This window comes from Dasypus novemcinctus, chromosome 11 (assembly GCF_030445035.2).
Source record: "Dasypus novemcinctus isolate mDasNov1 chromosome 11, mDasNov1.1.hap2, whole genome shotgun sequence".
In the NCBI taxonomy this organism is placed as follows: Eukaryota; Metazoa; Chordata; class Mammalia; order Cingulata; family Dasypodidae; genus Dasypus; species Dasypus novemcinctus.
In genome coordinates this window covers 110189055-110333233 of record NC_080683.1, presented here as the reverse complement: position 1 = coordinate 110333233, position 144179 = coordinate 110189055, and the positions used below count along the sequence as shown (strand labels likewise).

Genomic DNA, 144179 nt, shown 5'->3' with positions numbered 1-144179 from the left:
AAGTGAAAATATGTGTGTTCATGCCCATGAGGCAGTTGTGGGCAAAGTCAGATGCTTTGCCACGCAGAAGGAAAGAATAAGTCTGAACATCTCCAGTACCTACTGAAGCCTATCACACTGGGTCAGGCCTGGGTCAACTTTCTCATGACTCATCCCATTTGTTCCACACAATAACCCAGTGTTGTGTGTCCTCTCAACCTCTTCTTCTGAGGACTCTCATGAACCTCAGAGAAATGAAGAGGCACCCCAAGACCCATGGTGAGTGCTGGCAAATTCAATGCCATGAAGGTAGCAGGTTACTCACCTGGTGTCTGGCTGGACCAGGATTTGGTGGCTGTGGACAAATTTTTGTTCATTTTAGGAAAAGGGAGGTGGCAAAACACTGAATGCCCAGGTGGGTGGTCAACAGATAATGACCCTGCTCCTCTCACCTGCAGGCTGAAGGATTTTTTGCTCTGGGTTGGTCTCTGCCACATCCACAGCAGACTCTAAATTCACAACCTGACCTAGGATTGTCATCATATCAATGGTTGCCCCTACAAGTGGCCCCAAAGTTAGCTTTAGATCCTGAGGTGTTCTGAAAGCCAGAGTCAGAATGCTTTCAAGCTCTGTGGGTGTTTTTCCCTCTCACTCAGGGACTGGAACAGAAGCCAGAGCTGCCAATGCAGCTGGCACAGACCCTGACACTGGAGTTGGAAGAGGAGAAGTGTTCACCATCATGGCAACTTTTCCAGGTGCCTTTCCAAAGGCAGAGTATCCCTAAGCATTTCAGATGCAAAAGCCCAAAATCACAACCTCTAAACCAGAATGCCTTCTCAGACAGAGCTCCACCAGATGACTCTTCTGAGTTTCCTCATCCCCCTGGTCCATCATGAGCCCTGGAGACTCCTGCATGGGTGTTCTTTCAATGTTCTCCCCTTTGGCTCAAAGACATTCCTCACTAGTCTTATTTACTGCTTGCTTAAGTATTCTTGAATCTAGAGGCTCAAGCTGATCACAGTAAAGATGGACTCATCACACCAATTGTAAGACCGGAATTTATTCTCCATGTAATCCAGCAGGGACTTGCTTCCTGGATAGCCCAGGGGATGAAAGAAGCTAACCTGAGATAGACCAGCCAGGTTCCCAGAAAGAGGGAGGGTACAGCACAGCAACTAACCAGAGGCCTGACCATTCCTCTCAACATCCTCTCCAACAATATCTTTCAGTGTATGGAAGTCTCCTGTGCCTGCCATTGCCCATCCCCAGTTCCCCACCCCACACCCACACCTACCTGTTAGTCCTGTCATTGAATGATTGGTAACTGAGCAGGAGACTAGTGAAGTGGGCAAGCATAAATGGAATCATGATCAATCATCTGAACAACTCTCTCCTATTTCAGGAAACCCTGACAAATATCTACATATCTATCTGTCTACCTGTGGAACACCATAAGAATCTGGTCTGCAGGATGGCAGGGAAAGTTCTGACTGCTCTACTCATTGCTTGCAAGAGTAGGTGATCCTTAAATACATGGTGGATGAGGGACATCCTACCTCAGCCTTCTCAGGACCTTCTTTGCATCTCAACCTTAGGCTTGTATAACAAGGGTTGTTTTATTCTCTGTATTCTTTGAGAGTCTCATCCCCCTAACACTGTCCTCCTGGCTGAATGGCTACAGCCTGGCCCCACTTTTCCTGCAGCTGAGCTTCCCTGAGTGAGCAACCAGGCAGACTGGGGAACAAGTTGATCTCTAAATATCCTGTTATAGTACCATGGATCCTGCATTGGAATCAGTAATGGGGGAAGTCAGACTAGGGTGAGATGATGGTGTGATGGTAGGAATCCTCAGATATGGAGTGCCTAGTGATCTGACCTGCACATCCCATCTTATACCCCAATGCCACATTTCCCATTTCACTGAGGAGAAAAAAACCACATCATGATTGACTCAGAGTTCACTCACATTTTCAGTTTGTTCAGAGGTCTTTCACTCACTTCAGTGATTAGGAAGACTCGGCCACACCTAGAGGCAGACAATACAGCATCCCAACTCCCATGCAGTGTACCCTGCCAGCTTGTGAGGTCTAGGGTTATTGTCTGGCTCCCCAACTGGAATGGAAGCCCAAGAGGCAGAGATTTTTCTCTGTTATTCCTCTAACTATGATAAATTAAAGACATACCTGTACAAATAAGCACTCAGTCTATATTTGTTGATTGAGTACTATTATCACCTTCTCAGATATTAGAATGGCCCTTGGGCACTTCTCCCACAACTCATGGATCTCTCCTGTGAATGGACCTAGGATGGGGACTTGAAGGATGGAATCTCCAAACTTCTTTACAAAAGGGAAAAATTTAACTTGGCCTGGTCACAGAGTAGGTGATGATTCTCTGGAGTATTGAAAATGGATAAGTCTGAATACTGCTAGTGCCTCCAACATTCCATCTTGCAGGGCCAAGCCAGCATCAGTCCCCCCTTGACTCACTCATCTCCTTGGTCCTCACTATAACCCTTACATGTGTTTTACCACCCCTACTCCTCCTAGGAGTCACCTGAGGTTTTGAAGCGAAACGATCTCCCAATTCCCATGATGAGAGCTTGCAGTGTCAGGGTCATGGATGGGGCAGGTGCTTTCATGCTGACCAGCCTCACCAGGGCATGTTGAGTGTGGATGAAGTTTCCATCCTGTCCTAGGAATGGGGTGGTGACATAGTACTCCCTGCCTAGATTTGCAAGCATAAGACACTACCTGGGCTCCTCCTGTTTGTTGAGCCTGAGGTCTGTCTCCACCTGGTTATTCTCCTCCATGTCCTTAGCAGGCTCATTTTCACATGGATGTGGGGTTTGGGACAAATGAGGAACATGCAGTCAGATACTTCAGGGGTATGTGATGTTCCCTGCTGCCCTGTTGAAATGGCAAGAGGAAGGGATCCTATTAAATCCAAGGGACTTAGATACTAAAGGCTTTAGGTGCTTGGCCTCTGCTCAGGAACATGATGCCCACCTGTTGCTTGACCTGGAGGGGTCGTGGTGGGGAGCTTTGTGAGCAGGTATGTTGCAGAGAAACATGTCTTATGGTGGAATCCCTCCATCTTTTTTAGGTAAAGCAACCCAGGAAATGTGAGAATGAGTAAGGATGGAGAAGATGTGGAGCGACACTCTAGCTGACAGCACGTAGGACACCAGGGCAGGGAGCGCCTGATAACAGGTAGAGCAAACAACCTAGAGCTAACCAAAAAAAAGGACTGTTGTGATTAACATGAAGGTGAATAAAGTCTCTTTTTTAATATTGCATCTAACATTGTGTATGGTGAAGGGTGGACTCATAAAGGTCAGGTGTGGAATTGAAGCCCAGATCCCTCTGGGAGTGGGACTGAGCTCCAAGAGAGAGGAGTCCCTGAGAGGGAGCCTGGGGTGCCACCCTGGTAGAGTCTGGGTACTGGAGAGCCCCCTGGCTGTCTTGGGATCTAGGTATGGAAACTCTCCTCCTTCTAACCTCCAGCCTGCTCTGGGCCCTGTTGGTGGCATGGTGCACTAACACTCTGGTCATAGAAGAAGTGTCCATGACCTCAAAGTCATACTTTGCTTTGAAGCTCTGGAAGACAGGGCCATCAGACAGGCTGGTATATAGCAAGGCCCAGCCTGGCAGTAGCCAAGAGGAACAAGCCCACATGAAGTTTTCCTCCCAGATAGACACAGACCGTGTCTGCAGTCCCCCTCCCACAGGTGAAATGACAGCTCTATGGCTCAGGATCAGTATCTGGGCAGAGGATTCCAGCCCCAGTCTCCAGATAGGAGACACCCCAAATCCTCACTACCAGCCATGACCTTGATGTTAACATGATGAGCCTCCCATATATCCACTCCCAACTCCCTTCTCCTGCCCAAGGCCTGTCCATACTCCTGCCCCTCTCCTACATATACCCATGCTGGGAGTGGGAGCAGCTGAGGCTGCAAAGGCAGGACCACAGGGTTGGCCTAATTTGCATTCCCTGCTTGGGGCCCCTGGGTTACCTTTGGTTATGAGCCATCTATGTGCTGTCTTATAGAGACTCACCTTAGACCCAAAGATTCCAGTAGATTAAAGAAATTCCACTCATGCAGTAACCAAAAAAAAAATCTAAGTAGCTATATTTATTTCAGATGAAATAGACTTTAAAAGCTAAACTGTTATGAGACAATAAAGGATATTATATATTAATAAAAGGGAAAATTCACGAGGAAGACGTAACTATCATAAATATATATGTACCTAACCAGGATGCCCCAATTTACATTAGGTAAACACTGGAAAAATGAAGGAAGAAATAGATGGCTCAACAATAATAGTTGTAGACTCCATTATAGCAGTCTCAGCATTGAATGAAACATCTGGACAGATGATAAATAAAGAAGCAGACAGCTTGAATAATATAAAAAATGGACTAAACCTAATAGACATATATAGAAAAATACATCCCGAAACAATAGGATATCCATTCCTCTTAACTGCTTATGGAACTTTCTCCAGGATAGACCATATGCTGGGTCACAAAACAAATATCAATAAATTCAATAAGATTGTAATTATACAGAGCACTTTCTCTGGTCTTACTGGAAATCAACAAGTGGTGAAAAAAAGGGAAAATTCACAAATATATGGAGATTAAACAACATATTCCCAAATAATCAGTGGGTCAATGAAATTGTGAGAGAAATCAATATATATCTTGAGGGAAGCAGATTTGACTCAACAGACAGAGCATCTGCCTATCACATGGGAGGTCCAGGGTTCAAACCCAGGGCCTCCTGACCCATGTGATGAGCTGGTCCAGTGCAGCACTGATGTGCACAAGGAGTGCCGTGCCACGCAGGAGTGTCCCCCATGTAGGGGAGCCCCACATGCAAGGAGTGCATCCCATAAGGAGAACCACCCAGCATGAAAAAAATGCAGCCTGCCCAGGGTGGCACCACACACACAAGAGCTGTTGCAGCAAGATGACATAACAAAAAGAGACACAGATTCCTGGTGCTGCTGACAAGAATACAAGCGGACACAGAAGAACACACAGCGAATGGACACAGAGAGCAGACAACTGGGGGGGGAGGGGGGAAAAATCAATAAAAAATAATATATCTTTAAAATACATATATATCTTGAGACAGATGAAAATGAAAACACTGTGCATTAGAACCTATGGGATCCATTGAAGGCAGTACTAAGAGGGAAGAAAAAGAGCTAAATTCAATGACCTAACTTCACAACTGGAGGAGGTAGATAAAGAACAGCAAATGATTCCCAAAGCAAGCAGAAGAAATGAAATAACAAAGATCAGTGTAGAAATAATGAAATTGAGAATGAAATAACAATAGAAAATTGACAAAACCAAAAGTTGGTTCTTAAAGAAGAATCAACAAACCCTTAGTTTGACTGCTAAAGAAAAAAGAGAGAGGACCCAATTAAATAAAATTTTAAAATGAAAATGGGGACATTACTGCTTATCCTACAGGAATAAAATAGATCATAAATGGATACAATGAACAACTGTACACCAACAAACTAAACAATGTAGATGAAATGGAAAAATTCCTAGGAATGTGCAAATAACTTATACTGACCAAGAAGAAACAGAAGACCTCAACAAACCAACACAAGTAGAGAAATTAAAACATCATCAACAACTCCCAAAAAGGAAAACCCAGTACCAGATGATTTCACAAGTGGGTTCCACCAAGTATTCAAAGAAGATTTAATACCAAACTTAATAAAATTTTTCCAGAAATTTGAACAAGATGGAACTTTACCGAACTCATTCTATGAAGCCAATATCACATTAATACCAAATCCAAATAAAGATATTATGAAAAAAGAAATTTTTAGACCATTTCCCTAATGATTTTGGATGTAAAAATCATCTATAAAACATTTGCAAATCAAATCCAAAGTACATTAAAAGAATTATTCATCATGATCAATTGGGTTTTATACCAGGCATGCAAGGATGGGTCAACACAAGAAAATCAATCAGCATAACCCACCACATTAATAAAATAATAAAAATCACATGATCCTATCACTTGATGCAGGAAATGCATTTGACAAAATACAGCATCCTTTCTTGATAAAAATACTACAAAAGATAGGCATTGAAGAGTATTTCTCAACATTGTAAAGGCCATATATTATACACCCACAGCTAACATTGTACTCAATGGAAAAAGACTTAAAGCTTACTCATAGAGATCAGGAACAAGACAAAGAGGCCCACCACCACCACTGTTGTTCAATATGAGGCTAGAGGGTCTAGTTAGAACAATTAGGAAAGAAAAAGAAATAAAAGGCATCCAAATTGGAAAGGAAAAAGCAAAACTTTTGCTATTTGCAGATGATACTATCTTACACCTAGAATGTCCTGAAAAATCTACAACAAAGATGTTAGACCTAATAAGCAATTTCAACAGAGTGACAGAATACAAGACTAATACACAAAATCAGTAGTGTTTCTATACACTAGTAATGCACAATCTGAGGAGGAAGTCAGGAAAATATTCCATTCACAATAGCAATTCAAGAAATCAAATAGTTTGAAATATACTTAAGCAAGGACATGAATCACTTGTATTTAGAAAACTAAAATGCATTGTTAAAAGAAATTTTAAAAGAACTTAATAAGGGAAAGAACATTCTGTGCTCATGGATTGAAAGACAAAATACCTTAAGATGTCAATTCTACACAAACTGTTTTGCAGATTAAACAAAACCCTAATAAAATTGCACCAACACTTTTTAAAGAATGGAAAACACAAAAAAAGCATGTAGACACTGAGGAAGGAATGAAAGAAATTGCCTTGACACTGTACATACAGGGCAACACCTATTACAGTGATGAAAGGCAAAATGTAAAAAAAAAGTTTTGTGATATTTTTCATTTTTTAATACCCCAATTCATTTTTTACTTTATTTTAGTTTTTCTAAATTAGTATGCATTCTATTTCTAATCTTTAAACCTATCATTACTATTTCATTTTGCTACTAATTCAATTTGGCAATATATTAGACTTCAATTTTAAGAAGTTTTGGACCACAGAGGGGTTCAACTATGGCAGGGAAGAAACACTGGTGTGGGGTGTTATTGATGGGGGACACATGGTTGGGAGGGAGTTCTCCAGGGCATGTATATCGGGTATATAAAATGTTCGGATATTCGCTGGGTGTTGTCAAAGTAGTTACAGGTACAATGACAACTGAGGTAATGCTGAGTTCCTAGCCAGGGGAGCTTTGTCACATTCCCCAATGGAATATCAACAATTTCCCAAGTACAAGGGCAAAGACCAAGAAGGATGGTCCAACGATGAGCCCTTGATACTGATGACTATGTTTAAGAGCCTGTGTGCCTGAACCTTGATCTAGACCTAGAGCTCAAAAGTGCCTAAGAGTTACCTCCAGAGAGCCTCCACGTTGCTCAAATGTGGCTACTCTCTAAGTCAAACTCAGCATGTAAATACATTATCTTCCCCCCAGCATAGGACATGACTCCCAGGGATGAACCTCCCTGGTGCCAAGGGATTACTACCAATCACTAACTGGTGATGCAACTAGAAAAAGACCTTGAATAAAAGGGAGAAATGGTTAATACAAATGAGTTTTTATGGCTAAGAGTCTTCAAAAAAGAGTCAGGAGGTCATCAGAGGGGTCACACTTATGCACACCTTAGCAGGATCCCAGAGACAGTCAAAGTAGATACTACCCCAGATACTGGTGCTTCTGAGGGCTTATGGAGACACACAGGTTCTACAGTCATGGCAGATGGCTCTGGAGTTCAGTGCCTTGTCAGTGGGCTCTACTTTGGAATTTGTGTTCCGGAGTGTAATGGAGTTGGACTCAGATGTGACCTTGCTACACATGCCTCCTCTGTCACTTTTACTGAGCCTGTGGTTGGTGCTGAGGTTAGTGTATCCTCAGGAGACTTGAATCTCTGAACTGGTCATGTGCCAGCTGGGCCCTGAGCCTCAGCAGAGTTGCAACTCCACTCTCTGGTTTGCTGGACTTGCATAGGTCAGCTAACAGGGAGGTGAAGGTGGTCAGCCACCACACCTGGGAACCAACAGTACCTACAACTCCAAGCATGAGAATCACATCCCTCAATAACTTGGGATCTAAGCCTCTTCTCAATTTACAGATGGAGTGAACATCACCATCCCAGGGTCCACAAGATGGAGAAATAAAATATGGATTAGAGTGGACTTATTGGTATTCTACTACAGAACTATTGTGACTAGTAATGGAAGTAATTATAACATTGATGTGGAGAAAGTGTCCATGGTAATTGCTGAGGGAAGGGAAAGGGAAGTAGTGATGTGATGTGGGGGCATTTTCAGGACTTGGAGTTGTCTTAAGTGATATTGCAGGGTAGGTGGTGGACATTATATATCCTGCCATTGATGTGGGCTATGAGTGGAAGGCTCTTTGTCTCTTCAGAGATAACCTAAGCTGAAGGCTGTGGGTGTGGAACGGTAAGAGGCTGCAGTCCTGCCCTTAGGGACAATGACAACAGGCTCCAGTCCCAGGAAACAGTTTAACAATGCAAGGGCTATAAACTTTAAGTATTTAGGGGAAATGCAAAAAGTAAATATGCTAAAAGCTTATCTAGACTATCTGGAGTCCATGCTAAAAGCTTACCTAAGATGTGGAAGATATATATGCTAATTGAAGCCTATTGAGAACTGAAACAAAGGGACCATTTGGCCTTTCCTCTCTGTATAAAAGACGTTTGAAAATCTTGTTCGGGGCTCGGGATTCAAACAGAAGTTCCCGAGTCCAGCCGGCCGTCAATAAACCATTTTTCCTTCTCAAAATCATTCCTGAGTCCTGGCCTCTCTATACTCAAATAATTGAACTTCTCTCAAATTCTACAACACCATAATGCACTGAATGGACTGGGGGAGAGTGTAAACTAGAATGTAAACTATTATCCATGTCGTGCAGCAGTGCTCCAAAATGTATTCACCGAATGCAATGAATATGCCACAATGGAAAAAAAAGGCAGAAATTTGAAAACCTAATTATTTATAGATACAGATACTACCAATCACTTTAAGTAGACAATATCTCTTAAATATTATGCAAATTTTATTAGACTAAATTGATATTATTTATTATAAAATTGATACGTGAAATTTATTGTCAACTCTTTATCTTGATTGCCATGCTTAATATGAACTATTTACTCTACAAATAATAAAATATAATTCTAGACATTAAAAAAGGCATAGAGGAAATAATTCAGATGGGGAATAAGAATTTCTGAAGGAGGGGGAGTGCAGTTTTGCAGAAAGTGGTCATGAAAGTCCACCTTAAGAAGGTAGCATTTGTCCTAAAGTGGAGAATGATGAAGCCAAGCACCTATGTGAAGGGAAAACATTCCAGGCAGCAGGAGACAAGTCAATTAGCAGGAGAGTGTCTGTTGTTTGCAAGGAAGGAAAGGGAGGCCAGTGTGCAGGAGAAGCAGGGGGGGGGGGAGTGGCAGAGGTGACAAGGAGGAATTCATGATCAGTCTAATGACTGAGGCCTATACTGTGAACATGATGGGGTGTGATCACACAAGGCATGGTACATCATAACCATTACTAGAGGAAGGCTGAAAAATAACTCAGCTAGATTGGAAATATCAACATTAACTCAGGACCTTCATTCAAAGCGCATCATATGGCAAAGTTTAAGCTGCCTTCTCTTGATTTCATCAGCTGTTGTAGGTTGAATTGAGTCCCCACAAGGATATGATGAAGTCCTAGTAAGCAGTGTCCCAGAATGTGAATGTATAAGGAAATAGGGTCATTACAGATGCAATTAATTAAGGAGAGGTCCTACTGAATGGGGTGGCCCTTAAATAAAATGGTATCATCTCAGTTTTAAAACAAGCTCCTTCTACTTCCACAATTCCATGATTTTTCTTGGGAATCACATGGTGGGCATTAATTCAGATGGCCTAAAGATCTGACTTCACAAATCACTCAGAAACCATCAAAGCCTTCTCCCCTCTGGGCATCTGGTCACCAACTGACAGCATACCACACATTTCAGATGGTCTTACTGACATTTCCAGGAATCTATCTGCCATAAACCACAGGCAGGACATTCTCAGAGGGAATATTTGCCTGTGGAAATGCTGACAATCACATCCCAAATGAACTTAAGAGCTGACCTTCACTTTCTGAAAGTTGCCTTCCTTAATGTCCTAGTTGCACCTCTACGCTGACTCATTAAGTGTATTTGTTTCATGAGGATCCTGCTGTGACCCGAACTACATTTGCCTAGTTGACAAAGGTGACAGGTACATGAGTATCCAGGGTAGTGTGGGTGGGGGACATGTCCACTTGGCCCTGGGTGCATCTTTTCTGGGTACTCTGGGTACTTTTCTGGGTACTCATCTCCTGTGAAAGACTACTATGACCAGTGGCCTGCTCTGGGCCTCCAGGCAGCAATTATACCTCTGGGAGGAGGCAGATGGCCACCATAGCCCCATGTGCCCAGAAGTGCACTGAGGCAGATGCTCAGATGGGGAAAAGGTGCCCACTGAGTACCTCCCAGCTCTGGGATGCTGTGATTCTGGCAACAGTATGTAGGATCAATCCCCCCTGCTCACCCCTGCCTGCCAGGCCCCTGATGAATTTACCTGGCCTCAAAGCCCTGTATGATCCATTCAGATGCCCCCCAGAATGTTCCCCACACTGTGCACCCCCACTACAGCCTCATTCACCCTGGAACCCTTCAATCCCTTGCCCAGCTCATTGCCCCAGTGACTCAGTGCCCATTCCATCTCCCACATCCACAGTGTTCTCACACTTATGATTGTGCTCAGAGGCCATCTCCTGGAGATTCTGGTTCAAAGCACAGGCTTTGGGGTTGGGACCCACCAATGGGCCATTTAAGAGGCCATAAAAGGCAAGTTAATATGGTGGCTTCTCAAATCCTCAGTTTACACAAAGGCAAAGTAGGTGAGTGACCCGATCCCATGAGGGTATGTAGGGTAAAGCTGGGCCGGTAAGGGACTGAAGGGCCTAGATTCAGGAGGTGGCCTGGCCCAGGGATTCCACCCCAGGACCAGACCACAAGTGTCAATGCATGAACAGGGATGGCTCAGAGCAGTGATTTTGAGTCCCACATTTGGGGTGGATTCTATTGTCCAAAGCTTGGAGAACTTGAGTGCTGAGATTGTTGTTCATATACAAAATGGGGAACAGCACTGGACCAGGAAGGGCTCTCTGGAAACAAGAATTGCCTCTGTACTCCATACAGCCCATGAGGATTGCCTCCTCCCAGGGCCATCCCTACCCCTGTTATACCAGCTGGAATGGGGGAGGCTAGTGAGGAAGAGGGGGAGGGGGAGGGGAAGGGGGTCCCAAGGTGCCCTGCTCCTTGCCTCTTACCCACAAGCTACCTGTGGGTCCCCAGAGTCAGTGGGTGGTAGCAGGGAAGGAAAGGCTGCAGCAACTCCAGGAAATCACCTCATCAGGGACCACCTGCTGCAAACTTCTCTAGGTAGGAATGAATCCCAGACCCTGGTCCTCTCAGATACATCTGAATGCACTAGGCCTGCATGGTCTTTTTCAATGGACTCTAACCACCAATCTGCTAATGAGAAGGGCGTTTGGTTCTCCTTGTTGGGAAAAAGCATGCAAAGTTTGGGGTGTGTAGCAGTTTGATATTGTTTATGAATTCCAAAAATAGATATTGCATTATGTTTGTGAACTGGTCTTTTTCTCTGGGCATATTAGATTATATTGGATTCAGAGGTTTCATTTTTACTTGATTAAACAGTGATTAGGCTTTGATGGGGCCACCTAGGTAGGATGTTGTGTCCTTGCCCCCTTGGCGGGCACGGACTCATAGGAAAAAACACTGCAGAGAAAGGAGTTTGTAGTTTTTGAGCTGGAGCCTGGGGAAGTGAATACATAGGAGAACACAGAGGAATACAGATGGCTCTGTAGATACAGCAGAGACCCTGGGAAGAGAGATGAGCCTAATAGCCTATGGCTACACTGATATGAATAGAAATGAGCCCCTGGGAAAGAGACGAGCTTTATACCAGCAGATAGCTGAGATTGGAAGGAGCTGGGATCACACAGCCTCAAGAAGGAAGACTGAATCCTTGCAGGCATTGCCCACCATCTTTCTTTAACACTTAACCAATGACTCTGGGTAGGCATTACCTCATATGGTACATTGAGTTGGACCACAAGCTGGGACTGTAAGTTTATACTCCAAATAAATACCCTTTATAGAAACCAAAGGATTTCTGGTATTTTGCATCGGCACCCCTTTGACTGACAAATGCAGGATGCTTCTTTTATTCCGGACAAAACTGTATATTCCACAATAACGTGTTCTGATGCCAAAAACATGTACATTTTCTGTATTCTTTTTATGGGTAATTAAAATTACCAGGAGTCAGGAAAATAAACAAAAACAAAAACTTTGAGCATTTGGAAGATATCTAAAGACAATATAAATGTGGTGTTTTCAGCTAAAAACTTGTTATCAAAATATTTTGGTAGCTTTTTTATAAGTTGATTTGTGAGGAACTCAGGTACACTGAAAAAACAAACCTGCAAAAAATATTCCTTTTGATCGTTTGTAGTCAGGTTATCAAAATCTCAAATGAATTTTGATAAATTATTTTATTTTATTTTTTGAAAATCTGAATTGCTATTTTTTTAAGCAAAGTTTTGTTTTATTTTTTTATAAGATTCATCTTTTATTTCCTTCTCTGCCCTTCCCCCCTCCCAGTTGTTTGCTATCTGTGTCCATTTGCTATGTGTTCTTGTGTCTGCTTGCATTCTTGTCAGTGGCACCGAGAATCTCTGTCTCTTTTTGTTGCGTCATCTTACTGCATCAGCTCTCCATGTGTGTAGTGCCACTCCTGGGCAGGCTGTGCTTTTTTCATGCTGGGCAGCTCTCCTTGCAGGGTGCATTCCCTGCCCATGGGGCTCCCCTGTGCAGGAGACACCCTGCATGGCACTGCACTGCTTGCGCCCATCAGCACTGTGCATGGGCCAGCTCACCACACAGGCCAGGAAGCCCTGGGTTTGAACCCTTGACGTCCTATATAGTAGGCGGACTCTCTATTATTTGATCCAAATCTGCTCCCCTGAATGGCTATTTTAAAAGTTGGATTTGTATAAAATTGAGGCAATAAACACCCCTATCCAGTCAAAAACTTTAAGAAGCTCGGATTCATTATTACCACTGTCTGTGATATATGGCAGAATGTCCAACACTAATACCAATGTAAGGATGAGGGTTAAAAGGAGTTTTAAGCAAAACCTCAAAGTTTCTGCTTCTTATGAATCCCTCTCTCGTTGTTAGGTTTAATGATCTCTAATATGAGATATTACTATTTTTGTTTGTTTTTCAAACTTTTTTTTACGTTTTTATTTAATATATTTTAAGAGGAATGAAATCCATTTTACATCAAAATCATGTAAAAATAAAAAAGTTTCATGAAACTATACTTACCCTTAGTATGTGAACACATTGATAATTTCTATTCTATTTTTTAAAACATCGTGTACCATCACTAAATTGATATCACAACCCAATAATAGGATGGGAACTATAGTTTGGAAAACATTCATCTGGTCCAAATTTACCATTAGCTGATAAAGAAACTGTAGGTCAGTGGTGAGGTGAGATTCCCAGCCACAAAAATTTTGCCTGTGCTGCTAAACCAGGTCTGTCAAGTCCCAGACCAGTGTTTTTCCACTAAAGCCCTTCTCTGCCCAGTCACAGCCACTCAGTCATACCCTATGCCCAACCACAACCTCATAGTACCATTCCCAGTCCCTTCCTCTCACTCTTCTCCAAGTCAGCCCCTCACAGTCACTGCTCCTTGGTAAGAGTCCCCTCCTTGCCACTGCTTCATTTTCCCTTAGGTTGGAGTCCCCTTACAGTCAGTATCCATTGAGCAGTTGGCTTAATGTCATTGTCCCTTGTCCATGAACTCCCGTCACAGTCACTGCCTCTTACTTCCTCAGGCACTCCCCTCGCAGCCTCTGTCCCAGGTTTTCTGAGGTCTGAGTCTCCTCGCATTCACTACTGCTCGGCCAGAGACCCCTCGCAGACAACAACATTTTGAACTCAATTTGGACACATTTTTTTAGTTGAGCCAAGAGCCAAAGAGAATAAAGGAAAATTTGGGCACTACACTGTAACTGAATCACATGGTAAGGAAATAAATCAAACCTTCACCCAACAAGTATTTATTAAACACCTACGATGATTCAGACCTTTTTTGAGGGCTAAGGATATAGCAGTGTATATTCCTGTCAATGGAGATGATATTCTACTCTTGGCAGAAAGTCAGTAGGGAAAGGAAATGTAGATTCTATGTCAGATCACGTTAAGAGCCATGGAGAAATTAAAGCAGAAAGGGTAGTAATCAGTTCCAAAAGAGGTGGGAATGTGGTTTAGTGGAGGGCAGTGAGGAAAGCCCTCTTTCAGAACATAGCATTTGTTCAAAAGTGGAGAAGGAGGGAGCCAGTACTATTTGAAGGGAGAGCATCCCAGTCAGCATGAGTCACAACTATCAATAGGAGAACGCCTGCTGTTTGCAAGGAAGGTAGGAAGGCCCATGTGCAGGAACAGCAGGAGGGAGGGGGGGATAATAGAAGTGACAGGGAGGAGTTCATTGCCACTCTCATGCCTTAGGTCTTTACTCTGAACATGATGAGATGTTCAGGGACAACAGAACTCCAATCTTAGAGCAAGGCTAAAACATAACTCAGCTAAATTGGAAATATCAGCATTAATTCACAACCCATTTTCAAAGGGCAGCACCTGGCAAAATGTAACCTTCCCTCCTCATGGATATCATCAGCTGTTGTGGGTTGAAATCTGTCCTGACAAAGAAGTCCTATCCAGGGTTTACCAGAATGAGAAAGTGTTTGGAAATAGTCATTGCAGATGAAAGTAGATGAATTAAGATGTGTATACTAGAGTGAGTTGTGTCCTTAATCCAACGTAACTTGTGTCAGCTCAGCAGTAAAACTAGCTCCTTCTACTTCATAATTCCATAACTATTTTAGGAGTCACATGGTGGGTATTAATTCAAATGACCCTAAAGACCCAACTTCCACAATTCACTGAGAGACCATCAATTGCTTCTACCCACTGGGCTGCTCGTCATCCACTGACAGGACCACACCACTGAGATGGTTCATGCTGACATTTCCAGAAGCCCATCTTCCACAAGTCAGAATAGGTCATTCTAAGAGGGAATGTTTTCCTGTGGAATTTCCTGGCATTCAGGGCCCAGAGTGACCTTAAAAGCTGACCTTCACCTTCTAAATGTTGCTTTCTCTACTCTCCTAGGGGTATGTCCATGCTGATTCATTAAGTACGATCATTTCATGAGGGTGCTTCTGTAACCTGACTACATTGAGGACAGGTACAAGGGCATCTGGAGAGTGGGCTGTGTCCCTTGTCCTTTCTGTGTATCCATCTCTCCTAAATGATGACTCTGACCGGTGACCTGCTCTGGGCCTCCAGGCAGCATGCCCACCCTGCAGAGGAACAGATGGCTGCCATGACCCAAGGAGCCCAGAGGGCATTGAGGCAGCCACTCATCTGTCATTATATTCAGTTGGTGGAGAAAGGTGCCTGCTTAGCTCTCCCAGCTTTTTGATGCTGTGGCTATGGCAGGACAGCCTGCTGGACCAGGTCCTCCTGCCACTGCCTCCCTGCAAACCCCCAACTCCTTTCATGGGGTATCAGAGCCCTGTGTGATCTGTTCATACACACCCCACCCCCTCACTAGAGCCTCCTTCATTCTGGGACCCATCAAGCCTTGCATACCTCAGAAACCCCGTGGCCCAGTGCTCCTCCCATGGCCCCCATTCCACACTGTTCTCATCCTCAAGGCTGTGCTCAGAGGCCACCTCATCAGAGCTCTTGTATAAATCACAGGTTTGGGGGTCTGGACCTACCACTGGGCCATGTAACAACACTTGACAGTCAAAGAAACCTTGTGACTTATCAGAACCTCAATTTTCTCAATAGAAAGTTGGTGAATCTCCATAATTCTAATGGTGTGGAGAGAAAAGCTGGGCAGGTGAGGGCCAGAAGGGCCGAGACTCAGGTGGCCACCTGACCAAGGGGCTCCAGCCCAGGACAAACATCCCAAGTGTCAGCTCGTGACAAGGGATGGCTCAGAGCAGTGATTCTGAGTCCCCACTTCTGGCTCGGATCCTTTCCAGAGACCTTGGGAAAACTGAATGCTGGAGACTGTGGCTCCTTTATAAAATGGGAAGCAGCACTGAGCCAGGAGGGGTGCCCTGACAGCACGAACACACTTCAGAGAACCCTGCATGTCTGCCTCCTCCCAGGGCCACTCTCACTGCAGTTGCACCAGCTGAAAGGGGGAGGGTGATGGGAGAGAGTGGGAGGGGGATGACCTACATTCCCACTGCCCTGCTGACCTCAAACTGCCTACAGGTCCACACAGCCACCCCACCTTGGCAGCAGAGGAATCACAGTGAGCAACTGCAGGGTCTGCACTCGCACCAGGCCCACTGCCCTTCTGCTCTTCCCAGTTGGACTTAGGGTATCCCAGGGCCATCAAGGGGAGTGGAGGAAATAGGGAAATAGAGCAGGTGCCTACAGTGGAGGTTAGCCAGGGAAGTGTAGGGGCAGAGCCATTGGGCACTGCCTGTGCCTGGAGAAGGGGGCCCATTCCATGAACTATCCTCTGTCCCTTGTGGCCTCATGTGGGTGCCCAGCTGTCAGCACAAGCCAGATGTCCCATGCAGTGCCTTCCTCATCTGCCTGTTAGACTAGCCCCATGTCTGCATGACCCTGAGAGCTGTCTCCCCTACCCATACACAGGCAGAGGAGCCCGACTGTCTGTCCTTGAGCACCCCTAACCCCAGTCCAGGCCCAAACCCCTCTGTGCAGTTAGAAAACTGAGGCCCAGAGGGAAGCATGCAGAAGGAGGAGGCAGAATACAGAGGACATGGAATCAACTGGCCACCTAGGCCAGGCTCATCCTCTTCCATGGGTTTGGTTTGGAAGTGAGAGACCCTAATCCTGTGTGACCTATACCTGCTCCTGCCCACATGAAGCAATTTTCTTCTGAGAATCATAAATTTCATTCACAAACACAAATGCATATGGACACATACAGTAAGTAACCAGTGGTGACAATGGAGGTGGAGGCAGGGCAGGAACTGGCACCAGAGAAGTGACAAGGGGACAGAGGTAAGAAGTTAGAGACAGCTCTACCATGGGGCAGTACCATCATCCTCCTGACAACATGCCTACGGCCCACAGCACAGGGAGCCTGAGATGCCAGGCTGATGGGTAGGGGAATGCCTGATATTGCCAGGGGTCTGCCAGGTCTGGGCAGGTCCAGGGCAACCAAGACAGGACAGAGCTGGTGTCCTGCCTACACATCTTTGGGCAACTGGATTTAGGTTGAGCCCCTGTGTGTGTGGCAGCTGTGATGGTTAGGCTAATGAGTCAACTCGGCCAGGTAATTGCGCCCAGTTATTTGGTCAAACAAGCACTCAGATCATTGTAATACAAGTATAATTTAGTCACCAGTGACTTTACTTCATAGAATGCTGATTACGTCTACATCAGTCAGGGGGATTGCTGTCAGCACTAAGTGAAGCTTTAACTAATGTTAAATGCCTTAAAAGGGGAAGTGATTTCAGCATTCAGAGAGAATTTCCCAGCTTGTCTTTGGACAGCTGTGTCCTGCAGAAACTCATCAAGGAACTTCGTTGGACTTTATTGGAGCCCCTGGTTTGCAGTTGCCTGTGGAACCAGGACTTGTGCATCCACACAGTCAGGTGAGAGAACTTTATAAAATCTCTGACTATTGACAGATATCTCTATTGATTCTGTTTCCCTGGAGAACCCTGACTAATACAGAGGCTATTGGAAAGAAGGCCTCAATTTCCTCCTCCATAAATTTGGGGTACTTAGAATAGGTGACCCCAAGTGTTCCACACCTAGAAGACATGTTTGGCTGTGGTTCTCCATCAATGAACTGAAGTGCTCTGAGACCCAGGAAAATATGTTCCACACGCTGTGGGTCCTTCTATGGAGATTCAGCCTGGGAGGTTTGGGGTTGTGAGGACCTGGAGTAGCGAAGAGCAGGGAACAACAACAGACCACCAGTCTGGACTGTAGGGAAAAACATACTTTGTGGGAGTAATGGATATGATACAATATAGAATAAGAAACTTTGGTGGGTTTTACACCCAAGTTGTGACTAGTTCTGATATTCACTCAATTTCAAAACCCTCCTGGTGTGGATTTAGATGAGGACAAAATGATAACTGACTTTCCATGATCACAAACCCTGAACTCAGCCCTGATTTGAGTTCTGTCCCATGCTGCTTCCCTCCGTTCTTGTCCATCTCCCTTCTCTCCCTTCTTGCAGTAGCTACACATGACACCAGCCCTCGAGTTTCTAGGAATCAACTCCCATTCACCTGATGCCATCCCTGGGAATGAGGAGCTAGATTTGTCCCAATCAGCAGGAGGGGAGACTTAGGAGACCCTGAGGGGCACAATGACACGTCCAGGGTCACAGAACTGGCAAGAGGAGGACTGGGTCTGAACCCAGCTCATTCCCCTCAGATGGTTCCTGATGCCCCCAGGCCTTAGCAGTGCAGCCTGGAGTGCTGTGCTGGTGAAATTGAGCACAGTTGGGAAAGGACATGGGAGAGGATGGTGAGCAGTCAGCAGCCCACAGCAGTCCTTGGAAGTTGTTATCCAGGAAAGGAACACAGGGAGGGGGACCCAGGAAGTGACCTCACTTCCTTGGAGATGGAGCCCAGCAGAACTTGGAGCCTGGTAACTAGGCACCCACATTCTAGAGACAGCCCCTAACTGCTCACTCGGGCAGAGAAACTCCAGACAGCAAGATGTTCACTTGCTGCCTCCGAGCTCCCCAAGGCTCCCGTGCCAAAAGTCCCTGTGGTGAGAGGCTTATACAATGCTGCTGGCGTTGGCTCACCCCACGGCCTCGATGGCTGTGGCCGTTTACTAGGAGGAGCCATGAGGTAACCCATGGGGCTGGGCAGGAGATGTAGGCCAGGCCTACCCTGTGGCCTGCCTGGGCAGCCTCAGATCGTCCACTCCAGCCTGGGTGTGTAGGAGAGGGTCATGAGTGAGGACATCCCTGGGCAGGAGCAGAGGGTTGGGGGAGGATGCCAGGTGGCTTGTCATGTTCACTTCCAGACCATGAAAACCAAAGTGGCATCCCTTTCCCCAAATATTGATCCTGAGCCATGGAATGGTCCCTTCCCATTGACTGTAAGGCCGGGCCCTCAGGCTTCCTGGCCTGGCTGATGGAACTGTCTTTGCAGGGCTCCACCCAAAAGACCAGCATGGAGCCAAACATGGAGGTCATCGACACCTCCTCCCAGACCTGGGAGTCTGGGCATCATGCCACCAACAAGGACCAGAGCAGGCTGGAGGTGAGATGGGAGCAGAACACGCTCCACACCCAAGTCTTGAGACAGTCACAGGGGCTCCAGGACACAGAATGTGCCTGAACCTCACACCAGTTTCCCTCCCGGGAACTCCTTCTGTTGGTGCTTAGTCCCACCAGAGACATCAGGCACCAACCCCAACCACCACACCCACCACACAGCCCCAGCCTTGAGCAGGTGCAGTGTTTGATGGAATATTAGAAAAGAGACTTTTCATGATACACCTTCATGTTAAATCATGACAGTCTTTTTTTTTGTTGTTATGTGTTTGTTTGTTTACTCTACCTGCCTGCAGGTGCTCCCAGATGCCAGGAGTCCCACTTGAGGTCAGCTACATTGTCCCTCCACACCTTCTCTATCCTAACTCATCATCAGGCTTCCTGGGATGTTTTTACATAGGGTGAGGGGATGATACTGTGATGCATGTTTCTCGCTGCCCTGCCATCTCACAGAGCTCACAGAGGTCACAGAGCTGTGACGCTCCAGCTCAGGTGACAGAGCTGCATCATTTTCATAGGGTAGGACAGGGACATCAGGGGTTCAGTCTCTCACTCCCTGGGATCTTGATGAGAATCCTTCCTCTTGCCATTTCAACAGGGTTGAAGGGAACATCATGTGTCCCTGAATACCCTCATGTTTCCAGCTCACCCAGAATATACTCCTGGGAATGGGAGGGCCTGGGTGAAGCTTATGCATGTATAAAGTTCAAGTGTCTGGGGCCAGAATACTTGAGACAGTTAAAGACCAAAAAGCAGGCTGCTTCCCTGCCATCTGACAACCTTGTGTGTAAAAAGGGTTGAAACTCTTGTCCAGGAAATAAAGTAGTATGTACAATTTCCCCAGTGAAAAGGGGATCTACCATGAATATTTTCAAGACCATTTAGAATTTCTCTTCACTGCATCAACAGCTCATATCCTTGGGCAAGCCAGGGTCTTTCTCCCACCCTGAAATTTCCAGTCATTTTCCCATATGCAGAATCAGGGATCACCATAGAATTAGATGATCAAAACTCTCTTTAATGCAAAAGGGAGAAGAGAAGGTATCCTGCTTTGTAATCAAATGCATGCACCCAGGTTGGGACTCCCTGTCAAGGTCAAAAACGAAGAAATCCATGTCCCACCTGCTGCCCTAGACAGACCCTGAGATCTTGAGATTTCTTGGTCTGAGCTCCATCCCCAGGCCTCCTGGTGGAGAGAGGAACTCTGATTGTGTGTTCCTACTTTGTCCCTGGTGCACACCAGTTGGAAAATGAGCCTTCCAAGGAAATAGAGAAGAACAGCCTGCACCTGATGTTACCCAGGGACAGAAGTCAGAAGGAGCATGGCCACCTTCTAGGGGAATTTGGAAACTTTCCCTGCAGGCAACAGGCCTTTCACCAGCCTGTCACCAGGTGAGCACCCTGCCCCTACCAGGCCCTACTCCAACAGCCTTCAGCATGTTCCTTCAGATATCACTTCAATTCCTTGAACCTCAAGTGACTCCTTCGATGACTAGGGCATGAGAGGACACATGTAACAGGGTTATTGTGTGGAATAAACAAGATATGCCATGAGAAGTGCTGACACAGTGCTAACCAGTGTAATGTGCTGGTGAAGGACTGGAGATTTTGAGACATATTCGCATTTTCCACCCCACAGAGAAGTATATGAATCGGCCCTCACATACTCTTTGGTCATGAACCATCGTGTGCCCTTTCTTTCTGTCAAGATGTTGGAGATGTTATCCAATGTCAAGATATGAAGTCTAGTCAGAAAAGATTTTACAGTAGGCTGGGAGGATTGCCCCATGCCCATTCCGACTTCTAGAAAGGTGCTGGTGGGACTCAAACAAGAAATATATTCAGAGTGTCTTTGTGTGCAGGTACATTTCTCTATTTAGCCTAGTTGCAGGAGTAAAGAGGAAAAATCTCTGCCTATTGGGCTTCCATTTCAGTCAAAAATTAGACACTGACCCTCGATCTCATGAGTGGGAAGGGTCCAGAGCATGAGGGAAATTACATTCTCATGCCACCCTGTAGGTATGGAGGAAACTTCCATGTCATGGACGGAGATGGAAGATGCATGACAGAGCTGAAAATGTGAGTGGACACTCAGTTAAGAATAAAAGTTTCCTAAATCTTCATTGGAATGAAAGCTGTAGTTGTGAGTAGTGGCTGTGAGAGGCACTTCAGGTCATGAGGCCCCCATAACTAGTGTTTCCCACAATCCCAACTTCACCCCATCATAATTCAACTTGCCCGCATTTCCAACTCTAACCTAGGATACCTGGTTCCAGAACAGGAAGTCTTGTGAGTGGCCTGTTCCCCACTGGTCTGCATCAAGGATGCTCAGCTGCAGGCATGGAGTGGCTAGGGTGTACCCATTCCTCCAGGAGAACAGTGTCAGGGGGATGAGAGCCTCAAATGCACACAAGAAATTCTTGCACGAGCCTCAGGTTGAGGTACAATGAGGGCCCTGGGAAGTCTCAGGTAAGAGGTCCACAAGCCAGCAGCTGTTTAGGGAGTACCTACTTTTGAATGTTCAGGATACTGAACAGAGGAGATGTAGCCCATTTCTACCCAGCTGGTGTCCAGATTCCTGTGGTGCAGGCAGGGACAGAAACAGATAAATGTCAAGAATACCCGAAGTAGGAGAGGCTTGTGAAGATGATTGGCCACAATCCCCCAATGGTTTAATCTCTTCACAAATCCCCTCTCTGTTGACATTCACCCACTGAAAAGACAAGGAGGAAGGGGATGGGTTTGGGGTGGGGACAAGAAGACGGGCAGGGGCAATCACAGGAGCCATCCACCCACACAGACAGGAATGCTTTTAAAGGGGACAGTATTAAGAAAGGCCTGACTTCTGATCCACTGCCCACCATTATCTCTGCAGTACCTTATCCTGCTTCCGGGGAGCCTGGCTGGAACACCCCACAGCAGATATCTCTCACATCCCAGGCTCTACCATCCTCAAGACCATGGTGTGCATGGTGGAAATGAGCATCATGGGGACATACTTGCAGTGCCAGGCCCAGATTTCGCATGTGCAGCTTGAGACAGAGTATTCAAGAGTGACTGAGTCAGAGGGTGAGGAGGACTGGGGGTGGATGACTGTGACGTATGGGAGGGCCAGAGTACTTGGTACACACCCAGGCAGGAAGCTCTAGGGCTGGTGTTAGTCCAGAGGCAAGAGGAACCTCACATGAGTCATCTGGTGGACCTCTTGTCATGGAAGACTTCCTGGGTTGTGGGTATGTCTTTAAGTGTTTGCATCCAAAAGGCATGGAGATTATTTCTACCTTTATAAAGCTACCTGGAGAGGTTGACATTTTGGTGAACACTCCTCCTTTTCCAACTCCAGCATCACCTGCACCAGCTACACTGGCAGCTCTAACTCCTTGCTCAGCACAATGACCAGTGGGAGAAAACACATAAAGACCTGGAATCCCCTCGGAAAGAACTGAAAATGTGAGTGGCCCCTTAGGCAGGAGTAAGCGATTCCTCTCTTCTCAGTGGAATTGGAAATGTCGGTGTGGGTAGCATGTGGTAGGGGCAGTTCAGATCACTGTGTCCCCCACATCTGATCTTTACTCCCATCTTAACATCACCCCCTGTGGTTTGGCTGCCTACAATCCCGACTCCACCCCTGGATACCGTGTCCCAGACCTGGAGATGTGGTATACAACCTGTCCCCCAATCTTCCCAGATGATCAGTAAAGTAAGCTCAGCTGCAGGCAAGGGTTCTCCAGACTGCACCCTGCCTCCAGGAGCAGAGTGACATAAGGATGAGGAGCTTGAGGCACTCCAAGTAGATGATGTCCTTTTGCTCGAGCTTCAGGTTGCACTTCTAGCCTTAGAAAACTTGACAGGCGGTTTCCTGATTACCTGGTGCTTAGGGAGCATCTACTGTTGATGTGAGCAGAGCAGACACTGCCTCTCCCTGTCCTTCTGGATCACAGATTCCTATGGTCTACAGCCCAAGAGACAGACAGATTTGTCTGACGTTTCTGAAGTAGGAGAAATTGTTCAGACAATTGATCACAATCCCCTAATGTGAATTTTCTCCTACCAGTCAACCATGCCAGGAATAACATGGAGGATTGTAGCTTGGGCTGGGGACTTGGAGATGGGCATGGGCAGGTAGAGGAATATCCTGCATGCACACACAATGCTAACATTGGAGGAGGTAGAAGAAGAAAGGACCAGGCCTCTGATCTGCCCACCCTCCCCCACCAGGGCCACAAACTTCATCCTGGGAAGCTGGCTGGACCACCTCAGCAGAGAATTCTCCTGTCCTCTGGATTCTCCCAGCTGCACGGTTCTAATGAGGTCGATGGAATTTAAGACCCAGAGTGTTGAATTATCATGCTGGACAAATGTTTTCTGTGGTCAGTGTGACACCCTGAATTCAACAGAGGCTTGACTAGAGGTAAGGTGGGCAGGGTGTCAGTGCTTGTGAGGGTGATTGGAGGACCTGGGGTGAGCACCCAGGCAGGAGGCTTCAGGGCTTCTGTGGGGATAGAGGAACCTCAGAGGAGTCATCTAGGGGTCCTCTGTAAGGGAAGTTTCCCGGTTTGGGGTTGGTGGTTTGGGGCCTTTGCCTCTGAAAGGCTTAGGGATAGTTTCTGCCATTAAAAAAGCAGCAGGTGCTCAGAGATGGATGTCTCATGATGATGGAGGAGGTTGTTGCTATGGGCGGAGGAGTGGGGTGAGGGGGTGGGGGGTAATAGGGGCCTCATATTTTTTTAATGTAACATTAAAAAAATAAAGAAAGGAAAAAAATAAAAAGGCACCGGGCATGGCTGTCATGATGCTGAACACTGCTTCTCTTCCAGCTCCAATGTCAGGTCCAGCCGCCACAGCCTGGCCAGCTCTACCTCCTGCTCATTCAGGTTCTGAGATATTTGAAGCCAAAACAGTAGGGCCACATGTGAGGCTGGGCTCAATGCCAGCACCGGTTCCAACACCTCTATGCACAGAAAGGTCACCTGAGGAGGTCACGCCTGCCCAGGCGCCACAGGAGGCTGAAGCTCCACTTCTCCAGTGTGGGCCAGAGGAAGGGCAGGAGACTTCTCTTCCTTCTCTTGAGAGTGCCCCTTGGGTTTTTTTCTTAACTTTTTCGGTGGCTTTTTATTTTTGGTATGTATGTATTTATCTTCTAGTGTTAAGTTATATATATTAAAGTTTTGTTATTATTACTCCCTTGCAGTGTGTTTATCAGTGTCTTAGGCACATTTACTGCTGTGCAACCATTAGTCACTGTCTTTGAGAAAGTTTGTTTATGCCAAACAAGGACCCCTCCCTGCTTAGCCGCCACACTCCTGTCTCACTTCCTTTGGACCGTGGAAACCAATGATATGCTGCTGTCTGTGTCATTCTTTCCTGGGCCCTGGCCTGAGCAGGTGGACAGACTTAGTTCCTGGCCCAGAGTCAGTCTTGACCAGGGAGGCTTTATCCTCTTTAGACATACGGGGGCAGCACGGCTCAGGCATATTAAGGGACTTGCCCCAGTTGCCCCAGCTGAAATGCCAGGCAACAAGGACAAAACCCAGACCAGGGCTCACAGCAGAGCAGGTGTCTAAAGTCCGAGTCACCCATTTTGTGAGTATGACCCTCCCTTCTTCTGCCCCTGTGAGTGTCTCAGGCCCACAGACCTTTTCAAGATGCAGCTGAGTCTGACCAGGAGGTGCTCTTGGCATGTGATACAGGATATGGTCAGAATTGAACGCAAGGAGAAGAGTGGCCCTGTCGCCTTCTAGAAATTGTCCACATGATCTACCTCACTATGTGGGCACTTCTCATCCATGAAAATGGAGGGACAGGTAGGGAGAGGTTTTGGAAATCCTGAGAATAACATAGGAGAATGCCCTATATTTCAAGGCATTCCCTGGGCATGAGCATTACAAACAATGTTTCTACAATTTTAATTGAGTTTATTCTCACCTCATCTTGACATTTTAAGCCATCTTCCTCCTCTTATTCAGTTTCGTCAAAATATATTTTTCTCTACAAATGATTTGTATTCTTCATTTCATTGGCTAAGGTACGTATCCTGCAACTTTCACTTTGGCCTTGACTGAAAGGAAGTTCAGAGATACATTTTCTCTGTTCTTGCTAAAAAGTTTCTCCTTACATTTCTAGATATATTTTCTCTCCTTATCTTTTTAGAATTCCCAACCTATTTTTTATTTTACTTGACCATTAGTTTCTAGAGGGGTTTAAAGTTTTAGAGGCTTAAGCGCTATTGTAAGGGATGAAGATGGAGCACTTGAGAGTCATTAAACAGACATCATCACACCATGTTTTCTCGTTCCATGCAGTTACGAGGGCTCTTATAGAGATCTAAGGATTTACCATGGGTGAACAGGTTTGGGTGGAGCAAGGAATCCTAGAAGGATTATGTAAACACCTTGAGACTGAGATGTTAGAATGGGACCTCTTAGTTCTCATCAGGCCTGATCAAATCAGATCAGATAGGAACATGCGGGAACCTGTGCAAGTTTTCCAAGGGTCCCTGAGTTATTGAGCTGCCTGGTAAAGAGAACATTACAGAATGGTGAAGAGTCCCAGATGGGTCTCCCCTGGCAACCACCCTCCACCCACTTCTACTTTTGATGTTGGCTCTTGTGCCTAGACCGTGGTGGGTGGTATTTTGGGGGAGAAGCATTCCAGGGGAAGGTGGAAGGAACACTGCTGGAATCTGGGATGGAGGGGAATGCACTGGACTCAAATGCAAGTTCAGTTTGGATGCAAAAGGCAATCACTCGATTAGAGAATTTAAAAATCACAATTTCCTGTAAAAATTGGTTTATATTCAAGTCTTTCCTTGCTCAGGCATCATCTTTAGACAGAAAGGAGCCTAAGGGATATGAGGGGACCCTGCAGAGCTGGGCAGGTACATGTCCATGAACAGCAATGAGGATGGTCCAGATCTAGGTGAGGTTCAAAATCCCCACATATGATTCAGGGTAGGCTCCCCGCAGAAGGTTCAGACAGGATGGGGTGGGAAGCACCTACAAGCAAAACATTTCCTTCCCTTTGCCCCATAATATCTAAGCCTCTTGTCAACCTACAGCAGTCAGTACAGACATCATCCCAGTGGGCAGGTAATGTGGTACCTAGAGGATCTCCAGGATCTCAGAGATGGCTCAGGGTAGGTCAAACATGAGAAACTACTTGCTTTCTGATATAAGCCCCAGGATGGAATGGCCTGCTGCAGTTTTCCCAACCTTGGCCTCTCATCAGGGAACACAACTGAGGGCACCAGGTTGAGCAATATTGGTCTCTGTGGAATATATAATCATACAGATCATTATGCAATCCAGCTATTTTATGGGACCTTGAAGCTTGTGGGTCAAAGAGCCACTAAAGCTCATACAGAGAACGTGCTCAATCCCTAGAATGAGCCAGGAAATGAGTGCCTGCACCTGGGCAAGGAACAGAAATTACTACCTTTGTTTTCATAGATATGTACAACAGACCAGAGCACTTGATGAATTTTTTTAAAGATTTATTTTTTATTTATTTCTCCACGCCCCCCCCCAGTTGTCTGCTCTCTGTGTCCATTCGCTGTGTGTTCTTCTGTGACTGCTTCTATCCTTATCAGCAACACCAGGAATCTGCATTTCTTTTTGTTGCGTCATCTTGTTGTGTCAGCTCTCTGTGTGTGCAGCGCCATTCTTGGGCAGGCTGCATTTTCACGCTGGGCAGCTCTCCTTACAGGGCTCACTCCTTGTGCATGGGCTCCCCTACACAAGGGACACCCCTGTGTGGCACAGCACTCCTTACACGCATCAGCACTGTGCATGGGCCAGCTCCACACAGGTCAAGGAGGCCCAGGGTTTGAACCATGGACCTCCCATGTGGTAGGCGGTCACCCTATCCATTGGGCCAAGTCCGCTTCCCTTTGATAAATTTTTAACTAACAACAAGAATATTTCTGAGAGATATTCATGTCAAAATTTTTGAGAAATATGTTAATAAATCAACTTCTTTCTCTATATGTAGCATTCAAACTCTTCTTATTGCCTTTCTATTATACCTCACTGGTCTGTCAAATGGAAAGAAATTTAAAGACCTTGAGTCCCATCTGCCCATTGGCCACAAATGGTTTGTGCCCCAGCATTAGAGCCTGCCTGTGGACTGAGCTCTGAACATCAGTACAGGATGTGACCCCAGGGCCTCCTTGGCAGCTTCCAACATGTTGCAAAGACCAGCCCTCCCCAGGGCACAGCCAGTTCAGATGGGTGGCCTCTTCAGAGTTTTGGGGTCTCTGATGGAGACTGGCAGTGTCCGTGAGTTCAGGAGATGAAGCAGGAGTTCAAGGTCACATTATGGTCAGAATTTCCAGTACAGAGTGCTTGAGGGAAGGAGTTTCAAGCAGAGCAGAGAGCTGGCCAGGGAGAGAGAAAGAGATACAGGGAGAGAGACAAAGACAGAACAAGAGGGAGTGAGAGGAGAAAGAGAGCTCTACAGAGCTGTACACAGGTACATACACAGGCTTCAGCTGAGCACAGTGCACATACAAAGATCTACCCAAGACATGGGAGGAAAAAAAACAGAAAGGAATAGGCCAAACAGTCCTTGGAGCTCATCAAATATGGAGAATACTTCATGTTTTCACCAATCAGCTTGGGAAAGCTCATACTTGTGGTACATAAGGCAGAACACACGGAGGCTTTTCTCAGTTCAGGATTAATGCATAAAGCATACGAATAAATGTTGTACAACTAAAGAACAAATAGAACAAAGCAGATTTTTTTTAAATTTTCAGGCTGCGAAAGTAACATGCAAAAATAAGTTGTCTTTCTATATAACCAAAAATTAACTACCTAAAATTGAAACTAAGAAAGTAATTTCAATTATTGTAGCATCTAAATGAAAAAAAATATCTAGGAATAAATTTAGAACAAGACTGTAACAGACATGTACACTAAAATAATACAAAACACTGTTAAAAGAAATTTGCAAAGTCTTTAATGAATAGAAGAAAATTCTGTGTTCATTGATAGGAAAACCTACTATAATAGTTAAGTTGTCAATACCACCTCAAAAATTTATAGATTCAATGCTGAACCTACCAAAATTCATGAGCGTTAGTTCAGGAATCAGGAAACCTATTCTCTAAAATAATATGGGTAAAAGACTGATGTTCTCAAACAGAGGGAATTATGTTTCTCAAGAGAATTGGTGGCTCCCAATGGGTAAGGGCAGTCTACTATGTCAAACCTTCAGCATTGTTGCAAGTATCTGTGAATTGGTCCTTCAAGTAATGAAGGTTCATTGTCACTATGGGCCCTGTGGAGAGGGGAAAAGAGGTATAGAATAGATGAAATTAGTGTAACTGGGGGGCAATGAAAGTGTTCCACAAGATCATGCATGATGGGTAAAGGACACGTTAAATTACACCAAAATATATAAAAATCTATAGGGTAAAATGTAAACCATAATGTAAAACATAAGATAATTAAAAATTTAGAAAATTGTACAGTCTAAAATACAAACCATAATGTAAACCAAAATGGAACCATTTTTGAAAGATATGTTTCAATATCTGCAGCGATATAACATGAACATGAAAAAAATCATTGCTGGGGAAGGAGGAAAAGGGTTTGATGTTGGATATATGGGAGTCCCCTATATTGTATATGTGAACTACTGTGATCTAAAACTTTAGTGAAGACAAAATTTAAAATTAAAAAAAAAGAAAGGATGTAGACACTGAGGAAGAAATGAAAGAAATTGCCTTACCATTGTACGTACAGCGCAACACCTATTGCAGTGATGAAAGGCAAAATGTCAAAAACAAAAATTTATAATGTTTTTCATTTTTAATACCCCAATTTATTTTTGCTTTATTTTAGTTTTTCTAAATTAGTATATACTCTATTTCTAATCTTTAAACCCATCACTATGTTTCATTTTCCTATTAATTGAATTTGGCAATATATTAGGCTTTATTTTTTAAGAAGTTTTGGACCACAAAGAGGTTCAACTATGGCAGGGGAGCAAAACTGGTGTGGGGTGTAACTGATGGGGGGGCACATGGTTGGGAGGGAGTTCTCCAGGGCATGTATATAGCACGCATAAAAATGTTTGGATATATGTTGGGTATTTTCATAGTAATTACAGTTATGAATGACAACTGAGGAAGTGCTGAATTCCTAGCCAGGGGAGCTCTATCACATTCCCCAGTGGAAAAGCAACAATCCCCCAAGTGCAATGGCAAAGACCAATGAAGAAGGATGATCCAACAATGAGCCCTTGATATGGATGACTATGCTTATGAACCTGTGTGCCTGAAATATAAACTAGGCCTAGAGCTGCAGGGTGCCTAAGCGTTACCTCCTGAGAGCCTCCATGTTGTTCAAATGTGGCTACTCTCTAAGCGAAACTCAGCATGTAAATGCATTACCTTCCTGCCAGCATGGGAAATGCCTCCTGGGGATGAACCTCCCAGGTGCTGAAGGATTACTGTTAAACACCAGCTGGTGATGGAACTAGAAAGGGACCTTGAATAAAAGGGTCAACTCAGACCAGGAGAATATCTCAGCCTACATGTAGGGTCATGTGTTAAAAACTGCTCTTTGACCTTGAATGAAGGGGGAAATGGCAAAGACAAATGAGTTTATATAGCTAAGAATCTTCAAAAAAGAGTCAGGAGGTCATCAGAGGGGATACTCTTACACACCCCTCAGCAGGACCTGAGAAAGAACCAAAGTAGATACAACCCCAGGTACTGGTTCTGAGGGCTCCAGAAGCCCACAGGGATATGATCATGGCAGCAAGCTCTAGAGCTCAGTACCATGTCAGTGGGCCCTACTTTGGAATTCGTATTCCTGAATGTATGAAGTTGGACTCAGATGGGAACTTTCTACACATGCCTCTTCTGTCACTTTTACTGAACCTGTGGTTAGTGCTAGGGTTGGTGTATACTCAGAAGACTTGAATCTCTGGACTGTCCATGTGCCAGCTGGACCCTGAGCCACAAAAAACTTGCAACTCCTACCCTCTGGTTCATTGGACTTACCCAGGCCAGCTAACAGGGAGGTGAAGATGGTCAACCACCACACCACAGATCTGTGAGGGCCTACAACTGTAAACAGGAGAATTGCACCCATCATCCATGTGGAATCTAAGCCCCCTTTTGATTTAAAGATGGAGTGGACATCACCATTCCAGGGTCCACAGGATGGAGGAATAAAATATGGATTAGAGTGGACTTATTAGTATTCTACTACAGAACTATTGTGACTAGTAATGGAATAAATTGTAGCATTGATGTGGACAAAGTGCCCATGGCAGTTGCTGAGGGCAGGGAGAGGGAAGTAGAGATGTGATATGGGGGCATTTTCAGGGCTTGGAGTTGTCCTAAATGATATTGCAAGGACAGGTGCTGGCCATTATATGTCCTGTCATTACCCACTGAATGAACTGGGGCAGAGTGTAAACTATAATATAAACTATTATCCATGCCATGCAGCAGTGCTCCAAAATGTGTTCACCAAATGCAATGAATGTGCCACAATGATGAAAGAGGTTGTTGATGCGGGAGGAGTGGGGTGAAAGGGATGGGGGTTATATGGGAAACTTACATTTTTTTAATGTAACATTTAAAAAAAAAAAGTAAAGAGATCATAGGAAAAAAATAATAATAATATGGGTAGATTTTTTTAAAAGCCCTGACTATTCAAAACAATTTTGAAGTAGAAGAATAAAATGGAGCTCTGACACTTCCTAATTTCAAAACATACTACAAGTCACAACCATAAAATGAATGTGTGTTGTCAGCATAGAGAAAGCTATTAGGTACACCACTGGAACAGAATTGGGTGTCAAGAAATGAACTCACACATCCGAGCTTGCCTGATTTTGGACAAGGTATTCAAGTATATAAAATGGGAAAAGAATTGTCCGTTCAGCAAATAGTGCAGGGATACCCAGATACTCACATGCAAAAGGATAAATTTGGACCCCTACCTACACCACAAACAAAAATGAACCAAAAGTTTTCAAAAACCTAAACTTTAGAGCAAAAACTGAACACTCTAGAAGGAAACATAGGGAAAATATTTCTTGGCCTTGAATTTGGCAGTGATTTCCTAGATTAACACCAAAAGCATGAATACCAAAACAATAATAGATAAAATGGGCATCAACAGATTTAGGAAAAAAAAAACTTTTCTACCTCCAAGAACATAATCAGGAAAGTGAAATCACAACCTACAGAAGGGGAGGAAATATATCTGATAAGAGTTTAATATACAGAATACCTAAAAACTCTTACATCTATACAACAACAAAAACCCAATTAAAACTTGGGCAAGGGACTTTAAAGATATTTCCCCAATGAAAATTTTTAAACAAATACATAAGGAGATGTTCAACATCAGGCATTAGAGAAATGCCACTGAAAACCACGGTAAGACACCATGTCAATCCAACTGCAACTACTATTAGTTCTTTTTTTTAATCACAGAAAATAATGAGTCAGAGAAACTGGAACCCTTACACTTTGTTGATAGGGATGTTCAGTCACTTGGAAAATAGTCTGACTGGTTCCCAGAATGTCAAGTATAGATTTACCATATGAATGAGCATTCGCACATTTAAATATATACCCCCAATATTGAAAGGTAAGACTCAAGCTGATATTTATATACCACTGTTCAGAGAGCATCGTTCTCAATAGCCTAAGGTGGAAGTAACCTAAGGGATCATCAAGCAGTGAAAGGATAAACAAATGTGGTTTGTACATGAAATGGAATATTATTCAGCAAGACAAAAGATAAAGTTTTGATATATTCTACAACATGAATGAAACTTGAAGACTTCATTTGAGAGAAATAAGACAGAAATGAAGGGTAAATATATTATGATTTCACATAAAGGAAATAACTAGATTAAGTATATTTACAGAGGCAGCAAATAGACTGCTGGTTACCAGCATTGGGAGTGGGGCCTCAATGGAGAATTACTGCTTCATGGTACAGAATCTCATTTTCAATATGCTGAAAGAGATTCAGTATGGATGCCGGTGAAGGCAAGACCTCATTGTGAATGAAATCAATGCCACGGAAATATACACTTGAAAGTTGTTAAAATGGGAAGTTTGAGTTGGCTATGATACTGCAATAAAAGCAAAGAAACTTGTATTTATAACAATGTCAAATGATACTGTTTTGTATGATTTAGATAAAATAATATATATTCTTACATTACGTTCACTTGCCTATTTGTTTTTTTGAATAGTGCCTACAAACCAATATAAAATTACTTATGGGACTTTTATAATGGCAGGAATGGAATAGAGTGCTACAATACTCACACACACAAAAATATTTGGATTATGCATAAAAATATTTCTGGAACGATAGAAAAGAAACACCTAATGTTAGTTATATCTAGAGTGATATACTGTAGATTTGAGTGGAAAAAAACTTACTTTACACTAAATGTATATGTCTAATGTTCAACAAAAAAATTGATTCTATAGGAAAGTTGGACTTATGCGATAGAAATATGGGTACAGTGCTACTGCTTTACAGTTTGTGAGGTGCTTCCTCATCCATCATTTCCTCTGTCCCCATCTAGTAAGGGCACAGCACTGAATGAAAGCAAAATACTAGACAAAATTTCCATGAGCTTATTTGAGCAGTTACGTATTCATAAAGAGTGGTAGCTTCCAAACTGCACGTACAAAAGTGATTCTGGAAGACAAAAAGAGGAGGTTATAGTGGGTTAATGTGGAAACTTAAAGTCAATATTAATTGGATGTTGTAAAAAAAAAAGTCACTTTTTTTAGGTATTAGTGACCTTGGGTTAGGTGAGACTCCTGGGGACGTAAGACTTCTGTACATTCCATGTATTCTTACAGGGTCTGTTGGTGTCATTTCCTGTATTTATCAATACAATACTTTGACCAACTCTTGCTAGAGAGCTTGGACAGGAGTTGGCATGTCCCACTCATCATCAGTCCAGATTCTTTGTGTGGTCAGTAGTGAGGACAAAACCATCATGTCTGTCTTCCCATTCCACACTATACTTTCCTTTCTGAGGTTTCAGTCACGGAGAAATCATCCATGGGGTAAATAACTGCAACACTGCATTTAAGACTGTGACACAACAAAAAGTATCGGGGATGCCATATCATTTATTATCAGGAGAATAGAAAAAAAAAAATTGGAGGTGTTTTGAATCCAGAGCCCAGACCCACAAATTAAACCCCAGTAAACAAGTACCAAGGTCTAGGCATGCCCAGTTCATCCAGTACATTTATTTTTTTTTTGCTTAATGATTTCTGTTAACTGTATACTCTTACAGATTGGTGTACACAGAACAACCCTTTCTTTTAAAAGGCACTAGTGCTCTCCTGATGGTACAACTATATAGGGCCCTTTGGACCTGGAATCTCCTTCTGACATGATATTACCTTCTACTTGCTTGGTTTCAATGACTGTGAGGCTATCATTCATGTTCACTTTATAAATATAAGTATTTTAGATGACTTGCTCAGTTTGAACAATTCCATGGAAGCAAACATGTATCTGAGGCAATTCCATCCTTCATCAGGCCTAGCAAAGAGTGGATATTCTTAACTTGATCATGGTTTCCAAAACTATGGTATTACTCCTTGATAATTCACTCTTAAATTTGCCTGTTACTTAGATACTGTAACATGAAACTGATACAATTCATGTCATATGAAAAAGCCACATGATAGGGAAGAAAACAAAGATGTTTGCTTTATGAACATATACGGTCATGACAAAACATGGAAGAAATATTCATAACTGGTAGAGTCCTCGTTTTTGTACTGGTTATGGGGTTATGGTTCGTATTTATCATCATCTTCCTCCTCTCCCTAGTCCATGTTCCCTTTACCCTCAGCAAACTCCTCAGCTAGCCATAGTTCCTTGCCTGGTGGGTTGATCCAAACCTTCATTCATAAAGATTCTGAGCCATTGCACCTGGATTGCATTGTTGTCATATTTACTTGAAAAGTCACAGGGCTTGGTAGTACTAAGAGACACCCTAGGGGATCTCCTGGTTTCCAGAAAATTCTCCTTTACCTCCATTGTGGAAGTGAAATATTATTTCCCCTTGACAATCAGATCAATCACCCCAGCCCGTAGAGCAAGCACATCTTTACTTGCTGCTTCAGTATCATGAGGGGACCAAAGTGGTCAGTAGCAGTCTTAACTTCCAGTTCAGTGGAACTAAGACATTTAGATTGGCAGAGATTAAGGATGTAGAGACAGGAAGCAGAAATCTTTAACTGGATCACCAGGAAAAATAGTGAGTTGTAACACTCACATTACCACTTCTTACTTTGTGAATCTGTCAGTCCTGGCCACTGAGAAACTGCACTATAGATTGGATGCTGATTTAGAGTCCCTAGTCATGGTGGCAAACACACATGGTAATATGATGGCCCATAGCTAAGGGTATGGACAGTAATGAGTCCCAGAAGCAGGCCAAAGCTGTTCAAAAGAAGAATAGTGATCTACGGAAGATTGCAGGGCTTTGCTCCAAAATGAAGGATCTGTGCTGTCAGTCTCTAACAGGAGTCCACCAAATGGTCCAAACATCATATCTATTTGCCATCAAAACTTAAAGCACTACAGAATTTGCTAGATGATATGGTTGAAGAGGCAGAGCAGCTTGCACAGCAGACTGGACCTATTGGAGAGCTTTCTCTTATTCCTCTCCTCACACAAAACCAGAATATTTTGAGTGGTCCTGTAAATGGGCTGGAGTAGAACACCAAAGGAGGAATAATTTTCCTCCAAATTCCAAAGACGCCAATAAGATTTTGTGCTCACTTTTCAATTATAGGAGAGATATAGGCAACATTTTATCCTTACCATTGAAGAAATATCTTGACATGATGCACACTACAGGATGCCTTGAAATTTAACTGAGATGGAAGGACTCTGAATTTTGTTGGACTTATGTCCCACCTTCTGGCACCCAATAAGTCTAGAGTATTTGCAACTTCATGTTCACTACATGCACCCATCATAATGCCATCAATAGAATGGACCAGTTTAATGTCTTGTGGAAAGGAAAGGCAATCAAGTGCTCACCCTGCAGGCTATATTATAACATAAGCCTGAAGAGCTGGTATACCCAGAGGTAGGACAATGAAGGTGTATTGATGACCCTGTCAGGTAAAAACAAACTATTTCTTAAAAGATATCAAGAAACATGCTCAAGCCAGATCAACAGCTGCATATCAGCTGTGAGGGGAATGTGTTGATTTGCTAAAACAAAGATACCACATCTGGAACAGAGGCTGCACTTGGAGTCACCCCCTACTTAAGTTTATGAGAATCCACTGTCATCCTTCAAGATCCATCTGTTTTCTATGCATGTTAAGGAGGAGAGTTCAAAGGAGTTGTGGCAGGAATCATTATCCTTGCATTATCCATGCCCTATTGGTAGGATTAATCCCTGCAAGCCTTTCAGGCTATGGTATTGCATTTGGTTTACTACTCTTTTGCTAGGTAGGCCAGTTCTTATGGCTTCCTCTTGGCCTTTCATACCATAATAGCCCTCACATCTCAGGTCAGGGGACCCACAAGGAGTAACTGCAAGGTGCTGTATATATCTATTACAATTATGCATTGTGGAACGTGGGAGAAATCCACAGAATATGTTTGGTGGCTCACTTCATCCATTGTGAGAATGACCTGAGGTAAAATTCCATTGATCACTTGACTTCCATAAGTCCCTACTCTGATTTGTGGACCGCTGTGAAATTTTGGGTCTCCTGAAAATATGGTCAATTCTGATTCAAAATGCCTGATCATTTGTTTTCCCTAATGCACAATCATTTTGGTAACAGGCTATGTGTAGATCTTGATGGGGAATGCTGGGAGAAATATTACCAGTATAAAATTTGGCAGTGTAGCACAGTCCTTCCAAAAGGGGTTCTGGCCTTCCTTTCCTTCAAGGAGTACTGAGTCTGTAAACTGTCTCAAGTGTGGGAATGGACTGAGGGGCCATGAGTCTATTTCTGTGATTCAAGTTACTCTTTTGTTTACTTGTTGTAGAACACTTCTGTTTGAATAGTAAGAACACTTCTGCTTGAACAGTAAGAATCTAGTAAACCGATTATGTATTTGGCTGCTAGGTATACCATCAATGCCAGAGGTTTCTGCAAGCCAGACTATCCTGATTATTGCTTTGACACTCCTGTCCATTAATGTAGCCATTCCCACCTTTGTTTCATGATTAAGTGCCACCACTTGTTTCCTTCCAACCTAGAATCTGATCATGCCTATTGTATTTAAAGATCCAAGTTCAGTGGCAGTGATCTCCACAGTAATATTTGTCCAACAGAGAAAAGCAATCAAAAAGCCCTTTAGAGATGGTGTATTTGCATTCACAAATTTAGCCCTCACGGTTCTGGTGAAAGACAGATCCTTTGGACATTCCTGGGTAGGAGAGAAGTTTTTTTTATGATAAATCCACTCTAACATTCCGCACTCCCTAAGCCTTTGAATCCCCTCATTTACTTTATACTGCAGCACTTCTAGCATTAAATTTCAGGTAAGGCACACCATCTCTTGGTCCAAGTTTCAGCCAAATCTTAGAGCCCTACCTAACCCTTGAGCTACAATATTGAGTCCAGAATCTTTGCTTATCGAGTCCATATCAATAACTTTTGCCTGACCCACCTTTATATTCCTTCCTTATGCAGTCCTTTTGGAGTGTAGCACACCTCCTCATGGGTCACACTCTACATCTCATCCTTTGGGGCTTTGTGGACTGCAGTCCAGTTATCAGTCTAGAAGAAAAAATGGGAAGAAAAAATGGGATGAGAAGAATTAGCAGTGTTTGGAAGGACAATCAAATCAGGGCTTTCCATACAGTTCCATGTGGTGAATGAAACAAAGTTAAACTCTTCAGTTGGAAGTGTGAGGGCTCTTCCTCAGAGGAGGCACTTACTGGTTTATCAGGCACAGCAGGATTAATCTCTGCCAAGGAAAGCAGGAGAACTCTTCCCTCAAGGCAAATTGGAGATTGGGTGGCTGATTCCTCAGGGTACAAAATTACAGAAGTCTCAAGTCTGCAGCTATAGCAATAAGAGTTTCCTTTAAGGCACATATAAATCTTTCGTGCCCTTCATGTGGTACTTTAGCTGGGAATTTGAGGCCTTGTGTCCTTCTTTTAACAACTGGATCCAGCATTTTTAGGAACAGTCAGACAATAGCATTTATTTATTAACTCCACAAACTCTAAAGTTATCAGTATGTTACCCAGATTCTTGCCTCTTATAATCACTTGAGTAGCACTATCCACTCTTGGTATTTTTCATATTTCTGTTGTTAACTCAGGCTTGGATTATTGGTGCCCACTTGATCATTGTAAATAGATTCTATACTGCCTTATAATCTAATCATATTAGAGACCAATTCCAAAGCTCCAGTACAAACTCAGAAAAGTTTTACATAAGATTCTGCTTCTCAAGAACCAGTGACAGATCCTTTTGTGGTTCATGGGTATGATGAATGGGTGTTCACGAGATTGTGTGAGATGTGACTCCTTCAAACCTTGTGATGACATTGGCATTTTACCCATCTGACATGAAAAAAAAAAAAAAGAACCAGGGACAGTACCAAATTCTGTATTATTAAAGTTCTTCTTAGATCTACATATTTATATGTGTGTGTATGTTTATGCGTGTGTGTAACTATTAAAAGTGTTTTTTAGGAATTGTTTCATGACTGTGGGCATTGGCAAGTCCAAATTCTATAGAGCAAGCCAGAAGTTAGAAACTCCAATGAAGGTGAGGATGAATTCCCCAGGAGAATCTGGCTTTCTGGAGTAGAGATAAAAATTCTTTGACTGCTGATCTCATCAGTTCTTCCTTAAGGCCTTCAAGTGATTGGAGTAGCTATATTAATATCAGACAAAACAGACTTTAGTGCAAAACTATTGTAAGAGACAAAGAAGGACACTATATACCAATGAAATGGGCTCTATCAAGAAGAAAGAGAGGGTAGGGAGAGGAAGGAAGAGGTGTGATATGGGGCATTTTCAGGACTTGGAGTTGTCCTGAATGATACTGCAGGGACAGATGCAGGACATTGTTTATCCTGTCACAATCCACTGGATGGAGTGGAAGAGAGTGTGAACTATAATGTAAACTATGGTCCATGTGGTGTGGCAGTGCTCCAGGGTGTAGTCACCAAATGCAATGAATGTGCCTTACCAATGAAAAGGGATGTTGATGTGAGAGGAGTGGCGTATGTGGGAACCTCTTATATTTTTTTTAATATAATGTTTTGTGTGATCTATTTATCTTTTTTAAAAAAACACAATAAAAATTTAAAAATAATGATTTTTAAAAAAAGAAAGAACAATCATAAATATTTATGTACCTAGCCAGGGTGCCTCAAAATACACAAGGCAAACACTGGAAAAACTAAGTGGAGAAATAGATGCCTCTACAATTGTAATGGAGGACTTCTATACACCATTATCATCATTAGACAGAATTTCTCAAGAGAGGATCAATGAAGAAACAGAGACTTTGATTAATACATTAGAGGGTCTAGACGTAATAGAACATTATACCCAAATACAGTGGTATATACATTCTTCTAAATACATATGGATCATTCCCCAGGATAGACCTCATGCTAGGCCACAGAACAACTCTCAACAACTTAAATCTTTGGTCCATCTATGTGCCAATTGGGCTGTGTATCTCAGCAGAGTTGCAACATCTACTCTCCAATTCACTGGGCTCACCCAGGACAACTAGGTGATGATGATGGACAACGCACATCCCAAGGAACAGAGAGAGCCTGCAACTGCAAAGAACATAGTTCCATCCATCTAACCCGTGGGATCTAAGCCCCCTCTCAATTAGAGTCACGATGATCATCACCATACTAAAATCCTCAAGACTGGGGAATGAACACTGGGCTGAAGTAGACTTACTATTATTCTACTATAAACTTATTGTTATTCTAGCAATGGAAGAACTTTTATCATTGATCTATAGGCAATGGCCACTGGAGATTCTGAGGAAAAGGAGACAGAAAAATAGGTGTAACATGGAGCATGTTTTGTGACATTGGAATTGTCTAGGATGAAGTTACAGTGATTGATACAGGCCATTATATATTTTGTCATAACTTACAAGGTTGCTCGGGATAGAGTGAAAACTATAATGTCATCTATAATCCACGATTAGTGGCAATGCTTCAATATGTGTTCATGACCTGTAACAAATGTATCACACTAATGAAGGATGTTGTTGATGCAGGAAAATGTGGATGGGGGAGAGAGTGGAACATATAGGAATCCCCTATATTTTTTACGTAAAGTTTATGTGATCTGAAGTTTCTTTTTAAAAATTAAAAAATAAAATGCTAAAAGCCAAAAAAAAAAGCACAAAGGAAAAAAATAGCAAAGAAATGATATCTGCAGAAGAAGAAATACACCCTTAAGTCTGCAATGCCCCCTTCTCTCTGAGTTCCAGCCCATTGGCTTCTATGGACTTCAGAATCAATACATCAATATCAACTTTACTGGCTTCCATACAGATTTCAGACTTGTCAGCCAGAACAAACACATGAGCAAATTCATTCAAATAAGTCCGATAGGGGAAGCGGCTGTGTCTCAACTGGTTGGACTCCTGCCTACCATATGGGAGACCCTGGGTTCATGTCCTAGGGCCTCCTTATGAAGGCAGGCTTGCCTGCATGCTGCAGAGTGCTGCTGGCCTGCCAGCACCATGGAGAGCTGACTCAGCAAGGTGACGCAACAACAAAAAAAGGGAGACAAGCAAAAACACAGGAGAGCATGCAGCGAACGGACACAGAGAGCAGACAACAACAAGCAAGACAGAGGGGGGTCTGAATAAATAAATACAAACACAGAAGAACACACAGCAAATGGCCACAGAGGGAAGACAGCAAGCAAAAAACCATGGGGGTGGGGGGAATAAAAATAAATAAATAAATCTGAAAGGAGAGTAGATGTGGCTCAGGCCATTGGGCATTCTCCTTCACGTGGGAGGTCCTGGGTTCAGTTCCTGGTGCCTCCTGTAAAAGCAAGCAAAAAATGAGTAGACAGACAAAAGCATCATGGGGGGGGGTGGATTTTTAAAAATTAATAAAGTAATATAAAAAAATCTTTAAAAAGATAAATCTTATAGATGAGAGAGATCCTGTTGAAGCCTTTCACTGCAGAGCCCTGACTGATGCAGAGCCCTTAGAGATGCCCTCTGTCTGTATCTCAGTGTTAGAGGTTTGCAATAATTAACAAGCTGTAGCTCAGTTTCCCCTGATATGCACTGGGAAAAGGCTAACCCCATTCCCCATAAGCCTACGTGTCCAAGGGCATGGCACTTCCCCACAGGTTAAATAAAGAAACCACATAGAGACAGGGGTAAAGGGAAATGGAAACCTTCCCTACCTACATATCAGAGGGAGATAAAAGTCCTACAGAACAAAGAAACATCTGCTGCTGCAGCATGCCAAGAAACCATAACTCCCTAACCCACTATCTTCTAGTCACTATCAGGGAAAATTTTCACCTCTAGGGCTTCCTATTGGTCCCTGCCCCTCACTCGGACCCTCAACCCCTCCCACCAACGATCATTTCCCCACCTAGGAAAATTCTGTATAAATTCAAGTCCCCCCCTTCCAGGAGTGGGCTGAAGTCTCTCTTTAGACCCCCACCATGGTGGGGGGGGGGTGGCTGAGTCTGTTCTTCAGACCTCCTCCATTGGGAGAGCTTCTCAATAAATCTTTCTTTGTCTATAGTCGATCAGTCTCCATGTCCCAGTAAGCGCTGTATTTTCTCCAACACTCAGTTTCTTTCCTGACTGGTGAGAACCATGGGACTGTGACAGTGGGCCTCAGCTAGGCGTGGAGCCTGGCCCTTAATGGGGTTGCACCTGTGAACCTCCTCTGCACTTCCTGCAGTTCTTCACAAACACCCAAGTATCCTAAGTCTCCCATCACTTGTATCTTTGGGCAGGCAGACAAATAGGCAGGTTCTCCAGGCGGTCAGGTGGAGTAGAATCCAGGAGGGTAAAATCAAAAGCAAAACAACTTTGTAAAGTGGGCTTAAGGGGTCCTTTCTTCATTCCCTCCAAGTAGACTCACCTGCAATTCATTGTGCTGTCCTGTGGTATCTCCGTGAGCCTGGGAAGTTACATCTGTTTCAGCACATGCTGCCTCCCTGTAAGTTTTTTCAAGCCCATTGCCATGATGACACAGCTCTTAACCACCATGGAGTATGACAATCACACTGGGGTGGGATGTTACAGTGATGCCTATCCCCACATGGTTAATCTGACATTGAGAAGACAGCAATGGTGCAGGGAAGAGGGTAATGGCAGCATGTGGATGAGGACCAGGCAGTGCTGGCAGCCGCTTGCACACGTGGTGGGGTGAGGGGGAAGAGGAGCATGGCCTGAGCGTGTCCACTGCCTCCTCCTTCCCAGGGATTTAGCATACTGATGGGAAAAGGGTCACACCCTGAAAAGGTCACACTTCCTCTTCCCTGGCTGCCTCTAGTAACTCCAAAAGGGCAGAGACCTTCTGGGCTTCCTCATATCACTGGGCTGCAGCCCCCAGGAGTCCAGTTGTTGGGGTCCCTGAATCTGGGGACTCAAGTCTTTCGGAACAGCCATGCAGAGGCCATGATCAGCAGCTTCCAAGCAGAAATCTGGGTGATTTCTGAAGTGTTCAATGCTGGAGGAAATGGGAGTAGAGCTTAAAGGAGCTCTGCTCAAGGTAGGGGGGTCAGAAGTAGGAAAATACCACAAAGGAAAGGACCTGGAAATCAGCAGTTTCACACACTGAGAGGCAGAATGCTTCTGGAAACAACAACTCATGGTTCCTCCCTAAAGAAGTGGTAAAGACTGCTTTCAAGATTTTGACCGTGAATAACTTTAAATTGTGTGGACAAAACCGTTCCCCTTAGAAGTGGCACAATTGAGCTTTCTCAGATGAGTGCAAACTAATTAACTCTTGTTTAAAAATGTTCCAAGAAGAGTGGCTGAGAACTTTTCTATATTGATCAAGTATAAATCCAAAAGCAGTTGGTTGTTAAGTTTAGAGTTTAGTTAAAAGAAATAGCCATGTTGGTCTCTTCGTTTGTACAAACATACTGTGATAATTTAAAATGACAATAAGAGGGAAAGCTGGAGTGATTGGGTATGAGAACTCTGTCTACCTAGTATTTGAAATTTTTCTGTAATCTTGGATTATTCCAAAATAGAAAGTTTTTTTTTTAAGTAATCAATTATGATAGAAAACATCCAATAATATTTAGGGGCTTTTAAAACTTCTCTTTGAAAAATAAATATGTGCGCACACTTTGCCAGATAGCATTAAATGTTTGAATGTTGTAAGAAAAAAACGGAACAGCTTCCTCATTTCCATTGTGATCCATAGTAGTTAGGTATGCTTAATTGAAATGATGTTAGGATAACAAAAATAACATGCTAAATAGATGTCTCTTGTTTTCAGGCATAATTTGCTCTTGTGGAAGTCGGTGTTTTAGGGCTAAGATGTGTCACAGAGAGGAAAGCTGGCAACAGGTCGAGGGTTTTGTCCATGTTTCATGGCTGGAAAAATATCAAATGTATCAAACACACATGTGGTTTAGATCTATGAGGGATTGATCATGGCTTTGGGCCACAACTTCTGGCTGGCAAATAAAGGGAAATGGATAGCCTCCCCTGTTTCCCTTTCCTTTAGGAAAAGATGGGATTGTAAATATGTGGCATATAAGACAGATGATTTTGGAGGCAGAAACTAGGTTGGTTCAAACTATTGCACTGGGGAGGTGCAAGGGATGAAATCAGTTGGCGCGATACTAGGAGCTCAAGCACAGCATAGTGTGCTATGTCCCTGCCCCCTGCTGGCATAGCCTGGATCTGATCAAGGTGGGGAAACACGATCTTGCAGATGGGGAGTTCCTCTTCCTCTGTGCAGGTGATGGTGGGCAGGCACCTGCCGGGTGAGTCTTAACGGACTCTAACCACCAACCTACTGAAAAGTAGGGAATTTGGTTTTTCTCTGGGGGTCACTGAAGGAATGCAAAGTTTGGGGTGCCTCTTTTACTCCAGACAAAAATTTGCATATTCCACATTAAAGCATCTGACACTAAAAACATGTACATTATCTGTGTTCATTTCATGTTAATTAAATATATTGGGATACAGACAAATAATTTTAAAAATATTTAAGCATTTAGGTGATATCCAATGTAATGCAAATATATGGTGTTATCAACTTAAACAATTATCAAAAATTTTTGCTATCTTTTTATAAGTTGATTTTTGAGAAAGTCAAGCACATTGAAAAATATGAACTTGAAGAAATTGTTCCAGTTGACCACTTAATGTAAGGTTTTCAAAATCTCAAATGAGTTTTGATAAATAATTTACTTGTATTTATTTAAATTCTTAACTGGTATTTCAAATGTAGGATTTGTATAAAATTGAAGCAATAATTACCTATATTTACCTATTTTGGTTAAATACCTATAAAGACCTCAGTAGCTTCTGTTTGTCTATCTCTTTCTCATTATTAGATTTAATGTTCACTGATAACTCACTGGTTCAGAAGAGCTACAGGAAATTGAAGGATTCATCTCTATGGAAGGATTTGAGAGGTGCACCATCTGCTGGCCGGCCAGCAGTTTTGATTACTTACACAGAGAATTTTGAAGTTTAGAAAAATTAATCCAAAATTCAAAGAAGAGCTGTAAAATAAAATCACTAGGCAAGAGAGAGAAATTGATCAACAAAGCAAAATCAACATAATCAGATGATTAGATATCAATAAAAGATAAAATGAACAAAAAGAAGTCCTGGCCCAGCCACAGGAATAAACCAAGAATCCAGACAAAACACAGATTTTAGACAGACTTGGAGTTATTCTGAGTGGTACTGCAGGGACAGATGCTGGACATTGCATATCCTGCCATGGCCCACTGCATGGACTGGGGGAGAGTGTAAACTGCATTGTAAGCCATTATCTATATGGTACAGCAGTGCTCCAAAATGTATTCACCAAATGCAATGAATGTTCCACAATGATGAAAGAGATTGTTGATGTGAGAGGAGTGGGGTGAGGGTTGTGGGGGTATATGGGGAGCCAAGGAGTGCCTAATGCCTGCCAATCTAGGCAGAGAGTGCTGTGTCACCACCCCATTCCTAGGGAAGGATGGAACTTCCATCCACACTCAACATGCCCTGGTCCAGCTGGTCAGCAGGTGAGTACATGCTCCATTCACATCCCTGACACTGCAAGCTCTCACCATGGGAACTGGGAGGTCAATTCTCTTCAAAAAGCCTCAAGGGCTCCTAGGAGGAGTAGGGAGTGGGAAGACACATGCCACAGGGTTATAGTAAGTACCAACGATATGAGTCAAGGGAAGGACTGACACTGACTGGCCCTGCAAGATGGACTGCTAGAGGCACTAGTGATATTCAGACTTATTCATTTCCAGTCCTCCATGGAGGAGCATTCTGTGGCCAGGACAAGTTAGATTTTTTCTTTTTGTAAAGAAGTTTGGAGATTCCATCCTTGAGGTCCCCATCCTAGGTCTAGTCAGAGCAGAGATGCATGGGATCTGGGAGAAGTGCCTAAAGGCCACTCTGATATCTGAGAAGGTGCTGGTAGTGCTCAGTCAACAAAAAAGACTGAGTGCTAATTTGTACAGGTACGTTCTTAAATTACCATGGTTGGAGGACTGAAACGGAGAAAAATCCTTGCCTCTTGGCCTTACGCATGTGAGATGGAATACCCTATTATCTCTCTCTAGGTATGGCTGAGTCTTCCAGTCACTGAAGTGGATGAAAGACCTCTGGACAAACTGAAAATGTGAGTGGACTCTGGATCATCACAAGGTGATTTTTTTTCCTTCTCAGTGAAATGGGAAATGTGGGTGGGGGTATTAGCTGGGACGAGCAGGTCAGATCACTGGGTACCCCACATCTGATGATTCCTACCATCACACCATCATCCCACCATAGTTCAACTTGTCCTCTTTACTGACTCCAATGCAGGATCATTGGTCCCATAATGGGAGATCTGGAGAGCAACTTGTTCCCCAGTCTGCCTGGATGCTCATTCAGGGGATCCTCAGCTGCAGGTAAGGTGCAGGTAAGGCCATGTTGTAGCCATTCAGCCAGGAGGACAGTGTCAGTAGGATGAGACCCTCAAAGAACACACAGAGAATAAAACAACCTTGTTATACAAGCCTCAGATTGAGATACAAAGAAGGTCCTGAGAAGGCTGAGGTAGGAGGTCCCATGTTCACCAGGTATTTAGGAAGCACCTATTCTTACAAGCACAGTGCAATGAGCAAAGCAGTCAGAGCCTTTCCCTGCCATCCTGCAGCCCAGATTCCTGTGGTATGCCATAGGTAGATAGATAGATAGATGTGTGTCATGGGTTCCTGAAATAGGACAGACTTGTTCAGATGATTTATCATGATCCCCTATGGTGACCCTCTTCACTAGTCCCTGCTCAGTTACCCATCGTTCAATGCCAAAACTAAAAGGTAGGTGTGGCGGTTGGGGTGGGGGACTGGGGATGAGCAGCAGCAGGCACAGGAACCTTATACACACGCACAAGGATATAGTTGGAAATGTTGAGAGGAAAGGCCAGGCCTCTGGTAAATTGCCCACCATCCTCCCACCAGTGCTGTATCCTACTTCCTGGGAACCTGGCTGGTCCACCTCAGGGATAGCTTCTTTCATCACCTGGGCTTCCCAGGAAGCAAGACTCTGCTGGGCTACATAGAGATTAAAATTCTGGGTTCACAACTTCAGTGCTGGGCACATCTTTACCATGCTCAGCTTCAGCCTCTAGATTCGAGAGCACTTAAGCAAGGGGGTAAATAAGACTGGGAATGGGTGCTTGTGAGCCAAAGGGGAGGACTTGAGGAAACAACCATGCTGGAGTTGCCAAGGCTCGTGTTGGACCAGGAGCAAGAGGAACCTCATAGGAGTCATCTGGTAGAGCTGTCAGGGAAGGCATCCTGGTTTGGTGGTTTGGGTCTTTTGCATCTGGAAAGGCTTGGGATATTTTCTGCCTTTGGAACAGCACCTGAAAAGGTCATGGTGGTGAACACTTCTCCTCCACCAGCCCCAAAGTCAGGACCTGCACCAGGTGCATTGGCAGCTCTAGCTTCTGCTCCAGCACCTGCACTATAGGGAGAAACAACTATAGAGCTGGAACCCCCTCCAACTCTGGCTTTGGAAGTGTCTCAGGATCTAGAGCTAAATTCTTAGCTCTTTGTAGAGGCAACCACCAATGTGGTGACAATCCTAGCATAGGCTGTGGATTTGGAGCCAGATATGGATGTGGCAGAGACCAGCTCAGAGCAGAAAATCCCCAAGCCTGGCAAGCATGAGGAGCCGGGCCATTATCTGTTGCCCACCCACCTGGGCATTCAGTGTTCTGTCACCTCCCTTTTCCAGGAGAACAAAAGAAATTTTATCTGCACCCACCATATCCTGGTCCAGCCAGTCACCAGGTGAGCACCCTGCAGTCTCCATGGCATTGAATTGGCCAGTCCTCACCATGGGTCTTGGGATGCCTCTTCCTCTCTCTGAGGGTCACATGGGTCCTCAGAAGAAGGGGTTGAGAGGACACACAGCACTGGGTTATTGTGTGGAACAAATGGGAGGAGCCATGAGAAAGGCTGACCCAGTCCTGCCCCAGTGTAACACACAGGCTTCAATAGGCACTGGAGGTGTTCAGACTTATTCTTTTCTTCTCCTGTCTGGCAAAGCAGCTGACTCAGCCCACATCTTCCCCACAGACATGAACACAGATATTGTCACTTTTTAAACAAGGTTGGAGATTCCATGCTTGAGGTCCTTATCCAAGGCCTGATCAGAGAAGATATGTCTGGAGGCTGGGAGACGTGCCCCAGTCCCACTCTCACAACTGGGAAGGTGCTGGTGGGACTCAATCAACAAATATAGACTGGGTGCTAATTTGTGCAGGTACATTTTTAAATTTTGCATAGTTGGAGGAATAAACTTGCCTCTTGGCCTTCTATTCCAATTGGGAAGTCAGAAAGTGACTGTAGAAATTAGGAGCTGGGAGGGAACTCAGCATGTGAGATGGGAGATGGGACACCCGATTCTCTCCCTTTAGGTATGGACAGGTCTTCAACGTAGCAGAAAGGGATGGAAGATCTCTGCACAGACTGAAAATGTGAGTGGACTCTGAGTAAAAAACAAGGCAATTCTTTATCCTCAGTGGAATGGGAAATGTGGGGCATGTGTAGCGACTGGGACTTGCAGCCAGGTCACTGAGTACTCAGCATATGATGATTCTACCCATCCTACCATCACCCCAATGTGTCTGACTTGCCCCTGTTCCTGACTCTAACCCAGGATACATAGTCCCAGAACAGGAGATGTGGTGAGCAACCAGTTCCCCAACCTGCCTGGATCCTCAGGTGAGGATGCTCAGCTGCAGGCAAGGCACAGCCAGGCTGTATGTACCCATGTCTCCAGGAGCACAGTCTCACAGGGATGAGACTCTGACAGTCACAGAGATAAGGCAACATTTTACTGCACAAGTATCAGTTTGAGGTCCAATGTCAGCTGTGGATTGGCTGGATCAGAAGTTTCCCCATACCTCTTATTTACAGTGTCTACTGTTGCAAGTCAGCAGAGAAGACAAAGCTCCTCCCTGCCCTCCTGGAGCCCAGATTCCTGTGGTGTTCAGTCAGGGAGAAAGACAGATATGCATCAGGGGGTCCTGGGGTTGGGGAAACTTGTTCAGCTGATGGATCACAATCTCCCTAATGTTGACCCTTTCCTACCAATTCCTTGTTCGTACACCCATCAGTCACAATAGGATGACCACAGATGGATTGTGTGAGGGCTGGGGACATGGGGATGGAATGGCCAGAAGAGGAGCCCCCACCAACATACACAAGCATATCATTGGAAGAGATGGTTGGTGGAAAGGCCAGACCTCTATCTGCTCCCCACCCTTCTCCCCCTAGTGCCTTATCCTACTTCCTAGGGATCTAGCTAAATCACCTCAGTGCAGACTTCTTTCATACCCTGGACTATTCCAGCCTCAAGACCCTGCTGGGCTCTATGGAAATGATCCTTCTGGGCTTGGAATTGCAATGCCAGACACATGATTTCTGTGCTCAGCCTGAGACTCTGGATTCAAGAGAGGCTGAATCAGAGGGTGAAGAGAACTGGCAGATGGATGGTGCCTATGAGGGTGAGTGGAAGGACCTGGGGGGAGCACCAAGGCAGGGGGTTTCAGAGCTGCTGTGGAGCCAGGACCTAGAAGACCCTCAGAAGAGTCATCTGGTGGACCTCGGTCAAGGAAAATTTCCTGATTTGGGGCCTTTGCCACTGAAAGGCATGGGAATAGTTTCTGCCATTAAAAAGGCACCTGGCAAGGCTGTCATGATGCTGAAAGCTGCTCTTCTTCCAACTCCAGTGCCATGTCTAGTGCCAGCTAGATGTGACCAATGGTGCTATCTCCTGCTCCTGACCCAGTACGAGAGGAAGAAACACGTGTAGTGCTGGAGCACCACCCAATGCTGACTTTTGACCAACTCAGGATGTAGAGCCAAAATCATGTCCACTTCTAGTACCAACCCTAGATGTGATGCCAGAAATGGTGGACACTGTGGATTTAGAGTCAACATCTCTTAGCTGGACAAAGCAAAAATAACAGGTTCAGATATGGAGTTGGGTATAATGCCAGGCCTGGATCCAAATCAGCATCCCAAGGAGAGTCAGCTGCTGAGCTTGCATCTTCCCAGGCACCACAGGAGGCTGAAGCTCCCCTTCTCCAGCTTGGGCCAGAGAAGGGAAAGGAGACTTCCTTCCCTGAGAGTGTTCTGTGTTTCTTTTCCTAACTTTTTTTTTTTTTGAATGGATATATTTATTTTCTAATGTTAAGATACATATATTAAATTTTTGTTATTATTACTCCTTTGTAGTGTGATTATCAGTGTCTTAGGTACATTTAGAGTTGTGCAAACATCTCTCATTTTCAATGAGAACATACCTTTATGCTAAGCAGGAAGCCACACTCCGTTCTTGCCTTCTTTGGACCCTGGGAACCAGTGATCTGGTGCTGTCTTTGTCTTTCTGTCCTGGGCCCTGGCCTGAGCAGGTAGACAGTCTTAGTTCCTGCCCAGAGTCAGGTTTGACCAGGGAGTCTTTACCCTGTTTTGACAAATGGCAGCAGTGTGGCTCAGGAATGTTAAGGGACTTGCCCAAAGTGCCCCACCTGGAATCTCAGGAAATAAGGACAGAACACAGACCAGTGCTCACAGCAGGGCAGATGTCTGAAGTCTGAGCCATCCATTTTGTAGCTGGGACCCTCACTTCTTCTGCACCCACCAGTGGCTGAGCCTCATGCCCCTTTTCAAGTTCTGACCAAGTCTGTCCAGGAGGTGCTCTTGGCTTGTGTTACCGGATATGGCCAGAATCAAATGCATGGAGAAGGGTGGCCCTTCGGCCTCCTGGAAATTACCCACATCATTTTCCCCACAACGCAAGGCAAGTGGGCATCCAGGAAGACAGGGGAACAGGTAGGTGGAGGTTTGGAACTCCTGAGGCTAACAGAGGAGAACATCCAATTTGGCAAGTCACTCACTTGGCATGATCATCACAAACAAGGATCCTGGAGAAAGGCCATAAGCAGAGTGTGGAAATCTCCTGGAAAGTGTTCAGAACTCACAAAGAAGCTGGGATTCTCATGCCTGGGTGAGGGGAAGCTACAATTTTAATTGAGTTTATATTCACCTCTACTCAATATTTTGAGGCATCTTCCTCCTCTAATTCAGTACCAAGGAAGACATTTTTCTCTCCAGGTGAATATGTATTCTTCATTTAATTGGATTCGTATGTGTCCTGCACTCTTTCACTTTTGGCCTTGACTGACAGGAAGCTCAGAGCTACATTTTCTCCTTTTTTTTTTTTTTTAAAGATTTATTTATTTATTTATTTCTCTCCCTTCCCCCACTCCCCACCCTGGTTGTCTGTTCTCTGTATCTATTTGCTGTGTCTTCTTTGTCCACTTCTGTTATCAGTGGCACGGGAATCTGTGTTTCTTTTTTTTGTTGTTGCGTCATCTTGTTCTGTCAGCTCTCCATGTGTGTGGCGCCATTCCTGGGCAAGCTGCACTTTATTTTGCGCTGGGCGGCTCTCCTTACGGCGTGCACTCCTTGTGCATGGGGCTCCCCTATGTGGGGGACACCCCTGCATGGCACAGCACTCCTTGCACGCATCAGCGCGGCACATGGGCCAGCTCTACACAGGTCAAGGAGGCCCGGGGTTTGAACCGTGGACCTCCCATGTGGTAGATGGATGCCCTCACCACTGGGCCAAGTCCACTGCCCATTTTCTCCTTTCTTGATGCAATGTTTCTTTCTACATTTCTAGGTGTATTTTTTCTTCTTATCTTTTAAGAATTCCCAACTTATTTTTTTATTTGAATGGACTGTTAGTTCATGGAGGTGATTAATGTTTCACAGGCTTAAGCTCTTTTGTCAGGGATCAAAAACAAAGCCCTTAAGAGTCATTAAAGACCATTGTGCCATGCTCACTCCATCCACGCGAGCCTGGGTTGGGCAGGTAATCAAGGAATGGTTTTCTAAACACCTTGAGATTGGGAATGTTAGAACGGGCCTCTCAGTTCTCATCAGGTGTGGTCAAGTCAGGTGAAGCAGGACCCTGCAGGAAGCTGTACAAAACTTCCCCTACAGTCTCTGACTTATTTGAGCTGCCTGAAGTTGAGGACATGACAGGACAGTGAAGAGTCCCAGGTGGGTCTCCCCAGGGAACCACCCCACACCCACTTCCATTTTGATGATGCCCTTGTGCATAGGCTATGGTGGGTGGTAATTTAGGAGAGGAGATTTCCTTGACGAGGTGGAAGAAAAGCAGCTGAAATCTGTGATGGAGGGGCATGCACTGGTTCCAACAGCAGGGTCAGCCCAGATGCCCGAGACAGTCACTGTGCATGAGAAGAAAAAAATCACAACTTTCTGTAAAACTTTTCTCATATCCAAGTGTTTTCCTTGGTCAGGCATAATATTGTCACTCCTGGGATTAGAAGGAGGCCTGAGGGACTAGGTAGTGTTCCACAGAGCTAAGTATCTGCATGTTTGGGAATAGTGATGAGGACAGTCCAGATCTGGGTGAGGTTCATTAGCCCAACACCACTGATGGGTGGGCTTCCCAGCAGAAGGTGGAGCACAGGATGGGGTGGAGGTGGAAGACACTATGGAACCCTGAGTGGGCAGGAGGGGGTCTTATGGGGAGCTCATGGTGAGCAACAGAGCACAGCAAGCAAAACGGCCTTTCCAGCCCATCAGGCCAGTGGCTTAGGATGAGCTTTGGAGACTCAGACTAATTGGGAATGGAAGGCTCAGCTCCAGGAACAAGGGAAAGGACCAGTTAGCTGGAGAAGGACACAATCTGGGAGGGTCCCATGGCCAGGCTGTGTGGGAGCTGATTCTTCTGAACTCCCAGGGACAAGGGCTCCCAGCACAGGGAGGTCTTAGGATATTTATTTCCTCTTGTTTGACCTCAGGGTGTGGTCAAAATGAGCATGTACTTACTGACTGATGGCAACCCCAGAATGGAATGGCCTGCTGCCGCTTCTCCAGCTTTGCCCTTTATCAGGAAGTGAAAACACTGAGAAGCACAGGACTGGGAGATAGTGGTCCCCATGAATACATAATCATGGAGATTATACTCCAATCCTGTCATTTTTTTAGGCCCTTGAAGCTCAGCAGGGTGAGGAGCCACTGGGGCTCACACAGAGAAGGCATTTGGTTTCTAGAGTGAACAAACCAGTGAGCAACTGGACATGGCCAAGAAACAGAAAAGACTACCTTTGCTTCCCCAGCAATGGCTTTGATTATAGAGGTCATCATTTGAACATAGCAGTCAATAAATTCATAACTAACAACAATAGTAATTCTGAGCAGGGTTATTTCTCAAAATTTTCAAAGCAATGTATTAATAAATTGACTTAAGTCTGTACACATGGCATTCGACCACCTCTTATTGCCTCTCCATTATGACTCGCAGATCTGTTAATGGGCAGAAATTGAATGGCCTTGAACTCCCAGCTAACCATTTGCCTCACAAGGTTTTGCACCCCAACATTAAAGCCTCCATCTGGGATGAACGCTGAGCATCACTGAAGGAAGTGACCCTAAGGCTTCCTGGGCAGCTTCTAACACAGTTGGCAAGACCAGCCTTCTGAGGGCAGGGCCAGTCTGGGCTGGTGACCTCCCCACAGGTGATCATAACAGTGTCCCTGAATTCAGGAGAGGAAGTCTGAGGAGGACAATGTGGTTAGAAATTTCAGGGCAGAGTGCCTGAAGGAGGGAGCTGTAGGCAGAGGAGAGAGCTGCCCAGGGAGGGAGAAAGTCAGGGAGAGAGAGAGTAGGAGAGAGGGAGAGAGCAAGCTACGGAGCTGTGCAGAGGTCTCCCCTCAGGCTTTGGCTGAGCTTGGACAAAACCACCAGGGGGAAAAATCTTCAGAGCTCATAAAGGACAGGGAACAGTTCGTGTTTTCTCCAGTCAGGGTGGAAGATCTCATTTCAAGTGGCATCAGGTAGAGCATTCAGAGGCTTATCTCAGTTGAGTTAGTAGCATGAAATGAATATTGTAAAACATACCAATAATTGTTATACCACAAAAAAACAAGTAGAGCTAAAAAATGAATTCAGCTAATTCACAGATTACAAGTTTAACATGTAAAAATCAGTTGTCTTTCTACGTTTCAAAAATGAACTATCTGAAATTGAAATTAAGAAAACAATCCCATTATATTAGCAACTCAAACACTGAAATATCTAAGGATACATTTAAACTAGCTGAAAGACATGGACTCTAATAAATACCATCATTGGTAAAAGAAACTGAAAAAACACAAATAAATGGAAGCCTTGTGTTCATGGACAGGAAGGCCTAATACTGTTAAGATGTCAATACTACCTAAAAGTTCTACAGATTCAATGAAGAAACAGTGAGACAGGCTGCTGGGAGGTGCTAGTGGTAGTCAGACTTATTTTCCAATCTTGAGTGGAGAATCATCTGCGTCAGCCCTCACTTACTTCATGGCCAGGAATAGATCTATTTTCCTTTTGTAAAGTAGGTTGGATATTCCCTCCTGGATGTCCCCATATATGGTATATTCAGAGCAGGGATCCCTGGGGCTGGGAGGAGTGCCCCAGGCCCTCTCTGACATCTAGGAAGGTATTGGTGTGGCTTAATCAACAAATATATACGCTGAGTGTTTATGTGTGCAGGTACATTTCTAAATTTAGCATAATTGGAGAAATAAAGCAGAAAAAAATTCTTGCCTCTAGGGCTTTCAATCAGACAGTGACCCTAGATCTCATGAGCAGGGAAGGTACACAGCACATTAGATATGATGTCCTTATGGACTCTTCCTGGTATGCATGAGTCTTCCTCACCTTTGAATGAAATGGAAGACTTCTGGAACAACTGAAAATGTGTGTGGACTCTGGTTAAATTACAAGGGCCTCCTATTGCCACAGTAGAATGGGAAATGAGGGGTGGGAGTAGTGGCTGGGTGGTACAGGTAAGACCATTGGTGCCCCACATCTGATGATTCCTAACATCACACCATCATCCCACCATAGTTCAACTTGCCCTCATTACTGGCTCCAATGCAAGATCCATGGTCCCAGAAGAGGAGACGTGGTGAGCAGCCTTTTCCCCAGTCTGCCTGGATGCTCAGCTGAGGATGCTTAGCCACAGGCAAGGTAGGGCTAGGCTGTACCCACACCTCCAGGAGGACAGTGTCAGGGGGATGAGAGCTTCACATGCACACAGAGAATAAGGCAACCTTTGTTGCATGAACCTCAGGTTGAGGTGAAATGAGGGCCCTGGAAAGGCTCAGACAGGAGGCCCCCTACCCACCAGGCATTTATGGAACACTTAACTCTTGCCAGATCAGTGCAATGAGCAGAGAAGACAGTCCCTCCCTGCCATCCTGGAGGACAGATTCGTGTGGCATGTGGGCAGCAGGACAGACAGATTTGTTTCTGGGGTTCCTGAAGTAGGATAGACTAGTTCAAACGATTAATGACAATACCCCTATGGTTGATCTGCTTCACTAGTCCCCTGCAGGGTTACCAGTCTGCCACCAACTGGACTACCAGGAAAGGGTTGGGGTATAGTGTGGAGACCTGGTGATGGGCAGGGGCAGGCACAGGAGTCCTTCATATACACAAAAGATATAATTGGAATGCAGGTGGGAGAAAGGCCAAGCCTCTGATGTGCTGCCCTCCATTGTCCCACCAGTGCCGTATCTTACTTCCTGAGAGCCTGACTGTACCACACCTGGGCAGACTTCTTTCATGTCCCAGACTCCCCTGGCCCCAAGGCCCTGGTAGACTACATGGAGATGAACATTCTGACTCAAATTTGCAGTCCTGGACCCATCTTTTCCATGTCCAACTTGAGAATCCTGGATTCAAGAGAGGCTGAGCCAGAGGGTGAGGAAGACTGAGGGTGGCTGCCTGTTAGGCTGAGGGGAGGATGGAAAGAGAGCACCCAGGAAGAAGCCTCCAGGGCTGATGTTGGTCCAGGAGAAATAGAAACCTCAGAAGAATCATCTGGTGGGCCTCTGTAAGGGAAGTCTTTCTGGTTTCAGGGTGGTAGGTTTGGGCCTTTGCATCTGAAAGGCTTAAGAATATTTTCTGCCTTTTAAAAGGCACCTGGAAAGACTTCATGGTGGTAAACACTCCTCCTCTTCCAGCCCAGTGTCCCATCCAGCTCCAGTCACATGACCAGCTCTAGCTCCTGCTCCAGCACCAGCACCAGGGAGAGCCACACCTGTAGAGCGAGCCTTTGGACCAACTCAAGATCTAGAGTCAACTTCATGGCTACTTCTAGGGGCAACCCTAGATGTGCTACCACCTCTAGCACAGGCTGTGGTTTGGGAGCCTGCTGGGGACATGGTAGAGACCAGCCTGGAGCAGAACATTTCTCAAGGCTGGTATGTAGGAGGAGCCATGGCAGAATCTGGTGCCTACACTGGGGCAGGGAGTGCTCTGTCACCTCTTCTTCTCTGGGGAATGAAACAGAACATTTGTCCATGCCCAAAGGCCCTGCTCCAGACGTTCATCAGGCAAGCACCCAATTCCCTCCAGGCCCCAACCCTGCCAACCCTCACCACATGTCCTGGGATGTCATTTCACTTTTCTGAGACTTAGATGACTCGTCAGAGGAGTAGGGGTTGAGTGGACACACATCATTAGGTTTTTGAATACAGCAAATGTGATGGGCCATGAGAAGAGCTGACCCAGGCCTAGCTCTGAATGATGGGCTTCTGGAGGCACTGTAGGTGTTCAGACTTATTCTTTTCTTCTCCCCCATGGAGAAAAATCTGACTCAGCCCTCACCTACCCTGTCGCCAGGAACACACCTATTTTCCCTTTTGTAGAGAAGGTTGGAGATTCCATCCTTGAGGTCCTCTTCTGCAATCTAGTCAGAGCAGAGGTCCCTGGGGGCTGGGAAAAGAGCCCAGGCCCATTCATATCTGGGAAGGTGCTGATGGGTCTCAAACAAAAACTATATGTTGGATGCTTAAGTGTGCAAGGTACATTTCTACATTCAGCATAGCTGGAGGAATAACAGACAAGAAATCCCTGCCTCTTGGGTTTCTATTCCAGTAAAGGAGTTGGTCAGTGAGGCTAGGCTTCACAAGCAGGGAGAGTACCCAGCAAGTGACATGTGATGCTCCCATGGCTCCCTCTAGCTATGGATGTGTCTTCATAGTCTCCAAAGGGAATGGAATAGTTATGGGCCAAATGAAAATGTGAGTGGCCTCTGGCTCAAGAACAAGGGGCTCGTTTTTCTTTGGTGGAATGAGAAATGTGGGGAAAGGGTAGTGACTGGGAGGTCCAGGTCAGATCACTGGGTCTCCCACATCTGATGACCATCCCACTGTCACCCAATCATGTATTTTGTTTTTTGTTTGTTTGGTTGGTTTTTTGGGGGGAAGGGAATAGAATGATGTTTTCTTTTTATTTATTTATTCATTTTTATTAAATTTTTTATAAGCTACATAGATCACAAAAAATTTTACATTAATAAGTTAAGAAGTTCCCACATACCCCATACCCCACACCCCCACTCCTCCCACATCAACAACCTCTTTTTGTCCCTGTTCTCACCTCCAATCCAGGATCCATGGTCCCAGAACAGGAGATGTGGTGAACAACCTGTCCCCCAATCTGACTGAATGCTCATTGGAGGATGCTCAACTGCAGGCAAGGTGGGGCCAGGCTGTACCCATGTAACCAAGAAGGCAGTGCCAAGGGGATGAGACCTTCACAGACATACAGATAATAAGATAACCCTTGTTGCACAAGTCTCAGGTTAAGGTGCAATGAGGGCCCTGGGAAAGTTGGGGAAGCAAGGGTGGGTCTAACAAGAACCATCCTCATGACTGCTGCCCACAGCACCAGTGCCGTGCACAAGATGCTAACTTTTATCCTGCTGTCAGGAATTGGTCTTTATCACATCTGCCAGTGTTGCCATAATCAGGCTCTTCTGTACCCAGGGATGACCTTGGAATCACATCTGCCTCAGAAGCCTAATAATCCTGCCACCACCATCACCATCAAAATGCACATCACCCAGAGGAAACTTTCCCAAGTGCTCATTTCCAGTTTAGCCTGATTGCAGGAACCCAGGGTATAAACCTATTCCCTTGTTCCAAAGGGGCTGCAGAATCAAGTTTTCTGGGCTCTATATACTGTTATGAGGTTACACAGTCCCTAAACAAAGCAAGGGTATTCCAAAGAGGCTGCATCAGGGAACTCAGTGGAGTTGATATATAGTCATATAGAGATGGAGATACACTGTTACAGAGAGTTTACCAGGATATTCTGCAATGCATGAAAAGTGTGGCATAAGAATAAATGTGATACTACTTTTTGTATAAGAAGGAAAGGAAATAGAAAAAATAAATCATGCATTGTGGTAATCTGAAGCTGTATGTACTCCAGAAAAACATGTCCTTAATTCTAATCCATTCCTGTGGGTATGAACCCATTGTAAGTAGGGACTTTTGATGATTTTGATGAGGCTACTTCAGTTAAGGTGTGGCCCACCTCAGGCAGGATGGGTCTCAATCCTATTACTGGACCCCTTTATCAGAGAATGAATACAGAGAGGTAGAGAGAAAGCCATGGAAGCAGTAAGCTGGCATTAACGAGACTTGCAAGAGAAGGAAGAGACCAGCAGGCACCGCCATGTTCCTTGCCATGTGGCAGAGGAGCCAAGGATCACTGGTAGCTGGTGTTCATGAAGAAAGCATAATCTTGATGATACCTTGATTTGAACATTTTCTCAGCCTCAAACTAGTAAATTCCCATTATTTAAGTTGAACCATTTTATTGCATTTGCTTCAGTAGCTTAGGAAAAAAAAACAGATTTTGGTACCAGGAGACTGGAATGCCCCACTGCAAATACCAAAAATGTGGAAACAGCTTTGGAATTGGGTAACGGGTAAACATGGGAAGAATTGTGAGGTGCTTGAGAGAAAAGACCTAGATTGCCTTGAAGAGACTGTTGATAGAAATATGGATGCTAAAGTTACTTCTGTTGAGGACTTAGAAGAAAATAATGAATGTGGAAACTGGAGGAAAGATGATCTATGTTTTAAAGTGACAGAGAATCGTACAAAATTAAGTTCCGATGGATGGAAGGCAGAACTTGAAAGCAATGAGCTTGGTTATATTTAGCTGAGTAAATTTCTAAGCTAAGTGTGGCAAGTGCAGCCTGGTTTCTCCTTGCAGCTCATGGTAAAAAAATGAGAGGAAAAGGATAAGCTGAGAACTGAATTTCTGGACACAAAGAAACCAGAAATTGATGGTTTGGAAAATTCTGAGTTTCTGAAAAGTGAGTCTCCAGAGAATAGTGCTCCATGTAAGGGTTCAACTGAACATGAATCCAGTCAGTCATTTCAGTGCAAGTCAGGATTGGTCATGCATTATGCAGGAAGGATCTGTGGAAAATCCGACTGTCTGATGGTTTGGACCCCTGTCTAGTACATGCAAAACCAACAAGATTTTTGGGAGAACTGTATGAATGAAATTATTGCCAACCTGGATTAAAAGGGACAGTACAGAGATGGACTTAAGGAAAAATCAGTTCAAGGACAGAACTATGGAAGCTGAGATCTGGATGGAAGACATCTCAGGTTGGGAGAGTGGGCTCATCCACATGTGTGGAAAGGGTAAATCTGCCTCAGCATTTGGGAAGGGAGAGTCTTCCACCTCATTGTTCAAGAAGAGTGCTGTCACCCCATTGTTCTCAGAGGCTGGAGCCTATGGAGAGTCTGGCCATCACGCCAAAGCCTGAAGATGTTGGAGCCTTCACCCCAGTGTTCAGAAAGAGCATGGCTGCTGCACAAACACTTGAAGGGTTGGAGCTGCCACTCTATCAGGACTGAGAACAAAACGTCATTCCATAGATGACTCTCAGAACTTAAAATCGAATGGAGTATGCCCTGCAGGGTTTTGAAACTGTTTGGAACCCATGGCCTTTGTTTTCCTTCCAATTTCTCCCTTTGAGAATGCAAATGTTTATCCTATGCCTAGCTCTCCTTTGTATAGTGGAAGCAGAAAAATTGTTCTCTAGGTTTCCCAGGTCCACAGACAGAGAAGTGTGCCCCACGACAGACCACACCCATAACCAATTTTGATGAGACTTTGTACTAAGCATTGTTTCTGAAATGATTTAAGACTTGTGGAATATGGTGATGGAATGAATGTATTTTGCATGTGGAAAGAAAATGTCTTTTGGTGGACCAGAGGGTGGAGTCTGGTGGTTTGAAGCTATATGTACCCCCCGGAAAACATGTCCTTAAATCTAATCCCTTCCTGTGAGTGTGGACAGGAAGAAATGTAAATTGTTTTAAAATAATTACACAAAAAAAGAAAGCAAATATTCAGAAAGATGTCAGGCAACTTGAAATTGTGTTTTTTCACTGAGTTAATTTTCTGTGGTAGAACATTTAATTGCATTATGTTACAAAATTGGCGTATTTCTGGGTGTTTAATTGTTCAGACTAAACCTTAAGTTTGTGCTCTTCAGCCAGTGGTCAGAGCCACCATGCCACTGACAGCAAATGTGGGAAAGAGCAAAGACTGTCATTGTGGTGTCCAACAATTGTTCTGAGAATCCTAAGGACTTACAGAGCACAGAAGCTTCATTATCACAGCATGAGAGTTGCAAACTTCAGTCTTGCTCCTTTTTATTTTTATTACATACACTTTTATAAATACAAAAATATGAAGAAGATATAATAATACCACTAGCCAATGTCTAAATTCCTTTAGACAACAGGAATTAAAACATAGTATATGAACACCAACTCACAAACTTTGTTATTAAAAATATTCCACCAGAGGGCGCTAGATTAACAGAGAATAGCCAGCCCCATAAATGAACGACATTTAGATTAGCTTTACTAGATAATTTCTCCTAAAATATATTTTAACCAGTCTGGTAAAAACTGAGAACTGGCAGGCAATATTTACTAACTGATGAGTCCTTTCAACATTCTCCATGGAATTTAAAAGCTTTTCACATCTGAGATACCAAGTTTCTTTGAATGAGCACTCCCAAACACACACAAGCACACAACCTACACATACACACCTTTCACTTGATCTAATTATATAAAGTCTTATATTACTAAGCAAGCATTTGGCATACCCATGTAATGCGTTATATGAAATAATTAGAAGCAGTTGTCAAAATTAATTAAGTAAACTCTATTGGTGAAGCAGCATGACCTTAAAATGATTACTCATTTGCATGGTTGCTTAGTTTAAATCCAATAGGGAATTATGGTTGTCATCAAGGTACAGTTCATGGCAGGCTTGTGCCTCCTAAAGTTACACTTCCCTAGCGCACAGGGTCATTTTTAGGAAGTGCCAGCTACATCAGCATAATTTTCAGAAATGGGAAGAAATGCGCGGAAATCTCCATGTTTTCATTTCAGATTTGCCCAGTTTAAACGTCTAAAGTGTAAACATTTGAATTTACATAGGAGAAAAAATTCCTAGGACAAGGAATAAACGTGTTCACAACTCTAAACCTCATTTTGCAGTCAGGTCTTTTGGTAGGTATCCAACTTATAACTTTGAAAAGATAACTAACAATTTTACTGTCTCTACCACTCGACTACATGAAATTGAAAACAGAGTCAGCTCTGGGGGATGATGGAGTTGGGTTTAAATCCCAGATTCTGAGCCTCGATTTTCTCACCTCTAAAATGGGATTAATATTCCCTACCTATTTGGTACATCATGATGACATTTTAAATGAGATAATGTTTGTACATAGTGAGGTCAAGTAATATTTTCAAAAGGTTGGGTATTCTTCCTCTTTCTCTTTTTTCCCTTCCTACTTTTTTTTTTTCTCCTCCCTTCCTCCTTCCTAAATTGTCTGATCTCAAAAGGAGGCAGGTTTCAAAGAGTGGCAGGCTTTCTCTATTGCACTTGCAGCCATGTATAATATTTGGTTATTTACGTCTGTCAACCTCTCCTTGCCCTCTCCCTGCTCACCCTGCTCCCACACACATTTGCAGACTCACATAGGCAGTTCCTTTGGGGCTGTGTTCCAAAAAGCTGGCACTGGCGTGCCTCAATCATTCTTTAAGTGTGCATTTCAAACGTCATATTCTTTTCATCTTCTTGTTAGTTTCAGCTCTACTGAGGATGCAATAATATACTACCACCAATGGGACTAGCCAGGGGTTTTAGTGGCAGGTAACAATCCACCAAGTAAGAGGATTTTTTTTTGAAGGATATTGTCAGCTCACAGAATTATTAGGATGACTGCAAAAAGAGACCAGACTTTCCAGGAGCTGATGCTACTTCCACAAAAGGAACCTGTCCAAACGGAAAACCTCTGCTAACACCAACATGCTACCTTGACCATAACCTTTATCAGCAAAATGGATGCCTCAAGTCCTGCCTTTCTCCTCCACATAACTCAGTTACAAACCACAATTTCACATGATAGCTTCTGAGTGGCAGAACCTGAGTTCTATCTGGATCTCTGCCTTGCAAGGAGACTGGGAGATGCAATTGTTGGTTTGACAGTACAGGAAAGCACAACGCAATGCTGTCGGAGGGGATGGTCAATGAGCCATCCATAGTATTGCTACCTTCTTTGTTTTATATTTCATTTATTTTCACATAATATGAGAGCCGCTATGTACTTTACCAAATAGAAGGCACTGTGGCTTCTAACATTACTGGTGAGGCAGATGGAATATGCAGGGATTTCCATCTATATGGAAATATAAATATAATATAACTCTACATTTAGGACTGCCTATTTTAAAAACTATTTTTGAATATTTCTTCAAATAACAAAAATCAGTAATAATGTATTGTCCATTTCTCTTAACAGGATCTCTATCATGCCCTGTATAGATCAAATACAGAAAATTTTTTTCTGGAGGTACCTGGGATTGAACCCAGAAACTTGTACATGGAAGCAGGCACTCAAACCATTGAGCTACACCTACTCCCCTACAGAATTTTAAACACTGAAGAAGGGATTGGCCTCCAGATTTTGGTTCCGATTAGCTTTTTATTTCCCCAGAGTTATTGGTTTAACCCATGAAAAAACTCTGGAAATGTATAGCCTCTGGTACCTTGGATTTCAAAATTAGCCTGAAATTTCTTTTCTTCTTAGTTTAATTCAAAATATACTACATGTAGGAACATCATCAAATGAATGATTGCTATAGTTTTCTCACTGGGCTTGTTGCTTAGCAATTCCCACTTCCTACTTAATCTCTACTTGGCCCATTATACCTGTCTACAACCTTTTACGAAGCTTGTGGAAGACAGTCCAAAATGAGAAAGCATGCCAGCACACCCAAGAGGAAAATTAGAGTAAATGAGTTCCTTTTGAGATGTAAAGGATTTTCCATATCTTTGCTTTCTAGATCTGATTTCTGATCTATAATTTCTATTATAATATCACAAAATTGGAGGAAATATTGCATTTGCAAAGCACAGTGAGCTTGAGAATTATTACATCTCAATTTTCTACTCCCAAAGCCCTTTAATTTTAAACAAAACAAATATTATACAGACTTTATGATGCCTCAGGCATGGGACGAGGTCCTTATATACATTGCTTTTTAAACTCAGATTTGAAATCTGTAAGCTGTCCAAAATAAATAACAACAGAAAAACAGCTTCAAAACCATCAGAGATAATAATTATTAAGCCAATTATAAAGCCATTCAGGACTATGAATAGATGTTCCACTAAGGAGAAAAATTTCGATTTAAAAACCATTTGTATTCATATCCCGTCTATACTGGGATGGAATGGACAATTTATTGACTCTCTCTGTATTACTCAGGTTCTAGTGTAAAACATAGGCACCCTTAAACTGAGTAATTTAGGGAGAGTTAAATAAAAGAACCATTTCCAAGGAGCAAGCAGAAATGAAGGAAATCAACGTGAAAAAGAGCAGTCCTCAGAGGTTAGTAATTGTGCAACCGTGCAGGGTGGGAGAGGAGGGCTGTTACCCCTTCTAGGCTCAAAGGGGCAGGCAGGAGGTGTCTGGTTAGAGCAGCTCTATGGAGAGGGTTCTGGGATAGGAACGGAGATCTTCCGTAGTGGGACATCCCCAGTCTGCACCGGCCAGACAGGGATGTGGCAGAGGGAGAGAACGCTTGACTTCACCCTCTTCCAATCCTTCAGTGTCTCAGTGCTGCCCCCCATTGACAAGACGGACAGGACACAGAAGCAAGGGAACCTAATTAACTTTTTTTTTTTTTGCCTTTGTATTTTCTATTTTCATTTTATTTTTAAAGAAGCTTTAGATAACGTAATTATTACATCAAAAATACAGGGGAGGGAACGGATGTGACTCAAGCAGTTGGGTACCCACCTGCCATGTGAGAGGTGCCATGTTCAGTTTCCAGTGCCTCCTAAAGAAGATGAACAAAACAACGAGTGAAAACAATGAACAGACAGATGAGGGACCCATCTCAGAAGGAGGGGAAAAAAATAAAAATAAAGCAAATTAAATCAATAAAGGCAACATTTAAGAAAAATATATAGATATAGATATAGGGGATTCCAATATACCCCACTCCGTCTCTCTCCCACACTCTCCCCCATTAACAACATCTTTCATTAGTGTGGTACATTTGTTACAATTGATGAACACATATTGAAGCATTGCTACTAACCATGGACTATAGTTTACACTCTGCCTCACAATTTTATAGGTTTTGAACAAAATGATTAATGGCCTGTATCCAACATTGCAATGTCATGCAGGCAATTCTAATGAACCAAAAATGCCCCATGTTACACTATTCTTCCCTCTCCCTCCCCTCAGAATTTCTGGTGACCGCTGCCTTTATATCAATGATACAAGTCCTTCCATTTCTAGAATAATAAGTCTACTTTATTTATACACTGAGTGCTATAGAACCATGATAATGAATGAACAAGAGCTTCGTGTACCAACATAGATAAACTTCAAAATAGAGCATATAGGGGAAGCAGATGTGGCTCAAGTGATTGGGCTCCTGCCTACCACCATGACTGGTCCTGGGTTCGGTTCCCTGTGCCTCCTGGAGAAGACCAGCAAGACAGCGAGCTGACATGACAGACAGGCACAGAGATCTGACATAAGATGACACAACAAGGAAACACAAAGAGGAAAGACAATGAGAGACACAGCAAAGCAGGGAGCTGAGGCGGCTCAAGTGATTGAGCACCACTCTCCTTCCTGGGAGGTCCAGGGTCCATTCCCAGTGCCTCCTAAAGAGAAGACGAGCAGACACAGAAAGCACACAGCAAATGGATACAGAGAACAGACAGCAAGCACAAAACGCACACAGCAAATGGATACAGAGAACAGACAGCAAGCACAAAACAGCAAGGTGGGGGGAGGGGGATAAATAAAATAAATCTTTTTTTAAAAGCATATAAAGTAAATTACAAAAGGATACCTATAGTATATTTTCTAAAGTTTAAAAACTTACACAATACTCTATATTTTTTAGGCTAAATCCAAATATATGCAGTAAAGCTATAAAGATAGACACGAGAAAGATATTCACCAGGTTCAGGATAACAGCTACCACCGAAGAATATGAGTATGGAGAAGGACTGAGATCAGAGATGAGTACACAGGGGGCTGTAACTCTACATCAGTGTTATAGTTTGTTAGTCTGCTGAAAGCAGATGTCATGAAACATGTTGGCTTTAACAATGGGAATTCATTAGCTTACAAGCTTACAGTTTTGAGGTTGAGAAAATTGTCCAAATCAAGACATCATGAAGGCAATGCTTTTTTCCTGAAGACCAGCTGCCAGCAATCCTTGACTCCTCTGCCACACGGCAAGGCACATGGTGGCCTCGACTGGTTTCTCCCTTTTCTTCCAGGTTTCATTGATTTTAGCTTTTTGCTTCCATGGCTTTTTTTTTTTGTAAACCTTACAAAAGGTTTACACCCACAGAAATGGATTAGCTTTAAGAACATGATTTTCTGGGGTACATATAGTTTCAAACCACCACAAATAATAACATTCAATTTCTCACGTTGGATGGTGGATATATGAGCACTTACTTTATTATTCTATATGCCTTTGTATATATCTGAAATATTTCATTATTAAAAATAATGATATCAGACCAAAACTAAAGACAGAGTAATGAAGAGGCAGCATAACTAAGTGATTAAAGAAAACATGTTCTGAAGATCCCAGCTTCCTACTCTCAATTACCTGACCTTGGTTGAGTGATATCACCTCATAGATCCTCATGAGCATCAACAGTACCATGTCATGCTACGTCTCTACTCAGTGTCATAGTGCAAGGAAAATGCTTAGCCTTGTGTCTGTCATCTGCCACAACCATACTCGTCTTCCAGAACACTCGATGCTTTCTCCAACCATTGGACTTATGCATGTGCTAGTGTCATGTCCTTTTCTTCACAACCCTCTACTGCATGGGTAAATGAGCACCTATGTGAGCAGTTGTTTGACTATTATCATCTCACTGTTAGGTTGTAAACTCCATGAAATCAGAGACAGTATTATTTTGGCATCCCCAGAACCTAGTAGACTTCCTGACTCCTTCAGTACATTTTGGTTGAATAAATGAATGAAAAGTGCTCAATAAATAGTAACTACTGATATTATTATTGTGTAATTGACCAGGCCACACAACTAGTAAATAAAGGAGTTGGGATTCAACACTATCTGAGGAGCATACAATATCTCCCACTGGGCTGAAGTTATGTAGCTTGGTCTCCTGAAAAAGGATCAGTGAAGTCATTAGACAGAATAAGAGCTTGAAAGAGAAATGTCTAGGCCAGCAGTTCTCAACTGGGAGAGATGTTACCCTACAGGGGACATTTGGCAATGTGTGGAGACATTTTTGCTTGTCATAGATGGGAGGGGTACTTCTGGCATCTAGTGGGCAGAGAGAGGGGAAGGATGCTGCTAAAATCCCAAATGCAGAAGACAACCCTCCATAAAAACAACAAAAAACTATCCAGCCCAAAATACTGATGCTGAGGTTGAGAAAACCTGGTCTAGGCCATTCTGGAGTAAGGATCATATTTTAATCAACTCTGGAAGATAAGAACTTTGCAGAACAACTCCCTTCTTTTCCAGTCCTCATGGATGTGAATAATTGGGCTGATCTCTAGTGAAGTTTCAGCTTTCTGGGTGCTCTTCCAAGTCACTTTAGAGTGTCAAGAAGTTTGGAGGTTTGCCCATTAATTCTGAAATCCTAAAGAGCTCTGTTTTTTGTTGTTCTTAACTCTGATGTTTCCTCTTGGACCAATTACAGGACTCTGAGTGAAACCTCATTCTTTCCTTTAGGTCTCAGGTTTTAATTTCAGGTTGTTTTCTTCTATTTGCAACATTAAGAACTATTTCTTAGTCATGGAAAGATGATAATAAAATATTTTAATGGGCTTTTTACAGTATGGGGACTCTAAGAGAATACAAAGGATGCCTTTCACAGTCAGACTCCCAATTCTTTCTGTTGCTTTAGTGTACAGTGTGCATTTTTATTTCACCCTAAACTGAGAGTTGTTTTCTCTTCCATCCACAATGGTGCTGACTGCTAATGGGCTGATTAACCCAAGCCCTTTGCATCACTCTCCTGTGGAACCATTAGCATGAGTTGGGAGTCCAGGGATGCAGAGCAGTTCCTGGAGAAGAAGGGGGAGGTCAGAAAAGAAATGCCAACATTAGTCATTTCAGGGTAGTTTTCTGGATTCCAGAATCCAGCTGGAGAGATTCTGGAATTATAGTGCAATGGGGAAAAAAAGTAGCTTTTGCTCATAACGAGAGAGAGGTTAATAACCCAAGAAATATGGCAAAACAACTAGCAAAACCTCAAACAAAAGTGCTCCTGAGAGCCCTTGAGATGGCCAGACACCTTAGACAAACCACACAGCCTCATGAAATCAACACCCCCTTGGTGGGCCCTATCTGGGAATATATGAAAATCTATTTCCCCAATATAACATAATTATGCTCATTTATAAATCCCCTAATCATGATTCTTCTACTCCTTTTATCTGAACCTACATTTTCCAAGTAACCTGCTATGTATATTTCTCAGACGTAGTCTTCAGACTGTTCCCAGGCCAGAGGAGCCCTAACACCAAGCAGATACACAGCCAACTCCTACTTTCCTCTTCTGACCTGCCCTGGACAGCTAACAAAATGATGACTGACCAGACCCACCCCAAAAGCAAGGAGTATCTTCAACTGCAAGCAAAACAATTCCATTCCACTGCCCCATAATTGTTCCAAATCCCTCAAGGTTGAGGGATGATCAAAAATGTGGAGGGGGGAGTATACCCATTGACCAAAGTAAATTTATTGTTATTGTAGTTATCTTGTGTTGAGTATCTTATAACATTGATATAAAAAATAAAAATTTTTAGTTAAAAAAATAAATATGGCAAAGGATTGAAAATGTCTTTGCTTAACAAAATACTCACTTGCAATTAAAAATCTTCTATAATTGGCCCATGTGACAGTTACCTGGAGAACAAAGGAAAAGGACTTTTACTTGAGTCCCAGTAAGATCCAGAATCTCACCTACTGAACCACCATCACTAAGGAGCTGAACAAGTTACATAATCTCATTAAGACTCAGAGTCATTATCTTTAAAATGAGTCTAATGACAGTTCATACCTCATTAGATTACTGTGAGAATTAAATGAGGTAAGGCATGCAAATATGCAGGCAAGCATGCCTAGCACATACTCAATGCTCAGTAAATAACTATTACTATAATTTTTATGATTACCAATTCCAGCCAGCTTTGTACTTCCTTATCCCTAGAAAATTCTTAAAGATAATTAAGATGACTATAAAATAAATTAAAGTCAAAATTTTTCTTTCTGAAAATTTTCTTGGAACACATTTTATTGCATTAAAGTAAAGGGAAGGGAAGTGGACATAGCTCAACTGATAGAGCGTCAGCCTACCATATGGGAGGGTCCAGGGTTCAATGCCCAGGGCCTCCTGATCCGTATGGTGAGCTGGCCCACACGCAGAGATGCTGTGTGCAAGAAATGTCAGGTCATGCAGGCACTTCCATGAGCAAGGAGTGTGCCCTGCAAGGAGAGCTGCCCCGCATGATAAAAGCACAGCCCACCCAGGAGTGGCCCTGCATGCACAGAGAGCTACTGCAGCAAGATGACACAACAAAAAAAGAGATGCAGTTTCCTGGTGCTACCGAGGGTATAAGCAGACACAGAAGAAGACATAGCGAGTGGGCACGAGAGCAGACAATGGGGGGGAAGGGGAGAGAAATAAATAAAATAAATCTTAAAAAATTTTTTTTTAAATCAAAAAATAAAAGTAAAGGGAGGTGCTTCTTTACTAAATGTATTTTGAAATATAATAGAAAGACACCCCAATGACTGGAATTTAACATAATTTTTTTTCCAAATTTGGCTGGCTTATCATTTGACAAGTTATACATTCTTCAGTGTTGTGATAAACTGAGTCTCACAGAGTAAAATCTGAAACAAACTGCAAATGTAAGAAGTATTGACAATTGGTTGTGGTTGTTTCAGAGGAAAATGAAGTTAACATGATCTGACCATGTTATCTCAAATTTTAAGTTTATCGATTCACATCATAACATGAAAATATTAACTTCTGTGTTGTAATGTCCCAAGGAAGGAAAGATTTTTCTCTTTGGGTTTCTGGCACCTAGGTTTACACATAGCAGATAGTAGGTTCTCTGCTACTTGTTAAAGAACAAACTAGTTTTGAAATTTTGAATCATCAGGACGGGTCTAAAATGAGAGTGTGAACTATTAAATAAAAACCTCATGAAAGCACCATAATCTGAGTTTGAAAACAAAAAGTTAATGTGGTGTTTATTTTCTCTGGTTTTATTACAAGTAAAGCTAAGGGAAAATTGGATAAAATGAAACTGAATATCTGAATATTCTATTTATAAAGAATGCCTAATGGTCTGAGATGGGACTGAGGACAATGTTGTCATGGTTACAGAGTCAGTGTCAGTGTGTAAAAGGAGATTATTTGGAGAAGCATTAAATTATTCTATTCTTAATCAAAGGTCCTGACAACCATCACCAAAGGACAAAGATAACGTAGTGAAGTGACAAGGGATTTAAATTTGAGGCTATGTGCTAGGAACTCTAATAATTTAAAAGGACTGAATCATTTGCTCAATAAGTATCTAATGAGTGTCTCTACATGCCAGATGCTGTTTAATGCTGGGACTAAACAGCTAGGATGAACTACTAAATATAGAATTCCTTTCTTGTAGTGGTAAGGGGGTAACATTGGGGAAGTTACTTGGCTTCTTTGAACCTCAGTTTCCTCAATTGTTATATCATTCTACCTAGTAGAGAGGATATTATAAAAATTAAATAAGATGGGAGCCACATAGTGTAGCATGTTATATCATGCATGATATATCATGGTTATGATGCTTATTATTATAATGGCCAAATGAAAGGCACATACTCTAATGAAAATGGGGGTCCAGGGACAATCCAACTGGTAGCACCCTGTACTGATTCTGATGATAATTTTCTTAGACTTTTTTTCATGCTCAAGCTTTTATTGTCTATTTCAGTTGGAAGCATTGTCCTTCACTTCTTGCCTTTTGTTATTACATGGTGGTATTCAATTAAAGAAATGTTATTTTTCCCCTTGAAATCATCTTAATTCATTGAATTATGCTCTCAAGTCAAACCAAAGTCAACTATTTCTTAGGAAAATTATCACTGTATCTTATGAATATTGCAATTAGTTCAAATTTTGCTGCAACATTTATTTATAGTCTTAAGGAGAATAGAGATGATTTACTTTACACAATACATATGATGCACTTGTTAGGATATTTTAGCTGCAAGTAATGGGGGAAACAACTGAAACTGGCTTAACAACTAACCATATTTATTAGCTCACATAATAGTGGGATAGACTTCTATGTTGGCTCAACGAGGTCAACAAAGACCCAGTTATCTCCTGGGCCAGCTACAGTATCAGCTTCATCCTAAGGCTGGTTACACTATATTGATGGCGTTGACCTGTCATAGTATGAACTTTGTACATACCCCATGGAAAGACAAAAAGCTTAGTTTCCCTTACCTTATGAGTCTAAAATTTCATTCTCAGATGACCTTGGCACGCCTCTCTTTGCTTTTTATTGACCCATATTGTTCTAGGCCTGGTTATTGTTGAACCTTCACTGGCAAATGGATAATCAAATTAGATTAATTAGTTGGGTTTGATATTGGATATTGGTGAGGAATCAACACCACCACATCCATTACATATGAGTGAGTTGGGACTTTGTTTTCATCTGTAAGTTATTTTTTACTCATTTTTATTTTATTTCATATTATGAATTAACTCAGGTCTTTAACCATTCAACACTGAAAGAAAGCTCTTGGTCAATCAAAGCTGGAGCAAAATATGAGACTATGGAAGGTTCAAATATAATGGACCTCAACATTTTTTCACCTTGGACATAGCTGAAATAGGAGTGATTCAACAATACAATATGTCGTGGGACCTTTTTTCTATCTATACTTTTTTGATGATCTCATTCAATTTCATGATATTAAATATTAACTATATATGTTGATGACTTCTACATTTTTATCTCTAGCCTAGCTCTCTCCCCAGATATCAGAATCATATCCATGAGCTTAATAACATCTTTGGTTATCTAATAGATATTTGGTGTCTAATAGATATCTCAAACTCCATAACTGATACTACTGCTCTTCCACCAAACCTGTTCCCATCCAAAGTCTTATCATTTCATTAAAAGGCAACTCTATCCTTTCAGACCCTAGTCAAAGGGTCTGATCATATCTCAAGCCTGGTCAGTGTTCTGCAACCCCAGACTTTATCAGAGGACTGTCTTGAGAGATTAGACACGTGTAGGTATTAATAATGAGGTACTTCCACCCCCGAGCTGTTACTGGTTTTTGAGTGTTTAATGCCTCAGGAACTCTTGGCAAATAAGAATTCTTAGCAGAATGGAATTTAGGCACTGCAGGCGTCTTTATAAAATGTTCCCATAGTTCTGACATTATTAACTACTACAAAAAGGAATTATCTAAAAACACTATTTGGAAGAACACAGGAAATACAAAGAACATAAAAAATCCTTTGAGATAGTCCTTGGGGTGAAAAATATTCATTGTTCTTGGAGTGGGAGGCTCAGTATAGCTCATCTCAATTTAATTTCTGTATCTCTCCTTCTGCTCACTTTTAATCCTTCTCACTCTCTACCAACAATAACTTAAAATCTAATAGCTAAGATACACACAAAATTATCTATAACATAAGGCATATCCTTTGGCACAGGAGTGTAAGCAATTAATTCTGAAATTCTAGCTGAGGGAACATGTGATGAAGTCTTGAACTGGAAGCTAAACCAAGGAACCCCAGAGACAAGGAAGTGGGAACAGTTCACAAAAACAACACATTCACAGGCACAAAGCAGTCAGAGTGTGTGAAATTGGATTTTTAATGTTGTTTTGGTTTTCAGGATAGATCTCAAGCCGAGAACAATTGATGACCAGTACCCTCCTAATGGAAGAAAAGAGCTAAGTTATCTCCTAAGGACTTGTTAAGAGGCAGGCAAAAATTGATTCCAAAACCAGATCCTTCTGTTAACTCAAAGAAAAAAGCTGGAGGCACATCTGCTTGATGTTTCACCCAGCATTTTCTAGATGTATTTGACCCAGAACTTTTGTTTCATTCCAGTAATATCTATTAACACCCCTGGCAGCGATTTCTTGGAAATTGCCATTGTTCAATAAACCAAGAAGTTAAACACAGAGAGAAGAGTAAATTAGAAGGATGCTCACAAAAGGAGAGGACAATTCATATGGAAGCACAATAAAGAAGGAAGAGGAGGAGTAAAGCAGGAAGGCAGAGGCGGTGAACTATAAAATGGTGGTGGTCCATCTAAACGAGGTCTTCAGGAATCATTTCCAAAAGCAGCCTATTTTTGTATTTCCTCACTCTAACCCTTCCATGTTATTCTTCCTTCCATTGCTTTTTCTTCTTCTTTTTCCTATTTTTTAAAGAAATATTTTCTTTTAAAATACTCGTGGATTTACAGAAAAACTTGCAAAGATAACACAGGGAGTTATCATAGACTGATAAGCCCCTCACCCAGTTTCTCCTTCTATTATCATCTTACATCACAATCTGCCATACTTGGTAGAAATTTAATCTCCTACTCATCTTTCTCTTACTCGTTCCACTCTCTGGCATGCCAGCACATACTCAGTTCAAGGTTTTTCCCTTGCTGTTCACCTTCTTCAAGACTTTGTTCAAATGTCACTTGCTACCTCAAGGTTATAAGAGATGAGAGGGGATTCTTTGAAGGAATCATTTGGAAGTAAGGCACTGAGGCCTATTCCCTTGCTATCCCCACCTCAGGTCAAATGAGGGAGCCCCAAGAGAACCCATCACAGAAGACCCTTACTACCATGGTGTGTTTACTGTGCTGCAGAAACTTGGTACCCTGTCCCTGCTGAAAACTCCTGGCCTCTGCTCCCTCTGTAGCTACTAGGATAGAGCATCAAGAGTACCTGGAAGAATCTGACATGTGCCTCCATGAAGTTCGGTGTATGAGATGAAGATAGAGGCTGGCTGGACCTACCTCTGATGGCAGGTGGAGGAGAGTAAGCTGTAATTAAGGAAACAAACTGCAATTCTATGGTCTCAGAAGAAGTTTGTGTGATTCTTAGGCCTGTTTCTTGTGATGCTCAGTAGCCAGGCTATAGTCATCTTGAAAGACCTTATCCCAGAGGACTGTATGATGGGGCAAGGGAATTCCAAGAAAATTGTGTAGAATGCATCACTGGCTGGGCAAGAGTTGAGGGGGAGATAATAGAAACAAGCAGTAGAATGTAATACTAGCATCAAGGAAAGACACAGGGTAGAGATCATTGTTGGGGGGAAGTGTCCAAAGATACTATAAAAGTGAACATTTCAAAGTCTGTAGGGGTGGCAGGCATTCAACAGCCTCAAAAGAATGACAAACAGGTTTTTCTGCCCTTTGACCATAATCCCTCTTCCCTGATTTGACCTTGGAAAAGTCAGATGTAGTAGGGTAGGAGAAAAAGAGTTGAGGAGCAAGTTAGAGGAATAAAGTACTCAGTCCTAGTGTGCAAAAATATAGATCACATCTGTACAAGAGGAAAAAAGAAGCTTTCACTTGGTTGAGAGAAGTTTTGATATTAGATTGGACTTGTAGAAGTCCAGGCATCCCATCCATTCTATGCCAGGTGTCAGTGTATTAGTCAGCCAAAGGGGTGCTAATGCAAAATACCAGAAATTGGTTGCTTTTTATAAAGAGTATGTATTTGGGGTAGGAGCTTACAGATACCAGGCCTTAAAGCATAAGTTACTTCCCTCACCAAAGTCTATTTTCACATGTTGGAGCAAGATGGCTGCCGATGTCTGCCAAGGTTCAGGCTTCCTGGGTTCCTCCCTTCCAGGGTCTTGCTTCTCTCTGGGTTCAAGGTTCCTTTCTTCCCAGGGCTTGCTTCTTCCCAGGCTCAGAGTTTCTCTCTTCCTGGGACTGGCTTCTGTTTCCTCTGTGAGCATACTTCCCAAGGTTCCAGCTTAAGGCTTCAGCATCAAACTTCAACATCAAATCTCCAACATCAAAAGCCCTCCACTCTGTTCTTTGCTTTGCCTTTTATCTGTGAGCCCCCACCCACCAAGGGGTGGGGACTCAATGCCCTAATGACATCATAACTTAATCACGCCCAGGTACAGACCAGATTACAAACATAATCCAGTATCTATTTTTGGAATTAATAACCACATCAAACTGCTACAGTCAGTAAACTTTTCCTGTAAAGGACCAGATAGTAAATATTTTTGTCTTTGCGGGTCATGCAATCTCTTTCACAGCTACTCAGTTTGCTTGGTGAAAGAAGCCATAAGCAATATATAAACCAATGGATATGGCTGTGTTCCCAGATTACTTAACTTATGAATGTAGAAATTTGAATTTCATATCATTTTCATGAGTCATGGAAAAGTATTCTTCTTTTCATTTTTTCCCCCAATCATTAAAAAATGTAAAAAATCATACTGAGGAGCAAATGTAGTTCAGAGGTTGAGTACCTGCTTCCTATGTACAAGGTCCTGGGTTTGATTCCCAGTACCTCCTAAAAAAAATCATTCTTGGCTCATGGGCAATAATTTGCTGACCCCCTTTCTAGGCAGCTGGACAAAGAATGGGTAGAAGAAAGGCCTACACTGTTGCTGCCTCCCTTCACCCTTCCTCTTAGCCTTTGTTATCTCCCTTTTCCAGCCGTTGCTATTCTTCCCGCCAGTCCTGTCCACTTAGCCAACTCATAATCTGCCCCCTTTTTTAATCACCGCTTACTTCATAGCTGCCTGCACAGTTCCGCCTATCCACTACCTCCCCGTAGTTTACCCGCCCCAATTCCTACCCCTCCCTTGACCCGACCTTATATAATCAAGTGTGTTTCCGCAATAAATTGGACTAGCTCATTCTCACAGGCTGTCTCTGTGGTTTTTACCGCGCGTCCCCCACGCCTGGAGAACCTAGGCCTACGCGTTAGCCTAGGGGCTCACCCCCGAGCCGTGGAAGCCCGCCCGGTCCTTGTAAGTTGCTAACTTAGAGTAGCAGCCCACAGCAGGGGTTGCTAACTTGGAATAGCAACACTCAGCACTACACCCTCCCTTCTAAGAAGATGTCAGATATCTTTCTACATGAGCAGTTATGTGCCCAAATAAAAAACAGGATTTAGTTATTGAAGAAAAGGGGAGGATATATGTTGTGAGGCAACCAACAGTCTGCCACAGTGTCTAACGCATGCTCAGTAAATCCTAGTCTCTTGTTCTTGAAAACAAAAGATGAGGAGTGTCTGAGCTAAATGGTGCTAGGTGAATAAGAAAGTCATTGAAGATAGAAATGTTGATGACTGATGGCTTGAAAGGGAAATACGAGGAGCTACAAAAAGGCAAAACTGGGTGAGGCTCAGAACAGGCAAAACTGGGGCCATTAACTAGGAAGCCCATGAGAGGACATAGAATTAGGGTTTGAGTAATTTCTATTTAAGAGACCTGTGGGATATCCATGTCCTTGGGGCCAGAAAATTACAGATGATGGTGTTAATGCAATTAAAATTGTTGGACATGACTGAAAGCACTATATGTAAATGGATCAATACATGCCTTTTTTCTTTTTTAGTTAAACACATTAAATAGTGTGAGAATTTTGCTTTGCTCTACATTAAAATTCAATAAGGCAGATATTATAATCCTAGAGGTATCTGAAACCAAGGAGTTACTTATAATCTGTTTTTGAACCTGTGACAGAGTCCTATATTACTAACACAATCTAAGTTGTTGTCCCTAAATTATAAAAGTAGTCAAAGTAGTTGGAGGCCAGTTTTCTTTCCCATCAAGGCAGCTGTAAAAAGGGAGAGATTTAACTTCTTTATGTGAGAGGTACATGGTTCCAGTAGAAAGAAAATATATTGCTAAATAATGAGCTATTTCATTAAATTTGAATTTAGAAATACATCCTATGTACTTCTCCTAATTTATTTTTCTTAGGAGTCATAAAGCTGTAAAATGTTTTAAAGCAATTTGATGGCAGTTAGTGCAGGGGAACAGGTCTAGGCCCTATGAAAAATTGTTCATTTTATTCCTTTCTGTCCTTTTCTGTTCCACTTACTCAGAACATCTTTACGAGATCCTCGAATATAACACATATGTTTTAGTTTGCTAGGCTGCCAAAATGCAATATACCAGAAATGGTTTGGCTTTTACAGTGGGAATTTATTAGATTGTAAATTTACAGTTGCCAGGCTGAGAAAAATGTCCACATCAAGGTATCATCAGCTGATGCTTTCTGCTCAAAGACCAGCTGCTAGTGATCCTGGACTCCTCTCTCACATGACAAGGCACATGGTAGCATCTGCTGGTCTCTCCCTTCTCTTCCTGGTTTCATTGCTTTCAGTTTCTGGCTTCCTGTGGCTTTCTCTCTGCTCCTGTGGATTTCTCTCTATGCTTCTGTATGTTTATCTGTGTTCACCTCATTTGCAAAGGACTCCAGAAAGAGGATTAAGACCCACCCAGACTCATGCCCTACTGAAGTAATCTAACCAGACGGTCCTATCTACAATAGGTCCACACCCACAAGAATGGATTAGTCTAAGGACATGATTTTCTGGGGTCCATAAAAGCCTCAAACTACCACACCATAATAAGGTGAAAGTGGTCCCTGACTCTTTCAACTTCATTTACTGACTCGTAGGCAGCCCCTATTACATGTAACAGTCTTCCTCTCCATCATGTGCCCTGCCATTAATTTGGGCATCTTTAATATTGAAAATTTACCACTTAGATGTTTCAGTTCTGGACTTATCAGTAAATTTAGAGTGCTCACAAAAGCAAAAATAAGTATAAAAATCTGAAAAAGTAGCAACAAAATAAGCCAATGAAAAAATCAGGAAAACAATTATTAAAATTAATCATTCAAAATCACAGAAAATTAGAATAGATAAATAAAATCAGAGCATTTCCTTACAAAAAGATAATAAAATAGAAAAGGAATGGCTAATATTAATCAAGGAAACTGAGATAAAAAATACAACTTCATCTGGTAATATGAAAGGCAGTAAAACCAGGTAGGGATACATTTAGAAGAATATAATAAAATTTCATGCACAGATTTTGTCAATAATTTTTTTAAGATTTATTTTATTTATTTCTCCCCACCCCCTTGTTGTTTGCACTTGCTGTGTTTGTTCATCTTTCTTGTTTCTTTAGGAGGAACCAGGAATCAAACCTGGGACCTCCGATGTGGGAGAGAGGAGCCTAATCGCTTGAGCTACCTCCATTCTCTGCTTTGTTGTATCTCTCATTGTGGTTTTTTTTTTCCTTCTTGTGTCTCTTGTTATGTCAGTTTGTTGCATCAGCTTGCTGCACCTGCCTATCATGTCAGCTTGCAGGCTTGCTCATCTTCTTTAGGAGGCAACAGGAACCTCCACTCCCTGCTTTGTTGTATCTCTCACTGTGTTTTTCTTCCCACGTCTTTTGTTGTGTCAGATTGCCATGCCTGCCCATGGCACCAGCTCTCTGTCTTCTTTAGGAGGCACCAGGAACCAAAACAGGGACCTCCCATGTGGTAGGTGGGAGCTCAATCCCTTGAGCCACAACTATTCCCTTTTTTTTTTTTTATGTTTTTTTTTAATTGACTTTGTAATAATATTACATTAAAAATATATATGTGAGGTCCCATTCAACCCCCCCCACCCCCCCCTCCCCCCTCCAACAACACTCGTTCCCATCATCATGACACATCCATTTTGGTAAGTACATCTTTGGGCACCTCTGCACCTCATAGACAATGGTCCACATCATGGCCCATACTCTCCTCCATTCCATCCAGTGGGCCCTGTGAGGATTTACAATGTCCGGTGATTACCTCTGAAGCACCATCCAGGGCAGCCCCATGTCCCAAAGACGCCTCCACCTCTCATCTCTTCCTGCCTTTCCCCATACCCATCGTCCACCATGTCCACTTTTCCCAATCCAATGCCACCTCTTCTATGTGGACATTGGATTGGTTGTGTCCATTGCACCTCTATGTCAAGAGGAGGCTCAGATTCCACATGGATGCTGGATGCAATCCTCCCATTTTCAGTTGTAATCACTCTAGGCTCCATGGTGTGGTGGTTGTCCTTCTTCAACTCCATCTTAGCTGAGTGTGGCAAGTCCAATAGATCAGATTGTAGGTGCTGGAGTCTGTTGAGGCTCAGGACCTGGCTATCACAACTATTCCCTTTTGCCAAAAAAATTTGAAAGTCTAAAGGAAATGGCTGATTTTCTAGGAAAATATAAATTTAACAAAATTGACTCTAGAAGAAGTAGAAAACATTAATAGGCCAATGATGACTGGAAAAAAATTGAAAAGATTAAAGATCTACTTCTAAAAATGTGTTCTGTCCAGGTGATTTTACAGGTCTCACATATTTGACCTTCAAAGAACAAATAGTTCCTGTGTTATTTTAAATTATTTCAGAGCATAAAAAGATGGAAATATTTCCAAATTATTTTAGAAAGCTAACATATCTGTTAAACCAAATCTGATATAGAAAGTACAAAATAACAAAACACAGATCAATTACATTTATGGCTATGATTTTTTTAAACAATGACATTTTTTATAGAAATTCCATGCTAAATAAAATAATCCCAGGCTTCTTCCCCTTCCCTCATATATTCTATATTACTACATTGGGGTGTGGAGGAAGGTTAAAAAAGCAGAAAATGGAATTTGGTCTTCTGGAAAAACCAAGATGGACCCTAAAATATAATTGTAACCAAATTCTGAGGTGTTTGCAAATAACTTGTAAATTCCCACAACCAAGCTTTAAGGTATAAAGGTGTTTTATGATTTATTAGCTTACAAAGTAAATGCTGATAATTTTCAGTTCATCTAATATAAATTCTAGAGGTTACACCCTAGAGACCTGAGATTTTGAAAAGAAAAGCACTCTCTACTTTAGCACATTTATAGTTTGCATACAATGGACCTATATGGCGTCTGATTCTCAATCTTGAGTTCAGCACTGCACATTAGCCACGTCAGTGACAAGCCCTTAGCTTTACCTAAGATGACTTTTTTTCTGGATCATGCTCAGAAAATGCGCTCCAAGTTGGGGAGTGGTTGGCAATATAACCATAGAAGTACTTCTTCCTAGCTGGTCCAAAAGTAAGAGAGGAAGATTGTCAAATTCAGGGGGGAAGCATTAGAAGTCAGATACACACACACTCAAATTATGCCATGGTTAAGATGTCCTAAACAGATTTTAGAAGTTCACTGAGTGACTGCAACAACCTCTCTATCTAACAACCACATGCTATTTTGCAATGTGGCCTCGTTACTCTCCCATCAAGAAGTGGAGTCTATTTTGCCTCCCCTAAAATCTAGGCTGATCCTATGACCTGTTTGTTTTTAAACTTTTTATTTTAAAATAATTTTAGGTTTATAGAAGAGTTGCAGAGACAAGACAGAAAGTTCCTGTGTACACTTTACCCAGCTTCCCATGATGTTAACACTTTACATGGTACACTTTTGTGAAGTTTTAATCAATGGAATTCAGTGATGTGTAACTTCTAAGATTGGGCTTGGAATGCTCCTTCTGGGAGACCAGCTGCCATGTACTAAGGAAGTGAAGTCTTCCAGAGAGGCTCATTTAGAGGGGAACCAAGGCCCCCAGCAAACAGGCTCAACTCAGCCCCCAAGCAGCAGTTAACACCAACTACCTAGCCATGTAAGTTAGTGCATTTTTGGCCCTTCCCAGAGCCCTAACTGACATTTTGGGAGGTAGGAGAACCAGCAAGTCAACCTACAGAATTGTGAAAAATAATAAATTATTGTTACTTTAAGCCACTAAGTTTTGGGGTAGCTTGTTATGCAACAATAGCTGCTGATATTTGTTCTATGTCCCAAATAAAACCTCTCAAGTCAAATTGACTTTCCATAAGGAAGAAAGGAGACAAGTGGACAGTTAAGATAAGCAGTGTTCTACCACTCTAATTCAGGCATGCTAGTCTCTTCAATTCTCAGACTAAATGTATAGCAAAGGTGTTTTTAAGTGATAAACTTCAGCTTTGGCAATTGAAGCTTCAAAGATGAAACTAACCAGTAGAGCAAGAATGATAATAAACCTTTAAAACATTGATTTGAAGTAAAGAATGTATGTTTACCTATTCAAAAATTATATTTTCAAACAGAATCTCAGGCACCTGAAGTAATTTGTTTAGTCACACATTTGCTCTAAGCCTAGCTATAAAATTAACAGTTACAAAAATGGCACATAAGCATGACTCTTTGTGAATTTCCTCTTAGTTATCTAGATCAAGAATCAACAAATGTTTTCTGTTAAAAGGCCTATAGTGTATATTTTAGACTTTCTGGGCCAAGAGGCAAAATCAAATCAAAGACATTATATAAAAAGAGTGATATATATATATATATATATATATATATATATATATATATATATACACACACACACACACACACACACACACTTTGCAGACCAACAGGCAAAATCAAGAACATTATAGAACAAGAGATATTTTTATTGAAACATTCCAAATATAGTGATAATAACTAGTAAAATTTTTTGTGATACAGGTCTACTAATGAGAAGAATGAAGTTCTTTTGGGGAGATATAACATTTTTCCTAATTGGGGCTCAAATGTCAAAACCATTCTTAGCTTATAGACTGTACAAAAATAGGTAGTAGCCAAATTTTCCACAGCTGTAGTTAGGCAATCCTGACCTGTTGCCAAGGGCCCTGAGCATCCCAAGACATTCTTTGTTGTATATGCCAAGAATCAGAGGCCCTGACCACTCTTTAACATTTCTCAGAATTGTGTTTGCAGTGAGGAATCTTACAGGATGAAGTAACATTTCCTCTAGACAGAGAGTAGAGTTACTATAAAAGTGGCAGATTTCTCAATCCCAGTGTTCCTCCTTCCCCTCTTATACAGTCCACTGCACGTGCAGACAACTATCATGGGCTCTTTAGGATTCCCCTGTGGGACTTGGAGGGCATGGGGAACTGATGCAAACAAATATGACATTCTTTTTTATTTTTTATTTTTATTATTTTTGGTTTTTTGAAGATACATAGATCACAAAAAATGTTACATTAAAAAATATAAGAGGTTCCATATACCCACCCCTCACCCCCCCACCGCTCCCATATCAACAACCTCTTTAATCATTGTGGCACATTCCTTGCATTTGGTGAATACATTTTGGACACTGCTGCACAGCACGGATTATAGTTTACATCGCAGTTTACACGCTCTCCCAGTCCATTCAATGTGTTATGGCAGGATATATAATGTCCAGCAACTGTTCCTGCAATGTCATTTAGGACAACTGCAAGTCCCGAAAATGGCCCCACATCACATTTCTTCTTCCCTCTCCCTGCCCTCAGCAACTACAATAGACACTTTCTCTACATTAATGCTACAGTTTCTTCCATTACTAGTCACAATAGTTCTGTAGTAGAATACCAGTTAGGTCCACTCTAATCCGTATTTATTCCTCCATCCTTTGGACCCTGGGATGGTCATGTCCACTCCACCTCTATTTCGAGAGGGGGCTTAGATCCCACATGGTAGATGGGATCTAAATTCTTTTGCTGTGAATGATATAGTATTCTTTATCTCTGATCCAGGAGTCTCATGTCTTCTGACAGTATCCCTGAAGCAGTAAAAGGTTAACATGTTAGTTTATAAGTTGGGTTAAATCACAGATCTTTCACAGTTTTTATCATGAACCCAAGAAATTTAGGGACAGTCAAGACTACAGTAAATGATATTAGAAAATTGGGATGAGACTGGGCTGAGTGTCTAAGACTAATGGTAAGACACCATATTCTGGTCAGAAGGCATAACTGTAGAAGTATCATTTGGTTGGGCCTGGGTAGGGATGGGGAAAGAGATTGGATGAATCTTACTGAGCCAATATTGCTGTGTAGTCCAGGCAATTGAATTCCTGTGGACCAATAAGTCAAAATTTTATCAGTCTCAGCTGAGTGCCACTTTTATTTTATTTTATTTTTTTAATTTTTTTATTTTTTATTGACTTTGTAATAATATTACATTAAAAACATATATGTGAGGTCCCATTCAACCCCATCCCCCCACCCCCCCTCTCCCCCCCCAACAACACTCGTTCCCATCATCATGACACATCCATTGGATTTTGTAAGTACATCTTTGGGCACCTCTGCACCTCATATACATTGGTTCACATCATAGCCCATACTCTCCTCCATTCCATCCAGTGGGCCCTGTGAGGATTTACAATGTCCGGTGATTGCCTCTGAAGTACCATCCAGGGCAGCTCCATGTCCCAAAGACGCCTCCACCTCTCATCTCTTCCTGCCTTTCCCCATACCCTTCGTCCACTATGTCCACTTTTCCCATTCCAATGCCACCTCTTCTATGTGGACATTGGATTGGTTGTGTCCATTGCACCTCTATGTCAAGAGGAGGGTCAGATTCCACCTGGATGCTGGATGCAATCCTCCCATTTTCAGTTGTAATCACTCTAGGCTCCATGGTGTGGTGGTTGTCCTTCTTCAACTCCATCTTAGCTGAGTGTGGTAAGTCCAATAAATCAGATTGTAGGTGCTGGAGTCTGTTGAGGCTCAGGATCTGGCTATCACATTGTCAGTCCAGAGATTCAAATCCCCTAAATATATCTTAAACCCCAACATTAACTGCACCTCCAGCACATTGGCATGGAAGTCTTATGAAGGGAGATCCCATCTGAGTCCAGATTCATCACACATAAACACCATTTCCAAAGAGGGGCCATCTGCCCTGGTAGTTAACCCCATCGGCCATGACCATAACTCCCGTGGGTCTCTTTAGCCCTCAAAGGAACCAATATCTGGGGGTTGTATCTGCTTTATCTGTCTCCCCGACTCTGCTCAGTTGTGCATGAGGGCAAACCTTCTGCCAGCCTCCAGACTCCCTTCCAGAAACTCGTAGCCATATAAACTCATTTCTCCTTTCCATTTCCCCCTTACTTTAGGTCAAACAGCATTTTAAAGTCATGGTATTTTATGTAGACATGGATATTCTGCTGATCCGCATTGAACCTTCCGTATAAGGTCATTTTCCAGTTGCATCATCAGTTGGTAGTTGATAGTGGTCCCTCGTTGCCAGGGAGGCTCATCCCCGGGTGTCATGTCCCACGCTGTGGGGAAGGCATTGCATTTACATGCTGAGTTTGGCTTCGAGACTGGAGTGCCACTTTTAATTGTATTTTAGCCAGAGATACAATATACCTATTGGCAATTCTTAAGCATGAGACTCCTGGAATTAAGAATTCCAGAAAGAATTCCAGCTTAATAATTAGATGCCTGAAACTTTCTTTCTTGGCACATTTTTCTACAACATAAAATAAGAGAAAAAGAATATCAAGGTCTGCAGGCTCACGACATGGCTCTGTTTCTTCAAAGTGACTGTCGGAAAAGATGTGCTTCTTCTGTGAGCTCCAGAAGGTTAGCAAACCAGGGTTCACTTGGGGGTGGGTATACTTTTTAAAGACACAGCCCAGAGGGGATCAGATACAGTGGTGACAGACTAATTGTGCTGATATATGGCACCTACCAACCTAAGTTCCCTGCACTGTGAACTCGGAGGTGTGTGCCAATGCAGCTGCTTTTTTAGCTTGAAAGAATTAGTGTCTTGCCACTTTTAAGGAAGGGCCTATACTGCCAGGCATTGCTTGCTGTTAGCATTTGAAAATTGATGGTGATGATGATAGCTTTATGGTGGTGGTTGTTTTTGCAGTCAATGAGTTAGGTGTTCCTCTAAAAACCTTCTGTGGATATGTACTAGACCTTTGATAAATATTTGTGGAATTAATAAAAAAGAGACATAGCAAGTCCATTTAAATAAAATCTGAAGCAATACTCCTAAGATGGCCAAGAAGTCTTTACTACCCACCCCTTCATTTCCTGCTCCCAACAACAACAATCTCCTCAGATGTTGAAGACAAGCCCTCACCCTTACCTCTGCTTCACTCCACCATTCCCCTCTCTCTCCTAGGCCCACATCTTAGTTAGATGACCTCTTCTGCAACTCCCTTGCAGCAACAACTGGCCTCACGATATTGTTCTAACCAATGCCTGTTAAATAGGACATCTGGAAACTTCACTTCCAAATAAAAAGGACAGACTCAGCTGACATATCCCATCTGTGCCTTCTTAGTGGTTTTGTGTGGGAGATGCTGGAGTTGGAGAGGTGGCAGATGACTAGCCCCAGCTTAAATATTGCTTCTTGGAAGATGATAGAGTAAATAAAAGCACCTGGAAACTTCTCTCTAGTCATATACCTATGACACCCTCTGAAAGGAAAGAACCAAGAACATGAGAAAGAGTGAACAAGGTTTGGCAGATTCTAATAAGTTTACAATACCAATGGGTCACTTTTAAAGGCTTGCATTAATTCCTCTCTGCCATCTTCCCTGAATTAGATAGTCTTAATACAATGATTTACCAGTTTCCGAGATCATTTTTGTCCACAGAATCAGAGCTCTGAACTACTTAGTAGATTTTGGAAACTAGCCCTGCTAACCAGCTGGGGAAGCTCCCAATTTCACTGCTGAAACACAAAAGGAAACCCTCAGAAGCTTTCTTTTACTGCTCCACTCTGGGTTATCAGCCACCAGATTTATGGAGAGCTGAAATGAATTTTTGGTCTACCCTTCCTTTGTTCTCTAATTTGGAACTCTATGCACAAAAAGCTTTTCCCCTACCTTTGGTCTCTTTGCTTGGCCAGGGCTTTTTGAAGGAATATCTGACTGCAAAGGGGTCTGATGTTGGTGGAAAGCCTCTTAAGTACTTGCTTCAGCCTGACCAGTTGCCCTGCAGTTCTGTTGGGGGGTACCCATTACCCAGCTGCGCTGGTACCTCTGTGAGGGACAGAGTTTAATTGTTGAAGGCTCCATAACTCCAAGAATGGCTAGCTTCTGCCCCACAATCACACTCCAGATCCAGAAGAATGACAATAAGAGGAACCATTGCCAGAAGTGTATGACCTGACTATACGTGAATTTTCCTTGCTTTGCTCTAAGCCCTCTCTCAGTACATGGAAAATAGTCTTCCTCATGTGAAGGTGAAAACATAATTCTCAGACTTTTTCAGACAAATATGAAGATGGTTGAAATGAAAAGAAATGTGTTATAATGAAAAGAATGAAGACTTTGGAGCCAAATCTTGACTTTTCAGCTGTAAGTATGTGTGTCCTGGAAAGATTGCCTGACCTCTGGAAAAAGGAGACAAGGACACCCAAATGGCAGAGTTGATTGTAGGGTTAAGGATAGTTATCAAAAAGTGTCCAACACATTGCCTGGCATGTGGAAAGTGCTGAGCAAATTAGTTGTTATGTATGTGTCAATTTAAAACATCACTTGTTTGATGATTTATAGTGAATGGATCTAGCTTATGAATATTTGGGGGGGCTTAGCCCTATTGATTAAAGGAACATGATGCTGAAAAAAGACCATGCATGCATGTGTGTGTGTGTGTGTTTGTGTGTGAATATGTACATAGGCTTCACTTTTTAATGTATGCACACTGGTAATTGGCATTGGAAAGTTTGTGCTTCTTTTAATAAACTAATTATAAATTACGAGTTATTGGGTAAAGATTGTATTAGTAAGACAAAGGGATACTGATGCAAAATACCAGAAATCTCAACAAGGGAGCTAATAAAATTCATTGAAAGGAAGAAGGATGTTTTCAATCTTTTCAATAAATCATCCTGAAGCAACTTGATATCTGTAGAGGAAAAACATTCAGCTTACCTCCATCCTTACACCATACACAAAAATCAATTTAAAAGGGGTCATTGACCTAACGGTAAGAATTAAAACTGTAGCTTTTCTAGAAGAAATAAGAGAATACCTTTTTTATTCTGGGACAGGCAGAACTTTTTTAGGCGAGACACAAGAGCTTACCATTAAAGAACCCAATAACAAATTGGATTTCAGCAAAACTAAACCTGATTCTTAGGCTCTGCAAGTACTACTTTGATTTTTTTCGGGACTTAAAAAAGGATTCTAGGGTCCCATCTTTGACTTGGTCTTCATCCTATCTGTTCATAGCTATGATGTGGTGAGTCTCATTATCCAACCCTGTTTGTCTGAACTCTATTCCCTCTCAATTTTTCTTGCAAAAAGACCAGTCCTTTTCTGAGCTCGTTTCTTTCCTGCAACAACCTGTTCGTGCTTTCAGCATTCTCCCTTGAAATCTAATTTCTCAAGTTTACATTTTCTTCCCTCCAGGGTGTAACAGATGATAGTTTGACCAATTGTTTTACCAGTACATAACACAGACTGTAAGTGTTTCAGCTTCCTAAGCAGGTTCCGTACTACTGTCTCTAATTCCCAGAGACAACTGCACATATTTTAGTTTTTGGCAAAGGCAGCAACACCCTTCCAGTACCAATGTCTGTACTAGTCAATTTTTACTACATAATAAACTCAAATTTTCAGTGGCTTACAGTAATAAACATTTATTTTCACCCTCACAGGTCTATAATTTGCAGTAGTTTGACTGATCTAGGTTGGACTTTACTATGCTAAGCTGAACTCCAGCCTTCTAGTCCAGTTAATTTCTGTTCACATGTCTTCATTCTCAGGTCCTTAGAAAAGGGAACAAATGACCAGGAGTGGGCATTTCTTATGGCAGACCAAAGGACTTTGCCTGAATCACCTTCATTAATATTCCAATGGCCAAATCAAGCCCAATTATCAATGAGGCAGAGAAGTACACCCCATGATAAAATGGATAGGTGTAATTCTATAACAGGGGTGGAGTGAAGAAATAGGAACAGTAATCTAACACATTATCCAAAACCAAAGATATAATAAATAAAAACATACTAAGTCTTTTTGCATTAAAATCAAACAAGACAGTGGTAATGACCATCACCAATATTAGCTAATGAAGCATAACAAAATAAATAAAACTGTCAGTATAAATATGGAGGGACCCCTTACTCTCAAAGCAATCTCTGTTGCTTTTTATCACATCTTTAATATTCTTAAGATTTATGTCTGCAAGGCAACCAAAAGTCTACAGGTTTGCACAAATTAATGTTCCCATAGTACAGAGGCACAATGATTTTAGGTGGTACACAAAATATTTTTAAATAGCTATATATGATTTTGATTTCAATCATTTTAATGTATGCTAGAAAAATATAACCAGCACATCAAACCCATTATTTTATAACCTTATGATTTAGGATAAGGGAAACTTTTCTCAATGGAATCAGTTAAAAGCCTTATTTTTAAAAATATTTAGTATGTAACAGAAGTCTGAAAATATGGCAAAATTTAAAATGCGATTTCAATGCCTATAATTTGGGAAATGCCAGATGATCAGTAAGCCACATTATGAATGCATTTACCAAAACTGGATTATATATTTGAATGTCATTAAAAAGGGAAATTTTAGGTTGTATATATTTTAATAGAATAAATTTTTTTAAAGATCCTTGGGACTGCAGGACACAAACAGGGAACTGTAAGTTAACCATGCTTTCATCAATTATAACAAATGTACCTACCACACCAATGCAAGGTATTACTAATAGGGTGGTATATGGGAATCCTGTATTTCATGCATGATTGTTCTACAAACCTTCAACTTCTCTCATAAGCACTAACAACAATATATGGCAAAATTAGGTGAGGCAGACAAATTCACATTCAGGGGAAAAAGAAGCCAACTCAGCATTAGAATCTTTGAAATATTATTTTACTAATTTTTAACCATTTTAGACATATTGGATCAGCTATTCTCTTTCACAAAACTTAGTTTTTAAGGGGAAAAAAAACCTTTCCCTCAACAGAATGCTTACTAAAATTCCATGGACCAGTTTGGGAAACAGTTATCTATCGAGGCCATTGAGTAAAACAGGTAAGTCAATAGTAGGAAAACCATCTCGGTCCATGTCCATCTGAGCCCCTCACCTACCAAGAGGGAGCTGGAACTTCTATGAAGTCCAAAGCAAAATGAGCCCCCATTTTCATATGCCGTTCCTGAGAGGTTGAAGGGCAAGAGAGGGCTCTACTCAGATTGCAGACTGGCAGGTGACGGAATTTTGTTAAACAAAGTGATTAGGGGAGGACAACCTGTTTTTGGTTTTGTTTTGATTTGATTGGTGTGTGTGTGTGTTAGCATTACAAAAGTCTTTTTAACGGCTAACTTAGGTGATGAAAAATCAGACCTGCTCTCTTTTGAAGGTAATGTTCCTGGCCAGGTGTTTGAAATACTAGCAGAGACCTGGAGTTTCTCAAATGACTGATCACATCTAGTTTGCCTTAATGCTGAAAATGATGATTTACCAGTTGCCACTTACTCATATAAATGAATCATCATAGTGGAGTGCCTGCTCATGTCTGCTGCTTTTTATTTCTTTTTGTTGTTATTTTCTAGTGTATGAAAATTAGGTAATAAATAAAAAATAGCTAAAGGCCTTCCTACCAAGAAACATTTTTTACAGGAGAAACACGGACTCTCAGTCACTTCTCTGCAATAGCATAAGGCGAACCACATCCAGCCGCCCACAACGCTTCCCCACCTCTCCCCCGAATGGTTTCCCACCGAGATATAGCTCAGCTTGCCAAGTACAGGACTTGTAAGCTCACTTCACATTTAATTCCTCCCCTCTGTTCAGCATTCCCTTCTGATTCCTGAAAGCAAGAAACCTGCCATAGCAGATCCTGTCATAAACACACTTTTTTTCCCCTCGAGCAAGTATGCTCTATATTTAGAGAGCATTTGAGAGTGGAAATCTTACCCTAAACCCCTGCAATCGCCTTCCCTCTTGGGTGCCCTGAAGGATAGTAGGTTATTTGGGAGCTGCAGGAGGCATAGAAGACAAAGCAAAGAGAGCACTGCACTTGGAGGAGAATGAGGTGATGAATGTGAAGTTAGAGGTAGCAGGTGAAATGTAAAAGGCAGGGCATTTCCACAACTTCTGTAAATCAATGGCAGATCTAGCAAATCTCTCTCCAGACCCATGTTATAAGATACAACGGAGTGGACTGAAACCAGCTGCATTTAGGGAGTAGCAGTTTTGTAATTTTTTCTTGCTTTTAGCAACATCAAACATTGTGCTCCTTTCAATGTATTACACTGGATCAATCAAAGACTTTATTCCTGAAAATATTTTTTTCTATTTGATTATGGTGACGACTGAGGAATTCTTAGAGACCTGGTTTTTTAATCACCTAATTTAGATAGAAAACCCAGTTGGAGAGAGAGAGAGCATATGGCTTTTTATCTGGAGTCAAAATACTCAGAAAAGTAAAATAAGTTGACAGGAATAAACAATGATAACTTATTATTCATAGTGATGACAGCAAGGCACTAGTATAAGATCCCAAATATCTGCTGAGCCTTAGAAAAATTAATTATGAGCAATGTCATTTTAATGTTGAGCTGTTATACTCAAATTCTTTTTAAAATAGCCACTGATTTGTTCAGTCAACAAATATTTATTTTATCTATCAATGAGTGTTTCAATGGGGGACAATGGACAAAATCACCTAAGAAGTAGAGTCAGGTTAAAGATTGCCATGAGAACTAATGTGATAGAATAAGGACACAAAAGTAACTTGGACCCTGTGCCTGATGGAAGCAGGTTACAGACACATCTTTTCTTAGCATACTCTTCCTGAAGCACGGTTTGGTGATGCCTTACGTCAATGGCTCTCTTTGTCTGTTTCATCTTGAATGACTTCTCAACTACAGACCCCTGATAAAATCCAAACTTTTGAATACCAAGTAAAGAATAAGATTTATAGATGATACTTATTGGGGATTTGCTGAATTGAGTTGAAGAGAGAGCATAAGATAATTTCCATAGCACAATTATCAGTTACAAAAATTCAAAAAAACATTAATAAAAAACCAGGACTTTCCACACATTGAATATATTTCAATAGATAGCATCTGTGGCTCACTAGAAAATAAAGAGATTTTCTTATAAATGATTTTATCCAAAATGACCTTGGAAGTCATGACCAGATCATCAGATGCCATAATTCTAATAACTCTAATTTAATCAGACATTGTTTTAATATTGATCAGTTGTGTGCTCCTAAGATAGAAGTAGTATATGAGAAGAATGCACATCAAATCCAAAGGGCTTTTGAGTTAAATGGATAAGATTTTTAAATATCTTAAGAGCTTTGTGACATTTTAGAACCTGGCCATGTATTCTATTCACTTCTGCCATTGTGAAGTATAGTCTATGTCCCCTCGTCTTGAACATGGATGGGATTGTGGCTCTTCCACCAAAAAAAAATTTAGTGGAGTGGTGCTGTGACTTCAAGGTTAGGGCATATAAGGACACACAGCTTCCTCCTTGTTTAAAGGAACACATGTTCTTGGTGCCCATCAAAGAGAGTAATTTATGTAGCTGCTGGGTGGGGTCTCACACTTCCCTTAAGTAGATAAAAAAGAAATAGGAAATATGTGACTTGAACCCAGAAATATGACCATGAATGCAATGAAGCCACCCTATTTGGAGGATGAAATTATAATGGGATAAGCATATCCCATCTCTATCCTCAACAAAAATCCAATTAGTGCCCCACATGAAGTCCCCCTTCCTTATTAGATTTCAACTGGTTGAGAAGATATCCTTCAAAATTGATTGGATAAGCATCTCTTAACAATATAAAGATTAAGAATCATAGGAAGTGGACTTGGCCCAGTGGTTAGGGCATCCGTCTACCACATGGGAGGTCCGCAGTTCAAACCCCGGGCCTCCTTGACCCGTGTGGAGCTAGCCCATATGTGGTGCTGATGCGTGCAAGGAGTGCCCTGCCATGCAGGGGTGTCCCCCGTGTAGAGGAGCCCCACGCGCAAGGAGTGCGCCCCTTAAGGAGAGCCGCCCAGCGCGAAAGAAGATGCAGCCTGCCCAGGAATGGCTCCGCCCACAAGGAGAGCTGATACAACAAGATGACGCAACAAAAAGAAATAAGATTCCTGTGCCGCCGACAACAACAGAAGCGGACAAAGAAGACACAGCAAATAGACACAGAGAACAGACAACCAGGGTGGGGGGGTAGTGAAGGGGAGAGAAATAAATCTTTAAAAAAAAAATTATAAATAGAAATGTATAAGTGAATCAAAACCACAGTATTAATATATGTATTAATGAATCTTTCTTCTTGCCATAAACTTTTTAAGACCTATTCTTATCCTTCCTCTCCCGAGGATTTAACTGAATTGTCTTTAAGAAGCATAACATGTAATTGGGGGAAGAAAAAGAGAAAATTCTCCCTGAACAGGGGTGAAGAAGAGTCTGATAATAATCTGCAAGAGACCAGATCAGCAGTTTTCGCATAAAAGTAAATGTTGCCTTCAGAACCACCTATCACCTGTGTGAAAATCTGAAGTTTTGTGAATCCCAGAAAAGATCATGACCTTTGAACTAATTCATTCATGGGGGTGTAGGTTCCTTTGATTGCATTGGATTCAGTTAAGAGGCCTTGATTGGATCACTTTAGATAAGGTCACTTTAGGGTCTCTGATTGGACTACACCAGTGAGGCATAATTCAGGTTAGGTCTCCGCCCTCTTGTTGGGGTCTTGTATAAACTGAGAACTGAAAGCAGAAACATACACAAAGAAAGACCAACTGCCATTTGACCCTGGCATGTGAGTATGAGGTCCGCAAGGAGACAGAGAAACACTGAGAGACTGAGAAAGAGGCCAGAAGAAACCCTCAGAGGCTAAGAGAGAGGCCAGAGGTTGGAATCAGCAAAGGAAGCCTGAAGCAAAGAGCAGCCACCATTCTGCCTTACTGCCTGGCAGAAGTCCAGTATCCAACCAGCGGCAAACCTTTGGTGAGAAAGCATCTCCAATGGTGCCTTGATCTGGACATTTTAGGAGCCTCAGAATTGTAAGATTTTACCTAATATATTCCTGTTATAAAAGCCAACCCATTTCTAGTATTTTGCATTGGTAGCATTGGCAGACTAAAACAAAATCCTATCAGAGCTGAGTTTTTCATGGAGTTTTCCCACCAGTACCCTTAAAGCACAGTATTTATATACTATTCAGCAGCATGCAAATAAGTGGATGGGCCCAATTAAATGAGAAACACTGCAAAGACACCTCCCAAGGGAATTACAAGAAATGGGAAAGGGGCCTGCTACCAGGTCATCCCCTTTAAATGGCAACAGCAATATAAATCCATTCTACCTCCAGTGCTAAAAAAGGAAAGAAATGAAATATCTATGTGTGGTAGATTGAATCATGTACCCTGACAAAAGACATGCTCTTAATCAATCTGAATTCACATTCCTATGAGTGTGAACCTGTAGGTAAATAGCACCTTTGAAGATGTTATTATTAGTTAAGGTGTGGTCTCATTTGTGAACAGGATCTCTGACAATCCTATTTTGGATAAGGTCAAATTTAATTAGGGTGGGTCTTAATCCATGTTACTGGAGGCCTTATAAAGAGAGTAAATTTGAACTCAGTCAGTCAGAAGAAACCCCAGACCAGAATAAGCCAGAGGACTAGAAACCAGAAGTCAGAGCAAGCCACAGGAAGAAGCCAAAAGTCACCAGAAACCAGAAGAGCAGACACAAAGTGAGAGAGAGCACTGTGTGGCAGGAGGCAGAGCTGCAAGCCGAGGAACCCCAGGGATTGCAGCAAGCCAGCACCAGAGTGCTAGAGACTTCAGGGAAAGAGCATGGCCTTACCAGAACCTTGATTTGGGGTGTCTAGCCTCCAAAACATGAGACAATAAATTCCTGTTGCTATGCCAACTGGTGTATGGTATTTGTCATAGCGACTCTGGCAAAAACTAAGACCATATGAAAGAATAAAGAAATAAAGATGGTATTCTTAAAACCAACAGAATTGGAAAGCAAAAATGAGTGAGAAGAAAAGCTAATTTTTACTAATTTTCTTTCTTTGAATTTATTGGACTCATCTTTTTGATACATCCTATTTATATTATTCAATATAATCTGTTTTGTGCCTATTGCAGAATACTGTAATAGATGCTGAGGTGTTGCAAAAGAAATAGAGGAGCCCCTGCCCAAAGAACTTGCAATGTGGAAAAATGATACACACATGAAACAGAAGTATAGCACAAAGAACTGCCTAGCTTTTTGCAAATTGATATAGTACAGGGTTGGGTTAATTACAGCTGTGCTGAGGAAATCTCAATTACATGAGATTGGAAAAGGGTCAACGGAAAGATAGGTTCAGTTTGAATTTTGAAGAGTGAATTGAAATACAAAGGAGGGAAGTAAATTCCAGGTGTTACAAGTAAGTTTTTTTTTTTTTTTTTTTTTTGAGGTACTGGGGTCAGGGATTGAACCTGGGACCTCATACATGGGAAGCCGGTGCTCAACCACTGACCTACACCGGCTCCCCAGAAGTAAGATTTTTTTGAATCTCATATTTGTCTTGTAATTAAACTAGATTTTAGATGATATAACATAGTAAAAGTAAATGGGGAATTATAAACAAAGTCTTAGGACATGAATAATAGATTAAATAGAGAATGGAGATAGGTAAAAAGAGAGTGATAAGTGATAGATGCTTTTATGTGGAATATACTCACTTTTAACAAGATCTGTGTAGATTCAGAAAAATGTTTGTTTTATTATTTTAAGAAAATAGAAATAAAATTCAGGTGTTTTTTTCTTTTAAAAAATGATTATAAAAATAAACATAATGAAAGTGTCAATTTATACTTAACTTTTTTCTAATTACAGTAATAATGCATGTTCCTTATCAAATTTTTGGAAAATGCCCAAATACACAAAGAAGGGGAAAACAACCAATAGTCTCACTACCTAGATAAAGTATTTACGTGTAGATTTTTCCAGTCTTATTTGAGTACATGTATATATAAAGACACACAATTTTTTATTGGGGCTATACTCTTAGGCTGTTTTATGGCATGCGTGTTTCCTAGTATGAAATGTATCCATCGTAAATAGTCTTCTAAATATGATTTTCCACAGATGCAGACTAGCTTCATAATAATATAACATTTACTAAGAGCATATGAATACATTAATATATGCAGATAAACACACACATATACATCTATTTACCTTCATAAAAATTCCATCATTATACAAAATCTATGAATGACTAGTGCATTTTAAGACGTCCTCCAATGAGTCACACCCTCGTGTAATTGTAAACCTCTGCCCTTGAGTACCAGCAGAACCTGTGACTTGCTTCTTTTTGTTTTTTAAAGATTTTTTTATTTTTCAAATTTCTCTCTATTTGCTGCGTGTTCTTCTTTGTCCGCTTCTGTTACTGTCAGTGGCACGGGAATCTGTGTCTCTTTTTATTGCGTCACCTTGCTGCGTCAACTCTCCGGGTGTGAGGCACCATTCTTGGGCAGGCTGAACTTTCTTTCCCACTGGGCAGCTCTCCTTATGGGGCGCACTCCTTGTACATGGGGCTCCCATATGCAAGGGACACCCCTGCATGGCAGGGCACTCCTTGCGTGCATCAGCACCGCATATGGGTCAGCTCCACACAGGTCAAGGAGGCCCGGGGTTTGAAATGCAGACCTCCCATGTGATGGATGGATGCCCTATCCACTGGGCCAAGTCTGCTTCCCTGTGACTTGCTTCTAACCAATAGTTATAGAAAAGATGTTGGATGTCACTCTCTTGATTATATCTCTTTTTTATATAAGACTCAGTCTTAGGAGATTGGAGACACTCCTGCTGACCTAGAAGAAGCATGCTACCCCGCTGAGAGTTGCTATAATTTACCTATATTTCCTTTCATTTGACCCCATATTTCCAATAACATTTGCCTTATGACTTTTCATAAGAAGTTATTTATCAGGTAAAGTTTCATGACTTGTAGCTTCAGGAGTTGTGGTAGCCACAATGACAGTAGAACCTAAAGGCTTTCTTTAAAATTTTTTTTTTCCTGGCTTTAGTTGTCATTCTGTTTTTTTGTTGTTGTTGTTTGTGTTTCTGTGCCTGTATGTGTGTTGTCCTGGTGAGATTTTCTCATTCTTTTCATTTTTTTACTTTTGTATGTCTTTTTAGGGTACAAATAATTTATTCATCAATAAATTTTTTTAACATATTTGAGCAAAGTATCAGAGTCTTTTATTTAAAGGGGTGATAACTAATTTATGTGATCATACTTTTGTCATAATTTTGAAAATATTTACATATTTTTTCAAATTTAGGCTGTATTTCTTTCCTCCCCTGTCTTTTACTATATGGATCACATTTTCTTTGCTCTTAACTTCTCTAGAAGTTCTTTGTTTGCCTGTTTGTTCATTTTTAATCCTATTAATTACCTTTAAGTTAACCTTTTTTAAAAGTTTATGTTCTCTAGTTGTCATTGTGGAGAGCGAAACTACATCCAGTGATCTCGCCCCTTCATCTCCCCAGGGTAGGTTGAGCTATTTTATCCCACTTTTATGGATGGAAATTTTTCATGGTGCTATCAGTTCCTCCCTGGCACCAGGGGAATTTACATACCTTTGCTCACATGCTATCTTGCCTTGGAGAGGTTGGTTTAGGAATTTTTTTAAAAGCTTTGCTTTTACTCATTCATGACTCAGTAAATTTTTTTTTATATTCATCATTTAAAAATAAACTCCATGAAAGTGGTTTCGATAACTCTTGGTTATTTTTTTTATTCTGACATGTATCTGTACTTAGATACATTTCCTCACTAATTCACATAGGAGTCAGCCCTGATTAATGGTCAGGTTCTGAATATGTTTAACTTACCTAAATGAAAACTGAAAGCTAAACTCCACCCATGTATATAAACATCAATTACTTATTTCTAAATCCAGGCATTGGGTTGCTGTCCTTCATTGGATTGTGAGGGAGCCTCCTTAAGTGTGGCCATGTGGCTTTCTGAGAATGCTGAGTGAACCTGGATCAACAATTTATGTACCGGTTTTCGAAAATTTAACTTAACCTTTGTTTATTTTGTTTCCAGTCAAAGAAAGCCAAATTTCTGTTTCAGTATCTTCCTAAGAAGGATGAAGGGCTTTACCATATTATCTAAAGAGTCATTTGAATAGTGTTTAGGATGTTGAGATTACAAAATTTGTTATTGCATTTGTTAAATTATTGTAGAAATCCTTATAAACAGTGTGAGCGCTAATATAATACAACAAGCTCATTCTCTACCTGGTGTTGATTAACCAGCTGACCAGGACCTCAATGATCTAGTTCTACCATTCGGACTTAATAAATGAAGAGGGAGGAGATTCTTTTAGAAATATAATGAAAGTAGTCTCTTTCATAAAATTATTTATTAGGCCCATAAGTAAAATAATTAACTCTCATAGGTTAAATTTAAAACATAATGCAGTCTCTATATTTTCCTCAGCATCTATATTTGTTACTTCCCTGAATTTTGGTCATGCTTTTTCTCCCTAACTTCCTCATCCCCACTAACTAGCAATAGTCTTCTAGAGAACCTTTTCCAGTTACTCTTGTCTCTACTGGTAGTGTGATTACTCAACACCCCCAGCACTTGTAACTTGTACCACAAAATTAACCTGAATCTTTCTATGGCTTTTGGTGCTGTTGAGTTACTAGACATCAAAGCCCTGAGCTCCTGGAAGTCAGCATCTCTAGCTTATCCTTCCTATCTCCCATGGACAACAACTGGCACAGGACTTGACACTTGGCATTCATCCTTGACGTGGTGCATACCAGGATTTCTTCAGAGGTGCCACAAAGTTTCCTACAATCTTCAGCAATATCTGCAGTCCAGCCTGCTAGGACACCAGCCTTCACCAGCATTTAAGAAATGTCCCCAGAATAATTTTTGGAACCCTGAGTTCTGTTTAAGGTAATGGTGATGATAAAATAACAATAAAAACACACAACTCGCCTATATTGAATGTGTCCTCACTTTGTTCTCTGTACTATGTTAAGCATTTCACAAACATTATTTCCTTTTGTCCTCACAACAAAGACATGAAGTTCACTCTGTTCTCATCCCCTTTTTAGAGATGAGGACACTCAGGAACAGAGTGCTTAAGTAGTATGCCTTAACAGTAAGAGAGAAGCTAGGAGGTGGTTTGCCTGGCTGTGGAACCCAGACACCCTGACTCCAAATGCTTGGACCTATCTCCGTAATCCTTGACCACTCCTCAAATTCAAGGCCCTCCAATCATGTTGCTTTTCCCACATGCCCATCCTCATTCTGCTGTATCTGCTCCTCTGAACCCAGCTCCCACCATCTCCCTTCCTGATAGTTTCCCCTGTCCCTTGACACTTTCTTACATATTGCTCTTTCTCTTCCAAGTGCCAAACAAGTTTCTTGGAAGAGTAGCGTTCTCTGTCTCAAGTTGCTCTCCTTCCATTTTCTCTTTAATCCATTTCACTCTAGGTCTTCTCTCTTTCCTCCAGTTATTTGAAATTGCTGACACCAAAACCAAATGTATTGTTTGGTCTTTATCTTAGTATTTTGCACCATGTTCCTCTGAGACTCCCAACTCCTCAGACTTTCAGGATACTTCTCTATGCCCACTCCTGTTCCAGGTCTCTCTCCTTTAGGACCTAGCCCAGCCTTCCCATATGCTTCTAGTAATGTGCACTTGCTTTCTATGGGCAACAGTCCCAATCTCTGGTATTGTCTGAGCTGTAACTCTTTACTTCTTATATTTTTCCTAGATTCTTCAACCCATTAGGCTCTATACTTCAGGTCAAGCTGCACTGTTGAATGAAACATTTGGATATGTTTCTATTCCCTTAGAATTACAAGGCCAATGATACTCCCTCTTAGGTTTATTAGCCGTTACTACTTTCAGATGAAGCCCTTGCAGAGATTCCTGACCTAGTGAATCTAGCTCTAAGCTCTGATTCCCCAGCAGAGCGAAAGAAGATGCCTTATCTCTCCAGCTTTCCTCAGCCTCATCCCCTTGCCTCATTAAATATTGGTTTTCTTCCATGTTTTGTTATTGATTGTTTTCTTTTTTGACTTTGTGCAGACCTCACTAGGTCTATGTGAATCTATGATATTGTCTGAACAGACCCGTTTCTGCTCCTGGGAAATCACCTAGCCCACTGCCTGGCTATAGCAGGATCTGCCACTGTCTTATACAGTTCTGCCATATTGGTCACAGTTGATTGGCCTGGAGACAGCACCTGCTCCCTAACTAGACCATCAAAGTCATTCTCCTCTTTGCTTTCTAATTGAAATCAAGAAAAAATTATCTTTCCCCAGGTGCTAAGTCTGCAGGAGGTGAACCTTGCAAACTGTTGGGAGCATGTTTCCCTTCATGGGGAGGAAGCCTGCCAACAGTAAGGGGAGGAAGCCAAAGCCAGGGCGAAGCAAAGGCAAGTGGTGGGGAGAGCCCCTGCTTCTGGGTATTCCTGTGGCCTGGCTCTATCCCGGCAGGTGAAAGCTGCTGCCTGTATCCCAGGGGTCTCCTGCATGACAACTAGGAGAGTGGGCCTGTTCAAGCCCCCACCCCACTGCAAAGGATCTGCCTGATGCCCTCCCCAAATGAATCTGCTGCCTAGAAGCTTCTGGATTTATGGACATTCTACAAAGGATATCCCAGGTCAGATATTAAAATATACCAATTTTGACTCTCAAAAGGGCACTTAACACAAAGCCGGGACTGGAGAGAGATGCAGAGAAAGCGTGGGGGTGGGGAAGGGTTCATTATCAGCTCTGCTGGAGGAAGTGTACCTTGAGCTGGGTGAAGCAGGTGCAAAAATGTGGAAAGGAAGGAGGGGGGCCCTTCAGATGGGAGTAAAGTCAAGGAATGCAGGTCAGACGCTGCTGATTGTTCTCTGTGACTCAACTTTGTCTTCCCTTCAGTGCCTCAAAAGCCCTTCATTTCCTAGCATGCTGAGCCTCCTGATCTAGAGCCTGATCCACTCCCCCTCCCCCACCCTCCTTTTTTTTTTTTGGCCCCTTTATCTGTTGAATATGAGCTTTTGTTTGTAATATTTTGTGTTTCAAACTTCCTTAGTTACTGTTAAGATGCTGGGTGTCCTTTGGCTTACAATCAATAAATAGATCTTACTGCTTAACAACAAAGCCTCTATCTATTCAGAAACTTAGAGGGAAGATAGCATTGTTCCAAGGTGCTCAGGGAATCTAATAAGTGATTGAAAAGTCCTACGTTTTACAAATTAATATTTAACAAAATATTTGGGATATACGCAGTAGTTTCCATTGTCAACTGAGAAGTAGCAAATTCAGCTGCAAGGCAATAAAGGCATTATTTGGAGTTTTAGAATTGCAATTGGGAGAGAACAGATTCAGAAAGCAACCCAATTCGTGTCCTGTCTTGGCATTTCCAGGCAAGGCTTTTTAAAGGAAAAGGAGAGGATTACACAAGTTTGTGGTTGGTAGATATCTGGGGTATTCTAATTGCCATTCAGGTTAGATAGTTAACTGAGTGCTTAGAATGACCTCCTGACTCCATTTTAAACCTCTAATTTGTTTTATTTCTTCAACACCATCATGCAGGTCTAGATGTTTTTGTATATTTAATTAATTCACATAAAAAGATGCAGATTTTTTAAACAGGAAAATAGAATGATTAAGACAATGAAAGGGATTTCTAATCAAATTTGAAATGAAATTCAATTACAGAAACCTACCCAAAACTTCCTCCTTTGTAACAATATGCAACTTATACACACACACACACGATTCTTTGTAAGAGGGACCACTCACTGTAAATGAATTTTGTTTATGAAAATGACCTGTCATGATGCTTTTAGTAATTTTGGAATCCTAAAGGTGAATCTTATATAAAATATAATAAAAAGTGCATTTTCGAGTACTCTATCATTCAAAAGTAATTTGATCTAGTTCCAGGTGGCAAATAAAGATAGCTGTGTTCTCTCTTGCATCTTTACCGTATCCTCCTGCATACTTGATTTTAGTGCCCAGATGTGAGAGCTGCTGTTTTTTCAAAACCTTAAAGAATGCAGAACAGTCAGCGGACTTGGCCCAGTGGTTAGGGCGTCCGTCCACCACATGGGAGGTCCACGGTTCAAACCCCGGGCCTCCTTGACCCGTGTGGAGCTGGCCCATGCGCAGTGCTGATGCGCGCAAGGAGTGTCCTGCCACGCAGGGGTGTCCCCACATAGGGGAGCCCCATGCATAAGGAGTGTGCCCCATAAGGAGAGCCGCCCAGCGCGAAAGAAAGTGCAGCTTGCCCAGGAATGGTGCTGCACACAAGGAGAGCTGACACAACAAGATGACGCAACAAAAAGAAACACAGATTCCCGTGCTGCTGACAACAGAAACGGACAAAGATGACGCAGCAAATAGACACAGAGAACAGACAACCGGGGTGGGGGAGGAAGGGGAGAGAAATAAATAAATAAATAAATCATTAAAAAAAAAAAAAGAGAATGCAGAACATTAGCTCACTGGGCTTTTGATGCCTTCCAGAAAATTTCAATATGGTGCATTAAGCACCCTGAATAAATAAGAGAAGCTTCAAATAATATGATAACAAAAGTAAGAGGAGGTGAAGCAGTTTTAAAAACTTAAAATATAAGAATAAAAAGGACCTGTTTGATATTTAAATATGGAATCTAGCCTGGTACAGCAGATTGGTAGGAATAATCCCCAGGATCACAAAGGAACATACCATCTATATGGTCTGGCTTGATTTGACTTGTTTTTCTTCTTACATGTGCTCAGTCCATAGTTCCATAGTTCCCCCTTTCAGAAATGTACCTTCCCCTCCTGGAACAGGGAGAGAGCCAGGGAGGGCCAGACACAACAAGAAGCTTAATTCTTCCCTTGTCCATCACCACCTGTCTCAACACACACACACACACACACACACATACACACATACATGTCACTCCTAGTTGGTCCCCATGGGAATGGGAAGGAGCTCCAGCAATGGCACCAGATCCAGGGCTGGGCTGGGAAATAAGATGCACAGAGGCACAAGGGGTGGATCTGAGGAGGGCACACGAAGCCAGCATCCTTGGAACTCCCCTGAGCTGTGGTTGGCGCATGCTGCCCAAAGCGGATAGATGTGGAGAGCATGGAGCAGAGCACACACCCACTGAGACAGGCTGACGGGAGGGGGAAGGGGGCCCTAGCTGAGCCCCAGGCAAGCAGAGATTTACAGACCACTTTACAATTTATAAATGCTGTATCTCTTCACAGTGCCATTTGCCTTTAAGTAACAGCATTATCATTATCCCCATTTATTTTTATACAAGGAGAAACTGAGACTTGCCTAAGAGTACGGGTTTGGTAGAAAGAGCTTGAACGCACACCTAAATTTCTTCATGCCTCTTAAACTTGTGTTATTTAGAATATCAGCCTCAGACAGACCTACTTAGCCTGCTGTGGATCAAAACACTATGAAGTATAATGCATGTTTCCGAAATGGCTGGAGCCAAGTTTGTGATGGAGGTGGATGGTCAGAGGTCCAGTTGGGCCTGGTAAGCCGTTCCAATGATTTGTCATTTATCCTAAAGGCAAATGAAAGAACAAGACCAAATTTAGGTTTTGGAACAGGGATCAGCAAACTATAGCCTGTGGACCAAATCTGGTCCACCCCCTGTTTTGTAACTAGTTGTATTGAACTACATTTGTGCCCATTCATTGTGTCTATGGTTGCTTTTTGCACACAACAGTAGAGCTGAGTACTTGCAAGAGATTAGATGGCCCAAAAACAATTGCTCTCTAGCCCTCAAGAGAAAAAATGTTGCCAGGCCCTGTTGTGGCAAGATCTCTCTGGCAACGATGTTGATTAGAAGGAGCCAAGTGGAGAGGCAGGAAGCCCAGCCAGAAGGCTGTAGTGAAAGATGGCCATGATCTGAAGGTGGCATTGGCATGGCAATGAGGTGTGTAGGCTCAGAAAGTGGAAAAACAAGAATGATTCCAATTACATTATAAGGTTTTTATTTTTAAAATGGTAACTGAAGGCACAGGATTAGAAGTCTCACCCATGGGGAGAATATAGCATGAGAGGAAGAGACGCCCCAAGAAGAACCTTAAAGAACATAGACCCACAAAGGCTGGGCAAGCACAGGTAAGGTCACAGAGAACAATAAGGAGTCCCCAGAGCAGGGAGGGGACGCCAAGAGTCAGTGATGTCAAAGGTGTCGCAAGGAGGAGGTGTATTCTGAGATCTTGCCTTTGGATTTGTCAAGGAGGAACAGTTTCTGTGAACCAGGGAGGGGCAAAAACCAGGCTGTGGGCTGAGGAGTGACCGAGAGGTATGGAAGTGGGGAGAGAAATGGGCATGACCCTTTCAAAATGCTTGATTCCACAAAGACTGAAATAGCAGGGCGCAAAAGAGCTGGGATTGAGCAACAGGTTATTTTAAATAAAGAAGCTCTATGAGCAAGTTTATATAGCAAGAAGGAACGAGATGAGGGAAGAGCTGAGGGTACAGGGGTGGGTGAAGCTAATTAATGGGCACAGCTGCAGAGGAGACAGCAGGGAAGAATCCAGAGCAAGTAGAAAATGAGATTGTCTATCGAGATGGAGGGAGGAGGCCCTAGAACAGGTGGTTTGAACGATCATTTCAGATAATGAAAAGGAAAAAGATAACTAGGGAAAACATGATTGCCAGGAAAATACTTAAGGTCCAGATAGAGATGATAAGATTTGTGTGAATTTTCTCCACCAATGGGAAGGATTTGAGGAGTGAGGAGTTGCAATAACTCAGAAGTCCAGCAAGAGAGATATTCAGTATAAGGGGCATCAAACATTCTTGTACTTCTGTGAATATTCTAGCTTTTGATCTTGAACCAAATTAGGGCTCCATAAGAATATCCCTGTGGACCACAGCAACTTAGCCCCTCAGAGAGGTGCCTTCATTACATTTCAATTTAATTTTCTGATTTCTTTTACCCCATACAGGATGAAGCTCAAATTCACGTGAAATTGTAGTAAGAACCCCAGCTTGCTTCAAAGTTGTGTTAAACTTAAGTACAGGTAAGGTGCAGTATGTCTGGAGGATTTATTGGGGGAAGTCTCTAGGAATGATTTTGCATCAGGTCAGAGGAGACAGGTAGAAAATACATCTTAAGGGATGTGGTGGTTTGAAACTGTATGGACCCAGAAAATCATGTTCTTAAAGCTGTTCCATTCCTGTGGGTGTAAACCTGTTGTAAGTAGGGCCTTTTGATTAAGTTACTTCCAGTAAAGCGTGGCCCAGGGTGGGTCTTATTCCTCTTACTGATGTTTTTTATAAATGGGATGAAGAGAGAGAGAGAGACAGAGAGAGAGCGTGTGCGAGTGCTCCACAGAAGCAAGAAGCTGAGAGCAATGAAACCCAGAAGAAAGGGGAGAGACCAGAAGATGCCACCATGTGCCTTGCTATGTGACAGAGAAGTCCAGGACTGCCAGCAGCCAATATTTAAGAAGAAAGCATCCTCTTGATCATGTCTAGATTTGGACATTTTCATGACTTCAAAACTATAAGCTCCAAATCTCTAGCTATCAGGGAAATGCAAATCAAAACTGCAACGAGATACCATCTTACTCCCATAAGACTGGCAGCTATGAAAAAAACAGAAGACTACAAATGCTGGAGAGGATGTGGAGGAATGGGAACACTCATCTACTGCTGGTGGGAATGCAGAAGTATCCAGCCATTCTGGAGGACAGTTTGGTGGTTTCTCAAAAAAATTAGCTATAGATTTGCCATGTGACCCAGCAATTCCACTGCTGGGTATATACCCAGTAGAACTGAAAACAAGGACACAAACTGATATATGCACACCAATGTTCATAGCAGCATTGTTCACTATTGCCAAAAGTTGGAATCAACCCAAATGCCCATCAACAGATGAATGGGTAAATAAAATGTGGTATATACATACAATGGAATACTACTCAACTTTAAGAATGAATACACTACAAACATATGTGATAACATGGATGAATCTTGAGAACCTTATGCTGAGTGAAGCAACCCAAGCATTGAAGGACAAATACTACATGACCTCAATGATATGAAATAAATAAACCAAGCTGCCTCAGAGAGCTAGAGAATGGATGATAGGTTTAAAGGAAAATGGGGGGTAGAGGAAGGATGTAAGCTGACACCTACATGGGTGAAATCTTTGATAAACTGGAGGTAAGTATTTGTACAAGGAAGGGATAAAATGGGGGAATAGGGTTACCTTTGGGTGGGGCTTTGCAGGCTTGAGGGAGGCTAGGGATGGGAGGATGGGTAATATTGCCCAAGAAATTGGGGGAAGGGTGGGGCAACATATGAACATAGGAGATTGTCAGGTATTTGGTTGAGAGTATAATGCTGAGAAAACTTTTTCAAAAATATAATAAGGAAGGTTACCTATTTAAGATGCTTAAAGGGGATAATCTGATGCAGGACAGGCTCCTAAGGAGTATGTGAATGCTCATTTTGCCACAGTGGGTTATATCATTGGGTAGAGACCCATATAATGAGAGTGAAGGTATACCCACATCCTGGGGAGGACTGATGTTCTCAAATAGAGGGAATTGTATCTCTCGAGAAAAATGGTGGCTCCCAGTGCATTAGGGCAGTTGAGCATGTCAAGCCCTCCACACTGTTGCAAGTATCTCTGAACATGGCCCTTCAAGCAAGGAAGACTGACTGTCAAAACATTATTTGCCACTTTTGAGTTCTTTAGAAGAAAAATGTCACTTAACGATAAGCAAAGTATAGAGTAAAGGCCCTTGGATGATTTGGGTGAGAAGACACTGACTGACTCTGGTGCCAGCCCAAAGACCAGGAAGAAGGCAGAATGTGCAAAATCAGCAGAATGGATCTAATGCCCAAGAATGTTAGAAGCAAAAAAAAAGATATGCTTTCACAGCATCCCCATGTGATAGCAATTACACAACCCTCTCTCCAAGAGGTCTTTGGTACACTGTGCTAGCCTGCCACTTGTCTGGTGAGAGGTCACCAAGCACTGACTGAGATTGTTCCATCAATTGTTCCATTTCTGATATGTGCTATGCTGACCCTAACAAGTGGACTCGTTTTCTTTTTAAATTACAGGTCTATTTTCTGTCTCCTCTTTGCTTTTCTCTTTCTCCCAAGATGGCAGCTGGAAAAACAAGTTTGAAAAAAGAAAAGGGGGGGATGGATCAAACATATTGAGAATTTAACATAACATTAGCAGTTTCTGTATATATTTTTTGTTCTATGTTTATGTAAGTGTGGCTTTGGAAGGTGTAGTCTCATGAGTCTTACTATCCTCAAGTTATTTATATGAGATGTTTTCTCCTGAAAGAGAGTGCAATTGCTCTTTCTCCTGCAATCCTGCACTCCCTCAAGTCCACTGTTAGCTTTCTTAAGACAATGCCTCTTGTACTAAATTGCACAAGGGACTTTATTCAAGGTCTGAGTTCAGAAGCATAAAGCATAGAGAACAAAGATGTCCCCTGAGCCAGAGATTGGAGGCTGGGGTAGGTGGAAGGTGTGGGTAGAATGTGGGCAGAGAGACAGTGAGGGTCTAAGTGGACAGCAGTGTTTAGCAGTATCCTAGAAATGAGGCGTTAGGGTCATGAAAGAGTCTGAATGGACTGAACATGGAGAACTGGGGTCCTAGGAGCAAATGGCAGATGATTCCCGAAGCAGGACCCACACACTGAGCAATGGAAGGTGTGGGCATTAATCACGGGGATGAGGGGCCTGGCGAGAGCTACTGGACTGTCTGCTCCCTCAAGCGCTGTTTTCTTTACCCTCACACAATCATTCTAGGTAAGTGTTTCCCTGTGTGCTGAGATGAGGGAGCTGCCCGCAAGAGGAATAAAGTGGGTTGCCTGGTCACATGTCTAAGAAGTGATAGAGTCCAGATTGGACCCCAAGCCCATTCAAGTCCACTCAAAAGCCTTTCCAACTTCACCATGACTGACAGTGTGCAGAACTGAGGTCTTCTCAGGCAGAAGAGTCTTTATGGGCACCTGTCCCATGTCTCGAGTTTGTAATATTTCTCAAAATATAGTCTGTGGACCTCCTCAGTGAGAATCATCCCAGCAGCTTATAAAAATATCAATTCATGGGATCTAGATCGTCTAGATCATGTCCCTAGATCGTCTGATTCAGAAGGTCTGGAATAGATCTCAAGAAAATGAATTTTTCTTAGCGCCCCTGATCCTGGACGGCCAATGACAATGCTCCAGTCTTCTGGCCACAGCAATCAGATTGTGATTGGGCATAAGGCCCAAGTGGGGCCAGTCGGTGTCTTCTTCAAGACTTAAAATTGCTTTTGGAAAAAGCAGTATTCTTTCCACTACCGTTGCTAAGCTATGAGGATGTGAGCTGGAGTTGCTGGGGCTCATTTTACTACCGTGTAGAAAGAGCCTCCCTACAGAATGTTGCAAGGCAGAAATAAGCACAGCAGTTTTGGAGCCCTTGGACCCAGCTATAAGGAAAGTCTGCTCTTGGATTTCCTAGTTGTTTGAGCTCATGCTCCTTTTTTATTACTTAAATTAGTCTGAGTTGGGTATTCGCCACTTGTAGCCAGATGGCAACTGGAGTTTGTGTGATACAGACCAGAGGGATTACATGAGAGCAGTATGAGTCACTGAAGTAATGGGGGCTTCTAACTGCACTGAGGACACCATTAGGCTTCAGAGCCAAAGGTCTAAGTTAGATGTTGGGCTCTGTCCTAGCTCTTACACTTCCTGAATCTCACATTATCTTTGGGTGACTTCGTCCACTTCAGTGACCATGATAACTTAAAAATCTCTCTCCCCATAAATCGCTCTTTGGTGATTTTGATCAATAATTCAACTATCTACTGGATATTTACTTCAGTATCCCTAGGTACCTCAAGCCCAACAGATAAAAAACAGATTTAATCACCTTCGTCCCCCTTCCTGCCCAGATATGCTTCTCCACTTATTCTGTTCATCTCCATAACAGGCACAAACATCCTCCGAGTCAGGTCCCAAGTCAGAAGCCTGGACATTCTTCTTCACGCTTTCCTTTCCACGACCATCCCTATACTTCTCTGACTCTGCCAAGTTGGTTCTGCCACCCAAATAGCTTTCCGTCTTTGAAATATGTATATTTTCATATCTTTACTCCTACTTTGCAAGTATAGTCCACCATTATCATATTGACTACTGCAAAAAGAAATTGACAAGTCCACCTGCCTCTAGTCTTGAAATACTCCAGTCCACTCTCCAGACTGCAAAGGATGGACTTTCTAAACTTCAAATCTGGTCATATCATTCCCTGCTTGAAACTTTTAAAACTCCAGCTCCCTGTTTTCTTCATACTAAAGCCCAAACTCTAAAATGTGCCTTACAAAGCTATTAATCACCTGGCTGCTGTTAACCTAGATTGGAATATTTTTGTCCTCCTCTTCCTTTGTAGTTTGTGCGCTAATCGTTCCCAACTTTTTCAGTTTCTCTGAGTACCATCTCTCACTCTTTTCTGACTCTGGACCTTCCTAGATGTTAACCAGGTTGTCTGAGACTCTTTTATGTTACCTCTTTTCCTGTTCAGTGAACTATTCATTCTCAAAGACTCAACTGAACTGGCCCTTTTTCTAGGAAGCCCTGTCTGTAATTCTGAGTCTGGTTCAGGCCCAAATATAAATTCCTACAGTCCACCAGTAATTCCCCTATTGCAGCCCTTTTTTAGACTATTCAGTTTCCCATTTAGTTTACTGAACGAGAAAAAAATTTATATGTGGAGAGAAAGAACATGTCTAGGATGGAATATTAAGTCATATCTTTCTAAATTAATTTTTAAGTTTAACCCAATACGATCATCCTCAGTGGGATTTTTTAATTGACAAAGTATTCTAAAATTCATGTGGAAGAGTAATTAAGCCAAAATAATTTGGAGATTGCAAAAATAAGAAAGAAAATAAGGGGAAACTAGCCTCACCTGATCTCTAAACCTGTTTCAAAGCTATAAAAGTTAGAATCTTTCAGTGGCTACTCATCATATTTACAATTAAACTCTCTTGCACAGCCTATAAGGACCACCCTGAGATGCATCTAATTGGTGGAACCAAATTTCCATCTAAAACCGTATGGCCTACAGGGAATTTGGTGACATTTAGAGCTAACTTCCCATTTGATAAAAAGGAAGACAAACTAGGAGGTGAGGATGGATACTGAATGTCAATCAGCTGTATTCACAACAATATATATCAAGACTTGGAATTATCTGATTGACTTTTTTGTAACTCTTTTTTTGGGAGGTGAGATCTTAACTCCCACCCAATCACTCTCCAAACATAAGCTTCATAAGGTTAAGAATTGTGTCTGTCTGTCCATTATTATATACACAGTTCTAAGCATGTGGAAGACACTCAATACATATTTCTTTGCTTTGACTTAAATACAACAGGTCTGACTGTACTTTGAACTAATAGGTTCACCTCTTAAGATAGCGATCCACTACAACTACTAAATTTTGAGAGAAACAATAACAAACTAAATTGAATTCCAGGATGGCATTGATGGTAAGAGGCTACAGATATAAGGCCATATAAGGAATGAAACTAGGAATATTTCACCTAAAGATAAATATCAAGACACATGTGAATTCTGACTTCAAAAATTTTAAAAAAATATGTCACATGAAAGAAGGAATTGGACCTATTTTGTTGCTTCAGAGAGCAAGACTCAAGCAAATGGGTAGGCGTCATAGGGAATCAGAATTCAGCTCAGCATCAGGAAGAACTGCTGCCCAACTTTCCCTAGCAGGTGGTGAACTCTTCCCAGAGGAAATGGTCCCACACAGTTCCAGAATGGAGATGTCTCATCTATGGATGTGGGGCTGGCAGAGTGGGTTGGATTTCTTCTGACTCCTAGGATCTTAGCATAAACCAGAAGCAGATAGGTTTCTTCCAGAGTCTTATTGAAAGGCCTGGTGCAAATGTTTCATTTCTTTAGGACTAAAATGAGTTATTCATGCCCTTAGACCATGACAAAGCATTCCAAGGACTTCCAACTACCGCATCTCTGAACTTTGCACCTGAAAATACAGCACTCACCTTCCCGTCACCCCACGCCAAGGTGGGTCATCATTCAGCACTTTATGCTGCTCTTCACACAGGACCAGCTAACATTTCCCATTACATTCATTTGCTATTCAACCCCATCTCCTCTTGATAGCAGGCTGATAATATTCTCCACACCTTAAAAGCAAGCAGAGGCAGACACTTGGAGCAATTTTCACAAGGTCACTGAAAATTAGAGGAAGGTTCTGTTGCTAAGCTTGAGGCTTAACTCCCTGAATCACTGCTGTTCTGAAGGAGGGCAGGGCTGACAGTGCCAGGAAAATGTGGAAGCAGCTTTCTCTAAGTGCCACTTTTCTGTTCATGCTTTTGAATGGATAAAACACTAATTGTATTTTTCCAAAAAAATAATAAAGTGTTTTTTAAAGAAATAATGAAATGCAAAACCAGGAACATAATCCTTGGACAAGATGCTTATTTGGCAATATAATGCCTGCACTCTCATTACTCCTCCTTGTTCTAGAACAGGGGTTCTTAACCTTTTTGGTTCCACAGACCCCTTCGCCAGTCAGGTGAAAACCACTAACCCCTTACTAACTCCACACCATACTGTGTATTACTTAATAAATAGAGCACACCTGCATCAACATGTCCCCACAAGAATAATGTTTGTTTGTTTTTTATTTCAATTCAAGCACATGGACTTCTTGTTAAGAAACCCTGGTTCTAGAAGATGCCAGAGTCACATCATCTCCCTAGGAAGAGCTGTAATAACGTGAATGTTGTATTTTAGCAGAGAAGTGGATTTTGTTGATTTTCTCTCAGACACTGCTTTAACCTTGATGGAACTGAATAGGGAAAGCATAATAAAAAGGTGCTTAAATGAAATGACATTTTCTATTTATAGTTATATGTACACTTCCATCTGCCCATTTGTGAATTATTCAAACTAACATGAAATAGCACTGGTTTGCAAGTGCGTTTTTTTTAAGTGGTGAAATTTACATGAGTTTTCTCTCAAGCCCACTCCTGTATCCTCAATCCCCCAGAATAACCTAAAAAGGAAGATACATCAGCACCCCAACACAGGAAGAGCGGTCCAAGGCCTGTATTTATCATCACCAGCTCTGCAGGGTTTTTTAAAATTTTCCAAGAAAACTAGAGGAGGTTGGTTTTCAAAGAAAAGAGACATTTAAAAAAATATATATCCATTGAACTCTTAAATGTTTTTCCAGCATTCACCTCTTTATTCTGCAACGATTCCTCATGGAGGTTGAACTCTCTCTGGCCATGCCCATGACCTTAGGGAAAAGCATCATTCCAGACCAGAGCAAAGGAAAAGGAAAGCTGGAGACTGCATTTCTCCTCAGAAAGCATTTTCCATCTGAAGCATCTCAATGAGAGCAACTGTAACTGTGCTCTCATCTCAAAAAGTAAATTTTTAAATGATTTTGGGTTGAGTGTACCTATTACACCATCAGAGTTATAAAGCTTTCTGGAATAACCCCAGCAAAGTAAAATGGAACGATTTATATCTTTAGAATCAACACAAAATGCAACCTAAATAATCTTTTCAAAGACTCAATGATGCAGTCTCATAAGATGTGATGTTTAACTGCCCAGGGTGTGGAAAACACATGATAAGGTTAAGAAAACCAGAGTTAAATCACAAATATCGATATGGAGAAGACAATTTATGGAGATATTAGTTTTGCCAGGATTTTTGTTTTCTTTGCTTCTCTTGCTAGCTTTCTAATTTGTCTGTTTGCTGTGGAAGAATCAGAAAGAATAACAAGGGTTTTCTTTCCCCCACAAACCCAGCCTTGGTGACAAGGGAGAATTTAAGTCCAGAAAATCTCTGGCTTCCCTTACCCAGAGTGGAAAATTAAAAGATTTTGAAAAATATCTTTTAGGGGTGTGAGTGTATGGGGGTGGGGGGGTGAAGCCCTATAGGGTTGGGAGTGAGGGTGCAGAAGTGGCCTGAACGGAAAGATGCTCCAACCAGGAAAGCAGATGGGAGCCTGAGAGAGGAGCAGGGACCCTCCCTACCTGGGCAGGTGGCCTGCAGCAGGGCCAAACAGCTGCCCCAGCACTCTGGGATGTGACAGAATCCCTGGGATGGGGACTCTGTCTGATGCACCAAGATAGCCTGGACCTGCAGTCTTGGCAATGTCCTCTGTGTCCCTGTGTCGGTAAGAGCTGCGGGGCCATCTGCCTGCTGTGGGCTTGGATCATCGGCACTGACTACGAAGAACAGAGTTCAGAGGGACATCCACATATGATCTGGCCTGAGCAAGACTTGCAGGCCCTTTGAAAAACCCTAGCAGAATGGGGGAAGGGGACCTATGAGTGAGATGGAATTTCCTACCAGGAGAGCAAAATGGGTATTTGAAAAATAATTACATTTTTTTTAAAGAGTGAAAAAAATGACACATTTTGCATCTTGATGTTTGAAGCGAAATACTTATCTGGAATGTATATATGCATACACATTATCAAGAGATTGCAAACAAAAAGTTTTGTTATAATAATTTAGTAGTTTGGAACTAGGAGCACATTTTTTAGAGAAACAATAAAACAAGGTTACGCACGGTAAGTAAATAATCAGACTGGCCTTCAAAGATAAAATTCATCTAAAATGTTATATATTTACAATGGAAAATATTATTACAATCCTAGTAATTTAAGAAATTACAGGCACTTGATGAAAAGCAGATTGTTAGCAGTTAGTTTTGTTATGTCTAATTGGCTCAGGAATGTAGAACTTTTGGTTTAGATAGTTTGCAGCCCTAGTCACCAGATGGTGACGTTGACGCCACACTGCTGGGCCCCTACATAAGGAAGGTCTTGGAAAAGACGTCTGTCGGGGACAAGAGCAATGATCAGTCGATGTCTTGCTTTAGGAACAAGTGCTGCTTGGGCACTTTGCATGACCCTTCCTTACTCACACGAGTTGGTATGTCACATGCTCTTTGACCATCAGGGTTTGCCCACAGTGCAGCTTTCAGGCTGAGCTTTATGCACAGAGAGGGCAGCCATCCTGCTCTGTGCTTGGAGAAACATTAGGAGTTATTTGGGGCCATTTTATTTGGCCCTGCCAAACAAACATCTACCCTACTGACCCTGCTGTGTGTAAGGAAGCAGGGATTAATCAAGGCCCCAGTAAAGAGTATATATTTTCTAGGAAGGTAATTTTTTTAAAAAGAATTTGAGATGGTAGTCTACTTTCATACAAAATGGAAAGAAGAAAACACGCGTAAAAGTCAGTAACTGAATGTCAACAATAGATATGTTACAGGGAGAATTTCTTCTCCAAAGTTAAAAAAAAAAGTATAAATCTACCAATTATATTTCACCCAGACATTTTTTCACCGTCTAAATAATATCGACATGGTGAGGAGACCCTACGGAGTATCACCTGCTGAGAAGCACCTTCCTCAGCCGGAGACACAGACAGCCTTTGTCCCGTCAAGCATCCTGGGGGGCCTTGGAGCATATCACACAGGGTGCACTTAATACCTCCGGCATCCAATTGTGACACCTGTGAAGTGTCTCCTGCTGGGGATGCTCTCCAGAGACTCAGTGCCCAAGGTTTTTATCGGGGGCTAGTCACGTAGACACTCATGCCTGGTAAGAACCAAAGGAAAGCACATATTCAGCATAAACATGTTGCTTGCACATACGGTTTAGGCATAGTCAGTCACTCTCGTCTTACTGGGGGAGAGTGTAAACTACAATGTAAACCACCATCCATGCTCCAAAATGTATTCACCAAATGCAATGAACATCCTATGATGATGAAAGAGGTTGCTGATGTGGGAGGAGTGGGGTGAAGGGGAGTGGGGGTTATGTGGAGACCTCTGAAATTTTCAATGCAACATTAAAAAAAAAAGAGAGAGAAAAAAAAATTTTTTTAATTGAAAAAAAAAGAAATGGGAACTGTTTACCAGCCGAGTTCCCAGGAGCTAGCCAAACTCCAGCCTCACAAGTGGGTCTTCCAAAGCATAGTAGTCTCAGGCTAGTAATGCTAACTTTTTTCTGCACACCTTATGCCCTAAATCTAACATGTTGTTATTGACTATTTTAGTTGGTTGTTTCTTAGCTAGCACTTACTGAGTACTTACTGGATTTGAGTTCTAATCCTAATTATATGTAAATATAAATACATAGGTTTGTATAATTTTAGTTTATATACAATAACTCTATAAGGTAAGTATTGTTCTCATTTTACAGATAAGGAAACTGAGGGACTGAAAGTTTAAGCTATTTGCTCAAGGTCATTCAGCCAAAACGAATAGGAATTTAAGACCAGTTTGCCTGATTCCAAAGCTCATTCTTTAATGATTTTGTCATCATTTCTCAAAAATTAGAACCTCTTGGAGTGTTTATTGAAAATACAAATTCTTCGGACCCACTCCAGAGGTGATCAGAAAGATTCCCCAGAAGATTTTTAAAGGTAATAACTCATTCCACACTGTATACTCCTGGGACAGTTTCTTCCAAGATTCTCCCCAGTTATCACTCAAATAGGCTTCCAGGTAGCCGATGCCATCCAACAGAGGTGTCCAGATATGCTGACTCTCAAGCCCGGACTCCTATACTAAACAATGAAGAGCAACTGGGAAGTTTAAACAGGGAAGTAACATGATGCAACTTGTATTTATGGGACTTACCTTGAATATTTCCATTGATAATGATACTTCTTATTTAGCAAGGGGCTATATGAACTGTGTTTTATATAATAACCAACTGTGCTCTTGAATTCCTACCATGTCTTGGGTGCTGTTTTCTTTTTTTTTTTTTTTTAATTAGAGAATTGGTGAACTTACAAAACAATCATGCATATTGTGCAGAATTCACATACATCACCACTCCACCAACACCTTACATTGTTGTGGAACATTTGTTACAGATTATGAAAGAACATGGTCAGACTATTACCACTAACTATGGTCCATAGTGTATACTTGTTATATTTTTTCCATACACTCCCTATTATTAACACTATGTAGTAGCATTGTACATTTGTTATAGTTCATGAGAGAACACTTTCATATTTGGGCTGTTAACCACAGTCCATCTTCCACCACATGGTTCACTGTGTTATAGTCCCATGCCTTGTACATTCTAGCCAAAGTGTACACTCGGTGGCTCTCAATTTCAACACAGAGTCATGCAGTCATTGTGCCAATAAAACTTTGAACATTTTCCTTAGTCCAAAAGAAAAAATCCCATACCACCTATTATTGACCATTAGCATTTGTATTAGACAAAAGGGTGCTGGCTTATATAAAGGGTATTTATTTGGGGTAGGAGCTTACAGATACCAGGTCATAAAGCATAAGTTACTTCCCACACCAAAGTCTATTTCCACATGTTGGAGCAAGATGGCTCCTCATGTCTGCCAGGGTTCAGGCTTCCTGGGTTCCTCTCTTCCTGGGTCTTGCTTCTCTTTGGGCTCAGTATTCTTCTTTTCCTGGGGCTTGTTTCTCTCCAGGCTCAGGGTTCCTCTCTTCCCAGAACTTGCTTCTCTTTCCTCTGTGTGCATACTTCCTGGGGCTCCAGCTCAAGACTCCAGCATCATACCCCAACATCAAAACTCCAACATCAAAATCTCCATCTCTGACCTTTGCCAAGTCTTTCATCCATGAGTCCCCACCGCCTGGTCAACACCTTACTGACGTGGCCCAATGAAAGCCCTAATCATAATTTAATCATGCCCAGGTACAGACCAGTTTACAAACATAATCCAATATCTATTTTTTTAATTCACAACTATATCAAACTGCTACACTCCACCCTCTGAATTCTAAAAAGACTTTATAACATTCAAAAACACCTTAAATCAGTAACAATGCAAGTACTAAATCATATCACAATCAAATTAAAGAAACATAGTTTTTCTTGGGGCAAAGTCCCACCAGTATGTAGACCTCTGAAATTACAAAACAATTTATCTGCTTCCAATAAACAAATGGGCAGAAAAAGGATAAACATTTTCATTACAATAAGGAGAAATTGTGAGGGAAACATGAGTCATGGGTCCTCTAGAGTTCAGTAAACCTGCAGGGCATCCTCCATTCAATTTCAAAGTCTGAGAGTCATTTTTAAGATGATGGTTTCTTCTCCTTGGGACCTTATGGGAACCCACCCTTTCCACAGTCTTGCCCAATGGCCACTTTCTTGGTTCTACCCTCATCAAGCATCCAGGTGTCAACCAAGCTCCAGACCTCACCCTGGAAGAGCATTGAGGTGATTGCCACACCTTACCTGATATTTGGGTTAGAGATTCAACCCCCTTAGTGCAGTAAGGTAAGGGCAACATCCTCCCTAACCTTTGGCACAAAGGCTCAATTCTCTCAGAGCAACGAGTTGACCACCTGGCCTTCTCTAATCCAAGGGGACAGGTGCACCCATCTCAGACCTATGGGGTGCTGACCTTAACCTCCCTAATCCTTGAGGAATGTGCTCCACCCTCTCTGTACCTGGGGGTAGCAAAACTGTCCCTGAGCATCTATGGTGGGAACATCCACCCTCTTCAACTGCTGATGCAAATTTACCCTCTCTGTACACATGGTTGGGGTTCCTCTCTTGGCCCAAGGTGATGTCTTAATTCCAGATCTAAACTTCCATGGTTTTCCTCTTAAAGCTATTTTTCCTTCAATCTCTCCTTTCCATGTTCCTTTTAGTCCAAGGTAACAGTGGTTTTGTTCATATAGCTCTCTCGAAAACCTTGTTGGTTTAGCACGCAAGAAGCAGGGGTTCAAACCATCAGAGAGTAAGACTTTCCACAAGTAGTCTTTCTGAGATAACTGCACCTTCAATCCTGATTTACGAGTTCCAAGTTTAGGTAAGTCCTCAAATGGGGCACTGTCATTTGGGAGCTTGATTTCCAGAGGCTTGGAATTTCTGGAATCAGTTTCTGTTTTCTTTGGTCCCAACAATTCAGTTCTCAGTTTACCTCACTTGTCTAGCATTTTGCTATAAGCTGCAAGGAGAAGCCAAGCCACATTCTCTGAGTTTACTTTGGAAAGTTCTTCAGCTAAATGTGCAGGCTCGCCATTTTCAAATTCTGCCTTCCATAAAACACCAGGAGTTAATCTTGCTAAGTTCTCTGCACTTTAAAACACAGGTTGCCTTTCCTCCAGTTTCCAATAATATTTTCATCATTTACTTCTAAGGCATGATAAAAAGTTTCTTTAGCATCTGTATCCCTACCAGCAGTCTCTGCAAAGCCATCTCAGCCTTTTCTATCAAGCGTCTCACGATTCCTCCAAAAAATACCCCTTATCCATTTATAAAACCATTCCAGCATTTTGGTAATTGCAAAAGCACTTCTCCACTCCTCAGAACCAAATTCTGTATTAGTCAGACAAAGGGGTGCTGATGCAAAATACCAGAATATAGGGAGATAATTGAGCCAGTTAGTGATATTCAAAACTGAAACTTATTTGAAATACATCTCTCTCACCACAGCAAATAACACCTTCACAAAATTAGAAAAAAAAAAACATACGCATAATTACAAAATTCTTAAACAACAGAGAACATAGCATACAGCCTGGAAACAAAAATGGAGGGGTAAGGTGGAGATGAAGGTACTTCTGCTGTGATTAATAATTGAAATCCTAGGCTATGATGTAGCTTATTAGCAGAAAGAAAAACAATAACAAGAGCAAACACTTATATGCAAGGCATTTTATATGCATTAATTCAATGAATCTTGCCCACAAGTCTATAAAAAAGAAAAAGAAAAACAAAAAACAAAAAACAAAATACCAGAAGTCTGTTGGCTTTTATAAAGGGTATTTATTTGAGGTAGCAGCTTACAGAAAATAGGTCATAAAGCATAAGTTACTTCCCTCACCAAAGTCTGTTTCCACAGTTGGAGCAAGATGGCTGCCGACAGCTGCCAGAGTTCAGGCTTCCTGGATTCCTCTCTTCCTGGAACTTGCTTCTCTTTCCTCTGTGTGCTTACTTCATGGGAGTTCAGCTCAAGACTCCAGCAGCAAACTCCAGCATCAAAATCTCCAACTCTGTCCTTTTCCATGTCTTTTATCTGTGAGTCCCCACCCACCAAGGGGTGGGGACCCAACACCCTACTGACATGGCTCAATCAAAGCCCTAATCATAATTTAATCATTCCCAGGTACAGACTAGTTTACAAACATAATCCAATATCTATTTTTGGAATTCATAACTATATCAAACTGCTACAGTGTTGATATAGTACCTTCTTGGACTTTTTTTTTTAAGATTTATTTATTTCTCTCTCTCCCTTTCTTCCTCCCCGCCCCCCACCCCAGTTGTCTGTTCTCTGTGTCTGTTTGCTGTGTGTTCTTTGTCTGCTTCTGTTGTTGTCAGTGGCATGGGAATCTGTGTTTCTTTTTGTTGCATCATCTTCTTGTGTCAGCTCTCCGTGTGGGCAGTGCCATTCCTGGGCAGGCTGAACTTTCTTTCGTGCTGCGCGGCTCTCCTTACAGGGCGCACTCCTTGTGCGTGGGGCTCCCCTGTGCGGGGACATCCCTGCATGGCACTGCACACTTCAGCACTACATGTGGGCCAGCTCCACACAGGTCAAGGAGGCCCAGGATTTGAACTGCAGACCTCCCATGTGGTAGACAGATGCCCTAACCACTGAGCCAAGTCCGCTTCCTCCTTCTTGGACATTGATGCAAGGGTATTATAATATTGCTGTTAGCTATAGCCCATAAGTTACATTAATTGTATTTTTCCCATGTATCACCATATTCTTACCACTTTGTAATAGTGATGTACATTTGTTCTATATAGTTCATACAACATTCTTGTGTTTGTATTATTAACCACAATCCTCATCCATCTCTGGGTTTACTATGTCCTTCAGTCCATAGATTATTCTCTAGCTTTCTTTCAATTAATATTTATATCCCTAGACTACCTCTTTCAGTCACAATCCCATTTAAAAACCAGCTGGGTTAGTTAAACTCATGATAATATGTTACCTTACAACTCTACCCATTTCCATACTTTTACAGCCAAACTAATTGAAAATTCTACATATGTTAGGCATCAGTACCCCTTCTCAGTCCTCATCCTATCCCTTAGTATCCTATAGCCTAGGTGTAACACCATGCATTTATTCTTCATATTTAGTTCATTTTAGTGAAACCATACAATATTTGTCATTTTGTGTCTGGCTTATTTCACTCAGCGTAATGTTCTCAAGGTTCATCCATTTATCATATGTGTCCCAACCTCATTTCTCCTTAGGGCAGATAGTATTCCATTGTATGTATATATCACATTTATCCATTCATCAGTTGAGGGACACTTGGATTGTTTCCCTCTTTTGACAATTATGAATAATGCTGCTATGAACCTCAGTTACAAATGTCTGTTCACATCACTGTTTTTAGTTCTTCTGGATATAGTTCCAGTAGAGGGATTGCCAGATCATATGACAGTTGTATAATTAGCTTCCTGGGGAACCACCAATTTGTCTTCCACAGAGAGTGCACCATTCTACATTCCCACCAACAGTGAAGGAGTGTTCCTATTTCTCCACATCCTCTCCAGCACTTATTGCTTTCTGTTTTTATAATAATGGCCATTCTATGAGGTGTGAGATGATATCTCATTGTAGTTTTAATTTGCACTTTGGGGCACTGTATTAAGCACATTTCCGTACATTGACTCCTATTCTTGCCAACAACTCACTGAGAAGGTAATTGTGCCAGATAATGTATGTTGGCTCACTCAACATCCAACAAAATCCTCTTCCAGCTTTTTTTCTTGTACTATAAACCCTAGAACCCTATAAAATACCTTTCCAGGTTCCTTACAGAAGCCCCTGTGTAAGACTTGGGTGTGGAAGTGAGAACATGAAACACCAACCACAAATTAGGATACAGGATTCTGTCAATGCATCAGGTTCTCCTTGTTCAGGACCACGTGTGATCAGGACTACACAACAAGCACTGTGTGCACACGGTGTTTGGCTAAAACAGGGCTGGGTGTCTTGAAAAAGTTTCCTGGTTGTGTTCCTGGAACCTCAGTCTGTTTCTCTGGCTTCCCTGGAGATTCTATAAACCCCATAATCAATTTAACAAATTCCTTCCTGATTAAATTAGCTCGAATAGATTTTGTTGTTTGCAATCATCTCAATTTTGCTCATCTGCCCTACGAAAAAGGAAACCTAATCTCAGAGTAGTCACTCAGCTAGTAATTAATGAGATTTGGATTAAAACCCAAAACTTCAGCACTCCAAACTGTGAACTCTTGCCATTCCTATATCTAAGCTATTAATAATGATGTTGATTGATGCAAAATTGGACCCAATTTTTTATCCAGCCACCCTATACAATGTGGCTTTGAAGCTCCTTCCATCAAGAAGGGAGTCAATTTCCTCATTCCTTGAATTTGGTAGGCTGGAGAACTTGCCTTGGTTAGTAGCATGTGGCAAAAATGGCAATACCTGTCTGTACCTGAGTCTCAAGAGGCCATGAACAGTTATGCAGATGCATGGACAAATCTACCTGAGCTCAGGTAAGTGAAACTACCTTGCCAACCCATAGACTCATGAGAAAAAGTAAATGGCCATGGTTTTAAGCTTACCAGACTTAAACTGCTTAAGGAAAAAAGTGTCTGCTTGAGTCACTTTTGCTTTCTTTAATGTACCTGGCATGTAGTGGTGATGACCAAATTCATTCATTTTTCATGTAAAAAGCATTTATTGAGTGTTGTTTAAGTTTGATAAAAGCTGCTGGGAGCAAAGAGGTTGTTAGACATAGGCAGAATTCATGAGATGTTTTAAGTATAAAATAAGGAGTCAGCAAGTGGAGCAGATGCATGTTAAATATAGATGGATACTGATGGAGGATCAAGAGATACCTAATATCCGTGAGCACCTGGGTACTAAATATACATGAAAGTAAATATACAAGAGGCATTAAATAATCAGGATACACTAAATACTAATGATTACTTAATTCAGCCACCCTTCAGTGACATCCATCCTGGTCCTGCATCTCTCCATCAGTGCCCAGGGCACCTTCTGAATACGGGCCCCCTAGCTCGAAATTCAACTCTGATTCTCAGAGCCACCATGGGCTGGGGAGGGTGAAGCAGCCAAAAGAGAAGGGGAGAGGGAGAGAGAGAGAGAGTCAGAACACATGTTGTCCTTTCACCCCAATTGCTCCCAACCCCGAGCTTGTTAACTTACCCCATCACTTTCCCCCTTGTGTTTCACTGGGAAATTGATTTAATAAGCCATGAGCTTTAAGCATGTTAATTTGGTCTGTAATACTTTCTGTTCTATGACCTTTGGGCTATCTTGCCTAGCTGTGGAGCCGCCATTGTAATGCAGTAATTCTCCACATAACGCATGTGAAAAAATGAAAGAGCAATTCCTCTGCACAAACTAGCCAGCTGAATAGTTCCTACACATCCCGTTATCTCAAGCCTCATTTCACACCCATTTCCTTCCTCTCCTCTTTCATCCTTCCACACCTTCCATTCCTCTTCGCTCTCTCCAGCTGTTGATCGAGCTACAGGTAGGAATATGGCTGACCAGAGTGTCTGAAGAAGCCTGATTGTCAGGTGCAACTTCCTTTTACCTACTGATTGGGAAATGAGGTAGCAAGTCAGCCAGGGAAGGAAAGAAGCAGCCAATCACAGTCCCTCTCCCACTGTATGAGGCTGCCTGCAATGGGCAGGACCTGGAAAAACAAAGAAGGAGAACCTTGCATAAGTTCAAGGACTATAGGGAAGCAGACTTGGCCCAGTGGTTAGGGCGTCCGTCTATCACATGGGAGGTCCACGGTTCAAACCCCGGGCCTCCTTGACCCGTGTGCAACTGACCCACATGCAATGCTGATGTGTGCAAAGAGTGCCCTGCCACACAGGGGTGTCCCCCGCATAGGGAAGCCCCACGCGCAAGGAGTGCGCCCCGTAAGGAGAGCCGCCCAGCGCGAGAGAGGTTGCAGCCTGCCCAAGAATGGCACCGCACACACAGAGAGCTGACACAACAAGGTGACACAACAAAAAGAAACACAGATTCCCGTGCCACTGACAACAACAGAAGCGGACAAAGAAGAAGACGCAGCAAATAGACACAGAGAACAGACAACCAGGGTGGTGATGGGGGGAATAAATAAATAAAGCTTAAAAAAAAAAAAGTTCAAGGACTATGTATTTAGCTGATGGATTAAGACAGCTTTTATTACCTAAATGTAACCAGAATAGGCATGGGACTTACCCTAAGGTTCTGTAAGCCAGGGGAAGACCCACAGTTATAGAATTTCAAGGGATTTTTGGGCAATAAATAACAGAGTTACTTTTCATTAAACCCCATCAAGTTTACTTGTTCAATTTATGGGTATATAAGGGATCAACTATAACCTTTTCTGATTTTCTGTGATTATTCCTATCTACAAGAAAAAATGTGTTTACATAGTATTAATTCATAAGAATTGCATAATTTTGCAATCATTAGTAGGGGTCCACTTGATTTAGATATTATTAAAGGATGGCAGTTTTCAGAAAGTACAATTTCCCAGCTAAGTCGGCAAATTATTTTGTAATACAAAAGAACTTAAGAAAGAGAACCCTCATTAAATGCAGATATTTCTATTTAAGGACTTAAATCCAAATTCAGCCTTGTCTGTACTAATAGACTAGTAGTAATAGCTACCACTTAGTCTATGTCTTCAATGTAGCTTAGATATATCACCTAATTTGATTCTCAAAACAACCTTCTAGGGAAGCAGACTTGGCCCAATGGGTAGGGCATCCACCTACCACATGGGAGGTCCACGGTTCAAACCCTGGGCCTCCGTGACCCGAGTGGAGCTGGCCCATGTGCAGTGCTGATGCGCACAAGGAGTGCCATGCCACGCAGGGGTGTCCCCCGCGTAGGGGAGCCCCACGCGCAAGGAGTGCGGCCCGTAAGGAGAGTCACCCAGCGCAAAAAGAAAGTGCAGCCTGCCCAAGAATGGCACCGCACACACGGAGAGCTGACACAACAAGATGACGCAACAAAAAGAAACACAGATTCCCATGCCGCTGATAAGGACAGAAGTGGTCACAGAAGAACACACAGTGAATGTACACAGAGAGCAGACAACTGGGGCGGGGCGGGGGGGCGCGGGAGGGAAGAGAAATAAATAAAAAAATAAATCTTTTAAAAAAACACAACCTTCTAAAGTAGTAATTGATAGATTATCATAATATAAACATTTTTGCATGATTGTGTGTGGACACATACTCTTCTCATTGGAAAATACATTAATGATGTGTGTACACACAAAAAGATTACTCCTCAATGACTTTCCTTCATAATTCTTATGTAGCCCATTTATTTTCCTTTTCTATTTCTCTTGATTCAGAAAGCATTCATCTTTCATAGAACCAAATCTCTTTTTTGAACTTATATGGCTTTAATTTATAAAATAATTAACTAAATCTTGTTATAAAAGGAACAAATACAACAGGCAGATTTGAGTTTAATATATTTTTAGTTTCTTTGGCTGCTGAAGCAAATGCCATGCAATGAATCAGCTTAAACCATGGAAATTTATTGGCTAACACTTTTGAAGCTAGGAAGAGTCTAAATCAGGGCATCATCAAGGCAATGCTTTCTTCCTGAAGACTGGCATTCTGGGGCTGACTGCTGGGGATCCTTGGCCCTGGGCTCTCCCATCACACGGTAATGCACATGGCAGCCTCTCCTGGCCTCTCCCTTCTCTTCCAGGTTCCACTGATACCCAGCTTTTGACTGCTCCCTCTGTGGCTTTTTCTGTCTGAATTTCATTCTGTTTACAAAGCACTCCAGTAATAGGATTAAGACCCATCCTAATTGTTTTGGGACACACTTTAACTAAAGTAATCTCATCAAAAGGTCTTATTTACAAAGGTTCATACTCACGGGAATGGATTAAGCTTAAGAGCATGTTTTTCTGGAGTATAAATCTCCAAACCACCACAAGCAGCAAGCACAATCAACTCTCACAATCATCCATCCCAGCCCATGGAAACAGCAGTGAATGAGTGTCCTAGCTGAGGAGTCAACACACCCTGGGCATCTGGCGAGGGCTCTAGAGAGGGACTACTAATGTCCCTTAAGCCAGCACTAGGAGGTCAAGGAAGTCATTGAAATGCCTAACCTCTTTCTCCTGAAAATGAAAGCACCTATCTTTTCTTTGGTGTTTATCTTTCCCCCACCACCTACTAGAGTTCAGCTTCCAAAAACACCCCATCCCTCCTAGAATTCTGAAGTGTCTTTGTGGGGGTGTTTCATGGATTTTCATGAATGGGTCTCATCAGCTGTTGCTTGGGGTCCTAGAATGATTCCTCCCGTCCTACTCAGGCCCCTGCAGTGTCAGAACCCTTTGAGCTGATTTCTGCTGGGTCCTGCCACTCCTGACAGGCTACTGCTTCCCCTGTGGGCTGTTGTTTTCTGCTGGCACCTGCACTGTGAGGTGAGGAGTTTTTGAGGTGCCCTCAACCCCACCTTGCCTTTTTCCCACCATAAAAAAAGTTCCAAAGCAAGACTGCTTGTGTTCAAATATCTTACAGAAATGTTAATGAGAAGGCTCTTCAGGCTTTGCTTAAAATATTCATCTCCCGAGAACCTCATTCCTTTTGCCCTCCCCTAGAGACACTCATTCCTCCATATGCATGGGAACTGGGAGCCAATTCATGGGAGGCTCAATAGGGAGATAAATCTCATTTACAAACAACAGCTAGAGTCAGAAAAGCCTATCCCTTCTAAAGATTATTTTCAAATAACCTTTCATTGAAGTGAACACACATACATAACAGGATGTAAATCATACGTGTACAGCTTGAAGAATTATTATAAAATGGACACATCCATGGAGCTAGATAAAATGAAGACAGAAGATGCTTTGGGCCTCCTATCACTACCCTCTCCAAAGTCCCCAGAGGTAGACAGTATCCTGACTCCTAATGCCACAGATGCATTCTGTCCATTGTCTTAGTTTACCAAAGGCTTCTGGGGCAATGTACCAGAAATGGGTTGGCCTTTGTAAAGGGAATGTATTAGGTTAAAAGCTTACAGTTCTAAAGCTGTGGAAGTTTCCAAACCAAAGCACCATCAAGAGAGGATGCCTTGCCAAGTCGCAGCTGTGGCCATCAAGAACATGGCGGCTCTGTTCATTTATCGTGGCTTCTCTGCGGCTATTTTCCTGTGTGCGGCTTTTTAGTCCTCCATTTAGAAAGCACTGCAGTAAAAGGATTAAGACCCACCCTGACTGAGGTGGGTCATATCTTAAGTTAATATCCTACTTGCCAAAAGATCCTAATTACAAAGGGCCCACACCCACAGGAATGGATTAACTTTAAGAACATACTCTTCCCGTCTGCATAGCTTCGAACCACCATATCATTTTTGAATTTTAAATATAGTATGTAGTCTTTTGTATCCGGGTTCTTTAGGTTAACATTATGTCCCTGAGGTTTATCTATGTTGTTTAAAGCGATAATACTTTCTATATAATTGTTGATTTGTTATACAGTATTCCATTTTATGAACATATTCAGGTTTATTTATCCATTCTACTATTGGTGAATATTGGGGGTAGCTTCCAGATTCTGAACAGTATGAATACTGCTGCCGTGAACATTCTTATACATCTCTTGGTATTCACATGCACATGCACACATACCGCCACACACACATTTCTGCTGAGTATATCTCCAGGTAAGGAATTTCTAGAACAAATGGTTTGCCAAATACTCCAGAGACAGGAGATGCTGAGGATATTTGAGGTGGCATATGAGAGTTGTCTGATACAACTAGCAAGTTTGAACACTTTAATGATTGTTGGATATCCACTTCTGAGAAGTACCTGTTAGGTTTTATGCCCCTTTTTAAATTGAGTTACATGTCCATTTTTTGTCATTGATTTGGAAACATTCTTTACATATTCTAAACATGAGTTCTGCGTTGATCATATAATTACAAATCCCCTCTCGCATTCTATGGTTTTCCTTTTCACTCTTCTTATAGATGAAAGTTTCTATTTTAATTTAATCCAATTAATCTACTTTTTCCTTATTGGTTAATACTTTCGGTGCCCTATTTGAGAAATTTTTGCCTATCCCCAAGGTCATCAACAACTCCTATGTTAGTTTCTAGAAGTTTTATTGCTTTTGCTTTGATGTTTCAATCTATAATCTACCTGAAGTTTATTTTTGTATATTATGGCATTTTTAAGTACTCCCATTAATGTTGAGTAGCTTTTTGCACACCAATACTCCTATCAAGAACAGCTGATGCGCGCAAGGAGTGCCGTGCCACGCAAGGGTGTCCCCCGCATGGGGGAGCCCCACGCGCAAGGAGTGCGCCCTTGAGGAGAGCCGCCCAGCGTGAAAAGAAAGAGCAGCCTGCCCAGGAATGGCGCCGCCCACACTTCCCGTGCCGCTGACGACAACAGAAGCGGACAAAGAAACGAGACGCAGCAAATAGACACCAAGAACAGACAACCAGGGGAGGGGGGGAAATTAAATAAATAAATAAATCTTAAAAAAAAAAAAGAACAACTAGAAAGATGGATAAAATATTACCAAATATCTATAGGAAAGCATCAGAGATATACCAAGGCAGCTATGACTTAGGAAGCCTAAAGCCCAATACTCAGCCAGTTTTACCTCTTGAGATGTTTGCCAGTTCACAACAGGAGGCTGAGAAGGTGAGGAGAACGTCTACCTGTCTTAGGAGACTGGATGAAAAAAAGGAAACTCAGAATCGCCCAAGAAGAACAGACCTAGCTTTCAGCTGAGATCTCAAAACTGCTATATGCTAAGGATAGGAGAAACTAGACATAAACAAACCCTTATAAGACAACTTAGGCTTTCAATAGCTCAACCCACGATTAGATTTAGGTGATCCGTCCCTATCCTAACTGTTTGCCAGAAGAAAAAGTGCCATTAAAAGTTTCCAATTTTGTTCAGAATTTTTCATACCCAATATCTGACTATCTACACAAAAATGATTAGGTCTGGGAAGTGGCCATGGTTCAATCAGTTGGGCTCCTGTCTACCTAATGGGAGGCCCTGGGTTCGCCTCCCCACAGGGCCCCCTTGTGAAGGCAGGCTCACCCACACGCTGCACAGAGCCACCAGCCTGGGCGCTGCAGAGTGCCACCGGCCCACAGATGCCGCGGAGAGCCAGTTCAGCAAGGTGACGCAACAAAAAAAAAAGGGAGACAAGTAAAAAAAACACAGAAGAGCATGCAATGAATGGACACAGAGAGCAGACAACAAGCAAGCTGCAAAGGGGGGGAGGGTGGGAATAAATAAAGAAAAAATTTGTTAAATAAGATAAAATGACTAAACGCCAAGAGAAAAAGCCGGAAATGGAAACTGACCCACAGATCTAGATATTGGACTCCTCAGATACAGGATTTAAATATCTGTGATTTATAATTTCAAGAAGTCATATAATGTGATGGAGAATTTCTTGAAATACAAGTTTACTAACATTTAAAAACTTATTTTCTGCAGTAATTTATATTTATTTTCACCCCTAACCCATGTGTGGTTCGGTCCTCATTGGAGTTAGGAAAAAAAACAAAAGCAAAAACCCTGTCATTGATGGCAGAAAAAAATTATTGATGGGATTTCTGCCTATTTCTCATGGTAGAGCTCATTTCTAAATTGCTTACTTCAGTGCATTAGCTGCAAAATTATTAGGTTTCAGTGTTAAAGTAAAAGTAGATTCTGGTGATATACGCAGCCTCCCAACAGGCCTTCGGGTAAAACCAGTCGTTTCTTATGCTACTGCCTTTCTTGATGCATAGTTTTACCAGTACACTCTCTGGTGTGAGCCTTCAGGTACTTTTAACAGTTGCACTAGAACTTGGCATTAGCAATGGCCTTACATGTATCAAAGTTCAAATAAAAAACAGCACCTCCTTTGAAACTAACCAACTGCCAAGAAAGTGCCTCACTGATATTTTTCCTGATTTGTGTCTCTTTTTCTGTGCTTTTCATCTCTGTCTACCAACTTTCTTTTAATTATTTGTTCCCACCGAAGTGACAGAATTGGGTCATTCCAAATTCTATGCAGCAGATAAAACTGCTCTTGTGCAAACCAGAGCAGGGAAAGCCTTTGAATCCCAGGTGCTTTCAATAGAACAAAATTAAAATTCAAGGCTGTGCTAGGCAAGATAGTGTGCCTCTCAGCCAACAGAAAAATTAGTGTTTATTTATAGCCCACTTTGAAAAGAGCAGTGTCCATTTCCGAACAAAAAAAAATAGAGGGGGCTCTCTTTCCAACATGACATTTTTCCTATACTAGCCCTCTTTCCTAAGTTAATATTGTATGCCAATTAAAGCACACATGTAAACTCAAATGTCAAATGATATGCCACAACAACATAGCTATAAGGTATACACATAATCCTTTTTAATTCATCATACTTTTATTGAGTCCTCATTATGTTCAAGTCACTTTTCTAGAAGTTTTTGAAGGTTGCAAAAGTAAATAAAACATAACTCTTTATCTCAGAGGACGTCTATATTAATACCATGAAGCCTAATGTAAACAAAATAAGAAATACAAAAACAAAAGGTTAAGATGTAGTGTGGAAGAGAGTACTATTTTTGTTTGGTAACAGAAACAAAGGATATAAGAAGTGGAATTCGAGCTTTATCTTAAAGGTGGGTAGGATTTCACCAAAATCATCTTTAAGGGTCACTTTTCCATTCAGCAGTTTCAGACACTTTCCTGAGTTACAGTTGACCCCTTCCACGCATGCACGTGCATGCACACATGCTCACACACACCCTTTACGTTCTACTCTTCTCTGCATGTATTGCCTATCAAGGGACCTGTAAGTGATGTGTTTACAGGTATGTGTCAACACAACAATAATGTAAGCCCCTTAAGTGATCTCCAGGGCCTGACATGGGCTAGCACTATCCCAGCCCAGAATAAATATCTGTATGTGTCTAATCACTTAATTAGATGGTTAGTGCAAAGAAGAAAAAGGAAGAAGAGTAGAGATACTGGTTTCCTAGTTCTTACAGGTTGGGATCCTCAGCAGATTCTGAATGCATGTAGGAATTACCTGGGAATTTTTTTATAAATATAGATTTTATTATGGAAAATTTCAAATGCAAAAGTAAACTGAACAGTCAATGAACCCTCATGTACTCCTCACTCAGCTTCCACAAGTATTCAGGGATGCTAAGCTTGTTTCACTATACCCCCACAGCCTTCTCCTCCATACTATTTTTACTATTTTGAAGCAAACTGGGGAACTTTAAAAATTTACTGATGCCCAGAGATTCTAATTTAAATGGTTTCAGATGGGGTCTCGGCATGACCTTTTTAAACGCTCTTCAGGTGATTCTAAAGTGTACCCAGATTGGGAAGCTGTGGTCTTGAATCACAAAGTAGGACATTTCAGGGAGGACTCAGGGATGGGGGAATTTCCCAATCCTGGCACAGCCTATTTTTTTGTTATAGCAGTTTGTTACCTGTTGTAGCAGTTTGATATGGTTATGAATTCCAAAAATAGATATTGGATTATGTTTGTAATCTGGTCTGTACCTGGGCATGATTAAGTTATGCTTAGGGCTTTGATTGGGCCACATCATTAGGGCTTTGTGTCCCCACCCCTTAGGAGGTGGGGACTCACAGATAAAAGGCATGGCAAAGGACAGAGTTAAGGGTTGGAGTTTGATGCTGAAGCCTTAAGCTGGAGCCCTGGGAAGTAAGCTCACAGAGGAAAGAGAAGCCAGTCCCAGGAAGGGAGGAACCCAGGAAGCCTGAACTGTCGCAGCCATCAGCAGCCATCTTGCTCCAACAGGTGAAAATAGACTTTGGTGAGGGAAGTAACTTATGCTTTATCGCCTGCTACCTGTAAGCTCCTACCCCAAATACATACACTTTATGAAAACCAACCAATTTCTGATATTTTGCACCAGCACCCCTTTGGCTGACTAATACACTTGTTATGCAAAGCGTTTGGATTTTACTCTGAAGTTTTAATATTACTGTTGCTGCTGCTGCTGCTGTTTTCATCTTTATCTCAGATGAGCCACAACGAAGTTTCTTAATTTCACAGATGGTAAAAATTTGATCCTGCAGCAATTAAATGACTTAGCTAAGCATGCACATTAAATTATCATAGAAAGCGTAACAATTTAACCAAGATTTCCCTATTTTCAGGAAGCCTTTGTGATTTTTCACGGTTTTCACAATGATTTGCAGGAAAGGAATGATTTCCTCTAAAATAAGTAAAAGGGTATAAGTGAAAGTGTATATAAGTACACAAATACTGTAGACAGAAAGAGTAATTATGTCAGCAGCGGCTCAAGAAAGACCAGCCAGGCAAAAGGAAAATGGCAACGGCGTATACTATAAACACAATACCCCCATTCTGGAAATAATTATTTCTGTTCAGTTTTTAATTCACCTCTTTTACTTGCCAATTTCTACTTAATAGTAACCTTTTGTTTGCCTTACTCATCCAGCATTCTTTGACAAAATCTTATCTATATTTTTCATACTCTTACATTTATTCCAGTTACTGAATTCTTTGAAAATACAGGAACATCAAATTGATCAGAGTCTATCATAGACCAATGATATTAAAATGCTCAAATCTTTTAAAAATTCTAGCCACAGTAGATTTCAATTTTACGTTGCATAGCAAACATTGCTAAACCAAGGTGTTTTTTAAGGTACTGTTGATTCCAAAATAGCTCCCAAAAAGAATATTCCTTTCATATTTATTTCTCTATGTAATCTCATGTAAAAAACAAAACAAACAAACAAAAAAAAACATACTGCAGAAACACATTACTCAAATGTAACATTGTTTTTGGAATATAAATCAATAAATATTTATGGAACATGTACTATGTACAAACTTAAATTGATTTTTGTTTCTTTTTAGTATTTTTGAAAGCTATTAAAATTTCTTATGAGTTTTGCATGACTGATTAAGTATTTGAGTAATATTATGGCTTTGGCACTTTGTCAGAATTCAAGGAAAAAGGAATCCAGTTTTCATATTATATTTTCATTCATACTTCAGAGAAAAAGAAAAACAAAACAGATGGAAGTGATGAGGGAAACAAAAAAGATTTCTTATGCCCTGCAGCTATGTCTTTAGACTTGCATAAAGCTTTTCTTCCTTCAATTTTAATCAGCAGGATGTCCTCAGAAATGTAAAATGTCCTTTAAAATGGCATATTTTTTTAGCTCAAATGTCATCTCATAATCCCTACTCTCAATGGTTTGAACCTTTTGGTGAAAATAGTGTGACAACAGATATGTCATTAGGGCTCAAAGCACTTTGGTGCAATGCTTCAGTTCTGAAACTCTCCCAGTAGTACCAGGACCGTTTCACATAAGGGTAGTTTTAGATCCAAGAAAATAACTGGGGAGAAAACGAGTGAGTGGCAGAGGCATTACTTCATCTTTTCTTTTTCAAAGTTTAAAGCAGATGAAAATATCAGTTAAAAGGCATGAACTCCTTGTTTGAACTCAACTCCTGAAGGGCACTGGTCGGGTGGCCTCAAGACCAAAGGCCCACACTCAATATATATGTATTGTAGTCAGAAATGACCTTTACTGAGACTTACATACAGGAGAGAATCTTCCATGGCAGCTGGTTGGAGAATAGAAGTAGTGCTCTGCAAAGAGGTGAGAAAAGATGAGGTAACGTCAACAGATGAATGGATAAATAAAATGTGGACTATATGTACAATGGAATACTACTCAGCTATAAGAAGGAATACAGTACAAGCACATGGATGAATCTTGAGGACCTTATGTTAAGTGAAGCAAGCCAGACATTGAAGGACAAGTACTACATGACCTCTCTGATATGAAACAAGCAAACCGAGCTGTCTCAGAGAGCTAAAGACTGGAAGATAGACTTAAAGGAATTTGTGGAGGAGAGGAATGTTGCGAGCTGATGCCTATGTGGGTGAAGTCTATGATAAGCTGGAGGTAAATATTTGTACGGGGGAGGGTTAAGATAGGGGCATAGGGATACCTTTGGGTGGGGCTCTGTGGACTTGACGGGGGCTAGGATTGGGAGATGGGTCAGATGGCCCAAGGAATTGGGGGGAGGGCTAGGGGAAATAGTTGAATATGGGAGAATGTCAGGTATATGTTTGAAGCTATAATATTGAGAAAACTCTTTAGAAAATATAGTAAGGAAAGATTACGTGTTTAAGGTGCTTAAGGGGGGTCATCTGGTACAGGGGTAAGCTTCTAGGGAGTGTGTGAGTGCTCATTTTGTCCTAGTGGATTATATCATTGGGTGGAGACCCATACAATGAGTGTGAAGGGGTACCCACATCCCGGGAGACCTGATGTTCCCAAATAGAGGGAATCGTGTCTCTCCAGAGAATCGGTGGCTCCCATTTAGTTAGGACAGTCTGGTAAATCAAGCCCTCAACATTGTTGCAGTATCTGTAAATCTGGTCCCTCAAATAGTGAAGATTGATTGTTACTTTGGGCCCTGAGAGGAAGTGGAGAGAGGTATAGAATAGATGGAAGCAGGGCAACTGGGGGGCAATGGAAGTGCTCCAAAATATCATGCAATGATGGATATAGGACATGTTAACTTACACCGAAAGTGTATAAAAGTCTATAAGATAAAATGTAAACCATATTGTAAAACATCAGGAAGCTAAAAATTTAGAAATTTGTACAGTCTAAAATATAAACCATAATGTAAACCAAAATGGAACCAGATTTGATAGCTATATTTCAAAATCTGTACATCAGCTGCACCAAATATAACATGAACATGTAAAAAGACTATTGCTGGGGAAAGGGGAAAAGGGTTTGATGTTGGATATATGGGAGTCCCCTATATTGTGTATGTGAATTACTGTGATCTAAAACTTTTTTGAAGACAAAAATTAAAAACTAGGAAAAAAAAAAAAGAAAAAGAAAGGATGTAGACACAGGAAGAAATGAAAGAAAGTGCCTTGCCACTGTACTTACAGGGCAATACCTATTACAGTGATGAAAGGCAAAATGTTTGAAACAAAGCTTTATAATATTTTTCATTTTATTAATATACCAATTGATTTTTACTTTATTTTAGTATTTCTAAATTATTATATATTCTATTTCTAAACTTTAAACCCATCACTGTATTTAATTTCCTATTAATTGAATTTGGCAATATATTAGGCTTCATTGTTGAAGAAGTTTTGGACCACAGAGAGGTTCAGCAGGGGAGGAACACTGGTGGGGGGTGTTTTTGATGGGGGCACAGGAGATGGGGGAAGTTCTCCAGGGCATGTATATAGGGGACATAAAAACGTTCTGATGTATGTTGTGTATTTTTATAATAGTTACAGTTACAAATGTCAACTGAGGGAGTGCTGAGTTCCTACCCAGGGGAGCTCTGTCACATTCCCCAGTGGAACAACAATAAACCCTCAAGTACAACAGCAAAGACCAACAAGGAAGGATGATCCAATAATGAGCCCTTGATACTGATGACTATGCTTATGAGCCTGTGTGCCTGAAATATGAATTAGGCCTAGAGCTGCAGGGTGCCTAAGTGTTACCTCCTGAAAGCCTCCATGTTGCTCAAATGTGGCCACTCTCTAAGCCAAACTCAGCATGTAAAAGCATTACCTTCCTGCCAGCGTGGGGCATGACTCCTGTGGATCAGCCTCCCTAGCGCCGAGGGATTACTACCAATCACTCTACATCTAGAAAGAGACCTTGAATAAAAGGGTTGACTCAGACCAGCAGAATATCTCAGCCTACATATTGGCTCAAGTGTTAAAAACTGCTTTTTGACCTTGAAAAAAAGGGGGGAATGGCAAAGACAAATTAGTTCATATGGCTAAGAGTCTTCCAAAAAGAGTTAGGAGGTCATCAGAGGGGTCACGTTTACACACACCTCAGCAGAACCCCAGAGAGAGCCAAAGTAGATACAACCCTAGGTGCTGGTTCTCATGAAAGCTATGGAGATCCACAGGGCATATGGTCATGGCAGATGGATTTGGAGTTCTGTGCCATGTCAGAGGGCCCTACTTTGGAATTTGTGCTCCTATGTGTGATGGAGCTGGACTCAGATGTGACCTTCCTACACACAGCTTTTGTCACTTTTACTGAACCTATGGTTGGTGCTAGGGATGGTGCATACTCAAGGGACTTGAATCTCTGGACTGCCCATGTGCCAGCTGGACCCTGAGCCTCAAGAGAGTTGTGACTCCTACTCTCTGGTTCATTGGACTTACCCAGGTCAGCTAACAAGGAGGTAAAGATGGTCAAACACCACACCGGGGAATCAAGAGTGCCAACAACTGCAAGCAGAGGAATCACATCCATCATCCATGTGTAATCTAAGCCCCCTCTTGATCTAGAGGTGGAGTGGACATCACTATCCCAGGGTCCACAGAATGGAGGAATAAAATATGGATTAGAGTGGACTTACTGATATTCTACTATAAAACTATTGTGACTAGTAATAGAAGAAATTGTAGCATTGAGGTGGAGAAAGTGACCACAGTAGTTGCTGATGGCAGGGAGAGGGAAGAAGAGATGTGATTTGGGTGCATTTTTGGGACTTTGAGTTGTCCTAAGTGATATTACAGGGTCAGATTATGGACTTTATATATCCTGCCATAACCTACTGAATGTACTGGGAGTGAGTGTGAACTACAGGGTTAACTATTATCTATGTGGTGCAGCAGTGCTCCAGAATGTGTTCACCAAGTGCGATGAGTATGCCACAATGATGGGGGAGGTTGTTGGTGGGAGGAGTGGAGTGGGGAGTGAGGGGTATATGGAAACCTCTTATATTTGTTAGTGTAACATTTTTTGTGTGTGATGTATGTATCTTCAAAAAATACAATTTACAAAAATGATAGGGTTGGGGGCAGGGAGCAGGGTATATGGGAACCTCTTATGTTTTTTTACATTTTTTAATGTAACATTCTTTGTGATCTATTAACTTTAATTTTAAAAAGTGTAAAGAAAACAGAAACAGTTCCTTAGACTTGGCAGAAATCCCAGGGTGAGTGAAAGACAGAGCCCTTCACCTGATTGTCTACAGCTGACCTTGTGGAGAGAGGCAAAGCCTAGAGAACCTCATGGTTGACAGCTGACCTTGTGGAGAAAACAGAGGACCTTAGCCCAGGGAGAAGCAAGGCTTAGGAAGAGAGGAACCCCGGAAGCCTGCACCCTGGCAGACATTGCCAGTCACCTTGCTCCCATACGTGGAAATAGACTTTGTTGAGGGAAGTAACTTATGTATTACAGCCTGGTATCTGCAAGCTCCAACCCAAAAAAATACTTTATGAAAAACAAAAAGAAAAGATGGGGCAAGGTAAGGGACCTCAGAACAAAGACATGACATAGGGTATGAGGACAGAGTTTCTGTAAGAGTTACATGAAGCACACAAATGGGGTATCTGGTAATGTTATTGCAGGAAGGGAGGATACAACCTTGAGAAGATCAGAGTTTGCAGTACCATCTGTACATTCTTTCCTCCAGGGAAGTTTGTTACTTTTTAAATAGTGTGGCAGTTTGCTATTAGTTATGAATTCTGAAAAGAGATAAAGATTATGTTTGTAAACTGGTCTGTTCCTCTGAGCATGATAACCTTTTGATTGTATTAGATTCAGCTGAAATGTCTGATTAAATTATGTTAAGATTAGGGCTTTGATTCAACCACATCATTAGAGTGAGACTCAGCATTGAGTCCCCACCCCCTTGGTAGGCTGATAAAATAGACTCTTACAAGAAGAAGAACACAGAGGAATAGAGACAGCTCATTAGACATGGCAGAGGCCCTGGGAAGAGAGATGAGACTGATAGTCTACAGCTGACCTTGTGAAGAAAACAGAGCAGCTGAGCCCAGAGAGAAACGAGCCCCCAGGAGAGAGATGAGCCTTATGCCAGTCTACAGCTGAGATCAGAAGAAGCTGGGAATAAGGAGCCTTAAGAAGAAGAAAGAAGGCTGAACCCTCACAGACATCACCCACCATTTTGCTTCAACACGTGGCAGCAGAGTTTGGTAAGGAAGTAACCTTGAATTGGACTCTTCAAGGCCTTGTACCTATAAGCTTCTACCCCAAATGAATTCTCTTTATAAAAGCCAACAGATTCCTGGTACTTTGCATCAGCACCCGTTGGCTGACTACTAGAGCTAGTGAGTGTCCAGGTTATGCCAGCAGCTATGTGCTTCGGGCTGTGTTTCATTTAAGCCCAGTGCCTGGGCTTCCCACAGCCCTTTAGGATCTACCATTCCTTGTGGAAAAGAATGACTTGAAATAAGAGTTAGCGATTCTTATGTCAACATAGCATGTATGTGCATTTGTATGTGTATAAGCCAGGAAAATGGCAGAAAGGAAGATAAAAATTTAAAACTACAGGAAGAGAAGAAGGAATACAGAAAGGATGGGAGAAGAGGGTAAGAAAGAGGGTGATCAGGAGGAAGGAAAGCAAGAAGGAGAGACATCACAGATCATCCTAACAGCACATTGTTTGAATTCCCTTGTCCTTCCCATCTGTTTAATTTCCTGAGGCTTCTATAACAAATTACCAAAAACTCAGTGGCTTGAAACAACAGAAATGTGTTCTCTCACAGTTCTGAAGGTCAGAGGTGTGAAATCCAGGTGTCAGCAGTGTCATGCTCCCTCCACAGGTTCTAGGGAAGACTCCGTCCTCTCCTCTTCCAGCTTCTGGTAGTTCCAGGCTGAACTTGGCTTGTGGCAGCATCACTCCAATCTCCGCCTTCATCTTCACATTGCCAACTCTTCTGTATGTGTCTCTCTTTGCCTCTCTCTTTCAAGGACACTCATGATGGCATTTAAGGTCCATCTGGATAATGAAGGGTAACATCCTCATCGTGAAATCTTTAATTTACTTCTGCAACTTTAATTGCATCTGTGAAGACCCTCCTCCAAATAAGGTAACATCAACAAGTTCCAGTTGATATCTTTGGGTGGCCATAATTCAACCTACTATACCACCCATGATATTTTTTTTCTTACCAGGACAAAATGTTTTGAAAATCAATATCCATTCACTGAGATGATGGTAAGCCATGGAATCACCAAGAAGGGAAATGAATCTAAAAACGTGAAGTATAGCCATCTCTGCACTGTGGAGGAACATTACGTGTCTGTGAGGTAGAGGAGTGGCCTGTCCCTAAGAGGTGAGTAGCTCCTTTATGGTCCCAGACTTGACTCTGTCCTCTGTCCTCCATTTAGTAGCCCTAGAGACATTTTGCACAATATGAGGTTCAAAATCTTCTCAAGAAATAAACAACTCTAATTGTTAAGATACGGCATTGTTTTAACACCTATCAAGAAAATGAAGATTCTAGGTCATGCACTGTTCTTTTTAGATAAAATTATAGAATTTCATTATCAGCATCAAACAGAAAACAGACATGTACCTACATCTTCTTTAGTTGTAATTCTATGATAGAGTATTTATTTATAAGGCTTTTGTACAGTTTTCACTGAATGAGGGACCCTCTTTGCAGAACATAAAATATCATGTTATTTTAAGAGTTGGGAAATCATATTGATAGATGTGCTCTACTAGTCAGGAGGAAGTGAAAAGACAACTGTGGCTGCCCTGGACAATGGATGCAGTGTTTCCCACTTCACAGGTGACGAACTGAGGTGCCACAGTCATATTGAATGAAAACCCACCTTTGGCAGGTACAACCTCATTTTAACTAATCACATCTTCAAAGATCCTATTACCAAATCCAGTCACATTCATGGGGCAGGGGAATAGGAATTGAACATATCTCTTTTATTTCTTTTTATGAACAATTTAAAATAGGTATTTAAAAATAAATCAACGTCACATAAATAAATAAATAAACATCATTTCCTTCCCATTCTCTAATTTACATTAGCAAAGTTCCTAAGTTTCATCATTTATCCACTCCACATATAGCAGAGAGTGAGGAGGAAATTTGAATGAAGAAAAAATTTTATAGCAGGAATAATAAGGAAAATGAAGCAACAGTGTTATACACAGGAAAACAACTTTCTAAGGAACTGAGAAAGGCTAAATCATAATAATTAATGTTAACTAGCACGGTATGTATTAATTTCATAGGCTCCACACTGAAGTGTTTAAGAAATATAACGATCTTTAATTTCTCTAATTGGATATAACTCTCTCCTTAGCTTCCCTTTCTGCTGGATGGTGGAAGACTTCAACTGAACACTCATCACCACCATCCATCCATCTTTTTACTCATCCTAGGTCATTTATCCTGGCCTTCCTTTCTTTCAGATTTTGCCATTTCTGTAAGCCCCTTGTTCAACTCTACCCTGCCTTACTCTCACTGTATAATGATTGAGGCCATTTTCAACTTCCTGTCCTCCTACCTATAAGCTCATCCACAGTAATTCCCATCCCCACCTCCTTTTCTCTTGTCTCAGAAGATGAGAGGCCCTTTCCCTGTTCCAGGCCAGCCCCTCCATCTCTGCTCTTGTTGCCGTCACCTTCTGCCATTTCAAGCTCTTATTTGGTCACCCTCTGTCTGTCTACAGGCTCCTCCTCCTCAGCCTCTGTATCAGTCGGCCAAAAGGGTGCCATCGCAAAGCGCCAGAAATCAGTTGGCTTTTAAAATGGGCATTTATATGGGGTAAAAGCTTACAGTCCCAAGGTCATGGAAAGTCCAACTTAAGATACCATAAGAGGTACCTTCGCGCCAAAGTCAGCAGCCATGTGTTGAAACAAGATGGTGGGTGATCTCTGCCAGATTTCAGTCTTCTCCCCTGGGCTTCCTCTTTCTTTTGAGGTTCTGGGGGCCCAGCTTCTTCTAGGTCTCAGCTGCAGACTGGCATAGAGCTTGTTTCCTAGGACTTCCTATGTCAGTCTCGGCTCTCTTTCCAAGACCAGCTGTAAGCTATCAGGCAAAAGGTTCTTTTCTCCCCAGGGCTTTAGCTGTTTGAGACTTCTCCTTTCTGCCACATGGCAGGATCAAAAATGACAAAGTTCTCCCCTCTGGTGTTTCTTCTTGAGAGTGTGTCCATTTATATCAGACCCAGCAAGGGAGCGGGGACACAACCTGAGTCATACCCTCTGACATAGCCCAATGAAAAGCCCTAAATACACCTTATCAAGTTATCTTAATCAAAGGACCTTCAAATGAATTTAATACAATCACAGGATATCACACCCAGAGTAATAGATTAGTTTAAAAGTGTAATCTTTCTTTTTTAGGGATTCATAAAATAATCTCAGACTGTCACAGCCTGTAACATGCCAAGTACCTTCCATCATAAAAATACCCTCTTCTGACACAGATCCCAACTGAGTTACAATCTCATCTTTCCTTTCCCCTTTTTATCTGAATATCTCAAAAGACTAATACAAACTCTGTTTACTTTCTCATCTCCCATTCATTGCACAATTTATCATAATCTGGTTTCTTCCCCCATCACTCTGCTAGAACTACTTTAGTGAAGGTCACAAATAATCTCCTAATTACCAAATCCAATAGAGATTGTTCAGTTATTTAGTATTGAATTAGTGCACTACGTTGGCAATATTGATTGTTCACTCTTTTCTGAAGCTTTCTACTTTCAGGCTTTCGTTACACTGGGTTTTTCTGGTTCTTCTCTTCTCTCTCATACTTAGATTCATCCCTGTTTCCTGTTTGGACTTCTTTTCCTCTGCATATCCTTTAAATAGTGCATTGCCCAGGATTCCATCCTTGTCCACTGCTTTTATTCTACACAGTAATTACAGCTGGGTGATCTCATCTACTCTCATGATTTCAACTAGCACCAGTGTGCTAATTATTTCCAAATCTTAATGAAGACATTTCTGGGTTTATATCTAATTGCAGTGTCACACTGTTAGCATAAACTCTCAGGTCCCAAACTGAAATAACCAACCTTGCCCCTAAAGTTTCTGTATTCTTTATCTCTTGGTGCCTGTGAGACCATAAATCAGGGAAGCCATAAATTCCTAGATAAGACAAAAGAAAATCCCTGTAAGTGCATCTTAAAGCACACATGCACATTCCAAAGCACAATAGCTATCCATACCAGATCCACCACTGCTACATATCAGTAATTTCAAAGAGGTTTACAATCTTGCAAATCCTGACTTGGCTCTGTGCCTTCCTTGTTCTTGCCCAATATAATCCCCCTGTAATCGGCCCAGCAGTACAGAACACTACTTAAATGTCCTGCAGCCACCCAGGATCAGCTTCCCAGTCTGTAAGTTCCCTAATAAACTGTTATTATTTTGCTATCTGGAATGGTTGGCTCCATTTTTCTGTCTTAAGTGCCCATCAAACTTTGGCAGAATCTATTCTGTAGATCTTTGGCTAGACAGTGCCTTTATCATTCATTAAGTCATCCCAGTTAGAATTTGGAGCATCACCCTTATATCCAATCACCTGCAAGCCCTGCCAATGTTACCTCCTAAGTATTTTACAAATCCGTTCCTCCTTCTCCATCCCCACTGCTACTCCTGCATTCAGACTCTCACCATTTCTTCTAGTGGGCCAACTTTGCCTCCCATGTTGTCTCCTTCAAACCCATCCTCCATACAGTCAAATATGGAATATGACCAAAAAGATATATGACATCATCACACTTAACATAAAACACAAGTTTCTCTGTCTCCCACCATTTCAACCTCATTTTCCATTTTTGTCTCTGGAATATGGAAATGATCCAGAGAACGTTAATGTTCCTGTGACTTTTTCTTATGGTTCTCTTTGCCTGGGACACTCACCCCCTGATTATAACCTGATTAACTTCTAACCCTCCTTTAAATTTAAGCACAGAATCATTTCTGGGAGGAATCCCTGCACCTACATGCTACCTTGGGTATCCTCTTCTGTTTTTCTATTCTCCTTTCTAGACCTCTTTTATTGCTTCACCATGTTGGTTATAATTATCAGGTGACCTGCTGGGTTCTTTAACTAGACAGGGAGCTCTATAAGGACAAGGAACTGTACATTCCATTACCTGGCACATTGCTGGTCAATGAACAGACAAGTAACTGGAATGATGGGACTCTCTTATTCTGTAGCAAACAGATAAGGAAGCTCACCCAGGGAAAAAAGGGTCTTGGGCACCTTCAAATAATATCCTAAAACCTATTAGTCAGTCCTTCCTACTAAGAAGAGATAATGCAAAATCCCATTACATTTCAGGTTATCTCAGTGGCAGAGTGTGGAAATAAACATACCATAATTAATTTCTGTTTTGTGATGAGCAGCCTTTTTCTTTAGCAGGTATGGAAAACAGGACACCTCTCTACCTTCTGAATTATAATGTGCTGCTTCTGCTCCTTTTGGAAATTCTGCTCTTTTTGGAAATTCTGCTCTTTTTTCAGAGAGCAGCTTTATTACAAGATTTATCAGTTTCACAAGGTCATTCCAGACCCAATGGACAGATTCAAAGCTTAATTTACAAGAATACAACCTTTCCCAAGTCTGAAAGTTGGGGAGGCCTGAGGATTATACAGATACCAGAGTTTTATATTTAAAAAAAAATAGTTTTAAAATTCAGGAGATTCAAATAAAAGTGAAATCAGGCAAAGTATTTATGTATTAGGTATTCTGAGTAAATATCCTGATATATTCTGTACTGCAATATTCTTGAGGAGAAAAAAAAGCACTGGTAAGATGAATTAAACTTGCCCTAGTTTATAACTCATTTTAGATGCTCCTCTTAGAAATGAATTGTTAGTCTACATGAGGAGGCCAACATTGATGTTGCAGTTTTGTCACCTGTATTAGTCAGCCAAAGGGGTACTGATGTAAAATACCAGAAATATGTTGACTTTTATAAAGGGTATTTATTTGGAGTAGACACGGTTACCAGACCATAAAGCGTAAGTTACTTCCCTCACCAAAGTCTGTTGCCATATGTTGGAGCAAGATGGTGGATGACATTCAGCCTTCCTCTTCCTTGTAAGGCTCCATGGTCCAAGCGTCTTCCAATATCAGCTATAGGCTGGGATAAGTCTCCTCTCTCCTGGGGCTTGTTTCTCTCTGGCTCAGCTGCTCTCTTCTCTCCACAAAGTCAGCTGTAGATTATCAGGCTCTCTAGGCTTTGTCTCTCTCCCTGGGGCTCAATTCTGTCTGGGCTCAGCTGCTCTCCTCATTCCACAAGGTCAGCTACAAACTATCAGGCAATTGGCTCATCTCTCTTCCTAGGGCCTCTGCTGTGTCTAGTGGAACCTTCTCTCTTTCCTCAAGTATCTGTTCCTCCTGCATGTTTACTTCCCGGGCTCCAGGATCAAAATTCCCAACTTCTTCCTTTACCATGTCTTATATCTTTTATACTGTACTGATGTAGCCCAACCAAAGCCTTAATCATAATTTAATCAAGTAAAAGTGAAACCTCAGACAGACCAGTTTACAAACATGATCCAATATTTACTTTTGGAATTCATAAACAATATATCAAACTGCTGCACCACCTATGCTAATATATAAACATTTATAATTTAGTTTTGCTAGTTTTGCAGATTTTTAAAAATTAATTCTAATTTGAATGCCTTTAAGCAAACTATCCATTGCCTAATTCACCATCTCCATTATTTTCTATTGTCTTCATATTGACCTAGTTGCTACTCCTTGGCCTTTTGCCCAGCCTCCTGGAATGTCCCTCTTTTAATGGCCAATCATGAAATCAATAAAGACAATTCTTGAGTCAATGATTCTCACAATCACACATTCCTACATGTTACAAGAGCTAAATATCAACTTTTTGTTTTTGAATTACAGTTGAAACTGTTTTGAGAATTTCATGACACCTATTGAAAAAAAAACAGTGCCACCCAGAACTGTCAGAACCCTAAGATAGAAAATTGTTTGTTTAGCCAGTGAGCTTTATTTCAGACACAGTTACACCAAAACCCCTTTCTTGCCTGTAAATTCAGGGATCCAATAGAAAATAGATTGGACACACAAGTTAAGATAATTCAGGGAAAGTCTATCTACAAAAGAAATCATTGCAAAAACAGGAGACCCACAAGGAACAGTGCAGAACGTCAGGGCTAATAACACACAGAGAGAGATAGCAAGAACTCAGGAGAGGAACTGTCTGAAAGAGAAAAGGCACCTTGAGTGGAGCCTTTTGTTGAGGGTCCCAGTCAACCTGAGGCAGCTGCCCAGGGAGGGAGACAGGGCATTAATTGCTGTTCTCACAATTCTCCCTCTGATCTCCTTCCTGAGCACCTCATTGGCCAAAACTACAGAAAGCCCATGCTATGTGGTGACCTGAGAATGCAGGATCAACCTAGGTCTCAGGGCAGAGATCTGAAGGATGGTGACTCTAAGGGGGGGAATAGAAGATTTCTGGCACTTTACCTTTGGAATGGCAGCAGGAGGGAATGAGGATATTTGCTTTTCCAGGCAAGTCCATGTTTGAAATGTGATAATTCTCCAGGGAGGTCTGTGCATTCATCACCACTAGGTCATGAGAGCAAGCAGCATACCAGTATCTTTTCCAGAAGTTCATGAAATTGGGTGAACACAGAGTAATAACCAAGAAAACAAAGAGCAGATATCTTCAGTATTTAGATATGGCATGGATTTCAATCTGCCAAAGGGCCGCCAATGCAAAGTATCAAAAATGTATTGGTTTTTATGATGGGGATTTTTGGGCGGGTAAAAGCTTACAGTTCCCAGGCCATGAAATGTCCAACTTAAGGCGTCAGCAGTGATACTTTCTCACCAAAATCAGCTCTCATGTGATGAAGCAAGATGGCCCCCAATCTCTGCCCAAGTGTCTGCCTTCCCTTCCTTAATCTCTCATCTCCCAGAGCTCAGTTGTGGGCAACCAGGTTTAGGGTTTGCCTGTTTGTGGCCCTCCTCATCAGCTGCTCGGCTTTCTTCCCAAGGTCAGCTGCCAGCTATCAGGCATAAGGTTCATCTCTTCTTGGGCCTCAGTGATTTGAGCCTCTTGAGGACTTCTCTCCTTGCAGCTTAGCTGTGGGCGAGACTGTAGTCCTTTCTAACACATGGCAAGAACAAATATGGCAGCTTTCTTTATCTGTGTCTCTGTTTTTATCAGACCCAGCAAAAGGGCAGTGACTCAGCCTGAGTCATGCCTCACTGACGTATTCCAAATGAAAGGGTCTCATACCCACAGGAATGGATTAGTTCACAAACATAATCTTTCTCTTTTGGGGATTCATAAAATAATTTTAAACTGCCACAGCATGCTTCTCAGAACTTTTGCTTCCAATTAGATTGTATGACATTTGAATTTACTAATTTTAGTACTGAGATACTCCACTGCCAAGCGGCAAGAACAATTAGGGTAAAATACAGTGCTACCATCTGGAAGGATAAGTGTGCTTTTTAGGAAAGTGGGTATGACCTGTTCTCATATTTGGAACCAAAGTTAGCTAAACTTAAAGCATAAATCTCTCCTGAAAAAAAATCTGTATTGGATCAAAATGTGAAAAAAAAATTTTTTCAGTTTCTTTTCCCAAGTAAATGACATAAGAGTATCTCATTAAATATAGCACAAAAAAAGTTACCTTTACTTCCAGGTTATTTTTGTTATAACAGAGTTTACTATAATTCTATTCAATAAATTTGGATTTGGGCTTGAGGCAAGTCCATCTTGAAATACAGCCAAAACATCTTAGCTATTAAAATACCAGAGTTATTACTCCAAGGGTATAGATATGAAGTGAAGTGATTAATTCATCTGTCTTCTAAGACACATGCCATTTATACTTCAATATAAGGAAAAATGACACATCAGAGAATTAGACACACCATCTATGTGGAGTTAGGTTTGCTATGCAATAAACAAAATCCTTAGAAGAGTTGGATTAGGACTCAGGTCCCACATTTCCCTTTATCATCTTCCTTCCCATTGCAGTTCATTTTAGCCAAGGATGTCAAATAAGCCTCAGCAAACTTGAATGAAGCCATGATGTATGAGCCTGGCAATAAAATTTCTGAAATGTTCCTTTCTGGCTTGAGTTCAAACCTTCCCTTAGGCTTTAGCTATCAAACAGGGAATGTTACTAAATCATTAGAACATTGAAGAGGTGTCAAAGACCATACTTCATGTTCCTAAAGACTACCATAATGTCCACAGCTCTGGCTTATTAGACCCCAAATGGGAAACGAGGACAGAGGTAAAGACTGCTTATCTTTGGGGAAGCAGATTTGGCTCAATGGATAGAGCATCCACCTACCACATGGGAGGTCCAGGGTTCAAACCCAGGGTCTTCTGACCCATGTAGTAAGCTGGCTCATGTGCACTGCTGATGTGCACAAGGAGTGCCATGCCACGCAGGGGTGTCCCCCACGTATGGGAGCCCCACATGCAAGGAGTAAGGAGTACACCTGATAAGGAGAGCCACCCAGGGCAAAAAAAGTACAGCCTGCCCAGGAGTGGTGTCGCACACACGGAGAGCTGACACAGCAAGATGACCCAAAGAAAGAGGCAGATTCCCGGTGCCACTGACAATATAAGTGGACACAGAAGAACACACAGTGAATGGACACAGTGAGTAAACAACTGGGGGTGGGAGGAAAGCGGGGGGAGGGCAGGAAAGGGAAGAGAAATTTTTTTTTAAATCTTAAAAAAAAAAAAGACTGCTTATCTTTGGTAATGAGGTAATGGAGAATGGTGCCACCA

General features: G+C 41.9%; 1 long non-coding RNA gene and 1 other non-coding gene across 3 annotated transcripts; one reads left to right on the top strand and one right to left on the bottom strand.

Moving 5' to 3' along the window:
• Positions 1 to 28405: 28405 nt before the first annotated feature.
• Positions 28406 to 142017, bottom strand: LOC131280458 (uncharacterized). Of its 2 annotated transcripts, none has more exons than XR_011650141.1 (4): positions 141884 to 142017; positions 63425 to 63464; positions 37131 to 37240; positions 28406 to 33155 (listed from the first exon to the last, which is right to left on the bottom strand). It is a non-coding gene; the product is annotated as an uncharacterized lncRNA (long non-coding RNA). The 2 variants fall into 2 exon arrangements; XR_009188058.1 differs by lacking the exon at positions 141884 to 142017 and adding an exon at positions 67517 to 67559.
• On the top strand, positions 37937 to 38040 carry LOC111762855 (small nucleolar RNA U13). Its single transcript, XR_002795865.1, has one exon. It is a non-coding gene; the product is annotated as a small nucleolar RNA U13 (small nucleolar RNA).
• Positions 142018 to 144179: the final 2162 nt, after the last annotated feature.